This window comes from Haliotis rubra, unplaced genomic scaffold (assembly GCF_003918875.1).
Source record: "Haliotis rubra isolate DU_JTF1 unplaced genomic scaffold, ASM391887v1 Scf257, whole genome shotgun sequence".
NCBI lineage: Eukaryota > Metazoa > Mollusca > Gastropoda > Lepetellida > Haliotidae > Haliotis > Haliotis rubra.
In genome coordinates, this window is record NW_025766636.1 from 773,616 (window position 1) to 875,624 (window position 102,009).

The window sequence follows — 102,009 nt, forward strand, 5'->3', positions numbered from 1 at the left end:
GAGAGAGAGAGATTATTACACGTGCAAGTGTGTCATACCACGTATACCACACGAGTGTGATATTTTGTATTGCCCGAGCGAGGGCAAGGTGCAATAACATCCCCGACCCTCATCCTCATTAATTATTCCCCGCAACGCGTTTTGCGGGGGGTATTAAAATGGACTCCGTCCGTGCACATTTGTCTTTTCCGGAGCAGAACTCTAAAACCGTTCAATATTTCTTCACCAAACTTGGCACATGGATAGATCTGGTGGTGTACTTGTGCCTTTTGGTAGTTTTGGAATTCTGAATAAAATATTTTTGGCGTTTCCATGGCAACAAGTTTGACTTAGACTGTAATTGGTGGTAGTGCTCTTTTCTGGAGCTGAACTCTAACACCGTTTAATGTTTCTTCACCAAACTTGGCACATACATAGATCTGGTGGTGTACTGGTGCCTTTTGGTAGTTTTGGATTTCTGAATAAAATATTTTTGGCGTTTCCATGGCAACAAGTTTGACATAGACTGAAATTGGTGATAATGCTCCTGACATAAGAATTCATGTCTATATGCACGATATGGCCTAGCATTGCCGTCTATGAAGACTAGCCATGTAGTCAGACGATGGTCATCAAAATGTGGTCAGGCGCGTAGCAAGCCTATTGTTTCGTGTAAGCCCGATAGGTTGCAAAGCTTTTAGTTTAGATAGTATTGAGAACTTGCCCAACCTTTTCAGCAACAATCATGTGTAAACCCGGGATTTTTTTATAATGGCAGCTACGCCCCTGGTGGTACAACAACCCTGTCTAGGGAGACAGTGATCTACAGTTGTCCATTCAGTCAAGTTTACAGTCATGCGAGGGACACACCGACACCATCAGTGATCTTCCGTTACGCATGTGCTGTGGTTTTGAGGCGCCAAACATGCACACGTGGCCATCAGTCATTAACAAAAGAAATCGACTTTCGCCCGACCAGTGAAGCTGAAGGGGTCGTTGTCGGCACGGGTACTACAGATGTACGTTTCTGTATACAGATATGAACCCTAGCCAAAATCAGAATACAGAAACGCACCCTTGGACGACTCCATTCTGCATTGTGGAGTTTTCTTGATCGGAACTGTCATACTGTTGTATTAGTTGCATTTGATTGCGTTATAAAAGAGCACACACAGTAACGAATATTTCACGGTGCACAACGTACATCACTCACAATCAGCTGAACATACATACGCTTTTGGTTTTGGGTTGCAGAATATGGACTCGTCCGTCGTTTAGGGTACCGGGTACGCTTCTGTAGTTTGTCTTTGCTTAGGGTACATGTCTGTATACAGAAACGTATCTGGGGTACATATCTGTACTACCTGTGCCGATATCGACCCCTTCAGCCACACTTGACATGAACTGATGTTCACGTCTTCCGTGCGAGCGTGCGAGTGTGTGTGTGTGTGATGATGAAAACGGCCATTCCGTGTACAATGTCTTGTTCCAACTTCCGGCATGCCAACTGCACATAATTAAGCCTTTATGACATGGTAGATGCCTCATGTCCCGGACGTTTCACGGACTTTGAAACAATATCACGGCAATAATATATCGACAATGTTCAGTTTGGATTGTATCAGAGAAATGTAAGCAACACACTGACACGTTTCATGTTTTCGTGTTTACGTACACATCATGAATAACGCTTTCACAAATTTAGCCTGTTTGCACGAAATTCACGTTGTGAACGGAATAACAATTAGGGATATCCCACTATACCAACGCTTATTGTCTGTTTGCAGTGAAAACGTACCGATGAATGTCAATTTAAACAAAAAAGTAAATCGAATAAGATGAAATTAAGATTGCGAATCCTCATAATTTTACCTTGCCAACTGACCATTTAAATCTCAGAATTTTATTCAACTTGGGATAAATGTTGTTTAACAAACGATCATAGTTTCAAATCGCTATTATTGATTTGTATTACAAGGGTGTATGCACATTAAATGAAACACCGAGGACAAGTAGAGTTGGTCTAAGTTAACGCTCATCACAAACCGCACGTGCATTTGTTTCATCAGTTCCATCTACTGCGCTCACCCCCTTGTAATACAAACCAATAATAGCGATTTGAATCTATGGTCGTTTGTTAAAAACCTTTTGTCCTACAATGAATAAAATTCTGAGATTTAAATGTTCAGTTGGCAAGGCAAATTTATGAGGATTCGCAGTCTTAATTTCACTTTATTTGATTTACTTTTTTGTTTAAAGTGAAATTCATCGGTACGTTTTCACTGCAAACAGACTATAGGATCGTAGCAAATGTACTTTAGGCAGAAAACTAGAACTACATTTAGAAAGTAAAGGAGCCCAGTGTGGTGGTAATTCAGAACTTAAGAATAATCTGGACTTGCCAGACTAATTATCTAAATGTGCGTGCGTGAAACAAAGAAGACTTAATTACTCCGAATTACGCAGTTGGTTTATAACTGGCAATGTTACTGTTTCTTTGGAAGTCATTTTACCATATCTACCTTTGAATACACAATGCCATTTAGAAAGTGGTCGAATGTAACATACGTTATATTTGGGATTACACTTTCTCAGTACAGATTCTAGTACTTTTTGTTGGGTTGAGTCCCATCCGGGATTCGAACCCACACCCTGAGAGTCAGGCACCTACTCGCACCTAATCTTTTTGTGGAAGTCGCGGTGGCTGAGTGCATGGGTTAGGCGGCTGACTTTGTGTGCTGGCCATTAGGCGCCTGACTCTGAGGGTGTGGGTTCGAATCCCGGATGGAACACTCACTCACTCGCTCAGACTCAACAGCATTGTGTTTCTTGTAATGTGACAGTCGAGTAGTCCTAGCTGGCAGATTTATTGCCCCACGATCTCAGTAAGTGTGACAAACATGATGCTGTTACTCTTGACTTGAATTGAATGTTTTGTACTGAAAGTGATAGTAGAACGCAGTTGCAGATGGTAGGTCCTCGCAATTGATTTTAGAATGATGTTGCAAATGGTAGACTGCTGTTGTAGATTGAAAAATGTTGTTCCAGCTTGTAGAATGTTATTGACACTAATATGGACTGAAGCTGAAAAAAACCTTTGCCAAACACCGGGCGATGAGGAAGCTTATAGTGACCAAAGCAACTGCTGGCCACGTCAAACTGCCGGGTTCAGTCCTCCGCACGGGTATAATTACTAAAACCTATTTCCCCGCCGCAATATTACTGGAATAGTGCTAAAAGCGGCGTAAAACCTTAGTCACTCACTCTGTCGAGCCCAAGTTACAGCACCCGAAAAATACCAACAAAAGCAACTTTGACAGCTAGGTCTTTCTGGGAAGTGTATTCATTGGCTATTTCTGTTACACATGTTGCATCCCGTCATTATTTGAGTGGACTAGTATTCGTGTAGTTTTCCGTTTTGTTCAGGGTGACGTCTGTTTGGTGCGGGGAATGATGTTGTAGGCTAACCTCAGTGGGGCAGTCTCTTGGACTGCAATATTGATCACTACATTCATCGTCACTTATACCCCGCCAGTAACGTTGCACAATATTTTTAGTGTATATGCACATATTAACATAAAGTATACGAGATAGAAAGTGTTCACACAAAACGGCGTTTGTTTCCCTATATATACCGTGTGGAACAAATATGGAACCCCACATCATCGCACTGTTATTATCCCAATATTTATTCTCAGATTTTCACTCACAGAACAATACAAGGTTTGCGATGGTACCTGACTGAATCAATGAACATTTGTACTTTCATGTGCTCCATTATTTGGTTCCCTCTGTGTGTCGTTAAAATATATCTATTTCATGGCGATCAGCCTCACTGAAAAAAACTCTCTTCCCTCCGGCATTTAGCTACAAGCTCCACACAGCGCTAATAACTTGCTCTATTTAAGAACGTTGCACTATCGCTGAAGGGAGCTTAATGTGACCTCTGACCTAAACCGGAACCATGCTGTCATTGACGATCAGAGAGGTTTGCAATGTCATTTTTCATAACTTTATCAGATATCTACAGTATTAAACCCAATATTATCCTTTCAATTCGTGCTTTACGATTAGATTTCCCCTCGGAAAGTATTAAAATTTTCATGTCACTTGTCATTTTGAACAAATTGTTCCGAACGTTGGTTCGACTTTTTACTTCCCTGGCTCTGTAAAAATATCCATACGTATAGTTAGCATGCATGGGCCAGTGTAATCATCGTGAGTTTATACAAAATGTAAGGTGGGAGTAACTGGATGTGTTGGTATGAGGTGGGAGTAACTGGATGTGATGGTATGTTAGGTACACATGTTGTGCTATTCAGACAGAGAAGGAAGGCAGGATTGCGAACCGTGTATCACAATAAATCAGTTTACAACCCCTGTAATGTCATCAGACATGTATCAGGGTTGTGTTTCAGTAACTTTCACTTGCAGACATCTTTCATATATATTTAATAACTGTCACCTGGCTGCACAACCCTGAAACGTCAGCAACTCATGGACTAAAAGTACTGAATTATTCAGCCTATTCAGTGAATAGGGATATTAATGTTATCACACCTATCATACTGGTGAACATGTCATATGACATGTGTAGTGTCAGGCTATGCATTATATTGGAGCTCAGGTCCTTACAGACAGCTGCCTGACATCTCTCGTGTCCATTTGTTCCATGCAACAAAAACAACTTGTTAACATTTTCCAGATTCTCACCCATTTGAAAGATGGAAGGATCTCTGCTAAAGAGTTATGTGAAAAATGCCTGGAACGATCACGCCATGCACGGGAGCTCAACTTCCTCATTAAAGAAACCACGGAACTGGCACAGACGTCTGCTGCAGACTCGGACAAAAGATTGAACAAAAGTACAAGCGTAATCAAATGAACTGGATCAAATATAATTTACGCTATACATTCCAGTTGTAGGGTTTGCACAGGCTTTAAAGTTTAGAATTTCGGAGACCTGTAATGAATAATCTTAATATTGCAGGTATATAGTTGTAAATTATGCTCCACCATTTTGCAGAATCTTGTAGTTGAACCAGGGTTTGATCTTGTGCTTATACTTAACATATATTATGATATATTTTATATTCATATACATACTTTCAGACCTGCCCCTTCGTAACTTAGAGGGTGTGCCAATGGTGTTCAAAGACAATTTTTGTACCAAGGATATCCCTACAACATGTGGATCTCGGATGTTGTCCAACTTTTCTCCACCGTACAATGCTACAATGGTGGAGCGAACAGCATCAGCAGGGGCTGTCATCATCGGTAAAGCCAACATGGACGAGTTCGCCATGGGGTAATACAAGTTTTAGCTTCTCTCCAGGGACACTCCACTACCATCATTAGTTCTACAAAATATAGTGCATGTCACTCAAAACATACTTAGCATCCTGACATTAATTTTCTGACCTGTATTCTGACATGACAGCTACAGCAACTTGGACATGACCAGTCAGGTGTTACCACTCTATTTCTATATTCTAATGCAACTTTCTCATTATGTGCTCAGTGTTTGTTTGAACTTGGCAAAATTTCCATCTAGCCAGGGACTCATTATAACCTTGAAACTGAGTTTCAGTCTTCACATGTTTTTAATGTGTTCATTTTAATCAAAATTATCATCTTTCTCCACTTTACTCACTCGTCAACTCTGTCAGGTCAGCAAGTGTGGACAGCGTGGCTGGACCAACCATCAACCCATGGAGGTACAAGTTCAGGAAGAGGCATGGCAAGGAGGGACCTGACAGAAGGAATGACCAATCACAACACTCTGACCATGTGACCAGTTCCTCCTCCCCTGACTGGCACATAGCTGGAGGGAGTTCTGGAGGCAGTGCTGTGTCAGTTGCTGTTGGAGCTTGTTATGCGTACGTCAAATCAAATAAATTTCAGAAATTCTTTTGAAATATTATTGGTGTTCAGAATATCCTTCTCATAAATACATGAGGGACATATTCTTATGAATGAACTGTTTGTTTTTCCATGGCAGGATAAAACACATATGGGTTTGAAAATGGTTGGATATAAATGTTATAAAACATTGTTTGAAGGAATTGCAAACAGGCATTTAAACGTAATATTGGACAGTTGTCTTAGGACCACAGTATATTTGAACAAGTTGCCTCCCTTAGTTGTACTTGATATTATGTCTTGAGGTTGTAATGCAAGACTGGCACTTGATGGTCTCCCATGTGACGTATGGGAGTTGGATTATCTCCCTTTGACCAGTCTACTCAGAATATAATCCTGTCGCCACTGAAGTATGCTAAATGTCTGCATTATGTGTTCTTTCTCTATCTCCTCTCATCCTCCCCATGCTTAAAGTTATGACTGTTGAGTTTAGTTTTACGCTTTTAGCAATATTCCAGCAATATCCTCAGGGGACACAAGTGCCCATGTGGGGAATCCCGGGTCCTCAGCGTGACGAGCCAACGCTTTAACCACTGTAAGGCTACGCCACCGCCCTTAAAGTCAATATGAGATACTACAGGAATACAAAGTATTGATTTGAGAATAGAGTTATGTGATCTGACTTGGATTTTAAAGAAACAGTGTGAGCTGCTGTATTTTGAACTCAGTTTTTAAAGCTGAGCTTTGTTGAAACCTACAAGCAGTTTATCACAGTAATCTAATGCTGAGATGTTTTCCCTATATTGTGTTTTAGTAAATCAGAGTAGAAGATCAAGTTTGTCAAGTGTGTTTACTTTTGACTCTGATAATGTATCATATATTATCCAGCGCCTTTGGTTCCGACACTGGAGGTTCGACACGTAACCCGGCCTCCTACTGTGGTGTGGTGGGACTGAAGCCAACGTATGGTCTGCTGTCTAGACACGGCCTCATCCCCCTGGTCAACTCCATGGATGTCCCGGGCATCATCACCAGGACGGTGGAGGATACAGCCACTGTTTTAAGTACGGGACATATATGTCTGATGTCGTGATATGCTTGTGTCTTCATATTCCTCGTCCCAAGGCAAGAGTATCCACCAGACGATATTAAAGTCTAGTTGCAGTTTACAAGTACTTGTGGACTTTCTTGCATCAGAAAGAAAATATATGTTAAGCTGTTAATTCATGCATTGTTTGTTTCATATCCTGTAACTCCCTACATGCCTGTCTACACTGACTGACAGTGTGTGAATGAATGAGTGAGTGTGCTTATGCTGGTTATGTGTGATTGTAGCTGATATGTCACTGTCAGGTGTATCTGACCTAGGTTGGATTAATCTCAGCTGGAGTGTTGCTGACTGGCATGCAGTAATGTAACTCTGTAACTGTCAATATCTCATGGAAGGGATTGTGTCATTGTACCTTGGAGGAATTAAAGAATAACCAGCCAATAAGCTGTGAATGAATGTGAAATGGAATGTTAAAGATTTTAATCATGTCAATCAATCTGCAACCATGTTTATCCGATTTCTCATTCGTATATCTTTAAATTTTTCTTATTTTTTTACCAGTGTTATAAATGTTTTATTGTCATGTAGGCTGGTAAATAATGGCAAGTATCAAGACCTATTCATCAGTGTTTCCCATTTTGTGTACTGATACAATGTTGGGATAAACATTACATAAACTAATTTAAATACTATGGCCCAAGAAGATATTTTTCTGTATACAGTAAGTACTTTTGAATCCTGTGATTACAACAGTCGCCGTGTTTATCCTTGTTGTAGATGTAGTTGCTGGACATGACTTCCATGACTCCACCACTGTACCTGACCACTTTGACTCGGTCTCTCTGTCCAGTGAGTTCTCAGTCAAGGGCCTACATGTTGGTGTTCCAAAGGTAAGTAAAACGTTTTAACAGAAATCTATGGCCTACCTATTTACTTAGTGTTAATGCATTTTGAAATCTCATAAACCTCTGGGTTTACTAAGCTAGAGTTTTGCATGTCATCTCAGCAGTTGTGTCAAAATAATCTTATCCTAATTGAAGCACTGCATCAAAACCATGGCAACCATTTTGAAAAAGTCATGTTAGTTCATTATAGGTCTTATATGTGTGTAGATGATTCGACTTTTTAGTGTGATGAGTGAGTGAGTGAGGAGTGAGTATGGTTTTACACCACTTTTAGCAATATTCCATCAATATCATGGTGGGGGACACCAGAAATGGGCTTATTGTACCCATGTGGTGAATTGCACTTGGGCCCTTGTGACGAGGGAATGCTTCAACCTCTGTGCTACACCCTCTGTTGGAAGAGAATGCACCTCTCCTTGCAGTGTTGAAACCTCAGCTTTTTCCCCATATGCTTATTAACCCTCACAATCAGTGAAGCTCTGCCTGTTCCATCAGTTTGTTTCTGTGTTTTCTAGGAGTATTTCGCCCCCGGCACTTCACCAGATGTAGTGTTGGCATGGCAACGGGCAGCTGACATGTTTGAGAAGGGGGGTGCCCGAGTGACGGAGGTGTCGCTCCCCCACACACAGTACTCCATCATCTGCTACAACGTCCTCTGCTGCTCTGAGGTGGCCTCCAACATGGCTCGCTACGACGGGATAGAATATGGTAATATCTGTTGCTGGAACTAGTCTGTCCTCTGTTGTGATACCCAAACTCAATCCAGTTGCCATCATTCTGGTATAAATGAGTTTGGTTCAAATGAAATATTACGCTGTTATTTCATAATTGAAACAAGTATCAATATGGCTAGTACTCAATTAGCCTTGTTGTGTTCTGTTTGGAATAGAAGTTTGAACATTTAAAGAAACTTCTCCCCATATCTTATTATTCTGAAAAGCAGCTTTTCCAACTTTCCCTGAGATTAGATTTGATGGAATATACAGAAAGCTCAGTGACAAGAGGGTGCCATGTTGAATGTTGATGCATGTTTGGAAGAGCATTTACATTAGGTGTTGGTTTCAAGCGCATGAGATAGCAGAATATCTGTGTCAAATTTATAAGAGAGATAGAAATCTTGCAACAGTAGTGAATGGGTTCAAGGAATATTTGATAATTTGATCTTCAAGCTTGGAACAAGGCTGAGATGATTAAAGATGACTGCTTGTACTTATTTTTGTGATCACTGCAAAACTTGAACTGTCGTGGATGGGCGTACTGTTAACAACGTAGTTACAATCTCCAAACAAAATGTAGACAAGAATCATAGACATGTCATTTTGTCAAAGACAGGGCGTTGTGTCAAAGCAAATGTGGATTTAGTCCTAGTTTACAACAGGTCATGTAATGCTTACAGCAAAATGTGAAACGTGGAGAGTAGTGCCATAACATTCTTTGAACATTGGCGTTTCTGTATTCTAACCATAGTTCATGCAGTCAGTGGGGCAGTGGGGTACCCTAGTTGTTAAAGCGTCCGCTCATCACTCTGAAGACCCGGGTTCGATTCCCTACATGGGTACAGTGTGTGAAGCCCATTTCTAGAGTCCCCCACCATGATATTGTTAGAATATTGCTAAAAGCAGCATAAAACCACTCACTCACTCATGAAATCAGTGGAATGTTGCTGCAGAAACTCAGATAATGAAATATATAAGCACAGAAACATTCAGAAAGTGAGGTGTTTCCTTAAAGATGAACATATCATTTATCTGTGGCTATGTATTTAACCAATAATTGAATACTGATAATATATTTTAATATAAAACTGTAAAGATGGCTAGTGATTTTGTTACCTATAGTAATGTGATTTTGGTGCAGTATTTTACAAGTGAGTCCAAGAAGGCAGAATGCCCACAAACTTCTTCCTTCAACTGGAATGTATCTTGGTAAAAGTTGATGCACGTCGCTGGTCTTCAGTGAATGAGTGTAAAACTAAACTCACTCACTCACTGAAGACCAACGGCCATCCTGACACCCTTAAGATAAAAGAAATAGTCACAACATCCTTTCACTTTTAAATGTAGACAAATATTCACCTGAGAAATAATTGGCCATCAAGTTCTGAATAGCGACATATGTGAGTTAATATTAAATGTTGCTTAACATTTTTGATGATGTGATTGTAAAGCATCACTGCTTATTCCCGTTTCAATAGTGCAGGATCTTCATTTGTAGTTTGGTATCAAGTGTCACATACTGTCAATATGTCCCAGTTGCTGATAATGGTGGTTTTACTCTGTTTAGATTCTTGAGATACAGTCCTCATTATTCTGGGAATAATTGAGGCTGGGCCACACAAACCAGTGATTGATGTTATGAGTAATGTCCTTTGGTATCAGGGAATTCAGTGAAAAGAACTGAATGTCTGAAACCGCTGACCAAATATTCTGTCTTCCACAAAACAATGTTGCAGGTTTGCGAGCCCCTGTAGATAATTCAACTGAAGAACTGTATGCCCAAAGTCGACGCTGATGGTTTCAACTATGTGGTCAGGTCAAGAATCCTCAATGGAAATTGGTTTCTACTGAAGAGGTAACATGAAATGAGGTGTATGTTTGACTGATGTATGCTTGACTGATGTATGCTTGACTGTGACATATGTTTGACTGATGTATGCTTGACTGATGTATGTTTGACTGGGATGTATGCTTGACTGATGTATCCTTTACTGTGATGTATGTGTGACTGATGTATGCTTGACTGTGGTATATGTTTGACTGGGATGTATGCTTGACTGATGTATGCTTGACTGATGTATCCTTGACTGTGTTGTATGCTTGACTGATGTATCCTTGACTGATGTATCCTTGACTGTGTTGTATGCTTGAATGTGATGTATCCTTGACTGTGATGTTTCCTTGACTGAGTGTGATGTATGCTTGACTGTGATGTATGCTTGACTGATGTATGTTTGACTGTGATGTGTCCTTGACTGTGATGTATGCTTGACTGTGATGTATGCTTGACTGATGTATCCTTGCCAGTGATGTTTGCTTGACTGTGATGTATGCTTGACTGATGTATGTTTGACTGTGATGTGTCCTTGACTGTGATGTATGCTTGACTGTGATGTATGCTTGACTGTGATGTATCCTTGCCAGTGATGTATCCTTGACTGTGATGTATGCTTGACTATGATGTATCCTTGACTGTGTTGTGTCCTTGACTGTGATGTATGCTTGACTGTGATGTATGCTTGACTGTGATGTATGCTTGACTGTGATGTATGCTTGACTGTGATGTATGCTTGACTGTGATGTATGCTTGACTGTGTCCTTGATGATGTATGCTTGACTGTGATGTATGCTTGACTGAGTGATGTTTGCTGTGATGTATGCTTGATGTATGTATGCTTGACTGTGATGTATGCTTGGCTGTGATGTATGCTTGACAGGTTTATGCTTGACTGTGATGTATGCTTGAATGTAATGTATGCTTGACTGATGTATGTTTGACTGATGTATCCTTGACTGTGATGTATGCTTGACTGTGATGTATGCTTGGCTGTGATGTATGCTTGACTGTGATGTTTCCTTGACTGTGATGTATGCTTGACTGATGTAATGTATGCTTGACTGATGTATGTTTGACTGTGATGTATCCTTGACTGTGATGTATGCTTGACTGTGATATGTGCTTGACTGTGATGTTTGCTTGATTGTGATGTATGCTTGACTGTGATGTATGCTTGACTGTGATGTATGCTTGACAGTTGTATGCTTGACTGATGTATGCTTGACTGTGATGTATGCTTGACTGATGTATGCTTGACTGTGATGTATGCTTGACTGTGATGTATGCTTGACTGTGATGTATGCTTGACTGATGTATGCTTGATGTGATGTATGCTTGACTGTGATGTATGCTTGACTGATGTATGCTTGACTGTGATGTATGCTTGCTTGTATGCTTGACTGATGTATGTTTGACTGTGATGTATCCTTGACTGTGATGTATGCTTGACTGTGATATGTGCTTGACTGTGATGTTTGCTTGATTGTGATGTATGCTTGATTGTGATGTATGCTTGACAGTTGTGTGTATGACATGCTATGTTTGACTGATGTATGCTTGACTGATGTGTATGCTTGACTGATGTATGCTTGACTGTGATGCATGCTTGACTGTGATGTATGCTTGACTGTGATGTATGCTTGACTGTGATGTATGCTTGACTGTGATGTATGCTTGACTGTGATGTATGCTTGATGTATGCTTGACTGATGTATGCTTGACTGTGATGTATGCTTGACTGTGATGTATGCTTGACTGTGATGTATGCTTGACTGTGATGTATGCTTGACTGATGTATGCTTGACTGATGTATGCTTGACTGTGATGTATGCTTGACTGATGTATGCTTGACTGTGATGTATGCTTGACTGTGATGTATGCTTGACTGTGATGTATGCTTGGCTGTGATGTATGCTTGACTGTGATGTATGCTTGACTGATGTATGCTTGACTGATGTATGCTTGACTGATGTATGCTTGACTGCGATGTATGCTTGACTGATGATGTGCTTGACTGATGTATGCTTGACTGTGATGTATGCTTGACTGTGATGTATGCTTGACTGATGATGTATGCTTGACTGTGATGTATGCTTGACTGATGTATGTTTGACTGATGTATGCTTGACTGTGTGCTTTGACTGTGATGTATGCTTGACTGTGATGTATGCTTGACTGTGATGTATGCTTGACTGTGATGTATGCTTGACTGTGATGTATGCTTGACTGTGATGCATGCTTGACTGATGTATGTTTGACTGTGATGTATGCTTTATTATTATGAATACTTTACTGATTGCTCTGTTGTGATGTACACTTTACTGAAGTGTGGCTTATGCATGGGTGTGATGTTTTGTGGGTCAGTGAAATGTTTCTGGTACTTGTGGGGAATTGAATCTCTGTCTTCGATGTGACAAGTGAACACTTTAACTACTAGGCTACCCCACCACCCTGTCACCTCAATGGAAAGGGTTTTATTCCCACATGGGTTCAGCATATCAAGCTAATGTTTTTCTGTCTCTTGCTGTGATAAGGCTTGGAGGTTGCTCATAGCAACACTTCCTCACTTTTGGCATACAGTCAAAGGTTTAATTAGAAATTTATTGTCTGGGTTTAAAATCCTCTAAATCATGTTTGGCCTTAGAACTATAGAATATCTTTGTTCTGAGATGGAGAAACAAGCCCAGCGTACAGGAAGCTTCAAGGTGCTACTGTTACAATGCCTGGTTTCAGGAACTACGAGGACTACTTCATTAAGGCTCAGAGGGTGAGGAGGCTCATCAGTGATGACTTCCGGAGGGTGTTCGCCAGTGGCGTGGATGTCCTGTTGACTCCAACAACGCTTGCCGATGCTCCACTATACAGTGACTACATATGTGAGGACAACAGAACTCGCACGGAGCAGCATGACGTGTACACTCAGTCTGCCAACATGGCAGGTAGGTGCTAGTTTTGTTGTACAAATGATCCTTTTCCTTCAATGCAACACAATTGTGGATGTCCGCATGTTGACTTGAAAAATACTGAAAATCTCTTTACTTTCAAAAGGACTTTAAAGACCTACCTGTTTAACATATTTTACAACACACCTAATCTTGCCCCCCCAATTGGAGTGCGACCGTGCAATGGTAAGGAGGCACCTAGGTTCAGGTCCCGAGGTGGGCACATTTGCATAGTATCCTTGGACAAGATACTTTGAACCACATTGTATCAGTTCACCCAGCTGTAAAATGGGTACCCGTGAGGATGTGCTGGCAATGTGAGTGTTTAGTTCATTGCGCCTAACAGGCAGCATGGCTGTATGATCCCTAGGGAGTTGAAAAATTATCGGAAAGTATGATAGTGTCCTATGACCGGGATAGTAATGTACGTAGCGTCGTGAGCAGGCAATGTGGCTGGATATGAGCACCATATAAGCGGACTATTAATATTGATACCATTCCTATTATTATTGTACAGCCAACATGGCAGGTAGATGACAGTGGTAGTATAGTTGTACAGACAATAAGTGAAACAGTGAACAAAACATTCCTGTCCCTAATACGTATCTAAAGCGCCCACCTGTAACTTCAAGGATTGACCCCTCACAAGTTCCATGTTTGTGCCTGGATGATACCAGAGTTGTCTCCCCTTCCAGGTATTCCGGCTGTTAACGTCCCAGCCTGTTTGTCAACACAAGGGCTCCCAATTGGACTTCAGTTCATCGGGAATCATTTTCAGGAACAGAAGCTGTTGTCAGTAGCTCAGTGGTTTGAGCAGCAGGTGAACTTTCCAAGTTTGAATCTTGATCATCTGGACACAGAACCTCCAGTGGTAGCTTTAGCACAAGGCCCGTGATTTACATGTAGTGTGTGTGAATGTGGTATGTGTGTGATGTTCCCAGAGATAAAAATAAACTCTTAGTCAACGGTTCTTCTTCCTTGTGTTTTAATGGATTTATACATTTGTTTTTAGAATAGGAAGCCAGTAAGGTCATTACAGGAAATATCTCAAATCATAGAGCATTTTGTTTTTAAAATGCAGTTAATATTCATTCCCATTCATTTTAATACACTTCTCACGTCCAGCAGCCCATACTCCTCTCCTCTTGATCTACAGGATAAAAGGGAGGCACTGGTGGCTCGATAGTTAAGTCACTTGGGCATGCCAGAAACCAGTGATTGTGGGATCGAATCCAGTTCTCCTCAATTATATTTCAAGCTTGGTCAGCACTATTGTCATGCTCTCGGGTTTCACAAAGTGGTAAAGATCTTAGACCTGCATGAATCAGGTTTTCCTCATACATTAAGGCAAACTCTGGCGATTTGACTGGAAAAATGTTCAAATGCTAAGGTGTTCCCTGACTTGGCAGCTGGAAGGTTGTTGTGTGCAGCTTTAAACAACTAACAAGCCCCTGACCCCGGCAGTAATGCTTGCCCATGCTCTTGATAATTAGTGTGTGGGGCCAGGCGCAAACATTTATAGATCGACAGCATTGGTTTGGTGGCCGGCCTCAAAGGTGCTCAATTCGTTGTGCAGAGTTAACTCCCTTAGTTGTTTAAAATGTGCTATTGAGTCGAATCTCAGGTTATGATACTTGGTCTGTCATCACATACATTGATGGTACGTTTCACCAAAGTCATCAACGTCAAGCCTTGCATAATGTCAGGCTTTACCCCACAGGTAACCGGGTAACCGGTATTAGAATCAGCTTGTACAACGTCTAACGGTCATGATTCTATCGGCCTAAGGGACGCAACTCCGCTCAGTAATAACATGGAACTGTGTAGTACACATTCACACATAAATCAGGACAACAAACGTGTAGTATACAAATGGAATGTTTTATTCCAGATAGTTATGGGATGCGGCAAATGTATACATACAAATAAAACTGAAACACATCACATTACTTATACAAAGGATGCGCAGTTTGCATACTGATGAATGATTGGCTACAGATAGTTTTCTTACATCGAACGACTACCAGATATGGAAATGAGTCATGTTTCTTTCTTTATACCGAAATGAGAGAAGCTGAGAATGTCCGTGGGCTCTAGAAGAGCCAGTAGGACCCGGATGGCAGAGAGGGGAGTGGCAGTGGATGGAACAGCAAGATGGCAGCCGCATTCTTCCACAACAAACCACCTGTAAGCACTCTGAAAAAGAGAACACATAATTAGTGATTTGTTGTAGATTGGGCGAGTTTGCTTCAACACATACATGTTGCAACACATATAAGTAACGCTTCATCTAGTTAGTGGGGCGGTGGGGTAGCCTCGTGGTTAGAGCGTTCGCTCGTCACGGTAACAGGTATTGTCCTGGCTTTGTCGCCAGTGTCATTTCTTTTGTTTCTGTCATGTATTATTTTCTGTTGTGACCATTTTGAATTTGAAGTAAACTTGGTTTGGCTGTAATATTTCTACATTGGTTAGAACTAAAGTTGGAATAGACCAGCAGACACGTGTTGTATGATCGCACTCTGCAGCTGAGGCTTGAATCACTGGTTTGTCTGGTACAGGGTAAGGGGCGGTGGGTTAGCCTACTGGTTAAAGCGTTGGTTCGTCACGCCGAAGATCCGGGATCGATTCCCCGCATGGGTACAATGTGTGAAGCCCATTTCTGGTGTCCCCCACCGTGATTTTGCTGGAATATTGCTAAAAGCAGCGTAAAACTAAACTCACTCACTACTCTTTTGACCCTCCCAGATAAACAATGCTCTCTATGTTTGTTGAGAGATTTTCATCGTCTACTTGCGTGAGTAATCATGTGTCATAATAAACACAGTAGATAAAAATCTGACGAAGATATTGGACATTTAAAGTCATGGATTGTTTCAAGTTGCAACTGTATGTTTCGTGACGCTTTGATAACATCGAATCAAAACACCCGAGTAGCGAAAATGTTATTCAGAGAAAATTTAAAATCTGTTCAGTGTTATCAAACGTAAAGGCACGGTACCCGACTTATTGGTAAAGGTGATGTCTTTCTGAGATTCTCCGACCAGACGTTCAATGAAGAAGTAAATGTAACCTGACTGTCGCTCAGCATTTACGGGGATAAGGCACACGAGCCAGGACACACGCACTCACACATTCACTCACACACACTAACAAATTCTAGCAAGCTCACTTCAAAAGGTTAAAGCAACTTTATGTTTCAAATGTCGGGTTGTAGTTGCTTGTTGCAAACCTTGCTTGTTGGTCTGGACGATGACCTGGCTTGAGTATAGTCACGAGTTTATCAATCAGTGTTTCGTCTAGTCCAGGTTTGATTGTTCACGGTCCGTCGTCATCTAAAACAACAAACAAGTAGCCTCCATGGCGTGGATATAAACATCACTCCTAAAGGGACTAGCATCGGGCAAACTGCTGCTGTAGCAAGTTTGATTCAAACACCGCTACATGTTTCTGTTATGTAAATGCTGCCTTCCACTGTCGGGTACCCAGATTAGGTCCAGTGAGGTCAAATTGAGTTTAACGTCGTGTGCAAGATTGTTACGTCCATACAGCGAATGGCACCCAGTGTTTGTTTTATCCCTGAATACCGCGCGCCAGGCAGGGTAACAAAGAGTACCATTTTTTAACGTCTGTTGGTTGGACGCGGGATCGAACCACTGTTTTTCCGCTCTCCGGGTACACACACTCAACCATCTCAACCGCGGAGACCGTCTTCAGTTCAGGCATAGATGTTGGGATTAGTGCCATGTGACGAACTGAGACATTGCCATTACTATATTTGATGGAAGGTTTTGAATACTAACAGACTCTAGATGGTAATTACAGAACTCCCTCTCCAACTTAGCGGCTTTAATGACTAGCCATCAATGCATTGTGTATGAAAGAGTAAAGCTTTCATCTTAATGAAATAATCACTGATATATTCGTGGGGACTAATAACAAAATGGGATAAACAATGGGAAGGGATTCGCGAAAAGAGTCGAATGGTCACGGAAACATCCGATTGAGACTTCACGAACAATTCGGTCTCCAACATTTACGCAAGTTCACCATATCTGACAAAATGGCTGACATTTAAGAACGCCATCACCATCAACAACAGGCCTCCATGGGATAACCTAACCCCATCTGCATGAAGGTTTGTGTTTTTTACCAGCCAATATCCATCACCTCATGTCCCTACTGTAGATCACTGGATTTGCATTAGAAAGTCTACAGTCGGTCCAAGTGCACTTACATGATGACATGGTAATGCACGGGGTGACAAGCGCTGTGTAATACAGCAGTGTGTGCTGAAGTCCTGATGTACACATGAGACCAGAGATTTGTCCATTAACTTACATACCAACTGAAGGTCAGCAGGGTATATGTCATGCTATAATGTTTCCAACAAATTACTAAAAAACACATATCTGGAAGATCTTTTGCGGGAAGACAACACATACTGTGTATTAGTGTGTAACATTATTACGATAAGAGAACATTACGTGGGTTAATTATGATGGAGTTTTGCAATTTAGCTATAAAGCCTCATCTGTGCCTGTATTAAGATTTCATCTTTTATATCCTACATTTGTTTGCACAAAACGTTCTATTAAGTTTTATCTGATGTCTTAAAGGTGGAAGATGTAAACATGTCTCTAATACTGTGAGCTGATCAATTCGATTTCCTTTAATGTGTATTTCAGACACCACCCCAGACAGAAGTAATGTTTACGAAGATATTGTTCAGATACTCCTAATCCGACGTTTCGTCAATAAACATTATATTTTTGCGTATTTTAACTAAAAATGCTGAAATATTTCCAGTTCTGGTTAGTCTGACATGATGAACCGTTGCCAGAGGCATGTGCCGAAGGACAATGCACTACAGCTATCCTTCATACATGTAAATGTTATGCACCTAAGCTGTTACTGCCCAGTTGTTCATTAACAACGAATGAAAACCACATCTACCCCGCCAGAACCCCCCGTGAACCTTGCAGAGCCCGATCTGGCAGAGAACTGCACCATTACATCAGAAACAAAACGATCGAACCTCGTGCCCTTCAGCTGTTGGTGAAGCTCTTCAGTGAGACGCCCATCTCTACAAAGGACACAAACGCACATGGCGCGTCACTTGGCGAGAACTGACACGAGCAATATTACCAGTGATGACTGTCTGTCTGTACGCCAGGTATACTCGTTACCACTTGATACCTCTGTTGTGTAGTTATCTTCTTGGACATACTGAGATAATCGATAAACGCGACATGACGTGCCAGATGTTTGTTTACCAGGCGCCGTGTCTTACTTTATGTACAATGAATGTGACGGCTAATTCAAGACAAATGGTCGGTGATTTACGATATGGAAGAAAGCCATAGGCGGTTCAGCCAGCTCAGGCGCAGAAGACGCTGAGTTGCATCCCTTTGCCATCCCAGAGGGCGGATCCAGAGGTGTGTTTGTGTGTGTGTGTGTGTGTGTGTGTGTGTGTGTGTGTGTGTGTGTGTGTGTGTGTGTGTGTGTGTGTAGGGGTGCGCACCCCCCTCCCCCCTTTTGTCCTGAAAGTTTATTAAATGACCATTGATAACGGGTGAAAATGAAGTGTGCACCCCCTTTTGTCATAAAGCTGTATCCGCTGTACTACTGAGGTAAAGTTTGTAAACATAATTCTGGGAATAAAAACATGAAAAAATAAAATAAAATAAAAATAAAGCTGTATCCGCCCCTGAATCTGATGATTGTGAGTACACATTCCAGATCAGGTCTTACTGTTTCTTGGCTGCACGTCCTACACATGGACAATGCATCAATTTAAGCTCCCCTCCCACATCGGGTTTACTGGATGTGACCTTTTAACTGAAACCCTGGGAGGATGTTTTGTACAGGAAGTTGCTGTTTTATACGTGTAGGCATCGCTGCAAGGCGTCCATTTTGCTATTATCAAATATCGTACACCCTAAACCATCACCCCTGTACACCCTCACGCAGTCGCGATATTTCAGCGTTACAGCTTCAACAGAAGACTTCCATACACCGTATCCCTTCTAATTATGATAATTTAATATCTACATAGGGGTTCTCAGCCAGGACAAGGCCCAGTACCTCACGTTTGCCCCAAAACTAAATTAATGAAACCCTAGTAGATACAATATATAAATATGACCTGGTTGAGTATGTCATGAATAATGCTCATGCTCCTTGACTGGGGCGTAAAACAGCATTCCTCCTTGTTCACAAGTAGACAAAGGCGAATGGGTTACTCACAAACAACATGATCTTTTCTAACTTTCTAATCATACATAGATGCACTGATGACATCAGGGGATGGTACCCGTGGACGATGTTGTCCTTACTGTCATGTCCATGGCAGCCTGTTCTCCAGTAGAGGTGAGTGAGTCGGGAACCTAATCCTACATAAACTAATAAGTACATGTGACGGGCAGCTGCTAGCTCCAAGATCAATGGCTGCCCTATATCAATAAAAGACATGATGCCGAGAAGGTCATTGCATCCTATGTGGATGTCATTGGCGTTTTTGCTGTTTTCTCTTTGATAGCTTGTTTTAAGTCTGAACTGGCTCATTTTTGTACTACAGTAGCTGTTCTCCCATCACATAATATTCTCAAAATGTGTCTTGTGAACAGCATGTTGGATGACGGCAATGAAGGACCTGGGGAACATTATCACTGAATCCGCCCAATACAGGAAGGTTGTCGTCTGGTCTGACCCACTTCCTGTACAACTGGAAGTCGGCTGCCGAGCAGCAGGACAGCGGTATTAACGTCTTAGTGGTACTGTTTACCGAACGGACAATGATGGATGTAAGAGAGATGTTACCTCACATTGAGCAAAGGTCACGTGTATAAGCCGATTTTAAGCTGATGCATTCATGAAAGATCGGCGTATAGATGGTCCCTACCAGTTCGGACTGTCTTCATGGATTCCTTAATAGACAGTCGTTCCGAAGTCGGTGAGCGGAAGGTTGATCCCCGTCAAAGGAAATGACGTCACAATACGATATTTATTATCAGAATCGTGTATCTCTGTTGGGTAGCCTTGTTCATCTGTGACATCTATCTCTGTAGTCAAGCATTATAAAACCGGCGTCAGTACATGTACAGCTGAAACAAGCTGCCTAAGATGCACGTAGTATGAAGACACTACTGAAGTGCAAAAATCCCCAAGCAACGTTAAACCCCATATCACTTCACCTCATCTCAATTTCTAGAAAATGAAAGTTGAATGCTAATCTGGACTTTTTCAGTGTCAGAATGAAACAAAACGTACAATATGTAGTAAAAATATGCCGAGTGAGCATAAACCACACATGGTTACAGACTCGAATGTCTCGCGAGAATTTAATAGCGCGCAACAGGGGTGAAAAAAAGCTGAAGATAGTTAAACCATTCTTCACCACTTTACTTTCTTTAATCTGAACGGCGTCTCGAATGTGGTCACAAGTGTGATAATAATTATATCATTATGAATTATTCATGTTGCGCCATATCCACACCATAAGTATTCTCATAGTGATATATTACTATTACATCGCTTCTGATCAGCGTGGGTGAAATTGTATTCTCAACTCCATTGGGAGCACACGATCCACGTTAGCTCCAGAACCTTGTATTCCCAACAACCATTTCCGTGTACCTACACGATATTGAATAAGTACATGCAAAGGACGAAGCAGACTAACAAGCCTATGATCTCTGGACTCCGACATGTAAACAACATAACCGTGGCTGCAATGAGTGAAAAAAGTGTAAATTGGGCATAATGGAATTCAAATCAAGAACAAGTCGATCACCAGACATCAACTTGCAATATGGTTTTGTCTGTATTTTCATGCCCTGACAAAACATGCTGTAGCCACATGCTCACATTCAAATATTAGCAAAAGAACTGAATGAAAATCTCTACAGTAGGCATTTGGACATTTTGAAGTCCTAACGTGCAAGTGATGAAAAATCGTTTGTACGCTGGGGTCGATGAGGGTGCCTATGCTTTACAGCGTTCACTCGTCACGCCGAAAGTTCGGGTTCGATCCCCACGTGGGTGCAATGTGTGAGGCTCATTTCTGGTGTTCCCCGACGTCATTTTGCCGACACATTACTAAATGCGGCGTGAAACGTTTTGCTCCTTTCTTAAATTATGCAATATGTCATCCTTCCGAGCAACGCCACAGCCAATGAAGTCACTCTGTAATGCAATAAACCTCGTCTCCGAGCGGAAGATGGAAGCACCATCCAAAAGCCTACGTTTACGAGTTAACTTGGTGTCACCAATCCATCTACTCACCGCCGCCAGCGTTTTAACATTTATCTTTATCACAGCTGATGCAACTTTGTACCGACTTCCATGCTCATGACGTATGTCCCTGTTTGCACTGCCACGAGTTTGTCATTTCAGCCTTGCATATTACTAAAATACGATGTAATGATACTGAATTCAAATCTCCCGTGTATACATATTTCCACTCTGTTCAATTATGTCGACATAGAGGCGATCAATAAAAGGGTTGGAAGTTCAAATTTCCAAGGAACTCGACTGAATTTTATTAACTGCAAAAAATGTCTTGTCTGTGAAGAAGTGTGGGGGTATTGGAGGAAACAGCAGTGAATATTGGTTTTCTGGTAAATCACGTACTTGGACAACATGGGATATTGAATCAAAGATTTTTCTACAGGACTGCGATCTTCTGTAGCCATTTTAAAGAATCAGCCGACCCTGTGGCATATTTCCTGTCAGAATCTCTGTGAAGACGTAGATAGAGGTATTTGGACATGTATTCACCATGCTACACCAACAAGAAGTTATGAATAACGACTGAAAGTCCTTTATGCTGTATACACATATCGATGGGAACATCAATAGATCTCTAGAATTCAGGGAATGCCTAATGATACATCAACTACTTATCTATGTACATGACATATGTGACTGACTGACTGACTGAGTTTGGTTTTACACCACTTTTAGCAATATTCCAGCAACATCACGGTGGGGGAAACCAGAAATTGGCTTCACACATTGTACCCATGTGTGGAATCGAGCCCGGGTCTTCTGCGTGACGAGCCAACGCTTTAACCATTAGGCTACCCCACCGCCCCCATGACACATGTGAACATTATTGTATGTTCATATAACTAGTTCATAATAGTAACTTCTACTGGGTAGGGGGCGGTGGGGTAGCCTAGTGGTTAAAGCGTTGGCTCGTCACGCCGAAGACCCGGGTTCGAATCCCCACATGGGTACATTGTGTGAGGCCCATTTCTGGTGTCCCCCGCCGTGATATTGCTGGAATATTTCTAAAAACGGCGTAAAACCATACTCAGTCAGTCAGTCAGTCCACACCTCCAACATGTTCCTTTAGACATGATGTGGATGCCACCTGGCATGAGACTATCAGCTATGTGATGCCTGTGATATTGCCAATGATACAAATTCACCACCATGGTATACAGTGTTTCCGTTTCGTTGTTATCCACCATAGTATACAGTGTTTCCGTTTCGTTGTTGTCCACCATCAAACATGGGAGTATACCTTCTTTTGACCCGTAGTGTTTGCTGTCAAAGGAAGGAGTATACTTTCTTTTGACCCGTAGTGTTTGCTGTCAAAGGAAATACGATTCTATGATCCTTCAAAAGACTTTTCCGTCTGTAAACTTGGCATAACAGTTGTCATGAGGATACTGTGTTTTACTTTGATTTATTCTGGCATACCACATGCGTCTGTGTGTGCGTTCGTGCGTCTGTGCGTGTGTGGTTTCCGTATCAGTTACTAGTGCAGCATTAGGTCCTATAGGGCCACCAGAATCCTATGACCTTTACTTTGAATGCCAGATTTGACCTGAATATTGTTCAACTTTTTTCTGCACGACACGCGTGCCCGTTGGTTTCAGTAAAACGTTAAACATTTAAACCCTGAATCCTTCAAGCTTTCCTTCAACGTGAAGCTGACACGCCTGATAGATAGAAATACCGTTCAAAGAGGCATTAAATTCAAATCAATGACAAGATTTTAGAGGCAAACTGAAGCATATAGCCTACATCATCTTCCCTGACGATATCCATCCAGGAATAGCAGCCATGACGTCAGAGCACGTGATGTGATCTTTTAAAGAGAGGAAGTACAGTACATCGGACAAAAAGTACACCGGAAACTGGATTCTACATCGCCGAATTCAGTATCAAAAGTAATTTAGAAGCCAAGTCGGCTACATGAAGACAGCATAGAATTGCGCATGCCTCGACTTGATTTAGATTCCTTCATCTTAATGTCAGCCATCTTTCATCTGTGGCCTTTACACAGACGAACCCCACCGATCAGTCGTTTCTGTTTCCTACACGCCAGCGCGGAGGCGAGTGAGGCATGGACAGCTGATGTCTCATTCCACAGCATGCCCGAAGTACTATGTCAAATTTAAACTGATATTCGATTGTTTTGATTATTTTCTGTGTCTGATGTCAAGACAAATGGTCAGTCGTACCTTAATTGACGATGCGAGCAAGTATTGTCGCCGTTGCTATGACAATTCCTGTGAATACGACACTGTGTGCGCCATCAGTGGGGACGTCGGACCCGTTCGTAGTCGTCTCATTTGTGCTGTTCTGCAAAAGAAAATAAATTTATTACCTTTAGTTGAAACCTCTGCATTAGTGCATAAAAAAACTGGTTTAAAGATTAAATGGTTAGATTTCGCTCGCTCTCGGCTTGACGTAGGATCGCACGAGGCATGTGGCTTCTAATACCAAGCAATGGGAACTAGGGACGTAATTTGCCCGAAATCCAATCGTGGTATTTACGTTTGAAATGTTACAAAAAGGATGTTTAATGTTGCAAGATCGGATTTGAACTTGACATGATGATCGAAATGTTTTATAATCACGTTTGTGGTTTTTACTGCACGTTTGATCAAAGATATTTTTGTTTACATGTTCAAGTTTCTTCTAATATTTGTTTTACAACTGATTGTTCATGATTGTTTTATTTGACGCTTATCACTGTAGTATAATTGGCAGGGACACATGATATTTTCACAGCTCAGCAGATCTCATTCGTGGCCAACTCCTTGTATTCCGAATAGCGACTTGTGTCCATCTCGTGGCCGTTTTAGCTGTTGGGTTCGGGCATTGCTAAATCAATTGACAACTCCTGGGACTATTTTGCGAAAATGATTCACGTATGTTTCCCCCGTTTATTGCGCATACTATTTAAAACACATCAGACTTGCGCAGACATACATGGTTGTGATTGAACATAATCAAATGTACTTTGGGTATTTAGATACAAATATATGTTTTGTTTCACATGTACATACATATCTATCTGCTTCCTAGTGGTCATTGGTGGAGCAGTTACAATATACAATGTACTCCGAAACGTCGTATTCCTCATATTCCATTCATAAATTTGCCCATTGATCACTAGAATGTTTGACAGTGACCCAAGAGGGACAGTGATCTCGTAATAACTCCATGGCTGAGTATTTACAAGTTGTCGGCATGATATCTGAGTTGACTAGCATTATGACTCCGCGGACTATAGTACAAGTAGTCGTTGTATGAGTAATCATCTCAGTTACAGCTGAATCTGTCACAATCTCTCGCTACCATGGGAGAAACACTTGAACGGAAGTGACTCTGCATAGCCCGTGGTAGTATGTCATATAATCTCACTTCAACTAGACATTTAAGGATGTTCGTTTGTTTAGGTTACAGTTTTTTAATGAGAACGATATAAATATATCCGAGCTTAGTCTGGAATGAAAGCAGCCAGTTTGAAACTAATACCGTATAGACCCTAAAATGTGCTCTCTGACTGGGTCAATGGTCCTAAAAGTAATGTCTGTGGTCGTTCAAAGGTTTGGGCGTGACCTCCAGTGGGATTTGAACTCGGATAACAAAGAACAAAGGCCTGATTATACTAGAGTGCTGTATATGTTGATAACAAAGAACAAAGGCCTGATTATACTAGAGTGCTGTATATGTTGATAACAAAGAACAAAGGCCTGATTATACTAGAGTGCTGTATATGTTGATAACAAAGAACAAAGGCCTGCCTGTATATGATTATACTAGAGTGCTGTATATGTTGATAACAAAGAACAAAGGCCTGATTATACTAGAGTGCTGTATATGTTGATAACAAAGAACAAAGGCCTGATTATACTAGAGTGCTGTATATGTTGATAACAAAGAACAAAGGCCTGATTATACTAGAGTGCTGTATATGTTGTTAACAAAGAACAAAGGCCTGATTATACTAGAGTGCTGTATATGTTGATAACAAAGAACAAAGGCCTGATTATACTAGAGTGCTAGTTGATAACAAAGAGAGTGCTGTATATGTTGATAACAAAGAACAAAGGCCTGATTATACTAGAGTGCTGTATATGTTGATAACAAAGAACAAAGGCCTGATTATACTAGAGTGCTGTATATGTTGATAACAAAGAACAAAGGCCTGATTATACTAGAGTGCTGTATATGTTGTTATGCGGGGATGTAATACAGTGTCCAGAATGGCATTTATAGTGGATTGTTTCTGTAAACATTCAGCGGAGTGGTGTGCTAGTTACGAAAGCTTGACTGTGGAAACTTCCAGAACACCCGGAATTTCTTGTTTCAATTTTTTTACCGACACGTAACGATAATCTTGATTGTAATACCACCTCACCTCATGTTATACCACCTCACCTCATGTTATACCACCTCACCTCATGTTATACCACCTCACCTCATGTTATACCACCTCCCCTCATGTTATACCACCTCATCTCATGTTATACCACCTCCCCTCATGTTATACCACCTCACCTCATGTTATACCACCTCACCTCATGTTATACCACCTCACCTCATGTTATACCACCTCACCTCGATGTTATACCACACCTCCTCACCTCATGTTATACCACCTCACCTCATGTTATACCACCTCCCTCATGTTATACCACCTATACCACCTCCCCTCATGTTATACCACCTCCCCTCATGTTATACCACACCATCATGTCACCTCATGTTATACCACCTCACCTCATGTTATACCACCTCATGTTATACCACCTCACCTCATGTTATACCACCTCACCTCATGTTGCCATCTCACCTCACCTCATGTTATACCACCTCCCTCATGTTATACCACCTCATCATGTTATACCACCTCACCTCATGTTATACCACCTCATCTCATGTTATACCACCTCACCTCATGTTATACCACCTAATCTCATGTTATACCACCTCACCTCATGTTATACCACCTCACCTCACCTCATGGTATACCACCTAATCTCATGTTATACCACCTCCCCTCATGTTATACCACACCATTTCACCTCATGTTATACCACACACCCTCACCTCATGTTATACCACCTCACCTCATGTTATATCACCTCACCTCATGTTATACCACCTCCCCTCACCTCATGTTATACCACCTCACCTCATGTTATACCACCTCCCCTCATGTTATACCACCTCACCTCATGGTATACCACCTAATCTCATGTTATACCACATCACCTCATCTTATACCACCTCACCTCCTCATGTTATACCACCTCCCCCCATGTTATACCACCTCCCTCATGTTATACCACCTCCCCTCATGTTATACCACCTAACCTCATGTTATACCACCTCCCTCATGTTATACCACCTCACATCCTGTTATACCACCTAACCTCATGTTATACCACCTCACACCCTGTCACACAGTGGTCCTTGGTTTACTGAGGTTTATTTCAGTCTCCATCATTGCTTGGATACTCTTATGCGTAGGTCTAGGTATCATCTAACAATATAAGGATATTCACTAATGAACGTTACTTGAAATCAACTTTAAATTTTATTGAACTCTTTGTCTTACCTGTCGTAATCTAACCCCGAAAATACATAATGTACAAGAATAATATTACTCTAAGCTTTGGATTCCACAAACAGTGATCAAACAATCAGTAAAATACAACCCGAATATCCCAAAGAACAAATAATTAATTTGTTGAGGCCAGATTTTGGGAAATGAATCACTGTCACGCTCGTTGCATTTTTCACCACGTCGCTTAATATCAAATTTCTCTTCTACAAAGTCCGAATTGATAAGCTTAGTTGATTGACGTTGTGATCATTCAGGAACATGGCGTTAGAGCAAGCGTGAGTCGAGTCGGAGACTTGATCGTTCAGATTGTCTGGTGAGCACATGGAGGCAATATCAACTATCCGTGAGGTCTGTGACAGCCAGGCGTGAGTAATGACACTCTTAGGCGTGATTGCCACGTCCGCTTAACGCCATTTCACGTCGTGTTTCCAAATATGATGCACTGAGGCATAGGTAGTAGGCCTGGATGGGGATGATGGCATGGTGTAGGAGATATGAACATCGACACTTGACATGGAAATACTGATCCGTTTAAACCCTGACCCTCCTATCCATTCTTATGATGCCTTTGACTATCTAACTAGTTAAAGACGTCCCCCCTTCGCCTTGATGATGTCCGTTACCTTCACCTCACTAGTAGTCGTCACCTTAACAATGAGATCACCTTCACGAGAATATTTTGCGTTATCTTCACTTCCTATGACTCGTTACCGCCTCGTTGATATTCGCTTTCCCTTTGCAATGATACTGCGAATTACCTGCACTGTCACACATAGGGCTGGGTCGATTCACCGATGTATCGATGCATCACGATACATTTAAGTTTGATACAACTATCGTATCGTCATATATTTGATGAGAATGGATTACTATCAATAGAATCTTTAAAAGAAAATTATCATATCAAAGGCACTTTTTAGATTTCAGATATTTACTGAACATATTGAAACTTGGAAATATACTTTAAAGCACTGTCTCTCTATTCCAGTCAGTAATTTGAATGTTAACCAATGCCAGATACATTTAGTAAAAGCATCCAAAGGCTGCAGAACTTTTTACGATAAACTTATTTGTTATGATAAATATCCAAACATTTGTAATAAATGGCAGCTTTTATTTCCTGAAACTGACTTTGATTGGAAAAATATATTTACAGTATATAGAAAGGGATTGCAAGATACAAAGCTTATAGACTTTCAATATAGATTTCTACAAGGTATTATTTACACAAAAAAGGAATTGGTCAAAATGAAAAAAAATTGACAACAGTTTGTGTTGTTTTTGCATAGATGTAAATGAGAGTGTGTCATGTGTACTGGGAATGTCAGGAGACTCAAACATTTTGGATAAACCTACAAATTTGGCTTAACAATTATTATCCACATCCATTGAAATTATAAAAAAACATGATTTGGTTTGGTACTCAACATGAAAATAGATTACTAAATCACATCATCATTGCTGCAAAGAGACATATTCACTTATGCAGTATTAAAACTATGCTTCCAAATCTAACTTTCTATATAAAAACTCTAAAAGAAATATTCTGGAAAAACATATATCAGCAAAAAATAATAAAAGAAATAATTTCCATCATAAATGGAGCCTTCTCTCCCCAGTACTTAGATGACTCAAACTGTATTGACTTGTACCTGACATTATCTGTACATTATCTATTTAATGAATTATGGATGTTTATAAATATATTAATACAAAAATATCTCATCTGTACATCTGTACATTATCTATTTAATGAATTATGCATGTTTATAAATATATTAATACAAAAATATCTCACCCGTACATCATGTAGCCATATTACTTTAAGCCGTACGTATCACGGCTTGGTATATCTGCAATATTGTAATCTTGGGAACCAATTAAAAACAAAACAAAAACAACTATCGTATCGTCGACTGTTGTATCGATACAAAACGTATTATATTAAACATGTTACAGTACATATTTAGAGAAAAAATACGCAAGTATGATGGAGTTACTTGTTTGTTTATTACAATAGTGTTATTGTCAAACACAAATACCTTGAAATAAATCGTTTTATATCTTGATACCGTGTCATTCTTTCAAGGTGTATGTATCGTGATACGTATCGTATCGCAGGTAAAATATCGCGATATGTATCGTATCGTGACATAGTGTATCGTCTCAGCCTTAGTCACACATTACCTTCACCTTAAGTTACATGTAACCTTCACCTACAAATGACGTCTACTGTTGGCAGGTCACCTCGTCACCATGTGGCTCGTTCCCAGGGCTCATACTTATAGCTTGCATCAGCTGAACTAACGTCTACGTGGTAACAACGTGTAAGCCTGTTGAATATGAGCCGTCGTGCCGACGACGTGGGCCGTTGCTGATGCCGTGAATCACTGATTTCCTTGCCCAGACTCATTTATTTTCAGAAAAAGCTGGGATATTGCTAACTGTGCCGTTAAACAACACCCAGACCTTGGCGTTACGTAGAAGTGGCGTTTCATCTTGGAATATGAATAGCCTCCACTGGTCTGACGAACTGACAGATTATTGTGATATCTGGCAACAGTGGTTCCAAGCCAACAATGAAAAGCAGTGAATCCACCGTGTATCGGTGGGGAAAGAAATGGTGAAATGTCATATGAAGCGTATTATCTTATATGAATTATTAATAATCACGTTAACATGTCTCCACTGACTTATCGTCGTTGGATGAATCTGTCCCAATACTAATGACGATTGTGAAAACTTCAGATGGAAATCTGGGAGTTACACAATGTGATCAGGACGCCGGAATGATTACTCGTCAACCTAAAACAATACTGACTGGGGGAAACCAGACAGGGAGCTATATCAAAGACTGGTTAAAGCAGCTCTGTGGAACTGAAGCACGGTGTGGCGCCATGGCAGCGGCTGGAGCCGGGGTATTAATCATGATATAAAGGACTGAAGGTCCACTTCCACAAAGCGATCTTAGCGCTACGACAATCGTAATTCTGGGTCAGAGTGTTGGCGTTGTAGCGCTATGAACGCTGTGTACAGCATCCAGACTAGTATAATACACAGTCCACCTTACAGTGAGTGAGTGAGTATGGGTTTACGCCCCATTTAGCAATATTGCAGCAATATCACGGCGGGGGACACCAGAAATGGGCTTCACGCATTGTACCCATGTGGGGAATCGAACTTGGGTCTTTCCAGCTTACAGGAGCAGGTTGACCACATTATGTGAAAGTCCTAGTAAAGTAATTTAAAATCTGTACTTTACTGAGTAAGTGAAATCCCCAATATAATTTATGTTACATTTGACAACTTTCAAAATGGTATTGCGTAATTGAAATGTAAAGTCCACGAAATTCTACTTCACAATTTGGCTCTTTTCCAATCTAGAAGTCCCATGGTGCGGACAAGTCCGACCCCAAACCCTACCAACTCATCCCGACCCTCACCCTCACCCCAGCGCCTCAGTCGGCCGCCTCTCGGGGAACACTAACATGTATTTACCCGGTATCAACTAATATCGAAATCATATTACAGCTGATGAATGTCCAGCTTTCTCCAAACCTAATTCAGTGAATCGATTGAAAGAATGTAGCCGAACTGAAACCTAATATTTAGTAAATGCATACTCCAGAGTAATTGAATGAGTGTGTCGAACCTCTCTCTAATAAATGGCCCCATTTCCTATAGAATGGCACTCATTTCACGTAACGTGAAGACTGGAGAGCTAACATCTCAAAGGCGGACGCTGCGCGCGGCTGCACAGATGGGACAGTGTATATATCATTAGGCACTTCTGAGAAGGGTTCACTGCAACCCTCAAACGAAGGCGAGGTTTTGAATGATATTAATGGAGTCTTCCTCCTGTTGACATTGTCTGAGCCAGCTCGTGGCAACATCGATTTGTTTTACGTTCTTAGCGGGAACCAATACTCCTTGTAACGCTTTCTGTCCATAAATCAATCAGGCGTGAAGATCGATCGGTCGTAGGAAAATCAACGTCAGATTAGATTTAGTCGGTGCGAGAGGACCATCGCGTCTTCATAGTACCTCTTGTTGATGTTCTCGTAGCATCTCGTCTTCGTGTTCTTTGCAGAACCTCTTGTTGACGTTCTCACAGAACCTTTATTGATGTTCTTCACTATAACTCTTCTTGGTGCTCTTCACGGAACCACTTCTGGATGTTCTTCACGGAACCACTTCTGGATGTTCTTCACGGAACCACTTCTGGATGTTCTTCACGGTTCCTCTTCTGGATGTTCTTCACGGAACCTCCTCTAGATATTCTTCACGGAACCTTTTTGGAGTTCTTCACAAAACCTTTTGTTGATGTTCTTCACATAACTACATTTTTGATGTTCCTCAGGGAACCTCTTGAAACAATGCCGATGCTACTCACTCTTCACAGAACCTCTCCATGATGTTTTTCACCGCACCTCTTCTCGATGATCTTATAGCATCCCTTCTTTATGTTCCCACAGGGCGGTAGGGTAGCCTAGTGGTTTGAGCATTCGCTAGTCACGCCGAAGGCCTGGGTTCGATTCCCCAAATAGGTACAATGTGTGAAGCCCATTTCTGGTTTCCCCCGTCGTAATGTTGCGGGAATATTGCTAAAAGCGGCATAAACCCCAAATCACTCACTCACTCATGTTCCCACAGCACTTCGTCTTGACGTTATTCACAATACCTTTTATTGACGTTCTAGTCCCTTTGCTCGACCTCTCTTGACGTCTATGCCCAGTGCCCCCACTTTCCCATGACGTTCTGGTCCCTTTGGTCCACTGCTTCCATCCGTTTATTCGTATCCAGCCTTCCGTGGCACCGTTGAGTTCACCTGTTCGATCAGTCACATCCTATCAGGTCTTCCTGATCCTTTCCCTCCCACCGCCGCCGCCGCCTAGCACGCACCTCAATCCCACTCCCCGCCTCCTGCTTCCCCTTACTCCGTCTCATTTCCCTAGCTGCCGCCTCTGGGTAATAACATGACCGGCGAATTGCGTTGACAAATCATGACAAGATTACACGGATTCAGCGGGCAGAGATAAATCAGTTTAGACGGTAACCTGAAAGACCCGTGGCGTTTCTACAGCTTCAATAGCATGTCATTTGACGTCCTTCAGTTGTTTTCTGGGCTCGACATGAAAGGTCATCCACTGGGATGAAGAACACGGTTTCCAAATGCCGCAACTCCCTCTGCCATTGCAGGAAGGGAAGGGCTGGGGTCATGCTGGTATATAAAGTTATTGCCCTTGGGAATATAGGGGCGACTAGTGTCTAACACAATTCATATTCCAACAAATGATTTCTCTTGCAAGTAAGAAATGAAGCCACGTGGCATCTGCTGGCAACACGACCATCGCTGGAGATTACTCGGCTATTTTCACGAGTGAGTTCACTGTCGCTTCCAACAGTATCTGAGTTACACCATCGTTTAATGGAGCTACTGTGACGCAGACGTCGGTGACGTCGACCATGTTGTCAGCTTCATAGTCTTAGGTATCGGTGCAGATAAATCAATGTTAATAGTCGAGAAGTGTACGGACCTCGAACGACAATCAGCGGATCCTATACCTACTCCTGGCAGCACATATTCTTCTACATGGTACAGCTACATTTTCAAAACGAAATGCTGCTATGTTATTAAGCTTCAAATGTTGGGTAATTATCATTGATTTTAACATGAAGACCTAGTCATCCATTGTCAAAGTCAAAGTCGTTGCCAAGAAAATTGGAAAGATTATTTTTTAAATCCCAAAACTATTATAATGCAACACTTCTTTGAGTGGCATTTTTAGAAGTTGGAAGTCAGATAGAACAAGTATATATGGATGACAACTTCTTTTATTCTAGAGCACGACGTTTCGATACAGGTTCTTGTATCGTTTTCAAGTGAGAATGGTACAGGGAGAGAACAGGTGATTTATATACAACAAGACTAATTGACAAGTCAAGGCGGAATAACAATGTGATGATAACAAATAAAGGGATAACAGAGGATTAAAGGTATAAACATAGATTCCAACGGAAGCCAATGATACAGAATAAAATAACTTGTCATCCATATATACTTGGTCTAAATAAAATGCACCAGTTCACTACTAGACGTACCTATGTGCCAAGTTTAGTAACGAAATAGTAAACGGGTTTCACCATCTGGCGGAGTCCATGTTAGTACGTTACTACACGTGTCGGGGAAGGGGCTGAACAGGTTTGACGTTTGGTCTATTCTAATAATCACTTTAATTTGAAAGGAGACTCTCAGTCCATGCATGACTGAATGCGTTGCCGTGAGTATCGTCACAGACTAAAATGGATGTGCCTTGGTGTCTCTGATATTACAGTCTTGCAAGTAACCCTCTTAAAACTAATATTTAGTCAACTGCACAACAAATTCATTTGTCGAAAACAATGATCTCAAAGCAGCCATGGCTCCTTCATAATCAAATTTATATACTACATTCATCAAGGGAGTAAATCATCCCAAATTTGAGGGATCACTCTTTCGTCTTGCTCGAATGAGACGTTTAATCCAGTATGGACGCTCTATATGACATTACAGACGCGTGTTACATGACTGGAACCAGTCAACATGGGCGTTCCTCACGACAACCTCTCTTCCAGGACCCACCAGACCCGCTAAGAGCTCCTCCACTTGGGAACCCCTTGAGGGATGTGTTCTCTAAACTTTACATGCGCTAACAGGCATTTTAATGACATGGCGGACAAAAACACGACCGTGATCTAAAATCAATAAATATCTGTATCTACCGACGAGCTTGTAAATATTTAACGCGAGCCGATGCAGAGTACTGCTTGGGGCAGTGTGGAGAGCTGACCAGACACGCCGAGCATTTGCATGTATAAGGTCGACTCCCTGCAGCGCTTTCCTATTGAAGAGGGCGTTTTTCGCAAAAGAACATTTCATCTGTTTTGTATTCATGTTAATATGTGACACGGATCCCTCTATGTGAACTATAAAGTAATATTCCCGACATTCACCACAGTCGAAATACAAATGATGCATCGTTTTATAATATTCCCGAGCGTCTTAGTTTTCAACATATGCTAAGTTTCATCATATATTACCTATGACATTATCTCCACTGGATATATTACTACGCGGGCGTTTAAAGTAGTATGCGAATGAAAAGATTAAATAAAATCCTTTAAATATGTCTACATTACTTTTTGCGCTGAAACAATCATACACTAGTAGATACAGATGTTTATACGAGTTTTTGGCAGATAGTTCGTAACCGGAAGAGACGTTTGCGCATGCTCTCAGGGGGCTGGGGTGGAATGACATCGAATTGACGTACGACCTTTGAAAAAGCCCTCAAGTGGGAGATTCAGAATATTTAGAAAATGAGATATTATTATCTGCCGATAATTACTGAATCTGTAAATGGACCAAACAACCGCGTTCACATTCGCTATCACTCGCTAGTCTCAATAAAGACAACAAGTAGCTTCGTCATTTCGCGTCGTCCATATTGGATAAACTACGGTGTTGTCGGAATGTTGACTATTGCCCCGGAACAAGTAGCTTCATTAATTTCTTAGGATCGTTTCACAGGGTCCTTTAGGGCCTTTCAAGATGTTTTAAGCTGCAGAAAATGCTGAGAGTCTTGGTTCTTTAATTTTTCAATGTAATTAAACTTTGTTTTGCTGACAGCTACTCTGATGTGGCCAGGGTTCATGGAGGAATACACGGTGTCTTTATAACGCTTCCCATCAAATTGTGGAATCTTTCTACTTGATTAATTTCGGTTCATCAGCGTTATGTGTTTTCGCATGACATAAAGGCTTGCGAATTCCTCCAGTTAGAAGTAATGAAATCCTTGATGGTCACTAGTGGTTCAGTGCCATCTGAGTTCGTATGTTTAGATTTTCGACACCTGGGTCTCGACTCTTCAGTTAGGTACATAACGCATTAGTCGAACAAATATCCATCAAATTATTTGATAACGTTTACCTGTTTATACCATGACATCATGATCAGTGTATGAAATAAGGCCCGTCCGGCAGCCCGAGATGGGCTAGATTTCTACCGGACGGTCTAATTTTACAGCTAGCCAGCCCGATGGACGGGTGAAAACAATATTCAAATAACGTGTCCACTGGCACTGTCTATTTAGTATTTAAGAAGGACTGGTTAAATCTCTTCTGGGCTGGTAAGTTTTTGAAGTTACCAGCCCAGATGTCTGGCTGGGTTTTTGGCTTATTTCATACACTGGTCTGACATCACATCGTGCTGCCTAACAACACTATATACTTCCTAACATCACCGCATACATCCTATAATCACTATATACTTCCTAACATCACCGCATACATCCTATAATCACTATATACTTCCTAACATCACCGCATACATCCTATAATCACTATATACTTCCTAACATCACCGCATACATCCTATAATAACTATATACTTCCTAACATCACCGCATACATCCTATAATCACTATATACTTCCTAACATCACCGCATACATCCTATAATCACTATATACTTCCTAACATCACCGCATACATCCTATAATCACTATATACTTCCTAACATCACCGCATACATCCTATAATCACTATATACTTCCTAACATCACCGCATACATCCTATAATCACTATATACTTCCTAACATCACCGCATACATCCTATAATCACTATATACTTCCTAACATCACCGCATACATCCTATAATCACTATATACTTCCTAACATCACCGCATACATCCTATAATCCTATAATCACTATATATCTATCCTAACATCACCATACATACATCCTATAATCACTATATACATCCTATAATTCCTAACATCACCGCATACATCCTATAATCACTATATACTTCCTAACATCACCGCATACATCCTATAATCACTATATACTTCCTAACATCACCGCATACATCCTATAATCACTATATACTTCCTAACATCATCATCCTATAATACATCCTAACATCAATACATCCTATATATACTTCCTAACATCACCGCATACATCCTATAATCACTATATACTTCCTAACATCACCGCATACATCCTATAATCACTATATACTTCCTAACATCACCGCATACATCCTATAATCACTATATACTTCCTAACATCACCGCATACATCCTATAATAACTATATACTTCACTATATCACTGCATACATCCTATAATGTATATACTTCCTAACATCACCGCATACATCCTATAATCACTATATACTTCCTAACATCACCGCATTTCCTATAATCACTATATACTTCCTAACACTCATACATTATACTATATACCCTAACATCACGCATACATCCTATAATCACTATATACTTCCTAACATCACTACATCCTATACTATATACATCCTAACATCACCGCATTCCTATCAGCACGATATAATACTTCCTAAATCATCATGTTATACATCACCGCATACATCCTATAATCACTATATACTTCCTAACATCACCGCATACATCCTATACATCTATATACTTCTTAACATCACAGCATACATCCTATAATCACTATATACTTCCTAACATCACCGCATACATCCTATAATATCATACTTCCTAACATCACCGCATAACATCATAATATATACTTCCTAACATCACGATATACATCCTAACATCACTATATACTTCCTAACATCACCGCATACATCCTATAATCACTATATACTTCCTAACATCACCGATATACAATCACTATATACACCTCTGTATACTTCCTAACATCATGTTATACATGTTAATATCACCATATACTTTTAACATCACGATATACTCATAACACCACTGTATACTTCCTAACATCATGTTATACATGTTAATATCACCATATACTTTTAACATCACGATATACTCATAACACCACTGTATACTTCCTAACATCATGTTATACATGTTAATATCACCATATACTTTTAACATCACGATATACTCATAACACCACTGTATACTTCCTAACATCATGTTATACATGTTAATATCAACATCACCGCATATACTTTTACCATCACGATATACTCATAACACCACTGTATACTTCCTAACATCATGTTATACATGTTAATATCACCATATACTTTTAACATCACGATATACTCCTAACATCACTATATACTTCATCACAGCATTTCCTGTCAGCACGATATACTTCCTAACATCATGTTATACTGCCTAACAGTACGATATACTGCCTAACATCAATATATACTTCATCACAGCATTTCCTATCAGCACGATATACATCCTAACATCACTGTTATATATCATGTTATACATGGTAACATCACCATATACTTTTAACATCACGATATACTCCTAACATCACCGTATACTTCCTAACATCGTGTTATACATGTTAATATCACCATATACTTTTAACATCACGATATACTCATAACACCACTGTATACTTCCTAACATCATGTTATACATGTTAATATCACCAACTTCATGATATGCTATAACATGTTAATATCACCATATACTTTTAACATCACGATATACTCATAACACCACTGTATACTTCCTAACATCATGTTATACATGTTAATATCACCATATACTTTTAACATCACGATATACTCCTAACATCACTATATACTTCATCACAGCATTTCCTGTCAGCACGATATACTTCCTAACATCATGTTATACCGCCTAACAGTACGATATACTGCCTAACATCAATATATACTTCATCACAGCATTTCCTATCAGCACGATATACATCCTAACATCACTGTTATATATCATGTTATACATGGTAACATCACCATATACTTTTAACATCACGATATACTCCTAACATCACTGTATACTTCCTAACATCGTGTTATACATGTTAATATCACCATATACCTTTAACATCACGATATACTCATAACACCACTGTATACTTCCTAACATCATGTTATACATGTTAGTATCACCATATACTTGTAACATCACCACATGCGTCCTAACATCACAAAACTGTGTTCCACAGGAGATATCGCTTGTGTGAGATCAAACGATATCTCCTAGGAGATATCGTTTTGACAGTAGATTTTGTACAATGCCCTGACAATGCTATGACGTCATGTACTTGATGACGTCACAGTGCTATGACATCACTGCACTGCAAGTGTAATGGCAGTACCGTGTTGAGAGATGTACATATTTCATTGAAAATTAATGAAAAGTGATTTTGGATGATAAATAGAATCTCACCCTCGTGTCTTCTGATATCAAATATATCAACACTCGTTGATAAAAGTTAAAATATCCTCGGCAAGCCTCGGATATTTGTAACTTTATCAACTCGTGTTGATATAATTGATATCAGAAGACACTTGGGTGAGATTCTCTATATATTTGCTAAGGTCACCCTATGCTTCGTGACATTAACAATAAAATCACGGTACAAACAGTTTTCTCATAACAAGATCCAACATGGAGGATATGAAAGGCTTTGTTGACATTAACCTTTTACTTGTGAGTGTCAAAGCATTACATGTTGTTGTAACGAAGCCTCCCTTGTCATACTTCCCGGAACACTGGCTCAAAATGGAAAGACTCTCAATGCAACACAGCTGCCAACGGAATTTCTTTGCAAGGCTTAGATCCGGGTGACTTTTTGCAGTCGGAGTCCGTCGTAAGGAGTCGTAATTAGTTCGGCGTGCCTACGAGCACGAACAGGTCTACAACAAACAGTGGTGAGACTCGGTGCTTTGAGGGGTGAATGCATTGTGCCCTTGGTCTAACTAGAATCTGCCTGTTTCAACACTTAGTGAGCACGTGGGTCTTCCTGGGAGGGTTTGGTCGATATAATTAGATGAATGTGAAAAGCTTTTAGAATCAAACTGAGATAGGGCGAATATGGCAAATGGCCCCCTGCCAAAATTTAAGTGATGGGACCTCTGAGTTGTGTGGATACTTGAGAGATCCCTTCTATATACTCTCCGTGACTCAACAAAGGCGCTAGGTTCTCACTGCTGACGTTAGTGTATCTTGAAAGGAGAGAAATATTTGGTTAGAATCAAAACAGAAATAACTCGCGTATACTGCTGTATATATCATTTAAAAGTTAAAAGACAGGACTGACTTTTCACACCATCGATGTAAAGTGTGTGCGCGTGCCCGTTAGTCTTTTCGAAATGTCAGACTTCATAAACGTGGAAGGCCGTTTGATAATTAGTGTTAGTGTGATTATGCTTATATAATGATGTGTGTGTGTGTATGTATGTATGTATGTATGTATGTATGTATGTATGTATGTATGTATGTATGTATGTATGTATGTATGTATGTATGTATGTATGTATGTATGTATGTATGTATGTGCACATGTTTTGCAATGATTTGAAATTCAGTTTAGATTGGTGCTACCAGTTATAGAACTGCAGGGCAAACAATATTTGCATAACGTGATTGAGACCTGTTTTTATCTGGAACGTGTCTTCAAGTCTTCCCGCACAGAGGTGTGGGGGCAAAAATTATAAAGCGATGATGACATGCAATTTGTAATTGCAACGTCTGTTTCATTTGCTTTAGGTGCATTACTACGCTTACCTCTCAACGACTGAGTGTCCCTTCATCACAATACTGAGTAAGATAAGGCATAATGCTGATATGTTTACACAGGGTAGGATTAATGTACACAGCTAACACAGACTTCCTACCAGGTGTAACCATCAGCATGTACCTACATATATAACGGGGTGATGGTGTAGCCTAGTGGTTAAAGCGTCCGCTCATCACGCTGAAGACCCGGGTTCGATTCCCCACATGGGTACAATGTGTGAAGCCCATTTCTGGCCTTCCCCGCCGTGATATTGCTGGAATATTGCTAACAGCGGCGTAAAACCTTACTCACTCACATATATAACATTTCACCAGCACGGACTCAGTATTAACCTTTTGAAGGGACAAGAAATGCCCTGCCGGGCAAAGAAGAAATTAATCAATGCTGTCTTGTCATCAGTCACATGTAAATCTTCTAATGTCCCTCAATAACAATATTAATGACGTCAGTTTCTGCAGCTGACAACCCGTGCCATCCATCTTGTAATGTTCCGACATGGGGTAGACACGGGGCACAGCCTCAGCCCACACTCTGGTAATTCTCCGCGAGGTCATCCATTCATTACCGAGACAGGATCCATTCTAAAACGATTATTATCCGTTAAGGTGAAAGGCACAGTAGACTTAAAATATGATACCAACGCAACGTGATATCTAGTCTATCACACATCCATACTTATGTCGATGACGCATCTTCAACCATGGCGCTGGACGTCGCTCACCAATTACATGCATTGACGTAAGAGACTGACCTTTTCATACCGAAATAACGTCGATTACGATTTGAAGTAATGAGTGTACAGTATTTTAATTGTAATTGAGTGTTTTAAACAAAGAAAGTGGGTGATGTGAAACTGTACACACAAGGTTAAAGATACAGTTACTACTTCGATCCTCTGTCGGGCAACGATGTCAGCTGCAGACTGGAATCAGTCTCGATCACAATCTGGTCCAGTTGGGGATTCGAACCACGGCCATCGTGTGTTGGCATGTAGTTGGCGGTTCCGCAGGGACGATAACGGGTGTTTAACGAATCCATAAAGATAAGAGTCCAATGGATTATGTGTTCGGGAAAAGATCCCGCTAGTTAATATCGGTTAAGTGTCGCAGTGTGAAAGAACTCATTACATGAACACTTTTCCATGGATTTGTCAGCGTGTGTTGACAGGGGAATTAGTTCAGATTGAAGACAACTCCCAACTTTCTTCAGTTATACAAAACTAACACAATTAAAAATAGAATTAAGTCGAGCTTGGGGACATCTCGCGTCTGTACGTGCAGCTGCAGTCGTTATATCAGACTGGCTAAACCGGCGTTCTTGCTGTCGTTGATGTAGTTGTTCTTGCTGCTGCTTCCAAGATTAACACACACGTCTGCTCGCACATTCACATATGTATTGTTGCATACCACTAGTAAAACGAACAGAAAATGGTGTCGTCCCGGACATAGGACTTCTGGATGAGATTTCATACACGACAACACGATAAAAGCTGTAAATGTCACAATGTAAAGTAAGAATGTGGAATAGTCTAGATTTCCTTAAGACTACTGAAGTGAAATACTCAAAGTTATAATATATAACTATATGATCTATATTCGTTATCAAAACAGTCCCATAAAATCGCTCGGTGTCAGATATAACATCCAATACGATTGGGACTGGTTTTCGTTTCAGTTGCAACTCGTTGAGGATGTTCTCCTTCAGAGGGGGACCATTACAATGTACTTATAGCCAGATCTGCCGTAATACCTTTAAGAATTCTATCATTGGTACACCCTCAAAACAATCTATGAAGCCCACACTTGCTTCCCCAGCTTTGATGGAAGTTTCCTGCGATTGATGTATGAAAGTGACAAATGTTTTCAAAATCAAGGGAGATAAGTGCTCACGTTTTTGACAAGGGTGTAGATTTAGACTCTCGCGTCTCTAGCTTACAGTGGCAGTTCAGAATTTCAGATTTAAATTTCAGTATGGTAATGTGATTGGTGATAGGATGCATGGTGGTCCTCAGGGGAAACTGTGAAAATCGGGGTTAACTCGTACTCACTCACCCCAGGAGCCCCAAGATCCAGTTATTGATACACTGGTCATGACGTCCAACACTGGGTGCAATTACAACCGAGTCGCTGAACTCGCAATCACACCGCCGCATCCTGCTATCTCCGATGTCATTAACACCAGGATTGTTTCTATCATGTCTGACTTAAACACGAGTACAGCAGCTTTAATATGGGTTCTTGCACACCAAACACAATCTCTTCATCTTGCCTTCAGCTGGGATCAGCTCCTATTTGTCTTGTCAGTTGGCATTTGCATATATAAACATTGAGATAAGAGCCACACGCTCATCTATGCAAATATTTGTGCCCGCTGCTTCTAAAGCCAAGTTTGTCCTGGCAATGACACTTGACGTGCCTTTCTGATGAACAATGTAGCGATTAACGTGACCTACGACCCTGGCAATGACGGTAATTACTCCGAGCGAACCTCTGCCTGGCATGGGTCGGTACTGAGATACCAAATTACTCAGAGGCGCTACACACATCAGAGCAGTGAGAACCTCCAAACGACCTGATAAGCCGATTGGGGGATTGAAAAGGAAGATGGATAACCGAAAAAACAGACACTCGACATTTAACATGTTTCTTGTCTTCTGTGGTTCTACCAAAGTCTTTATTCTCTGGCGTTGCCTTTGAACAGAACTGATGCATTTTATTGAGGTACTATTGATGACTCCATATATACTTTTACCTCACGACAAGCCGACATTCACTATGAGAGATGCGTCTATAGCCATGCCAGAAACCTATGCTAGCGGGTTCGAATCTGGATTCGCCCCGATGTGTTTCGAGGTTTGTTGGCACCATATCTGTTTCGTGGGTTCCACCAGAGCAGGGAACGTCGGAGACCAGCATAACGTCGGACTTTTCTCTTACTTTAACCTGGAATAGTGTTAAACACACTCACTCACTAACTCGGAGACTCGGTGCGCCCACAGTGTACGACAGTCCTATCCCATCTCATAGATATGATATGCTCGCTTTATGAATGTTACTGCCATTTGGCAAAATCAAGGAATATCACAGCTTCGGACTGAGTCTGATTCGAAATACCTGAGGCTAAACTTGCCATTAAATCAAATTAAAGTATTGTTAGGAGTATTCACACTACAGATACAAATGGGGACGTATCCTCCCCAACCCACTTCTAGAAGCGAATGGACCCAGGCTACTTATCATAATAGAACCCAGACTAATACTCTAGCTGATCGAGGATTGATTGCGAGACCAGCCACCTTATCAGACATTGTGCCCATCTGATCCTCATTAGTGGGCTACTGCATCAAGCACGTGGTACTAGAAGCCTCCTGTCATGGAACGAGATGAAATAGGGGATCAACAACGCGTTCTAGATGATTGCAAATTTGTTAATAGCCCATGTCTGCCGTTTAGTTAGTGCAAGCCCACTGGACAACTTAGTAGAGTCGACCGGTCCTTATCTCCATCGGCGAACCACCGTCCAGCTTCTGTTGGATGACGACGCCCGGGATCGAACATTCGACCTTCCGCTCACCGTCCAGTTGCTATCCATGGAGGGGACCCATGTGCTAGAAGTCTGGACAAGGGTCAATGTTGGAAGGGGATACATCGTTGAAAGCTATTTGGTGTGGACATTGAAATGACAATATGATCTGTGCTAACGATAGTCTTGAGTCGTGTTCCTCCTACTCCGTACAACCCATTCTTGCCAACCGTGACATTAGGAGATTGTTTTAGGTAGTGTGTTTGGAACGTCAGGTGGAATATTTGGGTGCAAATCCCTCGGGACAATGTGAAGCGCCCACTCCTACCTTGCAGCCGTTGTTGGAATCTTGCGGAAAGTGGCGTACGGATGTACTCGTTAGGTTTTGTCTGTTGAGTACTGTGGCACTCAGCAACTGTCCAGCTGTATGACGGCTGCCCGTAAATAATCGAGTCTGGACCGAACAACCCAGTGGCTGACATCGTGGGCATAATATTTGATCAGTACAGGCCAGGACTTTGCAGGATCAGAGTTCCATGCTTTATATATCCCAGATATACTAAAGGCAGTTCATAGGCAGCAGCTAGAAAGCAAATTAAAAACAACTACAACAACAAATCTTCAAAACTAATTTTGTCAATACTATCTAAATGATTTATTCAGCTGTTGCGTCAGTGGTATCGGGTGTCAAATGTTCTCTTTTCTCATTCAAATATGAAAGTTGGAGCTGTGTATTATTGACTAGAAGTGTAAATCCGATGAAATTCTGGTGAAATATTGTAAAATAAGCACCCCCAGCACTCTCCCACCGCCACCCCCCAAAGGAAACAGCAAAGCCTAAATCTAACAAATACGGTAAACAAAACAAAATTATTACGTCGTATTACATCAAACAGTTAAGATTTTTAATTCTATGAATGTTCCCTCCTAAGCTCGAGATGCCCGCGTCTAGCAATAATATCAATATCAGGGGTCGATAAGTCTACGACACGTATTGAGTCATTCCGCTCTCCTTGAACTAATAATGAAATGTGTAAAATATAAAGCACATCGGCATTCCTAATGTATCACAGTGGAAATCGAATTTATTTACCATTACAACAGATTCCCAAAATGGTACATAAAAACCCCAGCATCAAACAAAACTGATTGAAATATACCGGCCCTCAATGGTATCCCCTCTAGGAACTATTCTATGATGAATTTAGACATGCGGCCAAGTGAGCACAAGATTGCTGAAAACATGATAGTGTTTGGTTCAGGACAGAACTGCTGCACGTCATTACCACAGGGCACAGCAACATTTGTTGAGGACTGCAACCAATGATTGCATTCATGCCCCCACCAGGTCAAAGACGTCTTTTGACAAGCGAAGAATTGAGCAGATGCATGACATAGCACAGAGTTGGATAAGCTAACCAGAGACATGCAGATGGTCGACAGCGTTCCACCACATTGGGAAGACAGGTTTCTCCTAATTGCAAAGAGACGCCATCACTTCTTGACTGACCCCGCACTCAGAAATGACCCGCGGAAACCCAGTGGCGTTCAGGTATCCGCTCAGTGCAGTAATTGTCTCTGTGAGGCTGGTTTATGGCCAGGGAGGGCATGCCTTGGCACCACACAGACCTGCCATAACAGGCAACACGTTTGGCTGGGCTGTAGATCAGGCCAACACGATACACCAGGACTGGGCTATAAGTACCTGTCACAGATGAACCTACGGATACTATCTAGACTTCACAGATCGTTGTGCCCGACTATAGCATGGGAAAGAGGATTCCATTGCTGCCAAACATGACTGCTCTGGAGGGGACTCAATCATGTTTTGGGGTGTGATCAGCAGAGCTGGAAGAACCCATCCCCTTGTTCCACAGCGGAGCAGGGTGACAGTTGTGGACTACAGGATGATATCCTGCATGTGTCTGTGAAACCGTTTCCTGGTGCAATCAGACCTGGCATCATCCTCGTGGACGATACGCACGACCTCTCCTTGCCAGGGTGATGCTTACATGGGACAAAAGACCATTGTAAGCATGGAGCGGCCAGCCCGGTCACCAGACCTCAGAAATATCGAAATACATATTGTCCTCTTACGACACCCTGTCCGGGAACTCTACGGAAACTTGGCCATGCTCTTACTCCCCCCTTACAACCATTTAGACAGTTATTGGGAGCATGAGACCAGGATAACATACCCACTACTGAGCGTTGGTATCTGGATAGCAGTTCGGGTTTTCGACGTTTCAGCTTCGGGAAGACACTCTCTTTTTGACGGGTGACCTGATTATCGGGCACATGTTGTCTGTTGACATTTTGTAGTGTATGACAACGATTTTTGTTCTTTAAACTTGTCTTCAATATTGTATTTGACTATTTCAATAGATGCACACAAATGATGCCTAACCTTTTAAGGTGAAGATCCTTATAAAACTTTGGGTAACATATGTTTATTGGAAAGTACAATATAAGGACTGTTGTCATATTGCCTTTAATGTTTTACAGATTGAACAAACGTCAGTGTACACGTCTAATAACTTTTCAAATCTGATTTGGTGTTGATGTAAGGCACGTGGGGGTCAAGAGAAAAATATACAAGCTTCTTTATGTCTCCCAATTTTAATGAAAATAACTAGATACGTCAAAGCAAATTGTCTTGAAAAAGCCCACAGTGGTTGGTAGAATGTGAATTTAGTTCTTGTTAGAGCCTAACTTAACCAAATTACGCTAAATCTATAAAGAATGTTTTTAAATATATTTTCCCAACATAATATATATTCGTAAATTCTTAAAGCGTCATTTGTAAGATGTCTGTATATCACGACTGCCTTGACAGCGGAAGGTTCAATCCGCGTCATATTAACGACAGACTGTACAGGTTATTTGTTGTGCGTGAGGCTTTAACAGGGAGGAAACATGGCCCGGTGGGCTGGGATGGAGATTACTGTGTCTGAGTGAGGTATCCATGTCACCTGATGTGCCAGTCCACGAATACACGCGTCACAAAGTGAGTGAGTTTATTTTTACGCGGCTTTTAGCAATATTCAAGCAATATCACAGCGGGGGACACTAGAAATGGGCTTCACACATTGTACCCATGTGGGGAATCGTGACGTGCGAACGCTTTAACCACTAGGCTCTTGTTACAAAGTTACAAAGACACGCATGCAAGTCACCATTTGAGTGGAATCAAACTGAACCTGACGTTCTTCTCACCTTACCTCATATATCTCGTGACCCGTGAAGATCCGGGTTAGAATGAGCCTTCAATAACCCATGCTTGTCGTAAGAGGCGACTAACGGGATCGGGTGGTCAGGCTCGCTGACTTGGTTGACACATGTCATCGGTTCCCAATTGCACAGATCGATGCTTATGCTGTTGATCACTGGATTGTCTGGTCCAGACTCGATTATTTACAGGCCGCCGCCATATAGCTGGAATATTGCTGTGTGCGGTGCAAACCTAAACTCACTCACTCACTCATATATCTCGTAACCCGATTCTATGGACCCCTTGCATTGGGAACATCCAGATGTAAAAAGCCGCTACTGTATCTGTATAACGTTAATAGCATGTATTACTAGTATATATACTGGAACAGTGTGATATAAACAAAGCGGGTATACGTGCTGTCCAGTGTTTTCACAAACTATCTGCATCAACCAGACACACACAAACACTATTATCCGGTTGAACGACCGCAACATCGGGAACATCGGCAAACAGCCAAAATCACCCAGATCCAATGCAACAGTCGGCCATTACGGAGCGACAAATTGTTGGTGAACCCATTTGCGAAACATTCTTTTTGCAACGTCGCCAAGGGCTGAAAGCATACGTGCATCAAGTTAATGTAATTATCCTCGTCCTCTTCCAACACGGAACCGACGATGTCTGTGTGGGCGGTTAGACGTCGTAACAACTCGAGATGTGCAGTTTGTGTCGTCACTGACACATTGTCGCCACTCCGAAGGTCGGTATGGAGATTACCAAATAAACTCAACGCCGGGCGATTGCTTGCGAGAAACAGGAATACATACAGGAGTATGTTGATGTAATTACCGTGATGCTGAGCGATGTTAAAGCTGAAGAATAAAAATGATCGTCGGTTTCGACTTGACATCCACGTCTACTTCATCATCTACATTGTACAGGCTGATATGAGAGATAGATGAAACGGTACCTTGAACAATTTCTTGGACATTACACGATTTCTATTACAATTAAAACAGCTCGGATATGACAGTTCCGGATCGCTGAATCATGTAGTGAAGTAACGTCACATTGCATGCACAGAAGCGGCATCAGCAGTATTCGACCGGAAGGAGGGGATTCTGGATTAACGAGGGTTTTTATCTATACGGGGGATACCGAAGACGTAGGGTGACATCCTCTACATCTCCAGGCCCTTGATCCATTCCCCTTGATCCATTCCAATCGTTCTGGCAGTCTCAAATTACCCGCCTTTGGCTTTCATTTGGGAATACGAGTTATAAACCAGCCTCGGATTGACAAAATCAACAGTCGGATTGATAGTGATAGAGGTTCCGAGAAATGCATTGTTAAAACACTGACTCCCCAAAAAAGCCATATTTCTCTGGTCCATTAAATCTGGCGGGGTCTGTATTAATTTGGTAACTACAGCAATATAGGCAATAGTTTTATTGCTAATCGGTTTGAATATCTAGTACTTGTCCTTAGAGCTGGTCAGGTCATCGTGCCTCAATGACGTTGCTACCAGTCCCTGCTTCTCCCGCTTAATCTCATATATCTGAACTATTACACCTAACAGCGGTGTCCAGCTACGCTCACACACTCACACTGTATAACATCTTCTTAGGTTATGACATCCTGCTACTGGCAACCCTTATATCCTGGTACAACAAAGGGACACCTGTCTAGCCATCCAGCTGCAACGCCATACGCCACAGGGAAGAGGATCCCGAGATGAATTTGTTGAGTGAGTGAGCGAGTTGGGTTCAACGTCTACTTGAACACATGTCCACCTTATTGGGAAGAGAGTAAGAAGGTTGTTTAGCTGAATTAACAAACTACAAACGTATAGTGAAGACACAGTGCCATTTAGTTGGCAAATGTAACATATGTTCTATTTGGGAAAACATTAACATAGATTGTAGATTTTCCAGGTTTTGTCTCATCAGGGAATCCAACCCACACCCTCAGAGTCAGGCACCTAACCGCCAGCACAAGTCCGCGATCTAACCTTCTCAGCCACCATGGCTTTCACAAAAATGGAAGTAGGTCAACTGGTTGTCTAGATCAAGTAATAACAAGCCTAACAAAAAACAAAATCGGTACTTTACTTAGAAAGTGTAATCCCATAACTGAATTAACCTACACCAACATTTAACCGCTCTAGACATATAATAGATTTGTAATGGAAGCCTGCCACATTCCCCTAGAACCACACTACTACTTACATTTTTGCCAACTCTAAGATATTGTCTGCAAATCTTAATCTGAAGACTTCAATAAGTTTACAATATGATGTTCCCCAAACCTCATAACACAGAATAGGCAGAATGACAGAATCAAACAACTTAAAGAGATCCTGAGCTGACAGATTACCAAAATTTCATTGAAAGGAATAGATAGATACAAGTGCTTTATTACCCTGAGAGAGCAGACAATGGTGAGCCTTAGTCCATGATAGCCTAGGAGTAAATACTATGCCAAGATACCTATAAAATGACACAACCTCAATTTGTTTACTCCCATTTCAGGGTTATAAATATGTTGAAATCTCTTGATGATTCGGGTAGGACTACATGGGCTACAAATATAAAATATATCTTATTTACATTCGGTTTTGGGTTTGTATGGCTCTCACAGGATGTCGGTGATAGTAGGACATTTACTAAGTATGCAGCAGTTTAAACTTCGGCTTTCGGAAAATCTCAAACATCATGGTCTGCCACTGTTCACAACCGTTCAGATTTATTTGCCTACAAAGACTTTAATCATTATTGCATGTAGAAAGCTACCTATTATTATCTATCTCTCCCTACCTAAAATCTCTTCTAGCAAAGTTCAGGTGTAGCAATTTTGGGTTAGGTATAGAAGTAGGAAGATATAATGACATACCAATGGCTGTTTTTTTACTGTAAATTAGATAATATGAACTCTATTGAAGATGAAACACATGTCCTTTTTGATTGTAAATTATATAATGATGCTAGAAACAAGTTATTACTCCAGTTTTGTATGATAATGTTAGCAAACATAACTTAGTACACTTACTTAACAGTAAAGATAAAAATATTATCATAAATGTTTGTAAATTTTTGAAATGTATTCATAAAACTAGAGCTGCATCTGTGAAAACATAAACCTGTCACTTTTATGTGCGCTTATTTCAACTAATTTATTTTGTATTATGGGCCTTTGGCCTTTATACTGAATAAAATATCTTGTCTGTCTGTAATCCCATATGTTCTAGTTTGATGAAGGCAAACGCTTATAATCGTCCCAAATTCTACCTATATGGGGACTGGAACCTTGTAACACTTCAACCATTGACCTACCTTTCCAAATACACTTTAAGGGAGAGTGGATAATGGTGGTTTGAGAATATTTGATTGTGGTCGTTTCTTAATAGACAAAATAATCTGGAACACCATTTCGATCAAATTTGCTTTCACTGCAACAACAAAATATACCGCTTGTGCGGCGATTATGGCGATGATCCTCTCAGCATTGATTACACCCCTGTATGACCAAGCCGGTTGACGCCACCATGTCACAGAACCAGTCTGTGGTGTGGAATACATCAGCACCAACGAGACGACATAACCATTGGTGCCACCACAGTAACCATTCACCTTCGACGTCATTACTGAGGGCGAGGGAGGAGGTAATAGCCCCCTGTGATTTTATTTTGCCCCCCTCCCAACTTTCTCCCCGCCCCTCAGAGGACGCGGAATGAGTCACAGCGCGTGCTGTGGATGGCAAGGGAAAGGCTGTCCCCCGCCCTCTGCTAGACAGCCCTGTATGATTATTTATGAGGTTTTGAGAGCGTCGCCATCGAATGCCAAGCTTACGGTTGTTTTTATGCGCTAAAACGTTGAAATATTCGGCCGTAAAATGGCACTGGTGGTCAAAGAGCGGACGTTTGATCGCACGTTTAATGGGTCGCGCTGTCTGACATACATGGTGATTTAATGAGATCCAAGTATATTCTTTGTCATCTGTTTTGTGAATATCTCTACTATGTGTAATCGATTATATGTCAACATGAATGTTTCTCTGTACTTTTGTTTGTGGCATTGAGGCATGGGATCATACTGAGGACTACTCTCCTTTTGTAAAACATACACCATCATTCCTGAATGTAATGAAATCGCTGTTACTGGAACGAAATGTCTGGCGTATCAAACTGCTTCATGAATGTAACCACACATTTTCAACATTTACGCCAAAGGACATAAATCAACCGCTTGCAGATCCAAAGATACCTGAATGTATATGCAACAGTTTACTAAAACAGATTTCATGACATGGAAATGTAGAAACAATAAATCAAACAGTTTTCAAGTCCCGAACAGATCTGAAGCACCAAACATGTACAGGCCTAAAGGAGACATTAAAAAGGCTAGGATTAAAGTTTGTCGTGGTACCAAATTGGCGGCATGATATCAGTCCACTGTTGTTATTACTATGAAACAGACATGTTACTCTTGAAGTCGAACAATCTCGATCTCCACGTTAAACCTACAGTTGTCCCGTTACTAGATCGGAGCCAGCTCCATTAACTAGAGTTGTCTCGAAATACTGTTAACTCGAAGGTTTCGCTGTACTCTCACAAAGACCTCTTAGTCGAACACATGATCTTTCCTCTGTTATTATCCGGGGTGTTGAGAGCTGTTCCGCTGTAGTGGAAGTCAACACGACCGATGACACACTAGACGTACACACTTGAAGATGCTGAATTCTCCAAAACTACTGAATGCAACCCGTACTATCATCGGAACGCTTTCCACTACACATGTTATTCGTTTCTCGTCACTTTCATCTCACCGACTCAACCACACTCACCATAATTACCACTGGAGTCAATGAAAAAACAAACCAGTTTGTATATTTAGCTGTGATTAAAAAAGAAAAAAGAAATAATCTATGGTCTTCTGGACCATAATACATGTATAATCTTATTCGAAATGCCAAAAAATTGTAAATGCGTGAAATAGAGCAAAATGCAGCAACTTTACAGGGGGACAACTTGGGCGCTCGGTCTGTGCTGTTAAACAAGAAACGTTTCTGACTTGGCCTTAACTTATGCCTCTTAACCCTTCCCATTAGCCAGATGCCTTCGTTATAATGGCGTTCACGCGTCGCCTGAAGCTCGTGGACTAACATGCTTTCTTCATTCAGCCTAATCAACAGCCGTGAGTCAGATATTTCGCACATCGTCTTACTAGACGGGTAAAACCACTTTGTTGAAACATTAAGGTAAAACAACCACACCGTCATTATAAAAATTGAACGCGTTATTTTAATTTGTATTGTTCCATAAAAATAAACTTCAGTTTTAATGGATTCCGACCGATAATGTTAAGGAGCTGGTGTGCGAGTTATTAGACTGTCGATTATCTTATACATTTTATGACCAAATGGGGCATTGTCAATTATGATGAAGATATCCGATTTCAATAATAATGAGCCGTTGCCAGGGTAACGGAATGTCCGGGATGTGATGGTATTAATCAGGTCCGGGATCCCACCCCCGGGAAGACGTCCGTCTCATATAGCCACGGCTACAACATAGTTACATCATCTTTATTAATCTTACATCCAGACAAGCAGCGTTTGTATATTTAAATTAGAGATAGAAAAAATGAACATTGAAGTCCGTCGTTGTTTGGCTTTGTGAAAAAAACCACAACTCTAAAAGTGTTCAAAACTATTGTTTTGTATGAAGGTTTAAGGGTTGAAAAGGGTATCGTAAAGCCTTGACCCAATGCTTGTACAACCCGGACGTACACCTTAACAGTATACCATCCAGCTAGATATTCACAGTGAAAGTCTTATTTTAAGAATAACGCAGAAAATATAGAAAAAAAAGATAAAATGAAGAAGCATGTATTGATGCGAGTACTCATTTACGTAAATGTACCCGACGTTTTACATGACCGTGGGGTAGCCTAGTGGTTAATGCGTTCGCCGAAGACCCGGGTTCGATTCCCCACATGGGTGCAATGTGTGAAGCGCATTTCTGTGTCCACCGCCGTGATATTGCTAAAAGCGGTGTAAAACTAAACTAAACTCGCTCACTCACACACTCACCGGTCCTTTACATTGATGAAGTGTCACGAAATGGTTTTAATAACTTTGACAGAGAAACTTGAGAAAACTCCTCAAACCTTCACCTTCGCAACACGACACTCCATGCCACGCACAGTAGCCTACAGCGCAAAGCTGGTTTACACCCAACTTCCGCACAGATTGCCTCTAACGTAACCCAAAGTGCAGGCGTACTTTGTCCTCGGAGAAGAAGACGACGCCATGCGTTCTGGCAATCACGGTTAAGATGTCTCTCTTTATTCCGTGCAGTGACGTTGGCTGGAGTTACCGTTCCCATTACCCTCCTGAAGGACATGCCAAAGCCTGGAGAGTCCTACTATGCAAGACAACCTGTGCTACCGATATACACCTCGCCAGTACTTACAACGCTCTGCTAATGAAATGGGTGAGTGAAATACCCTCCCTTCGATTTCTACATCTTTGAGACGCCCACTCCGGTAATGGAAGACGACAGCTAAAATGGGATTTGTTCGATTTTTTTTCAAGCAGACGTTTGCAAACGGTTTTTGGTAAGTTTGTTTTTATTTGGTAATAGGCTACGTTCTGCCCCAAGAGAAACCTGATCTGAGAGATATAAATTATTCTTACAGACAAATAAATGATTTTTCCGTTTATCTTAAACTTTGTTTGTGACAATCAAATATAGGAATGCGAGATGAAATATACTGCATAGGTTGTGGGTGCATATGCCCCAGAGCTGTTAGTGGTCATTGTGAAGTGGTCGTACCTATATCTGCAGCAGACGACAATATCCGCCATGACAGTTCCAGTGGTTTAACCTCGTAAGCTCCTTTCAGGGATTTCTGCATATATTTACAGATGCATTGTAGAGCAAGACATCTACTGAAACAGATTTTGGAAGGTATTCCCAGCAATGACCCAAACTTACGTCAGACTCAGACAAGCCAATCCAGAAACTGTAACCTCGTCAACAAAAGGGCGCTATTCCTATTCCTGTTTCGGAGTTGAGATATTCCGAATTAAAACCGGACCTTAATTACTTCCAAACTCTATAGCCTAATCATAAAACATTTGATGTTCAAGACGTACAACTTTCTAAATGTAATGTAGGCCGAATGAAGGCTCTCCCTGCACTGTAAATGTCCAGAGGATGCAAGCCTGGTTTGTGTGTCCTCGGTTTATGGATGTACATAACACAACGACTTAGCCCGCGATAGGATTACTGTAAAGACTTTACAACCATCTATAAAAGTATATGTATAGTGTATTTAACATTAGAGCGGAAACATAACGTACATCACTACTACTTACAACGCAATAATATTTTGTTGTATACCTGTTTGTAAAACGAAGAAAGTAAACAGAACCATTTCTTTCAATATCATTCAACATATTCAGTCCTGCTACTGCAGATCTGGGAGCGGGACACCCCCAATTATTCAGAGTTCCATCTGGATTGTGTTACGGCAGATACTCGACTCCCCACATGAGTTCAGTGCATGAAGTAGTTTTCTGGTGCCCCTGATCACAGCAAGGCTGGAGTATGTATATGAGCTGCGTGCTCATCCACTGCTGAGGACACTATTGCCACTTCAAGTATTCATAAAAAATGCCATCGATGCATAAAGAAAATGTGCACCTAGGCCATGCACGTGAAGGTAACAAATATGCACGTGCAATCTGTTGCTAGGTGTGACAGCGCATGCACAAACCCTTAAAGAAGATCGTGACAATGATGATGTTTGTTGGGAGATGTTCAGAGATAGTAGCAGTCGAACGTTAACGTGCAAAGGGTAAGATATTGATTACTGAAAGAAAAATCGAAGGTTTGCACAATATTGGTCCTGTTTCCATCACATCTGTAAACATTCAATACTCCTGCTGCATTTCATGCATGCGCACTTCCGATCTAAATGACAAAATAATATATACACATTATAAAAAGTTAAGCACCACCCTCCATTATTTTCATACATCTCAAACGTCAATGTGTCTTTATTTGACATTTATCTCATATCAACAAATGTCTAGGATACTGCCGGTAAACCTCTATTTACAATGCTGTTTAAGGTGACTTTACATCTGATCATGTGCCGTCCTATTGCCACAATGTCACGTACATGACAAGGCTCTGGCGGAGATATTCGTGTTTTGGTTACAATAAGTGATACGTAATGCTTTCTCCATTATCCACTTCAGGACACTCTATTCGATGCCACAGTTGATCAGTAAATTTAAGGATATGTACAAAAATACAGCCACGCATACTGCTCTGGTTAATAAAGCGTAGTTTCCAGGTTTTTAGAAAGCGCAAGCCTAAGTCTTCGGCCCGGTCACATTATGCAGGGAGATAATCATGCGGTGTGGGGTGGGGTGGGGTCTCAAATGACTTTAGCCATAAGCGTCTCAAAGCCTGGCTTCTGTATTTCAAGATGGCACACTGCAAAACCACAAGTATATGGTATTGTCATAACATGCCTGTGCATGATTTCAAAACTGGCTATTTCATTAAATGTATTCAATATCTAGTAAATTGAGCTTTGTTTCCTAGTGTATACATGATCAGTCTCGCCTTTGCGTAACTTTATGAAATACATGAATGTAAGCTATTCTGTGAGTGACAGATTAATTGAATGATTATACATTTACTCCATATTTAGCAATATTCCGACAATATCACGACTTGGATACCATGGATAGGTTCCACATATTGTACCCATATTGGGATTCGAACCCGTTACGAGCGAGCACTTTAACCACTATGCCAACTACATGAGGAAACAAATTTGATTACCTAGCTTGATATCTAACGCAACCTTGTTACATGCTTACATGCCTTTTATCGCACTAATATTAACTACAGCTACCACGCCTGATAACGTATCAATGCCCGGTATTCGCCCCAAAAATAATTTTGAACAAACAGATGGAGAAAAATAATACATTTGTCTAGAAACTGTTATTTCTAAATGTGTTGGTTCAACCTTTTAAGAGGCTGGGGCTAAGCTGAACTCCAGCCCTCCAACCCCCTCCTGATGAAGTAGGAACGAACGTGCACTTCCGCCTCCAACTATTCATCGCCATTTGTTCGCGGAACGGTAAATCATGTATACATTCACTATATTTGTCATGCAGTTTTGCGAAAACGTTATAAAATAATCATTTTAATCGCTTTGCAAAATATTCCCATCGTGTAAGGATTTGGATTTTCTTCAACCATTTCGCCCCGAACACTAACTGTTGTTTGTGAACAAAGGAAGGTTTCTCCCTCCGGGTGTCTTGTGAGACAAGATCTAATTAGGGAATGAAGTTGTTGTCTTACGCAGATCCAGTCATCTCTCACGTATTGATCTCATGGAGAGGGTCGGTTAAAGATTTTTCTCAAGATTTGAAAAAGTTGAGTTTGTACAGTGAGGCGTCAGGATACATGGCGCACTTCGGTTATTCCCGCGGAGGAATACAGGACCACGTGACCTAACGCCTCGCATGCCCATCAAGTACTTACATCTATTCTGTAAGCCATGAAACCCAAACCTTTATGATTTGTATAACACGCTAGGCAAATTCTTGTAATCTAATCAAAACCGCGATACGTGTTCTGAAGAAGATTGAGCTTTCAGCTGTGCAACCGGTGTTATGAATAATTCAATCACAAGTTTTCACTTGGTTAAAACAACTCCGCTGCTTCTGAAACTAACAAAAAAAACCCGAATGTCGCATTTGACAAACATTCTGCAATAACCTGCCATCCTTTCGCGTCTTTCGACTTTCTAGTTTTTGTTTTTTGAACGTCTTTGTCAGGTGTGTTTGTGTTACTGTGTTCCTCGTGTACTTGATAACGTCTAGGCTGTGCTGGGAATATGTTTTCACCTCATACTTTCTCTTTGTGGTTTTGTAGATACATTCATTTCTAGACTCTGAACGCAGTTCATCTTGTGCGATCACATGTCCAATGTGTGAAGCCCATGGTGTCATGACGTCCTGCTTAAAGCGGAGTAAAACCATACTCACTGGCCTGCACGACCACCATGTTACATTCAACATCACCGCATCTCACTTGACGGTGTGAAACAACATCCCCGTTACTATACTTTGTTTTCAGTGGACAGGAACCATTACGTTGGCTAGCTACAGGCTGTCATTGTGCAGCGACAATTTCATGACATTACTGTATCTTGTATTGTATCTTAGCCATGTTGAGTGGACTGCATGGAATCTGAGGTTAGAAGGTCATGGGCGACGTATGCATATCGCAAACGGCGACCTAATGGATCACATAAATGGCGACCTAATGGATCACATAAACGGCGACCTAATGGATCACATAAACAGCGACCTAATGGAACACTAATGGCTCCGTGACTTGGTTGATTGAGTGTCATCGTGCCCGACAAACAACTAAACATACATAGTTTACCCTTACCATTACCCTTTTGCATGACTTATAATGTCCTCATGGCCAAAAAAATTCCCCTTCTCTGTACTCCCAACGCCTTTGTAAACGCCGTCGGTACACTTTAGTTGCAATGTCCTTCAAAGTTTTGACAAAATATGCAGAAATTCTGCAAAGTAAGAAAGTACTGCAGTTCCTTAATTTATAGCCTAGGTCCTTGACGGCTCGACCAACTCAACAGTACACACAAACTCGACTCTCGATATGTCTCGTGATTATAGGCGGCTACGACGTGGCTACATCAAAACCCACAACAGCTAGCACGAGGTCAGCTGAAGAATCAGACTAAAACATGTGCTATAGACCAAAAAGAACTGAGGAAATGTCCGTGTTTGATATAATCTTCGCCTTCCCCGACTGACCTCTGGTTCTTAGGTAATGGAACAAATATTTCATCTTCAGGTGGCGGGGTGATGTTAGTTTGCGATCTACTTTCGTCGTCCAGCACTATAGCAGCAAATATTGCTACACACTAATACACTCAATGTAGTAATACGCTCAATGTTGTAACACAGAATGTAGTAATACGCTCAATGTTGCAATACACTCAATGTTGTAACACGGAATGTAGTAACACACGTAATGTTGTAGCACGGGATGCAGTTATGGATACATTCGATGTTGTAACATGGAATGTTGTAATACTCTCAATGTTGTAACACTGAATGTAGTAACACACGCAATGTTGTAACACGGAATGTAGCAATACACTCAATGTCGTAACACACTCAATGTCGTAACACGGGATGTAGTAATACACTCGATGTAGTAACGTACGAAATGTTGAGCACAGATACTGAGGGAAAACAAAGTAGTAACAAGACAAGATATGATGTTAATACTCCCGGTGAAACACCACATGCAGACAACAAAGATGGAGTCAGAAGGATGCCGTGACGACGGTGATGACAGTGGCATGACCACCATCAACACGCTACCACAGGAAACGTTGCTGAGTGGCACTGGAGACCGTCTGTGTCTGCAGTTGGGAGATTAAAGCTAATTGCCCAGACCTTCAACCTTTAAAGATGTCCTTTGTAGATTCATTTATCTGTATGTCTCGGCAGTAACTGTCTCTGTTTGAACTGTTGAAATGTACTGCAGCCAAGAAAGAATGAATATGTCTGAAGTAGAATGTTTCCCCCCAATAAGTCTTTGTTTAACTGACCTTCACTATACAGTATATGGTTATTACAAAGCTGTCTAAGGTTACATTTGTTGCCATTTCCCGTATATAATTGCATTATCGTATAAACAAATGATTAGTATCAGGTAAGCTCAAATATATATATTCTTCACTGTTAAGTCACTTCCTTGTATATAAAGTTAAACCCATTAATGTTAACACACATTCTTGTATATAAAGTAAAACCACTTCATGTTAAGAATTTCAGAAATACTTATATACTGAACCTTCAGAAAATAAAAGTGGCTGACAAAATAATACTGTTCCATATAATGCTATTGAGGTTTTTCGTGTCTTTGTTAATTTATATACATATTTCATCAACTGTAAAAATCCAACAAGTAAGACTAGTAACATAGTTCTTAATTTTGTTTAAAAAAAGTAGAAGTTGCAACACTTTCTTCTTTCTGTAAGTGTACACCAACCACTTTTTTTATAGAGAGAGCGTCTTGGGGAGTATTTCGGAATTCTGGTAAACCGGGTCCCAAATTTTCATTTAATTCTATTGAACAACCACCCCATTACTGATATATTAAAGGCGAGGCCGAATAAAAATAGTATACACCTTGTTTAGAGGTTTTAAACATATTCTACACTTCAATTTTTGCATAGCATTAATGATATTTGTTGTTGACTTTATCAAATTGTTCACCTGACTTGACCACCCTTTGGGAATGTTCGACCATAATGCTTATGTACGCTCAGGGCTTGTATATCTTTAAAATCAAATATCAATCTCAAGTTTCAAGCTTCTTGTTTTCAGAGTAATATAGCTTTGTTTGTCTGGATTGTAACCACGTAGATTTTGGCACAATAGTATATTTAGTCAGGATTTCTCTTCAAAATGGTTTACATAACACCTCCAATATAAATACTTCACTGCTTCAATGTGCATTTTGGTATCTGTGCAGATGTAAAGAAAACATATTAAGATTTACCAAAAGACGTTAATGAAGATTATGTATAAATTAGGATGAATACCAACTGACAGCCAAAAGTAACATTATTCAATCTATTTTATAAAAGAAAACAAAAAAGATGCATTAAGTAAATAGTATTGCGAAGATCAAGGAAAACCACATTTGCAATGACTGTCATACAGCAACCGATATTAGCGTGACAGTTGCCCAAACTGAGCTGGGGTAGCCAACACAAGCTTTCAACATAATGGACAATGGGCACACATCTAAATTTAAAGTTCAGTGACGCGCCATATTAATCGCGTGCATCACTAGCACCTTCTTCAATACACGCACAAACTCCCCGGTTCTACGCACAAACTCCCCGGTGCACAGAAGTAAAGAGTCGTTTGATGACGTCAAGCGGCATACGTCGCCATTCTTTTTGGAAGGCCTGTATCAAACCTTGTCTATTGGTTGGACTGTGTATTTTTCTGTGAAACATGACAGCTCATGGCATCCTAGTGGTGTTCAATGTGGACATTCAACTGAGCATAAAGCGCAACACGCTAACGATGTTGGCTGAAAGGCAGCGCTGTGCAATTTCGGACTGTATGGGGTTTCATAAAGGACTCCAGATGACAGCTGTTGTAGAAATGGTGGAGCAGTTGGACGAAGATGTGGTGATGTCTGCTACCCACGAATTCCTCACCACACCAAATGGCACGACATCCTTGATTTCTTTGCTGCACAATAAGCTGTCTTCAATAAGCTTTGACATACAGAACCGGCTTCATTTGTGAAGACGTCCCTCTGCCAGTCACGTTGCTGCCAACGACGGGTCAAACTCACTCTCTGATAATGATGTTGCGCTGTCAATAACTGTCCAGTCTGTATCCCTAAGTCCTCGAGCCCTGAGCCCTGTCTCGCATGTGTCGCCCTGTGTCGACTAACCATATGCCCCATGGCATCCGTCGTTGATGGCGTCACTGGCAGGAATGGTTTCCGGAGATGCAAAGTACCGGTCTTCATTGGGCGTAGTCACCCTGGGTTTGCCAGTTCCTGGCCACTCAGAAACGTTGCAACAATTTGTTTATCGAAACTTGGGAGCAACCAACGGTTCTGGCAATATAGGTATTGGTGGCTGCTATCCGTTTCATACCCAGGGGCTGCTCTGTTCTTTTTTTTGTCTGTGTGAGTGTCATACCATCTGTATCAATTATATACCCTGATGCACAGTTGCGGCTGTTCTGTTGTGTTAGACAAGGCCAATGGGCCTTCCAGTTGATATTGTGGAATGTTGACATCCACATATCAACCCCGTGAAGTACAGGGAAGCACAACGTCAATATATGACTCGTACCTAGGAAGGGCAGGTCTTGCTACTAAGGGAGCATACTCTGTACAGTTGCAGAGTTGTGGCTATCAGACATTTTGGGCACCCGTGACCACAGATGGGGAGATAGCTTCCGTGTGTCTCTTTTGGCTATTCCGTTTCATTCATCACTGGGCTTCACATTCGGGCCAGTTCTTGGCATTATTCGTACATTTGTTCACTAAATCACAAAGATATCTGGACAAGTGTTTGACATAAGCATATCTTCGTCTTTTCGTAAACATTCACCTTTTGTTCCTATCTTCTACGACGGTACAGGGCAGTGGACGGACATGAGCTGTTTTCTTGGCAACTCGCCAGATCCGCCGTCATACAAAACAAGGTACCTCTGCCAGGATCACAGGTGTCACAGACTAGCGAGGTTGCCAAGACAGTAATAGCTGCCTAATGACTCATGTTGTGTAACTCATTACATGGCTGTGGCTGTGGCTTGGTGTATGTGTGTTTGTGTGAGTGAGTGTAGTGTGTCTGTGAGTGATTGTGTGTGTATATGTTAGTGTAGTGTGTAAGTAACTGTGTGTTTGTGTGAGAGCAAGTGTGTGAGTGAGTGTAGTGTGTCTGTGAGTGCTTGTGTGTGTATATGTTAGTGTAGTGTGTAAGTAACTGTGTGTTTGTGTGAGAGCAAGTGTGTGAGTGAGTGTAGTGTGCCTGTGAGTGCCTGTGAGTGTATGTGTTAGTGTAATGTGTAGGTAACTGCATGTTTATGTGAGAGCAAGTGTGTGTGTGTGAGTAGTGTGAGGGTAACTGTGTGGTTGTGTGAGAGCAAGGGTGTGTGTGCTTGTGTGTATATATGTGAGTGCTTGTGTGCATATATGAGTGCTTGTGTGTGTATGTGTGAGTGATTGCGCGTGAGAGGGTAAGTGTGGGTTTGAGTACTTTTGCTTGTGTGCATATTCTTGTTGGTGTGATATTGTGTGTGCGTGGGGGGCGGTGGGGTAGCCTAGTGGTTAAAGCGTTGGCTCGTCACGCCGAAGACCCGGGTTCGATTCCCCACATGGGCAAAATGTGTTAAGCCCATTTCTGGTGCCCCCGCCGTGAAATGGCTGGAATATTGCTAAAAGCGGCGTAAAACTAAACTCAGTCAGTCAGTCAGTCAGTGTGTGCGTGTGTGTATGTGTAAGTGAGTTAAAATTTATGGTCGCATCGTCTAAGTTTATTGTGATCTCAAACTTGCTAACTGCTATGACAAAGACTACATTTCTGTACAGCTGTCTCAAGTTTATCAAGAACGCACCCCGTGTCAAAACTGGACAGGGTGGCTTATAATGTCTTATTGTCACGCTTTTCTGTAGGTATAACAAGTTGAAGTGCAAATATAAGCAAAATGTATTTGAAATTTGAAATTTTGAAGTTGTATAAATGTAACTCTAACAAGAGTTCTTCAAAAAGGCCTTTGGGGTCCAACGGTAAACCAAAAATCCTATATGCACATTTATCATTGAGTTTTATTACCAAAATAGAAGTGACCATAGGCTACAAACCACTTACATAATCAAGAGAAATCTCTGCTGAAAGGAGATTCCTTCTTCACTACCCTGTGTGTTTATGAAATCAAATAGTTATGATACCATCAGCAATAACACCAGCAGTGGTAATATCAGTTGGTGTAAAGGCGAGCGTATCTTGCCTCAACAATGACACCCGTTACAAACATAAGCAAGTGACCTGAAGAAACATGGTAACAGTATGATACAAGCCAAAACACAGAATTGCATCAGACATCATTTGGCAAAGTTGGAAAGGTTTATCAGTTCGTTTTAATTTTGAAATGGAGACAGGTTCCAGTCTATGTTCCACATTGATGATGTCATGGCAGAGCCGTGTTGAGATAACAACAACAATTTGGTGGACTAAACAGAACCCGTTACAAATCAATATAGATCTTACCCCACACGAACTACGTCCAAAAGTGAATACATAAACCGAAGTACAGTAGTAATTTGCCTGTGTGTGTAATTATAACAAGAGAAATGGAAGACAAGGCACCGTCAGAGACGTCCATTCAGCTATGTTTAATGGAAGAGGAGATTTTCCGAGATCGTAATGAAGTACACGTGGGCCTCTGATTGCTACCTGAACCCCTCGTTATACAGCGTACATCGCCTCAACGAGGGGATACTCTACTGTAATTAGATAAGCTCTTTTGTCCTTAATAATGAAGGAATATGGTTAATACACGCGGTGAAGGCGTGGTAGGGCTGGCTGAAACACAGACAGCAGGATAATTAGTGCAAAGGTTCTCTGCTGTTGCTTCTTCAATGTCATACGAACTCTCTGTTAATAATAATAACAGATAATTAAATGAATTCGATTTTTTCGCACCACAAGCTGCTGTGCTGGTAAATGCTGTTTAGGTTTCCCATTATTTTATGTCTTTAATATGGATAAACTGCCCTCGCGTTGTCAAGCACTTCTTCCTTCACAAATTAGTTTTTTTTTAAAAATAGGGACATTATTGATGATTTCCGTTCTTCATGCGTTAGCAGTTTCTGAAATCGCAAAATACTGAATTACGTTGAGGACATGTTTTAAGAATAATTGAAGAAAATTTTAGGAAAAAGCAAAATTGAAATGTGTTTACTGGAATCCGGTTATGATTTCAAATAAATGAGAAATTGACAACCGTATGTGAGTGAGCCTCTCTGTTCGAGTACTCTCGATGGTGACACATTGCACCAATAGTGGGAATCGAACTCGGGGCCCTTGGGACATGGGAAAAGCTTGAACCACGGAGCTCACTTCCCCCCGAACTATTTTGTATCTTAGAAGTGTCCACTGTAATGTATCAAATACACTAAAAACACCAATTTTGCCAACAGAACGCCCATCTATTTAAAAGAAATTGTCAAGGCATCCTGAGGCATAAAAGAGCAGAGCTTCACGTGTTTCAGCCGGTATCCTTATATAATAACTTGTGGAACTTTCGAAGTTAATATGTACCGCTGCATATACTATAGCAACATGAATGCGTCCATACGTTATATACAAGTCTAGTCACCCTCTGCCAGAACATCCATAAGGTCTTTATTCCTAGTTTCTGTGGTCGACGATCCATCATTCAAATCTACCTGTCTCTACACAAATCTGGTAATCATGTATCAAGTGAACGACACTACACATGCTCAAGGTGATAAAGTCATGCTCGGCGTGTCAGCCTGACCTTGTCTGACCTCAGTCAGCTCATGTTTAGCCTCCGTGAGATACAGCTCTGGTGGCGTGATGCGCGTACCGAAGAGTGAACTTGAGTTCAGCCGACAACTTCTGACAAGTATGACAATGCTATTCCAGTTCCTGTCGGCCCTCATTATTTTATGACGTAATATCACTTCTCATTGTTTTTATTGTTTGTCAGGCAAAGTGTATTTCTTTTGCCACTTCTGTCAGTCGTTGTCAGGCAATGCTGTAATTTTCTGTTGTCATGTAATGTGTTTCTTCATGCTGTTTACTGTCAGTTCTATTGCCATGTTACGTTTCTTCATGCTGTTTACTGTCAGTTCTGTCATGTAATGTGTTTCTTCATGCTGACAGTTCTGTTGCCATGCACTGTGTTTATTATGGCGGCGGTCTGCAAATGATCGAGTCTGGACCAGAAAACCAAGTGATCAACAGCATAAGTATCGATCTACGCAATCGGATACCATATCAACCACGTCAGCGACCTGACCTCCCGTTAGTCGCCTCTTACGACAAGCATGGGTTGCTGAAGACCAAATCTAAAGGGCATCTTCTCGAGTAGAGACGATGACGTGGTTGATTCGTTGTGTCATTGCTTATGATATTAATCACTTCATCACATGGTCCAGACTCGATTATTTACAGGTTATAGCTGGACAATTGCTGTGCGTTACAGCAGTAATAGAGAGCCTCGCTATGAGGAGTCGATTCACGACACGTTTCCAGGGAAAGTTTCAAGAAGGCTGTTTGTACCTATGCAAGAGCAAGACGGGCTTTTGGACTTGTGTCACCTTGCCCAGTGTGGGCGGGATACCTATTCGAAAGCGCCCACAGGAATTGACTGACAAATTATTCATAACTGGACTCACGGGCAGCCGACTAGTTCAGCCATCCATGTGGAAACTTGGAATCTCTTCACAACTGCCTGCAATATTCGTAAAAGGTCATACTGTATGGACTGACTTGTGTACCAATGGCCTAAGAATGATTGTTGTAGCCACATAATTGACCAGGTGCATTGTCGTTTATGATTTTAAATCAAACAATCAACATAATTTGCTAATTATCCACTGATATTTGGTGGGCATGATATCTTGTGTTAACATATACTGGTTACCTGGGATGTAGCTCGTAACACCGACATCTTCAATGTCAGATCTCAGTGTCACCACAGTCATACCTTGCATCCAGGTAAAATATCGCAAGTGTACATAATGTCCCCTGTTTTCAGTCGGGCAGCCAGACATTCACTTTTGCAAAATTATCAGACCAGATACAATGCTGCAGCCCAGAATTGTCTGGACTAACGAAGGTTAATCATATTGCACTGCTTGGTTAGTTCTCAGTAAATAACAATACACCGGTGGGTCTTAAATAGCTTAAGTTTATTTATCAAAGTCTGATCCATCCTCTATCTGAAAACCCACATCCATAGCCTGAATCTTATGCAGATCCACATCATTCCCAGGAGTAGGAGTTCCGCCTCATCACCATGCACCCCAGACTCGGATACTCTCCAGCATTTGAAAACACGAGACATGCGGAAGTGACTGAATAACGGTACAGTTACTTTACCTCTTACACTGACTTAAAAGTAGAATGCTTAGATGATTTAGGGAATGCAACACTACCCCTTGCAACTTTTCAAAGCTGACAAAACAGACCACCCCAGTCTGTGGGGCAGAATTGGATTTTATAAAGTGACATTTATCTGCTTGAACATCTGACACCTCCTTTGGGGGCGTACCCAAAATATAGGGTGTATGGTTCTCGGGTCAATCTGATATTACCTTTCTACAACAATTTAGCTTCATTTCTCTATGCACTCGTTTCGGAAATATCGGGATTTAGTACTCAGACATGACAGAGAATATGAAGTACCCACGTCATACTCGCGTAAATATCATTATCTACACTGGTGCCCCTCGACGCCAATTGGGGAATTCACCTCAGGTAGAAACGTATCGTTCCGGAGCAGTATGATTTCATTTAAATGAGATGCAATCGTACAGTAAAAACACCTTGGCATTAAAAAAGCACCGTCTGAATCCAAAGGCATTTCTTATAATCTTGGTCCAAGCAGGCAACCATGCCGTATTATGCTGGAATGTAAGGCACGTGCTTTACACAACATTTCAAAAGCTATGGGTCGCATGTTCACGTGGTGCGAAGGCACCAGTCACTCTAAGGGTATATATTTCGAAATTGCAGTTTGTGCAGATTTCTGAACTGATTAAATAGACGCCAGAACCAAAATGTTTTCTTGACATGGCAAGACGTGGCAAGACGCAGACGGTGGCAAGACGTGGCAAGACGTGGCAAGACGCGGACGGTGGCAAGACGTGGCAAGACGCAGACGGTGGCAAGACGTGGCAAGACGTGGCAAGACGCGGACGGTGGCAAGACGTTGCAAGACGCAGACGGTGGCAAGTTATTGGCAAGCAGCACGCAGGGACACCCTGTCGCTACATCGGGGCTAACTTCAACATTAACCACCGGATCATTAGTCGACATGTGAGGAAGCATGCTGAGACCGGTGAAGTAGAGAATCGTCCAAGACCTGGAAGCTCAAGAAAGTCCAATGATCGTGATGAGCATCAGAATATGTCTCTTTCTCATAGAAAGACACATGTAGGAACGTCTGACGTGGTGGAGGCTCTGAGAAACTGCAAATTGAGGACTTGGCGTAGGGTTCATTGGTGGCCTTCTTCTACACGTTGTCGTGTATGGAGACGTCGTCACGAGGCATATCACCAAGAGAAGAACCATGCAGCTGAACACAATGGATGTGTCTCACTGCGAATGACTTCCTGGTGGATGAGATGGATGTACCAGGAAGGACCATTTTACCGCTTTCATCAGGAACTACTGCCGTTGTGCCACATGTTGATAACCACCCCTTTCCAGTCATCCTAACAACGCTAGGCTTCACCATTCCCGTGCCGTCAACGTCCATTTGCAGAACAACGCCCTAGAAACAGTACCATGGCCCGATACCAGGGCCTTGGTTATCGAAGCTCTCTTAGCGCTAAGATAGTCGTAAGTGCCATACATTAACCTTAACTTACGACTATCTTAGCGCTAAGAGAGCTTCGAAAATCTAGGCCTAGGATACCAGGAGCCCCGAAGGGAACCCCATTGAACATTTTCGGGGGACATTCTTGGAGGCAAAGTTCGAGCTGGAGATCCTCCTGTTCAAAATCTGCCAGGGCCCCGTTCCACAGAGTGATCTTAGCGTTAAGGTAATCGTGACTCCAATATGTTAACATGGGCTTACGATCATCGTTGTGCTAAGATCGCTTTGTGGAACGGGGCCCTGGGCCTAGATTTTCGAAGCTCTCTTAGTGCTAAGATAGTCGTAAGTGCTATACATTAAAATTCACTTACGACTATCTTAGCGCTAAGAGAGCTTCGAAAATCTAGGCCCTGGACTTGACGCAGGCTCTCCATCGAGGAGAGGCGGAGGATTCCGATGCTGAAGATTCGACGCTTGATTCGCAGTATGAGGAGGAGACTAGCAGATGCGAGGGGTTACTACAGTAACTACTGATGTGGTCGCCAGTTTTGGTTCTTTATTGTCACGACAATCATTATTTGAGAACGGTGTGACAATAAGACTGGTGGCGTAGTCATGGTGCCCAGACTGTCAGGAATTGTTGATATTCACGGTACACAAACGCATCCTTTTAGGACAATAATATTACAATAAATGTAATGAACTGAACCCAGAGCCAAGCTGCAGGTGCACATGTCCTTTGTAACGGTTTCCCTGTACTAACATGGCGGTCACGTGATGTCGGCGAGACAGGAAGCCCATATGTTGAAGACACACTTCTTAATACCAACATCACAGCTGATGTCAACGACAAAATCCGTTCCAAGAAGCGTATAAGTATGTTTGGTTCAATAACACGGTTGGTTTGATCAGAAGCTCTTCAAATACAATCGCTCTAAAAAAACCAAAAGATGACAAAAACGACGAATGTTGTTTCAATGAAGCCATTATTGCTTGAGGACAGGCAACGCGGGGCTTGATGTAAAGTTCAAAACACCGTCTTGATATGGCAATGTATGGCTGTAGTGCTTTCAGAAGTAAACTGGCTTGCCGGTGAGCTGCTCAAATGAAGAGATGTCTTCTACTACGACAACGAAACCTACTGCGACTACTGTGGAACTACTCCAAATACTGCTCTAATCACGGTCAGAAATAGACCTCCGTAACCCATGAAAGGATCCAGAATTGGGCGCAGGATGGTTGTCTTGGATGAAAACAGAGCATGGTGTCTGTTAGTGATGCAGAATACTGCAGATTACAATTTTATGCATCAACCAACTCCCATTACATCAGCTCATCTAACATGCACTCAGAAGAGTATGAAAGCAAGCATTAGAGAGAGACTCAGAGAGACTGAGAGACAGAGAGAGAGAGAGAGAGAGAGAGAGAGAGAGAGAGAGAGAAAGACGGCAGTAGTTCTGATTAGTACAAGGGGTACAACATCTGCTGACGTCTGTACGGAAACATGTGTACACGAGTCTTGACTCATGACTACACAAACCCACACAGAAGCTTGATCAAGGACCCGACGTATGAGATCAGTCAGGATAGGTATGGGTTGTTTCATCGCGCTGGAGCATCTGCCTGCTAGCTCTCACCCCTGACCAACCCCGATAGAGTGAGTGAGGCAGTTTGCCACAACTAGCACTCACCCCCGTGGTGTGCGTATCACAAGCTGTTACTCGTTTGTTACACGTCCTCAACAGTCGCCAGTTATACAACGACCAAAATGACACACCAGGAATCAATTCTTCCGTATTTCTAAAGACAGTAATCTAGCGCGGTAAACATCACTTCTTGGCAATTCCTACTCCAAATGAGCCCGTGGTTCACGGCATGTATAGGTGTCGCAATGTGATGGGGTCTGTGTACAAACGACGTCAGGTACAGTTTCAGATGACAGAGGTAGTGTTGAGGGCTCGGGGGTGAACAGTCCCCCTTTTAAAGGATGCATTTAAGCATGTATATCTATCGTATCTGGACATGTGTAAACATGATAGTACTATAACTGACATGTGTACGTTTAAGCTACGTGACACAAACACAATCTCAACAGCCAACTGATGCATCTATTCATCTATTTCCTAAATGCTGTATCCTCTCTTGGGCGATCGCTAAACTGTGCTGCCGCTATTTGATTATGTGCTAAACTGGCCATTTTACAGCATTTATTAATGCAGGCATTTCATATGTTTTAAAAAATGTTTGGTTTCAAGGCTAATGTGTCCATCAAGATGAAAACCTGCTATTTGTGGTGCGAAATATATCTTGCAGATGTTCGTACATCTGGTTTGAGTAAATCGGCCTTAACCACAGACGTACGATGCAACTCCTAAACCTTCAACCTACTTTTCATCTATATGTTATAATAAAAGTTAAAACATAACCGGACACTTCTTAATGTTATTGATTCCGGCCCGAGCAACATGTTTCACACGTCATCATAGTTTCCGCCTGGACTGGGTTATAGGTGAAATATGTGCAAATATGTGACACAAAAACACGAGCTGTGACACAAATAGACAGCACTTAATTAGCTCGTTCTCATGCATATATTTCTCCTCCGAAATACTTCTTCACAAAAACACGAGGAAATGTAATCCGTATTCGCCATAAGTCATTTCCTTGCGTAATGGAATATTATGAATATGGGATATGTTTTATAAAATACCAGCAGTTTATGAGAAATGTTACTAACGATAAATGAAAGGGTTATTAACTGATATGAATCCATGTATTTGTCATAAATGAATTTGTCTTTCATCATGGTATAAGCAAGACAGGTTTAAGGAATTAGTTAAAATTCGGTGATGTATTATCTCCCTGTTTCATCCCTCTAATATACATCTCTCCATCTGATGATGGGGATGATTTCATTTGATACATACAGGCATATATGACACATTTAGATTTCATCTCAAACATCTCATGGAGAAACATTAATTAAAACATTTTCAAGATGTTGATGAACATTTGTGATTGCTTTACGGAATGCTGAAATATGTTCATATCAACGTTATGTCTAGGTGACAACACGTTGGTGACATTTAAATATACAGGTGAAACGGGAAAAGTCGCTGTCAATAAAAAAACTATCGAAAACTTACCTGACAAAGGACGAGAAACACTTCCAGGCACAGAACCAGAAATACTGTCACAAGAAGGGTCATTGTGGTAAGGTCGAGCTAAGATTTACTCCTCAACTGCCGATACCGTGAAATAAGTTCCTTGCTTCTCCCTTCGGTTGACAGTGCCCACCCAATCCTTTGTCACTTGCGCAAGTGGCGCTCCGTCATCGCGGATGAATACATTATGCTGATGACCAAAGTGCAGCGCGTGCATCTCTCATGGGCTTCACGTCCGAGAAATTAGTCCGGAGCTTTATCGAATTTTTCCAGCCCCCTCTTGTCACAGATCCCAACTGCTGCCCCGGAGGAACGCTCCCTTGGAGCCATTTTGGAAATGCCAGATAAGCAGACGACATTTGGTCACGTGGTTTCTCAATCTCGTCTGCCATGGTGAAAAAAATCGATGTTAAGACACCACGATGGGCTTGAGCGGAATTAGAACAGTGGATTGTTCGTTAAAATTCCCTTGCGTGAAGTTTGAAGCCCGCCAAGGGCGTAATTAACGTGACTGACGATGACACAATGGAAGGCATTACGAATATAGGGGTATCGCTTTCTACAGCCACGCTGCTTGTCTCGCCTCAGAGGTATTTCGATGTATGAGCGACTGCAATCTCATTACAGACTTGTAGTGATCCACAATGAGTTCTGACATGGAGTCTCTAACAGATTAAATTTCAAATTTCGATTTTTTTAACATTCATGGTTTCAAAATACAATTCCGTGTTCATGGATCTGGCATTAATCATGGGATTTAGACTGATAAACGATAACTTTATACACTCCATCAAGTATCAATGATATTGTCGTCGCATTTGTCATTTTCGCAAGGGGTATTCTCCGAGAGCTGACATTTGTATTGAACCGCAGAATGATTTCAGCACCGCATCTGTGATCAAGTCCACAGCGAATCTGTGTTTAGGGCAGAAGGGTGTTCGATCCCAAAAGAGACGTTAAAATGGTATGTGTTGTAACTATGCCTGGCGGTCGGCATGAAAAGGGACAAAAAAGGTACTGACCGGGTCGTATCACTCTATAAACAGTCTAGATATCCAATGGCGTTTTAGACTAGTATCTCACTATATAAAAAGGGCGGTAGGTCTGATTACTACACATGCACCTACTGGATGCAAGTCGCCAGGCAAGTGGAATCACTTTAAGTGACGTTAAACACTATTTCACATCATCAGATTCTGATTACAGCGTCCAGTGAGCATTTAGTCAGATGGGTACTAGGCGCTATATAATTAGGACAGGAGACCCATTGTAATCGTTCGGATAATTATTATTATTATTATTTATTATTCCGCCGATTTTTGTACCAAACATAACTCCTAAACCAATGCTCCGAATCGCTTACAAATATCACACAGATTCTCACCAAGGTGTAGATATTCCCCTTAAAAATCTCTAGGCTCTAGGCCCAATAGCGAAAGCGAGATAATTCAAAATTAATTCCAAAATTTCAAAGTTTGACAGCAAATATCTCAAGAAGTAATTGTTCCAACACTTCCAAATCTCTTGTACAGATGCACAATCGAATTCCAAACAATTTTGCGTGGACGGGTCAAGTCGCTAAAACGTACCGTTTGGCAGTTATTTTTGTTTTCAGTTTTTGGCCATGTTTTTCAGCAGTTTTCTGAGTAGTTTGCCCCAAAACTGTGCTGAGCTACAACCATCAGCTCTAGACATTCCAAACTTTCCACAACTGATGTCCAATTAGTGCCAGTATGGTAGATGAAGTCTTGTTGATTCCAGAACACTAATTGTTTTGACCGCAGAGCCAAGAAAAACTGAGATACAGCCTATAAAAGAGGGAACTATTTCTTCTCCAGAACTTCTTCAAAAAAAAAAAAAAAAAAAAGGATAAAAAAAAAGGTACATGACCCCCGCGACCCCGGCTGTATTTGGAAGATCCGCTCGCCTGTCAAAAACGTCTTCTGTGATTTCTAGCCCTCAAATAATGTGGATAGAACTAAAGCCAAGGAGCCGCATCGTTGCTTGCAACAATATTTGAATTATTATTATTATTATTTATTATCTCATCCCCCTCACCAGTTAATATTGGACAATAGTTAGTGTGTGAGTTGGGTTTTACGTCGCTTTTAGCAATTTTCCAGCAATATCACGGCGGGGGACACAATAAATGGGCTTCACACATTGTGCTCATTTGGGGAATCGAACCTGGGTCTTCGGCGTGACGAGCGAACGCTTTAACCACTGGGCTACTCCACCGCCCCTGGACAAAAATTGAAGATAAGTTGATGCCAGGCTATCAAGCTTATATTTGTGATACACAGAAACCACAGTTTCTTGACGCATCTTTTGTTTGTTGTTATACTGTATCATTTACAATCAGGGAAAACCAGGGGCTGACAGCATGAGCAACGAGACTAACATTCGGGGTAAGATATAATTCTACCCGGTATTTCTATGGGGTAGTGAAATATACTACCCGGGTGTAGGGTAGTGTGGCTATATTCTACCCGGGCAATCCTGTAACGTAGAGGGGCCATATTCGACCCCGGGTATTCCTGTAGGGTAGTGTGGCTATACTCTACCCCGGGTGTTCATGTGGGGTAGTGGGGCTATAGTCTACTCCGGGTGTTCCTGTAGGGTAGTAGGGCTATAGTCTACCCCGGGTGTTCATGTGGGGTACTGGGGCTATAGTCTACCCCGGGTGTTCCTGTAGGGTAGTGTGGCTGTACTCTACCCCGGGTGTTCCTGTAGGGTAGTAGGGCTATAGTCTACCCCGGGTGTTCATGTGGGGGGTAGTGGGGCTATAGGCTACCCCGGGTGTTCCCGTAGGGTAGTGTGGCTATATTCTACCCTGGGTGTTCCTGTAGGGTAGTAGGGCTATACTCTACTCTGGGTATTGATGTAGGGTAGAGGGGCTATATTCTACCCCGGGTGTTCCTGTAGGGTAGTGTGGCTATACTCACTCTGGGTATTGATGTAGGGTAGAGGGGCTATATTCTACCCTGGTGTTCCTGTAGGGTAGTAGGGCTATACTCTACTCTGGGTATTGATGTAGGGTAGTGTGGCTATATTCCCACCCCTCGGGTGTTCCTGTAGGGTGGTGTGGCTATACTCTACTCTGGGCATTGATGTAGGGTAGAGGGGCTATATTCTACCCCGGGTGTTCCTGTAGGGTAGTAGGGCTATATTCTACCCCGGGTGTTCCTGTAGGGTAGTGTGGCTATACTCTACTCTGGGTATTGATGTAGGGTAGAGGGGCTATATTCTACCCCGGGTGTTCCTGTAGGGTAGTAGGGCTATATTCTACCCCGGGTGTTCCTGTAGGGTAGTGTGGCTATACTCTACTCCTGGGTATTGATGTAGGGTAAAGGGGCTATATTCTACCCCGGGTGTTCCTGTAGGGTAGTGTGGCTATACTCTACTCTGGGTATTGATGTAGGGTAGAGGGGCTATATTCTACCCCGGGTGTTCCTGTAGGGTAGTAGGGCTATATTCTACCCCGGGTGTTCCTGTAGGGTAGTGTGGCTATACTCCTGTAGGGTAGTGTGGCTATACTCTACTCTGGGTATTGATGTAGGGTAGAGGGGCTATATTCTGCCCCGGGTGTTCCTGTAGGATAGTGTGGTTATATTCTACCCCGGGTGTTCCTGTAGGGTAGTGTGGCTATACTCTACTCTGGGTATTGATGTAGGGTAGAGGGGCTATATTCTACCCCGGGTGTTCCTGTAGGGTAGTAGGGCTATATTCTACCCCGGGTGTTCCTGTAGGGTAGTGTGGCTATACTCTACTCTGGGTATTGATGTAGGGTAGAGGGGCTATATTCTACCCCGGGTGTTCATGTAGGGTAGTAGGGCTATATTCTACCCCGGGTGTTCCTGTAGGGTAGTAGGGCTATATTCTACCCCGGGTGTTCCTGTAGGGTAGTGTGGCTATACTCTACTCTGGGTATTGATGTAGGGTAGAGGGGCTATATTCTACCCCGGGTGTTCCTGTAGGGTAGTGTGGCTATACTCTACTCTGGGTATTGATGTAGGGTAGAGGGGCTATATTCTACCCCGGGTGTTTCTGTAGGGTAGTAGGGCTATATTCTACCCCGGGTGTTCCTGTAGGGTAGTGTGGCTATACTCTACTCTGGGTATTGATGTAGGGTAGAGGGGCTATATTCTACCCCGGGTGTTGATGTAGGGTAGAGGGGCTATATTCTACCCCGGGTGTTAGAATGACCAGCATCAGGTCTTCCCATATCACGTTGACGTTCTTGATTTGAAAGGCGTGGCATTTCCAAACAGAGATCGAAATGAAAAGTTTAATTTGTTTGTCCAGCTCACATTCAATGTGCGTGTTCAGTGTAAGCAAACATACACCGAATGACATCATGAATTTGCTTTTCACACCTGCATTTTGTGATTTTCATCTTTATAGGCTACAAAATCAAGGTTTGCATGTGAAATTACAATTTCACGAAAGTAAGGCATTAACACTGTTTACTAATGTTTAATATACTTGTAAACATATTTGATAAAAGAGAAAATGAAAAATGTAGAAATGTATCAGAGTCAAGTTTTCAATTTTCTGAGTATATAAAGCTTTGCAACCTATCGGGCTGACACGAAAAAAATGGCTTGCTACGCGCCTGCCTGTGTTATAAGAAAATAAGGGTACACATGTAGGGCTTCAGATAGCTTGATACCCCTGTCTACACTATCTCATGTACCTTTGAACGATAGTCCAGTATTAAAAACACTGATATGAGTAACAGAGCTGGCCTGGGTCACGTGTTATTTGCAACTTTCCTTTGGATTTTGCTCGCTAGTCTCTTTCAAGCTGCTTAAAGCAAAAATAGACCGAGTCTTCAAATGAGCACGGTCTCAGATAATCTTCAAATAGCCTAGGTTAAAGTAACTTAACTCTTTGTGCAATACGACACCACACGTAGCAAGTAATAGCGGGTCTATTTACACAATTATCTTGCAGTAATAGATGCAGGGGCTGTAAAATAAATGCCCGTTCAATTATTAATGGATTTACGGCCAGTTTAGAGGTAGGTAAGGATGCTCCTTCGCGTCATGTTTATATATACTTACAAAGAGTCTTAAAATAGCGTCTAGAGGTTGGGAGAACATCGTGACATTTCAGATAGCTTCTTCGTCGGTCAATAACCAACTGACACAGTGAGGTCATATGTGAGGTGGAGGGGGCATTGTCCACGCAGTAGTAGTCGTTGTAGTTGCACTGTACAGCACATACGCAAATATGTGGGGTGATGTCCTCGTCACGCCCAAGACCCTGGTTCGACTACTTACCCAACAATATCACGTGAGTGAGAGAGTATAGTTTTACGCTGCCTTTAGCAATATTCCAGCAATATCTTCACACATTGTACCCATGTGGGGAATCGAACATTTCCCTGTTATGAAACAAAACAAGCGCAAATTGTAGTAGAAACATATGTTGCATTGAAAAAAACCCAATTATTGTTAAACAGTTTTGTAAAGTTAAAAGATGAACCACAATACACTTGGAGTTCTGCAGGCAAATTCATCACAGTTTGAGAGATCAACCAGTTATCGATCATAAGCACAGATTAGACTTCCAGTACCTGATGTGACCACCTCCAGCGTTCCAGCGTTTCAGGCCCGAACACGGTGTCGAACTGAGTAGACGAAATTCCTACCGCAGTGCAACTGCCAAGGCGTCCCTCGTCAATGGCGGCTGTTGATGTTTCCGAATATGGCCTCCCAATTGGTCCCAGGTGGTCGCAGTTAGTCCCAGAGGTGCTCTATTGGTGACATATCCGGTGATCGTGCGGGCCACGGTAGGACGTTCACGTTGTTGGTGTTGAGGAAGTCTCTCGCTACACGAGGTGTGTGAGGTGTGGCGTTGTCCTGTTGTATCATCGTCCGTGGGTATTGTTACAGGAAAAGCATCACCACAGGTCGTAAAACCTCGTCCATGTAGCGACGTGCTGTGATCATCCATGATGACCAGATCCGTATTTTGGTCCTGACAAATGCTGCCCCAGAGAATCACACTTCCACCTCCGTAGGGCTCAACTTCCTGCACCCTGCCGTCCGTTCACCACGTCGTCAGTAGATTCTCACACGGCCATCAAACTTGAAGAGCTGGAACCTGGTCTCGTCGCTGAAGATCACTCTTCGCCAGTTTCTCTGCTACAACTGGTGTAAAGTCCTTATCCACCTCAATCTGGCACGTCTTGTCAAGTTCTTGAGAGGTCGATAAGCACGAAGACCATGATGGCGGAGACGTCTGACCACGGTCTATCTGCTGACTGGATGTCCAAGGTTGTTTTCGGCTGATGAGGACACAGCGAGGAATCTGTACCTCAGGTGGAGAACCCGTAAATACCGGTCTTTCTGTGGGGGTTTCTTTGGGTCCGCCACTCCTTGGCCTGTCTGCAGTACTGCCAGTCGTAGACGTGTGTCAAATCTGGCGATGATGGACTTGCGACATCCCATGATCCTGGCAACGTGCTCCTGTGTCGCTCCCAACTGCAGCATACCGATGGCTCTCTTCCTCTGCAAAGCCGTTAATCGAGGCATGTTTGTTGCTTGTAACATGATGAGAGAGAACAAATTTTTTCATGTTTTATACCCGATTTTCATACGGCTGTTGGCTACCATTTGTATTTTGGTGGGGTTTCTTTTAGGCCGTTGGTTAACATGGATGTATTTGACACAGGGCACCAGCCTAATGCAGCATTGTGAACTGATATTACACAATTATCCGAGACGCACTTTGTTCCCATTACAGTTGTACAGACATATGTGGACCTGGATCTACAGGATCTAGGCCTTGTGATAAGATGAGGAATCGCTGTAAAGCCCTGTCGGAACAGAGCAGCATCAGGATTGTCAGTAGGGGAATGAACCTGGATCTACAGGATCTGGGCCTTGTGATAAGATGAGGAATCGCTGTAAAGCCCTGTCGGAACAGAGCAGCATCAGGATTGTCAGTAGGGGAATGGACCTGGATCTACAGGATCTGGGCCTTGTGATAAGATGAGGAATCGCTGTAGTTACTTTGAAAGATCAGTGTTGTGTCCTGAATCCCTCTGTCATTGACCTCCAAATTTCTGACCATTTCCTTGTTTCTTTCGAACTTGATACAGACAAACCTCCACTCCCAAAAAAGTTCATTCAGTGTCGGAATCTAAAACATTTAGATCGAGATGCGTTTAGACGTGATTTGTCAAATTCTGATCTCATACAGAATCCACCGTCCGATATTAGCAAACTCATTGACAAATATAACTGTGTCCTCATTGAACTCTTAGATAAATATGCCCCTCTTAGAACTAAGCGTGTAACAGATCGCCCTGTTACACCATCTTAAAATCCACAGGCAAATTTACTGTGTTGCGAGAAATAAAGTGACGTCTTTGATAAGGCAGGCCAAACAGATGTCACTGAACTCTCAAATCCAGGATTCAATGTCTGACACAAGATCACTGTACAGACTCATGTCCCGCCTTCTTGGTAAGGAGTTCACTTCACCACTGCCGAAAACAGACTCTCCCGAGGTGTTGCCTAACCGGTTCCAGCAATTCTTTACAGAGAAGATTGCCAAGATACGTGCTGGCATGATGTCTGCAGATTCTTCTGGCGAATGTGAGACCAGCACGGATACGCCCTCTACTGAACTAACTGATGATTGCTCGGAGAAACTGGTTACTTTCAATGAATTCACCTGTGATGAAGTGTTGAAAATTATCCGGAAGTCCAATCCTACTTCCTGTGACTTGGACCCTGTGCCGACATCCATCATCCTTGATAACATTGATCTTTTAATTCCGACTCTTACAAAAATCATCAACATTAGTCTTGAATATGGAATTATGCCGTCTTCCTTTAAGTCAGCTCTAGTGAAGCCACTCCTGAAAAGGCCAAACTTAGACTTTGATCTGCTTGGCAACTACCGGCCAGTATCTAATCTCAGTTATCTTTCCAAGTTAGTTGAGCGTGCTGTATGCACACGACTTTCTGAACATCTTGATAAACATGACCTTCATGATCATCTACAGTCCGCCTACCGTAGCCATCATAGCACCGAGACTGCATTGCTGAAAGTGATCAGTGACATTCGGCTTGGCATCGATAACAAGAATCTCGCAGTCTTGGCACTTCTTGACCTAAGCAGTGCATTTGACACCATCGATCATTGCAAACTCCTGGAACGTCTGAGGTTGGAATTTCTCATCGATGGAACAGCTTTAGAGTGGTTTAAATCATACCTGACCGATAGAAGTCAGTGTGTAATCATTGACAAGTTGTCATCTGACCCATCATATCTTACGTGTGGGGTTCCACAAGGATCCGTCTTAGGACCGGTTCTTTTCACCTTGTATATAAAGGAGCTTGGAAGTGTCGTGGAAAGACATGAAGCGGACAGACATCACTATGCTGATGACTCTCAAGTCTACAGATCCATGGAGTCAAGGCCACTTCAGGCGCACAGGGCTTTGAGTGAATTGAGCACTTGTTGTGAAGACATCAAGGCGTGGATGCATTACAACAAACTAAAACTGAATAGTGACAAGACGGAATGCATTGTCCTAGGGCCACAGAAAAGGAGATCACAGTGTGGTCTTACATGTTTTAGGTTTGATAATACAAACATCAAAATCGCTGACAAGGTCAAAGACCTTGGTGTGATTATCGACTCAGATGTGTCACTGGATGATCACGTTTCCCATCTAGTCCAGAGCTGCTTTGCTCAGTTGCGTACTATTGGACATATCCGACCATATCTCACCACCGAATCTGCCACCACTCTTGTCCTGTCTCTAGTTATGAGCAGGATTGATTACTGTAACTCCCTTCTCGCTGGTGCCACTAAGACACAGATAAGGAAACTTCAGCGTGTGCAAAACGCTGCTGCACGTATAGTGACCCAGTCACGTAAATCTGATGACGCTCTGAAACTCCTACATTCTTTACACTGGCTGCCCATTCACTATAGGATTCAATTCAAGCTTCTGTGCCTCACTTTCCGCTGTCTGTCTGGATCTGCCCCTTCGTATCTGGCCCAGTCCCTCACACAGCACCGCCCATGTCGCTCTCTCCGTTCACAGGATAAACGTTTCCTCGTTATCCCCACTGTTAGGACTTCTACGTATGGTGAAAGGTCCTTTTCGTATGCAGCCTCTACAGCCTGGAATCAACTACCTCAATATCTACGTGACTGTACAGAACTTTCTAATTTTAAATCTTTACTAAAGACGCACTTTTTCAGATTAGCTTATGAGTGTAAACGATAATTCATTGCATTGTTTCCATGTATCTCTCTAATCTTTTATTCTCTGCTATAGTCTGTTTGTATGTACTTCTATGTCTTGCGCTTTGAGCATGTTGTACATGGAAAACAGCGCATTACAAGCATGCTATTATTATTATATCCAGTGATCATCAGCATGAGCATCGATTGGGAACCGATGGCATGTGTCAACCAAGCCAGAGAGTCTGACCACCCGATCCCGTTAGTCGCCTCCTACGACAAGCATGGGTGACTGAAGGTTCATTCTAACCCGGACCTAACCATCACGGTTTTTTTATCTCGAGTGCCGACCCTTCAAGATCCTTGTTAAAACTGCAACTCTTGCCTACCGTAAGAGACAACTAACGGGATCAGGTGGTCAGTCTCGCTTACTTGCAAGGCACATGCCATACATGTCTGTAGTAATATGTCAAATAGCCTAAATATTGCTGAGCTCAGCGTTACACATCCTCATCAACAACAACCTCCGCCATAGAAGGTTTGTTGCTACTCTAGAATCAGTTGTATTTGTATATAGTAGTAACTTGCGAAATGCAATATATTTGTAAAAACCTTCCTACCCTGTCAGTTTGGGAAAAAAACATCAAGAGAAAAGAAAAGCCTGTTTATGGGGATCGATCTCTCGTAACCGTATATCTTATTTACAACAACGCAATCAACAGTTGCTTGAGTTATGTCCCTTTTTACTACTAAAACGCAGTCGACTTTATCAACCAGAGGCCTTGTCAGTAATGACAAAACTTGTTGGGCAGATGCATGTTATCGCCTTGTTTACTGAATAAACCTTCATTATGTTTTATCATCGATACAATGGTGGAAAAGAGAAGCAACAGAATATGACCCAATGACCTTGCTATTCAAGATAAGCCGAAATCAGGAATGAGTAGGTCAGCCATGTAGTGGCGAGGAAGACGGTTAAAGGAAGCCGGTATTGCACAATGAGGTGCAAAGGACTTGGTGATCTGTACGCCAACCCGGCACGGAACTAGCGGGGTCCGCCACACATCAACAGCCCCCCAACACAGCATGAGTGGTCAGGCAAGTATGATTGTCATACAGTAAAACTTCGATAGATCTGACCCCGGCAGTTCGGACACCATGCTTTACGTCTGTTGTGCCCATAAACCTACATGCGTCTTTTACGCTTCAAAGTGTTGTATTTACAATCGTAGCGGTGGGGTAGCCGAGTGGTTAAAGCGTTGGCTCGTTACGCGGAAGACCCGGGTTCTATTCCCCACATGGTACAATGTGTGAAGCCCATTTCTGGTGTCCCCCGCCGTGATGTTGCTGGAATATTGCTAAAAGCGGTGTAAAACCTAACTTAATCACTCATGGAGAACTAGACGTTGGTCAGTTGCCAGCCTATCGGTTTGGTGCAGGTAATGGGCTTACGATGGGTTTTTTACCAGGCATCTCGTGTGTTATAATACATTGGAAACTGGTAGAGAAAATGGATCGATAATGTGCCGGGTTGGACATTTTTCAAAACAAAAATCTCTCTAGGCTTGATATGTCCTGCACGACACGTATTATAACGTATCGTTTTAGACTCGATATGAACTGCACGACACGTATTATAACGTATCGTTCTAGACTGGACATGGACTGCACGACACGTAATATAACGTATCGTTCTAGACTGGATATGGACTGCATGACACGTATTATAACGTATCTTTCTAGACTGGCTATGGACTGCATGACACGTATTATAACGTATCGTTCTAGACTGGCTATGGACTGCATGACACGTATTATAACGTATCGTTCTAGACTGGCTATGGACTGCATGACACGTATCATAACGTATCGTTCTAGACTGGCTATGGACTGCACGACACGTAATATAACGTATCGTTCTAGACTGGCTATGGACTGCATGACACGTATTAAAACGTATCGTTCTAGACTGGCTATGGACTGCATGACACGTAATATAACGTATCGTTCTAGACTGGATATGGACTGCACGACACGTAATAAAACGTATCGTTCTGGACTGACTGGACTATGGACTGCAACGATCGTTCTAGACTAAAACGTGCATCACGTTCGTATAGACTGGCTATGGACTGCATGACACGTATTATAACGTATCGTTCTAGACTGGCTATGGACTGCATGACACGTATTATAACGTATCGTTCTAGACTGGCTATGGACTGCACGACACGTAATATAACGTATCGTTCTAGACTGGCTATGGACTGCATGACACGTATTATAACGTATCGTTCTAGACTGGCTATGGACTGCATGACACGTATCATAACGTATCGTTCTAGACTGGCTATGGACTGCATGACACGTATCATAAACGTATCGTTCTAGACTGGCTATGGACTGCACGACACGTAATATAACGTATCGTTCTAGACTGGCTATGGACTGCACGACACGTAATAAAACGTATCGTTCTAGACTGGCTATGGACTGCACGACACGTAATATAACGTATCGTTCTAGACTGGCTATGGACTGCACGACACGTAATAAAACGTATCGTTCTAGACTGGCTATGGACTGCATGACACGTATCATAACGTATCGTTCTAGACTGGCTATGGACTGCACGACACGTAATAAAACGTATCGTTCTAGACTGGCTATGGACTGCACGACACGTAATATAACATATCGTTCTAGACTGGCTATGGACTGCACGACACGTAATAAAACGTATCGTTCTAGACTGGCTATGGACTGCACGACACGTAATAAAACGTATCGTTCTAGACTGGATATGGACTGCACGACACGTAATATAACGTATCGTTCTAGACTGGTTATGGACACGACACGTAATAAAACGTATCGTTCTAGACTGGCTATGGACTGCACGACACGTAATAAAACGTATCGTTCTAGACTGGCTATGGACTGCACGACACGTAATATAACGTATCGTTCTAGACTGGCTATGGACTGCATGACACGTATTATAACGTATCGTTCTAGACTGGATATGGACTGCACGACACGTATTATAACGTATCGTTCTAGACTGGCTATGGACTGCATGACACGTATTATAACGTATCGTTCTAGACTGGCTATGGACTGCATGACACGTATTATAACGTATCGTTCTAGACTGGCTATGGACAGCATGACACGTATTATAACATATCGTTCTAGACTGGATATCGACTGCACGACACGTAATAAAACGTATCGTTCTAGACTGGCTATGGACTGCACGACACGTAATAAAACGTATCGTTCTAGACTGGCTATGGACTGCACGACACGTAATATAACGTATCGTTCTAGACTGGCTATGGACTGCATGACACGTATTATAACGTATCGTTCTAGACTGGATATGGACTGCATGACACGTATTATAACGTATCGTTCTAGACTGGCTATGGACTGCATGACACGTATTATAACGTATCGTTCTAGACTGGCTATGGACTGCATGACACGTATTATAACGTATCGTTCTAGACTGGCTATGGACAGCATGACACGTATTATAACATATCGTTCTAGACTGGATATCGACTGCATGACACGTAATATAACGTATCGTTCTAGACTGGCTATGGACTGCACGACACGTAATATAACGTATCGTTCTAGACTGGCTATGGACTGCATGACACGTATTATAACGTATCGTTCTAAACTGGATATGGACTGCACGACACGTATTATAACGTATCGTTCTAGACTGGCTATGGACAGCATGACACGTATTATAACATATCGTTCTAGACTGGATATGGACTGCATGACACGTAATATAACGTATCGTTCTAGACTGGCTATGGACTGCATGACACGTAATATAACGTATCGTTCTAGACTGGCTATGGACTGCATGACACGTATTATAACGTATCGTTCTAGACTGGCTATGGACTGCATGACACGTATTATAACGTATCGTTCTAGACTGGCTATGGACTGCATGACACGTATTATAACGTATCGTTCTAGACTGGCTATGGACTGCATGACACGTATTATAACGTATCGTTCTAGACTGGCTATGGACTGCATGACACGTATTATAACGTATCGTTCTAGACTGGATATGGACTGCATGACACGTATTATAACGTATCGTTCTAGACTGGCTATGGACTGCATGACACGTATTATAACGTATCGTTCTAGACTGGCTATGGACTGCATGACACGTATTATAACGTATCGTTCTAGACTGGATATGGACTGCATGACACGTATTATAACGTATCGTTCTAGACTGGATATGGACTGCATGACACGTATTATAACGTATCGTTCTAGACTGGCTATGGACTGCATGACACGTATTATAACGTATCGTTCTAGACTGGATATGGACTGCATGACACGTATTATAACGTATCGTTCTAGACTGGATATGGACTGCATGACACGTATTATAACGTATCGTTCTAGACTGGCTATGGACTGCACGACACGTAATATAACGTATCGTTCTAGACTGGCTATGGACTGCATGACACGTATTATAACGTATCGTTCTAGACTGGATATGGACTGCATGACACGTATTATAACGTATCGTTATGAGAGCCGCATGAGGGTTTTTGGTCAGACTTGAGATTTTAGCGCCGCTTTACTTTGTTTCATCTGTCTCAACATTTGTTCTCCAATCTTCACCCTAAAGTGGACCTTCGTGTTGAACGACGTGACAAACTGGCTGACTTTTTCGCCATGGACTGTTGATTTAACTCTGACTATAGGAAATTCTATTTTAACTAGTATATGTATAGAGACCCCATTGCCCATGTTGTTACTTTAACTTTTTCTTTTTAACTGATGTTGGTAACTCTGGGCGAGTGAGTGAGCTGGGTTTTAACGTGTTAGATGGCATGGCTAGAACTCGGAAGTGCTGCACACAAATAGATGTATACACTTTGCTGAAACCCACGAGCACGTTACTGATCGACATGTGAGACCTGCTCCCCTTCTGGTTATCCTCTCACATCAAGCTGACGTATCGCAACATAACCGGAATATCATTCATAGCGACGTTTAACCCAGCTCACTTACTCACTCACTTGGTGAAACACACTAGATAATTAGTCCAACTTAACTTCATGGTTTGTTTGTATAACATCCGTCAACGGTTATGCAACTACATCACATGTTTGGATGCAATACAATATAGTGTGACCTAACTGATGTGTTCAAACCTCAACAATATAATATTCCCGATCAATATCATATACAGCCCCGTCCGTCGCCTCTCCACCTCTCGTCTCTGCTCTCACGAATCTCCTTTGCCTGGGCCAATGGGTGAGTCATTATTCCGTCCTATATAACGAATCTTCGAAAACTCGAACTTTATTATCCGGTGTCCTCCCTACTTCACCTAATTTTTACCCATTAGGATTAACAATAAGTTGTCATCATGATTTATTGATGAACATTAACAATTAATTGTTAACATTCAGTGTACATAGTACAGTGTTGATACCCATAGTACAGTGTTGATACCCATAGTACAGTGTTGATACCCATAGTACAGTGTTGATACCCATAGTACAGTGTTGATACCCATAGTACAGTGTTGATACCCATAGTACAGTGTTGATACCCATAGTACAGTGTTGATACCCATAGTACAGTGTTGATACCCATAGTACATTGTTGATACTAAACCCCTTTAAATAGAAATATGATTTTTGTCTTAATTCCGTGTATTTATTGCATGTAAAGAAATAATGCACAGCATAGTACAGTGTTGATACCCATAGTACAGTGTTGATACCCATAGTACAGTGTTGATACCCGTACAGTGTTGATACCCATAGTACAGTGTTGATACCCATAGTACAGTGTTGATACCCATAGTACAGTGTTGATACCCATAGTACATTGTTGATACTAAACCCCTTTAAATAGAAATATGATTTTTGTCTTAATTCCGTGTATTTATTGCATGTAAAGAAATAATGCACAGCATTTTCGACTGGATGTCCACATGAGCACGAGGGGCTGTCGATGATGTCTATCAAACCTATCAGCATTCAAATCAAATCAGTTTAGATCAAAAATAATAGTTTTGTTATATTGTCTTAATATCGAGTTTTTGAATCGGGATAAAGTATCAATATTTTGAATTTCCGATCTTAGGGATTTCCACAGTTTTATTGTATCAGTGGGCTAACTTTCGTTTCAGAGAGTTTATGTGAATATCCCAGTAACAATTATTTTGAAGGGTCGAGGTGCTTATGATTATCTACGTCTTGGTTATCACACCGTTCATTGTAAGGTCGGGTTCAATGTTCTATTTAGTTTTCTACTGAACTGTATTGATTTTGTTTTGTTAGGATTGAATGAAACCTTCCATTCTTTGGCATCATGAAACTAATCAACTTTTAGCTGATCCCAAATTTCCTTGACACAAAACACTAAACAACAGCTTAATCCCTCCCTTGATCTCATCTGTATACTCTATGCACTAATCTCTCCTTGGGTCAGTCCATTATGCCAGACAGGTAAATGCCGTGTGTTGTTTTAACTAATTGTAGGGGTACTGGGGTGTAGGGGTAATGGCATGTAGGGGTTATGGGGTACAACCGTAATGACAATTAATTAGGTGATGTGGGTATGTCATGCCTGGTTGATTACTCAGGATTAGGTGAAGTGGGTGTGGGATAGTCCATATCTTGTGATCAGAGGGGGTTCAGCTACCATGTCGGAGTAAAAGAATGACAAAACGCAGTGATAGAATTAATGAATATATTTTATATATCTTATATATATTTTATATATTCAGTTGATAAATTAACTCGGCCGTGGTCCATCGCCGCCTCATACAAGTATCAGTGGTATAGAGACACAAAAAATCACACAGGATTTTGAGAACTCAGTTTAAAAACTATGTACATGGAACATTAAAGCTCTTTTTTCCTAAGTTGAATTATTTTGAGTTTATCAAATATGTCAGTAACTATGATTTGTTTTTCCTCTGCGAAACAATGGTCAGTTATTTCAAGTAATCAGAAACATGTCACGTGCATTTGAAACTATTGCTTTGCAAGTCAGGAAAGCGTGTTTCCCTATATTTAGTATATTCAGTAAATATTCTGATATGTCACTTACAACAGACACTAAATTGTTTGACACTAAAATATTAAGAGTAAGAAAAGTAAAGAAAGCGGTGACCGATCTCCCCTATTATGTGTTAAGTGTGACACTGTGGCTGTCGATGATGAATTTCATTTCATTTTGGGTTGTCCTTACTATAACAGTAGCAGAAATAAATTCATTCCAAAATATTTTCATCGCTATCCTTCCCGGGAAAAACTACAACTCGGGGCTCCAGATAATTTTTCAACATCAGGAGTACGTACTCCTTATGTTTTCAATATAGGAGTACTAGAAAAACTTAAGAGTACATTTAGAGTACTGAATAGAATTGAATGGCATATCAGTAATCTTGTGTTTCGTTTCATATATGCACCACAACATTGCTACTCTTGTGTAAACAGGTCAATAAACAATAAAATACTTGACATGTTGTTGGGCCACAGCAACTTTGAACCGGTAACTCGCCGTCAAACATTTAGTGTCCGACATATAAAAAGTAAAAATATATAACTTGGATTGCACTTATTAGAAAAGTAAGACTGTAGTGCTTTCATTAAGGTAGTGTTGTCCCTAACATCTAATAATATTCTGAAACGTTTTGCGTTTCGTTTAAATAACGTAAAATGACATGGTCAGTGCAGACATTTAAAAATGGGACCTTACGCTACCTATCCTCTGTTCACACTTCGGTTTGGAGGCGGCGCGGTAGCTTAGTGGTTAAAGCGTTCGCTCGTCACACCAATGATTCTGTTTCGATTCCCAACATGGGTATACGGGTACGTTCCCCGACCTAATATTGCTAAATGCGGCGTAAATTCCCTCACACTCGCTCACTTCGGTTGACACGCACACTTCACGTCGAACTGCAAACCACGATGGTCTAGTGTATCTGCTTTCTGACGAACACAAAATCGCCAAGACCTATTAATAAGGGCAATTGTATTTCCACATATACCAGACTTATCACAAAGGGAGAAAAGAAGGTGCTGCGTGAAGATGATGTCAGCGACGTCTCAGAAGAAGACCAGTGCAGCAGCATCGACAGCGTTGTGGAAACATCATGGTCAAAGGAGAAAAGGTAATAAAACAGTTGACTTACATTTTGTAAATATTTCTGAACAGTTTGTTACATTGTATATTTGCATGTACCTGTTCAAAGAAATAAATACCTTGTTTGCGGGTCTTTATAAGGAGAGTGAATAATGTTGTGAAAATTAATGATTGTCACCAGTAGGCGTCAAAAGAATTATTGCTACAGGAGCGTTTGTATTGGGTGAGGTGAGGTGAAATTGGGTTTAACGTCGTGCTTGAGAATATTTCGCTCATATGACGACGATGCATGCGTGTGTATTGGTAAGTGCGGCTGCTTGTACTAGCCCAGACTGAAGCTGGTTTCATAGTGCTAGCCCACTGAGATACCATGCTGCAGTGAAGCATGAATACCCACTCAGACACATTATATACTGACTCCGAGCCGACCAGTCCTTGTTGTACCCATTAATGCCGAGCGCCAGGCAGGGACCAACAAGTACCATATTTTAACGTCTTTTGGTATGACGCGGTCGGGGATCGAACTCCGCGATCTTCCGCTCTCCGGGCGGACGCTCTAACCACTACACCACTGGAGGCGGTCGTGTGTATTGGGAAATGATAGATCAAGGTTACTTGTAGTTTTATATACGACACAACAGTGTATATGGAAACGAACTCGGGCGGAAGAGTTTCCAATTTGTGTCATTCAGAGGTAGTTATTGGTATATACTCATGGAAACAAATAAAGGAACACATGAAAGTACTAGTGTTCCTTTATTTATTACCAGAATTTCGCCCACAGTGCAATACAAAGCTTGTAATAGTAATAGTCCGTTTATATGGCGCTCATATCCTGGCACATTGCCTGCTCACGGCGCTACGTACATAACTATCCCCGGCCATAGGACACTGTTGTACTTTCCGATACTTTTTCAACTCCCTGCCTGTTAAGCGCAATGAACTAAACACTCACATTACCAGCACATCCTCACGGGTACCCATTTTACAGCTGGGTGAACTGAGACAATGTGGATCTAAGTATCTTGTCCAAAGATACTACGCAAATGTGCCCATCTCGGGCCCCTGTACAAAGCTTGTGAAGAAACTCTGGAAAGAATAAAGGAACACTTGTTCTTTCATGTGTTCCCTTATACGTTTCCATGAGTATATTTTAAACGTATGGCAAATGAGAATCCTTCATTTTTCCCAATCTACTGATCAATGTACTCCGATCAGTAATATGTTAAGCCTTTGTTAATGTCAAAGTCTTCACCAATCGAACCAGTGCTTGGCATCATTAGCACCGTTCTGTTGATGTACAATGATACGCAATCAAACACGTCGCCTGCCGACCTAATTTCCATTGTAATGATGCTTTGGGGACTAATTCTGCAAGAAATGACTGTGAGGATGTGTGATTTGTCAGTTTACACAATGACCATGTTCTGGTAAAAAATGCAAAGTTTAAATTATGAACATCGTCAGTGTAAGCAGACACGATAGTAGGAACGAGAAGACTTCTACTTCACATGGCGGACTGTGTACAAGTGATGAGACGTCACAGACGTCCAGGTGACGTCTTATTTCTGGCAAAATACCACAAGGTGCAGCATCCTTTACCATGATTCCCAAACAGGACTCTGGGATTTCTCATAAACGAAGTGTCCCAACATGATTCTGTGTTAAGGATTAAGACTAAACATCCCTGGTCCTGGGTTCGATTCCGGATCCTTTAATGACCCTTGATCAGTCAGCACCATTCCTGCGTTCGCGATAGACGTATACTCCCTGAGCCGAGATATTACAGTATTTGTTTGGTGGGATATAATCAACATGTACAATGTTATCTATCGTCATTACTGTTATCCCTCCAGACACAGCCGCTCCCCATCCCTGGTCTGGGCCCTGGTCAGGTCGTTCAGCTGGATGTTTCTGTTTGCTCAGTGCTGCCGTCTCATACAATTCGCATGTACCGTGAATGCTCCGCTTATTTTACGGTATGTAAAGAAGGAAAATGTCATGGGAAAAGGTCATCATTCATTGTCCGTCTCACAAAGAACAACTTCATATTGAAATAATATATTTCATTTCAGTTTTGAAAGTCAGTAACATTTTAGTCGAAGGAAACTTCGATAAATGATTGAACAAGACAATTGATGCTTGTTAGCTCTGAAATATCTGTTGTTTAATGCCGGACCATGCAATATTCCAAAATATGATGGCGTTGTGTAAATAACCGAATCCGAATGCCTTTATGAACAACGATCCACGGAAATTGGATACAAAGACAGATCGTTAATCAAGTCACCAAGACTGACCTCCAGATCCACTAAATCCCCTTGTACGACCAGTTTAAGTTGGTGTGGACCAAAGGATCTGAAATAACATACACTCTTCAAAACAGGAAAGGCACGGGCGTTTTCAGCAGTTCATTTCGATATATTTGACAGCAATCGTCATTAAGACAATTCCTATGCCTGGTCTTCCAATAATTTCGGACCAAACCATCAGAAATCGTCTGAGAGAAGTGGGAATTCGAGCATATCGACCACAAATTGGAGCGGTCCTGACACGACTACACCGACAACGACGTGGCAAATGGTGCAGCAGGGTACGGGCATGGCTACGCGTTTGGTTCAGCGGTCAATCGCGTTTCCTCCTTCAACGATGAATCGCTTTTCCTGGGAGACAGCGTGTCTATCGACGCCAAACTGCGTGACAGAGGTGGACCGATTTGGTGGAGAAGCGTCATGGTGTGGGGACCCATGTCAGAGCTAGTGCTGGTTCAAATCGCTACATCAACCAAATCCTGCGACCTTACCTCCTCCCGCCAATGAGAGCTGTTTCAACACGACAACGCTCGACCTCATACAGCTCGTGTAACTGGTGCCTATCTTGCCAATCCAAACGTTAATCGCCTGATCTGAACCCGATCGAGCATCTATGGGACGAACTTAATCGACGCGTCGGTAAACGCCACTATCGTCCTCAGACACTTGCAGAATTTACCAACGCGTTGCAGGAGGAATGGCATAGAGTTCCCCAAGCAAAAATCCGACGATTTGTGCAATCCCTTCCAAGTTGGAGTCGAACAGTGACGGCTGCAAGGGGAGGTGCCACCAGGTATTGACCTGAACGCCCCCTTGTGTCCACACATGTACAGTGAGTGAACTGAATTAATGCTGACAATGACAACAATGCATATGTTCATCCGTGTGTCGAATTTCCTTCATCAATGTTCAAGCTTAATCGTCCTATGTACACTTAAATACGTTGAATGATTTCTATTTTTTTGGCCTGTGCGTTTCCTTTTTTTGAAGAGTTTACTTGCCACAAACACTAACATCAGTCAATGTTAGGAATATTACGAAAGACGGGAATGGGACTCTTGACATCTTAGTGCAGTCGAATCCTGCGACATCCGGGACTAGACAGCTCTCGTGTATCTAGTGCCTGTACGGTCTCACAGTTGGAGATTAGGTGGTTGTAATGTGTGACCTCCCTGATTGACCTCTCGTATTCCTTACCCAGAAACGGTTATTCATAACACCTCATCATGTCTGTAGCATTGCTTACTGCAGTGTAAAACAACATTAACTCACTCACTCACTCACTCCGTGCAGCCAACTCATCACCTACATTGACGCTGGATCCACGGGACAGGGGCGTGGTCTCGGTCTCATCGTGGCCTTCTTCCTAAACCAGATCGGGTTCAGCATCTTCATTGAGCACTCCTTTGATGGCTCCAGTCGCCTCGGACGCAGTGTCAGAACAGCCATGTACTCTGCTATCTTTAAGAAGGTATCAGAAATCATTCACTCAGGTCTACTCGGCTTATTCCGATATCAATACCTCTGCCATCATTGCAGTAGTGATATTCCATTATTCTATTCTTAACGGCATCTCTGTAGATTTTACAAATGACATTTCAAATATTTAATGTTAATTTAATATTTAAATGTTTGCCCTTTGAAACCAAGAGTCTGTCGATGTCCAACAAAGCTCGACAGAAGTATTCCCTGGGCGAACTCACCACTCTGATGTCAGTCAATGCTTGCCAGGTCGGCTCCTATGTTGATCAACTGAGCACGATCATCCTCAGCCCTCTCCTAGCGGTGGTCATATTCTCTATCGCCTGTTCAACCTGCTCGGTGTGGCGGCCGTGTTTGCCTGGCGGTGATGTTGGTGCTCATCCCGACCAACCTGCTGATGACGGACAGAGCGGAGATCATTGACAAGGAGAGGATGAAGAAGACGGAGCAGAGGATGAAGCTGCTCACAGAGGTCCTCAACGGTATCAAGGTAAGTTGATCTCTGATGTAACGACCTCAAAGTGAGTTGATCTCTGATGTAACGGCATGAAGTGAGTTGTCTTCTGTTGTAACGGCATGAAGGTGAGATGACCTCTGTTCTTACGGCATCAAAGGAATGCTAAGCATCAAGCTTCAGGCACTTATCCTGACCTTGAATACTTTCCAGGTAGAAAACCGATCAGAAATTCCCTTTGAGCATAATTATAAACTTTGGGTGCTGGTCCCACTTCTTCCGTCTAACGTCCACTTCAAGGCAATGCATGGGTACGGGTCCCTTCTGTCCGGGTATCCTCACGGGGCGATCCATGTCTGCTTTCTACGTGCAGGTTGTGAAGCTGAATGCATGGGAGCGGTGTTTCGGGCAGAGGGTGATGTCGGCTAGAGAGGACGAACTTGGCGTCCTGAGACGGTTCTACACAGCCTCGGCCCTCTTCAGCTTCTCCTGGACAGTCGTGCCGTATCTGGTAATACCGTACTTCCATATATGGCATTCGTCTCCGTTAAAGTTCTGAGTCTCAGGTCGGACCAACTGGACCAATTTTAGAGGCACGTGTAGCGCACTAGCTACTTTCTCCTTCCTGTATCCTGTTGATGTAGTCTCCAAGATTCACTCTGACTCCAATTCGTGGTTTGACAGCACCATAGCTGTACTCCAGAGTTTCCCATGTAAGATCTGCAAAGCTTTGAGGTGAATCCAACATCACGACTGAGGTGATGGTCAAAGCTGCTTCAATCTATACTCACTTCCACGTTTATATAGGTTCAGTAAGACTATTGGTTGCACAATTACTATCGTTCTCGCCCTCTGGCGCTCATTGCTACATATAGCTACATATAGTAAACAGTACAGTTATGCACTATTAAATATTCTTTGGAGACACAGCATCTCGAACATGATCTGCACCAGTTGGGTTGGTGACAAAAAGCAGTACCTTTATTATCTCTTACAGATTGAAAATATTATCGGTTTGAAACCTGTGTCAGATCTCCAAGTATTTTTCGCTACACTTTCGCTGTATCCAGATCAGCAAGAGTATGTTATGTATACACCTACGCAGTATCCAGATCAGCAAGAGTATGTTATGTATACACCTACGCTGTATCCAGATCAGCAAGAGTATGTTATGTATACACTTACGCTGTATCCAGATCAGCAAGAGTATGTTATGCATACACCTACGCTGTATCCAGATCAGCAAGAGTATGTTATGTATACACTTACGCTGTATCCAGATCAGTAAGAGTATGTTATGTATACACCTACGCTGTATCCAGATCAGCAAGAGTATGTTATGTATACACTTACGCTGTATCCAGATCAGCAAGAGTATGTTATGTATACTCCTACGCTGTATCCAGATCAGCAAAGAGTATGTTATGTATACACCTACGCTGTATCCAGATCAGCAAGAGTATGTTATGTATACACTTACGCTGTATCCAGATCAGCAAGAGTATGTTTTGTATACACCTACGCAGTATCCAGATCAGCAAGAGTATGTTATGTATACTCCTACGCAGTATCCAGATCAGCAAGAGTATGTTATGTATACACCTACGCTGTATCCAGATCAGCAAGAGTATGTTATGCATACACCTACGCGAGTATCTGCTGGTGACAGATGTCCGTGGTAACGTTTGCCGCCTATGTGTACCTGACCGGGGACATGCTGGACGCCCAAACCGCCTTTCTCGTCGTCTCCTACCTCAACATTCTCAAATACAGCTTGAACGAGACGTCGCTTGTGTTCCTGTTCTTCCTGAAGGTAACTGATTAGAAAATTGCATGCGTAAGCTGAAATAAAATAGTCCTCCTCCATTAACGGACTTATGCACTGGAAGTGATTATTGTACTGAATAATGTCACTGATTGTTGTGCTTTATCATTGTCTACCGTTTTTGTGTTAAATGATTAAACAAAGAATCTGTGAAGTGTAAATTGCTGACGTTTCGATTGTATGATGTTATCTTCCCCGTTTATAACTCCACGAACGCAAAAGAAATACAATATTGATAACATTAATTGGATAACCACAGCCACCTGCTACAATTCCAGTTACAGAAAAACGACGTATTATATTACAAAAATAAAAGAAGAGAACTATTGTTTAGATAACGTAATTGTGTCAATATGTCACGTGTTGTACAATATACCACTTAAAATTTCGTCATGTCGCTTCAACTGAACATCCAACACTGACACTCGGTAACATGAGCATGTATACATGTCAGAAAGTTATAACATTTGATCTGTTTACCGTATGATATCAGTAATATGACCGAGTAAAACCACAATCCCGTAATCTTCGGCCACACATAAAACCTTGTAGCTAGTGTGCTCATGCTGTCGGTCACTGGTTGACTCGTTGAAGGCCGCCTTTAGATAGGAGGGATATTATTGCTGACTGTGACATGTGTTGTTCCTTCAGATCAACCTCCATCTCAGTCGGATTCGAACCTTTCTCCTTTGAGGACGACCATAAAACAGATGGTGACAGCCCTGATAAACCATGCGGTAAGGCCTGTCTCTGTTGATAGTTTAACAAATATATTTTGCCCACGTCCATTTAAGAGACTGCTGTTTCCTGATTAAATGCAGTACCTTATTCTGTTTGCTGAGTGGTAAATGTAAAATCCAACATGCATACTCTGGAGCAGTTTACAGAGTGCAGTAAATTGAGCAACTCCAGAAACGCAGAAAAAATGCTATGAATTTAATTGAACTAACATATTTATCTGTTCTGATTAGTTGCAGATTCTGCTGTCGATATTCAAAACAGCACCTTTGTCTGGGATGATGAAAGACTATTTGTCCTCAAATGGTAATATCTTCAATATGAACGTCCTTCTACGTGGGGGTCCGGGGATGAAGAAGTTTCCAATTAACTTATGTTGGTAAAATGATGAAAAGTGCCGATATACGGCTGTGAACCTGGGTTTGTCAGCCCAAATCTGTGCCCTTCGATGACACTAAAGTTGTAACGTGTTACACGTCCTGGTGAAGTCTCCCATTGGGGCCATCATACGTGTTTAGGGTTAGTGAAGGGTGAGTGGCCAAACCAGGAATCAGTATGGGAACTAACGCTTTGCTACTCCTACCGCCCTCTTAAATTAGAAGCGGATCTTGTTTCCAATATGAATATTACAACTAAATGTATCACATAAAATACATAAAACGCCTTGATCCATAAATACTTGCAGTTTGTTTATGGAAAGCCATGTATGGGACAAATAAAGAATTGACACCGTCCACCTTTGAGACATGACTTGCTTTGGTTGTCCGTCCTGCACCACGTGGACACAGTGCCGGTAAACCCATCTAGCTATCGCTGTGGTTATGTTTGGGGGCATGGAGGGCGAGCGGGCGAAGCGATCCAGCGAGAATGAGGTGCCGGGATCGAGGCCCACCCGTGACCGGGTGTAAAACCCTTGGTGTCAACTTTAGTGCAGACTCTTTCAGTGTTGTCACAACCCCCTAATGTACAGTACACAACCCTGTGCACTTAAAAGAACCCACGAAACCGTTGGTATATGACCGCATGGTGGGCCACATGAATCACGTTGCAAAACACCTTCTAGTTGCGGGTATGGCAACGATGCAGTAAACTTGGACAAAATGCTGTGACTATGTGTCCCAGTCCACCCAGCTGTGAATGGGTACCTCGCAAGGATGGGAAAGCCGCAATAACTCGATGCGCCTTGTGGCAGCAAGTGTTGTAGGATCCCCAGGGAGTTGAGATTGATAATAACTGTCACGTTGAGAATGACATCCAATGATCGAGAGAAAAATACCAGCGCCTTGAGCATGCACTAGTGCGTGGATATGTGCGCCATATAAATATCCAATAATAATAATATAATGTTTCCTTACAGTCTGAACCTGAAGATACCGAGGGCAGTCTGACGGCTGTCGTTGGGGCAGTTGGTGCCGGCAAGTCATCCCTGCTGTCGGCGATACTCGGAGAGATGGAAAAACTCACGGGTCACGCATGCGTGAAGGTGATAAGAAAAATTGTGGCTTATAGAAACATTTAATAGTACTTGCCACATAGATCAGTCTTGTCAGATAATCAAGCTCCTGTGATCTGAACGTTTGTCGTCAATCGCTGTTGATGCTTTCATTCAGTAGTCAAAGATATCAGGTCTCGCTAAATAGCACCAGGAACCAAATCTGCATTCATAAACAGTATCACAAACAAAGCACTGGTGGTGTTTCGAGGAGTCTTCCGCCATCTTTTCTTCCAAAATAAAACAATCATAAATACTCATGGAAACTAATAAGGAACACGTGAACGTACAAGTGTTCCTATACTCTTTTCCAGGTTTCTTCGCATGCTTGCAATGTGAGTGATATTCTGAAATAAATAAAGGAACACTTTGTACTTTCTTGTGTTCCCTTATTCATTCCTTGAGCATATTTGTAATGAAACTTTGATAAAATCAGGTGTAGCGGTTTGGAGGAAATTGATTAAGGACGGGTCTTCAGATTAATAAAATATGTTCTGTTTCGTTTTGAAAAAATATGTTATGTTAGATGTCGAAGTAGGTTGTCATTGACATATTTGTTGACCGGTAGTGATACTAAACAAGGATGCGGGGATACGGTAACTATAGTTACGTACCTGTATGTCTTCTCCCAGGGCCGCACAGCGTACCTCCCTCAACAGGCCTGGATCCAGAACGTCACCCTGCAAGAGAACATCCTCTTCGGACAGCGGCTGGAGAAGCTGAGATATGAAGACATACTGGAAGCTTGTGCCTCTCAACCCCGACCTCGCCCAGTTTCCGGGGTGACCAGGTGGAGATAGGCGAGAAGGTGAACTTATAACATGCCATCACCTATATTAGGTTGGCTCAGCAAATAGATCCGTTCTATGACATATCTCAGCCATTTCAGTTGATCAAATTAATTCATGACATACCGTACGCCGCAGGATGTCAGAGTACGATCATGATGATGGGTTATTTAAGCTGCTCGGAACTACCGAACATCGTTAGGTCGAACCCAGAATCGCCGTGGATATGATATATATCGCCGTTGTTTTGTCAGCATATACCACTGCTCGTTGGAAAACAGCAAACTGGTCAGTGTCTGTACTTTGGGCTCTCCTCAAACAGGAAGCTGACACGCCCTCATGTGTCAGGGGTGCGTGTGCCAGACGAAGATCATATAACGCTGGGGACAAGACTTGGTGTAGAATAACAGAAATAATATCACACAGTTTTAATACGCTTTGTCAGATTTGGTTTTAACTCACGGGACGATTTAGCGAGTGGAAGTAGTCCTTTCTATCTGTGGATCTGTTTCTTGAAGATACGCAGTCTGAAGTAATAATCAGGACTGAGGGGATCTGAAGAGACTCCAAGTGATGGGGTAGGAGGGAGCAATGCATATAACAGGAGTAAACCACTGGTAGCGATTTCAAAGTGTTTTAAAGACTGACAACTTCACCTTAATAATAAATAATAATGTGTCCATTTATATAGCGCCAAACTCCACACCAGGTATGCTTATAGTGCTAACAATCAATAAGGCATTATTGAAGTCCATAGAACTTTTGTAAAGAAAGGTTTTGAGATGGCACTTAAAGTTTCAAGGGTTGGAGACAGCTTAAGTTCATCAGGGAGGGAATTCCATTTGACTGATGCCATGTTCTGGTAAGACTTGCAGCCAAATGTTTTTAGGTTCCACTTTGGTACATAGAGCAGATTAGCCGAGGATGAACGCAGTGTTCTTGTTGGCATGTAAGGAGAGAGGAGTTCTTGAAGATACACTGTGCAATACCATGAATGGACTGATAAGCAAGTGTAAGGATCTTATAGTCAATGAGAGGCTCAATAGGCAAACCAGTGAAGAGACAACAGGATGGGAGTGATGTGGCAGCGTTTTGGTTGGAGAGTAACTATGCGGGCAGCTGTGTTCTGGATTTGTTGGAGCTTTTGATGGACTCTTGCGAAGCTGCAACCAACAAGCTGTTGCAATAGTCAAGTCGTGAGAGAATCAGTGTTCTCACCAGGGCAGCCGCAGCATCCTGTGACAGGAGATGTCTGATCTGTCCAATGTTACGGAGATGAAAGTAACATTTTCTGCACAGATCCAGAATCTGTTTCTTCATGGAGAGGTCAGGTTGGAGTAGGACGCCAAGATTTCTGACATGTAGAGAAGGCTGAATGACCATGTTTCCAACTTTCAACTCAACATGTTGTGATTTTACTAACATGTTTCTTGTGCCAACAATCATACCCTCTGTCTTGTGTTCATTTTAATTTTAGTTTGTTATTGAACATCCACGAACCAATATGGTCAATGGCATCTTCAATTCTGGTCAAGTCAGAACTGTTGTCATAGCCCATGGTAATACTCATCAAACAACTGAGTATCGTCAGCATAAAGATGATGATTAGTAGCTTTCTCACAAAGCAGATCACCAAGTTCTTTGGTATACATAGAGAACAATACAGGACCGAGAACCGATCCCTGTGGTACACCACAAAGAATAATAGCTTCCGCCGACTGAGCATTACGAACAGCAACAGATTGAGTCCTGTTTGATAAGTAGGACCTAAACCACAGAAGAGCCATATGATTTAATCCATACTGGAACTGAAGTCTTGATAGAAGTATCTGGTGATCCACCGTATCAAACGCGGGCCGATAAATCCAAGAGAGACAAGAACGGCTGAGTTCCCCTGTCAACGCTCCATTGCAAATCATTAACAACACGGAGCAGGGCTGTTTACGTGCTGTGGAATGACCTATAGGCTGACTGGAATTTGTGATAGAGGTCATGTTTACTCAAGTGCTGACTAACTTGCATCTTCACAGCTCTTTCAAGTACCTTGGAGAGGAACGGAAGATTAGACACTGGCCTATAGTTGCTGAAACAGGTAGAGTCTAAACCAGGTTTTTTCAGCAAAGGTTTCACAATTGCCTGCTTGAAGCAACCTGGAACAGTGTCATTTCAAGCTTAAGTTGATAATCTGAGTGAACACAGGAAGTAAAATGTCAAAATATTCCAAGACAAATTTAGTAGGGGCTGGATCAAGTGTACACGTTGTGCCCTTTGATTGTTTGATGATGCAGAGAATCTGTTCCTCTGTGAGCGGGTCGAAGGAATCAAAACTCTCACCTTGAAAGAGTGCACCAGTTACAGCAATTGACTCAGGAGAAAAATTCTTGCCTAATCTTCTCAATCTTAGAAGAAAAAGAACTTGCCAAAGTCGTTTGCAAGAGTCAAATCATCATCCACATTAGGTAGAGTAGTGTTTGACGTCTTTCCAAGTAAGGAAAACAGATGAGTAAAGAGTACCTTGGGATTCTGCTGATTACATTGTAATATCTTGACTTTGTCTCACGAATCAGCTGGTTTAATTCATTACGGGCCATGTTATACATCTGCCGATGAATTTCAAGCCTGGTTTTCCTCCACTTACGCTCCGCCTTGCGCCTGTGGGTTTTGCGAAGTATCTGATCATTGTACCACTGTGGTTCATGCCTGGAGTCGCCTGTATCTAGTGACACAAGGGGCATGAGAATCCATGAGTTGAATCAGTGTTGTGTTATAGAGATCAGCAAGTTCATTCACATCCTCTGAAGGTTCTGTGAGTAACTTTGAAGACTGAAGATCCCTAGCAAAGTCTCTCACGGGAAACAAGCTTAAGGTTTCTACACTGAACTTCGACAGGTCCCTCAGTTGGTTTGAGAAAACTTAGTTCTACAGTTATCCAGAAATGATCAGATGATTGTCTATCTTCAACAAGGATGTCTTGCACCACATCTTCTCTATGCCGAGCAACTATCCAATCAAGTGGCCTGTGACCGTTGCTGTGAGTAGGTTCAAAAACAAGCTGGGTAAGACCATGTGACTCTAGCAGCTTGACACATTTCTGACCCTCAGGTTTACATGCACTCTCATAATGAATGTTGAAATCACCCATCAATAGCGAAGTTTCCTTTTTCAAAGTGATATCATCCAGTAGTTTTGAAAAATCGTCATAAAACTGGCCAAAAGGAAAACTTGTTTGCCTTTGATGGCGGTAGCCTATACAGGCAGAACAGGCGCAGTGCTTGACCTTCGGCTTACAGTCTTGTTCAGTCTGGAACCTATGTTTTCCTTTCTTATATAGCATACATAAAATGAGTGCGGGATTCTGTTTTGTCGTGGTTCATGTGACGTTTTGTCAGGAAAAATATATGGCTTCTCTTATATTTAATGGTTCCTATCTTGAAATCAGGGGATCAACTTGAGTGGCGGACAGAAGCAGAGAGTGTCTCTAGCAAGGGCTGTCTACAGTGATGCTGATGTCGTCCTCCTTGACGACCCCCTGAGCGCCGTGGATAACCACGTAGCCAGACACATCTTCAGTAGCGTCATCAGCAACAACGGAATCCTGAAAAACAAGGTCATCGCTTAGTACTTAATAGTTTTGTACCCCAGCATACATTTACTATAGATATAATTGATTATATATAGGGGCGGTGGGAGGTAGCCTAATGGTTAAAGCGTTGGCTCGTAACGCCGAAGACCCGGGTTCGAATCCCCACATGGGTACAATGTGTGAAGCCCATTTCTGGTGTCCCCGCCGTGATGCTGGAAATTGCTAAAAGCGGCGTAAAACCAAACTCAGTCAGTCAGTCAGTGATTACATATAATGTCACTTTTATAAATGTTCAAGCAATTTCATTGCCGCAATGCTGGTAACACCAGAACTGGGCTCAGAGACCAGGTGATTTAGTGAAACAATTGCTGATGCGCCGCGGCTAGCAACATTTACACCATTGCAGTCTCGAGTACTGGTCACCCACAACATGGCTGTTCTGCCTCACGTGGACCATATACTAGTGGTCAGCGGGGTCGGTGACAGAGTCCGGCTCATACAGTCAGTTATTGGACAACGACGGTCCCTTTCTCCGCCATGTTGAAACACAGTCAATCCGATTACAACACAAGCAACAAAGGTGATCATTTAAACAAATGAAGAGCAAAACTAATGATAAACTGTTTAATGTTAAATGGGATTATAATCATACAGTTTCGTTATACATATAGGTGTATTAGTTCCGTGCTATTACTGCAAGTGGTTGCGTTTACTAAACATTAATAGAAGTTGTATGTGGCATTTTTCAGAGATCTACTCAGCTTGGAAAACTCTCCTGGTGCTACCGGTCCGACAAGGTATGAACTGGTGTCCGACAACACATGATGTCAAACTCGAGTTTGAGGAGTGTGAACATTCTCATCAACTTTTCCATCAAACTTTCGGTGTTGTCAAACTAGAGTTTGACGTGTGAAGTGTTGTCAAACTCGTGTTGTTCAGAAACAACCAATCGCTGTCAACGAAATTGTCATGTGACCGCACCCAATAGAGACACAAATGACACGAAAGTTTGACAACATGTGTTTGACGTGTGAAAGGCGAGTTTGACAACTTTAAAAAAAAGTTAACAACTTGAGTTGTTAAACTTAAACTTGCCGTGTAAAGGCCGCTTTGTAACTGTCTGTTTCCCCGTGGCATCCCGGGATGTAGAGAGTTCCCAGCACCCCGTGGCATCCCGGGATGTAGAGAGTTCCCAGCACCCCGTGGCATCCCGGGATGTAGAGAGCTCAAGCACCCCGTGGCATCCCGGGATGTAGAGAGTTCCCAGCATCCTGTGGCATCCCGGATGAAGAGAGATCCCAGCACCCGTGGCATCCCAGGATGTAGAGAGTTCCCAGCTACCCCATGGCATCCGGGGATGTAGAGAGTTCCCAGCACCCGTGGCATCCCGGGATGTAGAGAGTTCCCAGCATCCCGTGGCCTCCAGGGATGAAGAGAGAGTTCCCAGCACCCGTGGCATCCCGGGATGTAGAGAGTTCCCAGCACCCTGTGGCATCCCGGGATGTAGAGAGTTCCCAGCACCCGTGGCATCCTGGGATGTAGAGAGATTCCCAGCATCCCGTGGCATCCCGGGATGTAGAGATTTCCAGCACCCCGTGGCATCCCGGGATGTAGAGTTCCCAGCACCCGTGGCATCCCGGGATGTAGAGTTCCCAGCACCCGTGGCATCCCGGGATGAAGAGAGTTCCCAGCACCCCATGGCATCCCAGGATGTAGAGAGTTCCCAGCACCCCGTGGCATCCCGGGATGTAGAGAGCTCCCAGCACCCCGTGGCATCCGGGATGTAGAGAGTTCCCAGCACCCCGTGGCATCCCGGGATGTAGAGAGTTCCCAGCACCCCGTGGCATCCCGGGATGTAGAGAGTTCCCAGCATCCTGTGGCATCCCGGGATGTAGAGAGTTCCCAGCACCCTGTGGCATCCCGGGATGTAGAGAGGTTTCCCAGCACTTCAGTGGCATCCCTGGGATGTAGAGAGCTCCCAGCACCCCGTGGCATCCCGGGATGTAGAGAGCTCCCAGCACCCCGTGTGGCATCCTGGGATGTAGAGAGCTTCCCAGCATCCTGTGGCATCCCGGGATGTAGAGAGTTCCCAGCACCCCGTGGCATCCT

The 102,009-nt window shown here is 42.1% G+C and overlaps 2 protein-coding genes and 1 long non-coding RNA gene across 3 annotated transcripts; 2 read left to right on the forward strand and 1 right to left on the reverse strand.

Annotated features, from left to right (window-relative positions):
- Positions 1-3,862: 3,862 nt before the first annotated feature.
- LOC124279827 (glutamyl-tRNA(Gln) amidotransferase subunit A, mitochondrial-like) lies at positions 3,863-14,262 on the forward strand. Its single transcript, XM_046715704.1, is given in 11 exon segments — positions 3,863-3,967; positions 4,685-4,844; positions 5,092-5,287; positions 5,649-5,858; positions 6,730-6,905; positions 7,670-7,782; positions 8,313-8,505; positions 10,250-10,305; positions 10,307-10,368; positions 13,084-13,289; positions 13,988-14,262. Coding segments are annotated over 11 exon segments (1,596 nt in total). The 5' UTR covers positions 3,863-3,943; the 3' UTR covers positions 14,188-14,262.
- An 892-nt stretch (positions 14,263-15,154) lies between these two features.
- LOC124279802 lies at positions 15,155-69,950 on the reverse strand. Its single transcript, XR_006899486.1, has 3 exons — positions 69,821-69,950; positions 23,768-23,888; positions 15,155-15,488 (listed from the first exon to the last, which is right to left on the reverse strand). It is a non-coding gene; the product is annotated as an uncharacterized LOC124279802 (long non-coding RNA).
- Positions 69,951-79,996: 10,046 nt separating this feature from the next.
- LOC124279843 (multidrug resistance-associated protein 1-like) lies at positions 79,997-93,992 on the forward strand. The gene is made up of 10 exons (XM_046715722.1): positions 79,997-80,152; positions 84,312-84,376; positions 87,135-87,254; positions 89,083-89,205; positions 90,832-91,009; positions 91,189-91,269; positions 91,322-91,510; positions 91,848-91,985; positions 93,144-93,287; positions 93,951-93,992. Exons 1-10 carry the CDS (start codon positions 80,141-80,143, stop codon positions 93,990-93,992), a joined length of 1,092 nt encoding a protein of 363 aa, XP_046571678.1. The 5' UTR covers positions 79,997-80,140.
- Positions 93,993-102,009: the final 8,017 nt, after the last annotated feature.

Excerpts from the sequence above, each read along its gene's own strand:
- LOC124279843 (XM_046715722.1), top strand. Across the intron at positions 91,270-91,321 it reads TGTCAGTCAATGCTTGCCAG|CGGTGGTCATATTCTCTATC; the intron begins GTCGGCTCCTAT and ends GCCCTCTCCTAG. Across the intron at positions 91,986-93,143 it reads GGACAGTCGTGCCGTATCTG|ATGTCCGTGGTAACGTTTGC; the intron begins GTAATACCGTAC and ends TGCTGGTGACAG.